This window comes from Trematomus bernacchii, unplaced genomic scaffold (genome assembly GCF_902827165.1).
Source record: "Trematomus bernacchii unplaced genomic scaffold, fTreBer1.1, whole genome shotgun sequence".
Classification (NCBI taxonomy): domain Eukaryota; kingdom Metazoa; phylum Chordata; class Actinopteri; order Perciformes; family Nototheniidae; genus Trematomus; species Trematomus bernacchii.
In genome coordinates, this window is record NW_022987513.1 from 2,965,434 (window position 1) to 3,109,612 (window position 144,179).

General features: G+C 39.5%; 2 protein-coding genes across 3 annotated transcripts in view; both read left to right on the top strand.

The window, feature by feature from the left end:
* The first annotated feature begins 547 nt into the window (after nt 1-547).
* Nucleotides 548-79,153, top strand: LOC117470053 (unconventional myosin-XVIIIa-like). Its single transcript, XM_034114581.1, has 44 exons — nt 548-1,308; nt 3,495-3,584; nt 4,130-4,201; nt 6,321-6,380; nt 7,601-7,688; nt 8,137-8,243; nt 8,330-8,506; nt 8,577-8,787; nt 9,230-9,372; nt 10,163-10,263; nt 10,428-10,491; nt 11,100-11,244; nt 14,153-14,323; nt 16,124-16,214; nt 17,327-17,519; nt 21,763-21,849; nt 25,979-26,117; nt 27,260-27,419; nt 27,499-27,685; nt 28,814-29,039; nt 30,325-30,434; nt 31,500-31,565; nt 34,395-34,523; nt 44,902-45,045; nt 45,235-45,324; nt 45,488-45,607; nt 46,860-46,974; nt 49,310-49,437; nt 49,617-49,771; nt 50,940-51,063; nt 51,187-51,387; nt 53,573-53,683; nt 56,526-56,630; nt 56,775-56,921; nt 57,087-57,200; nt 58,431-58,547; nt 60,017-60,100; nt 62,832-62,969; nt 63,742-63,927; nt 64,012-64,151; nt 64,743-64,787; nt 69,810-69,932; nt 72,004-73,429; nt 77,289-79,153. Exons 1-43 carry the CDS (start codon nt 643-645, stop codon nt 73,412-73,414), a joined length of 7,281 nt encoding a protein of 2,426 aa, XP_033970472.1. The 5' UTR covers nt 548-642; the 3' UTR covers nt 73,415-73,429; nt 77,289-79,153.
* Nucleotides 79,154-115,969: 36,816 nt separating this feature from the next.
* LOC117499866 (seizure protein 6-like) overlaps nt 115,970-144,179 on the top strand; it is a 119,566-nt gene continuing 91,356 nt past the window's right edge. For both annotated transcript variants that reach the window (XM_034152531.1, XM_034152522.1), the window contains exon 1: nt 115,970-116,259. In XM_034152531.1, the coding sequence (XP_034008422.1) occupies nt 116,172-116,259 (88 nt within the window). In that variant the 5' untranslated portion in view covers nt 115,970-116,171. The remainder of the gene's footprint in view (nt 116,260-144,179) is intronic.

Consider the following 144,179-nt stretch of genomic DNA (forward strand, 5'->3'; position numbering starts at 1 on the left):
ACATAGTCTGTCCTCCTCTGGAGTGGCGTTTCTAATGGCTAATGCAATATTTGCTTTTGTTGAAATTATACAAACAATTATCACAAACAGATTTACACTTAAGTTGTTCCTAATGGAAATTATATTGTTTTATCTACCAACCGTTTTTCTCTATAAATGAGTAACATTCTGCACAGCCCCAGAATATTAAAAGGTGATCAGTTCATGCACAAAATAATGAAAATATATGACCATGTAAAATGTCATGCGTCTTTCATCTCAAAGGCTGAACAATTATGTATGTCTTTTGTCTGGAGGTTCCCATCTTATATCATCACCAATGCCCAGAACTTAATTCAATACAAGAACCCCTAAAAAGGAATGCAAAAGCGTAAACACTTGTACTTTCACAGAAACCCTTAACACTACAAGCAAAGTCAGACACAGGACACACATGAATTTACAATAACACTGTTGAAATCTTTGACAGTTCATCTCCGCCAGGCATGGGATTAATCTGCATTATATCTGGCCTGCTCTGTTTGTATCCAGCCTAATGTAGATAGTAGTCAGCCTGAGGCCATCGCTAAACCCGGGCTAGTCACAGAAAGTGGTCCACCGTCAACGGCCTCATCAGCCGAAGAGACAAATTCCACCGTTGCCATGGACACTCCGGGGGAGGAGCAGGGCAGTCAAAAAGTTGTGAAGGTTGTGAGAAGAATTGTTAGACGTGTGGTTCCTGCTCAGGCAGAAGGGCCGACCCAGCTGTTTGTTCCAGAGCCTGCAAGGGCTGCCTTTGCCGCAGACTCGTTGCCCAAAACCACCACTAGGCCGGATGATATCTCTATGGGCCTGACCAGCCTAATGGGCAGAAGTAGAACCAAGGAACACCGGCCTCGCACCCGCACCCAGGACCGCAAAGAGGACATGAAAGAAGAGGCAAAGCAGGAGGAAGAGGAGAAAGTAACTGTGGAAGAAAAGGAAGAAAAACCTGCTGTGGAAAAAACAGAGGAGGCCACTGCGACCAACCCTACAGCACCAACACCTGCATCCCCTAAAGTGAACCCCCTCACCCCTCCAGCTGGGTTCATCCCCGCTCCCAAACCCAACCCTTTGGCCCCACCGGTTGGCTTCATCCCGCTCCCCAAACAGAATCTGTTGACTCCTCCGCCTGGTTTCATCCCTGCCAGAAAACCCAGTCCAGTGCCCCCAAGACAGAATCCCCTAGCAAGACCTCCAGGATTCGTCCCTGTCCTCAAGACAGACCCTCTGGCTCCTCCTGCGGGGTTCATCCCAAAGCCCCGACCAGTTGCCGTAAAGAAACCGGAGGTACAGAGTGAAACAAAAGCATGTTTGCTACTTAACCTCAGGGTGGAGCATGCTGTTCAATAACAACACAGACATTAGCACTTCGGGATCTGAACTCAGATATGAAGTGCGTTATAAATTAAACCCATTATTATTATTATTATTACTGTTCATATTCAACCTCATCCCAATGTCTAGCCTAAAACACATTTTCAATTTGAGCAGATTGGCTTTTGATTATGGATAATCATTTCTTATATTAAGCATGATAAGGCCTGATCACAGAGTGTTTTGCAGGTTAAAAAAGGGATGCACATATTACTGTTTTGATTTTTGTTGAAGAGCGCCTGATTTGTCCCAAGTTTTTGCAGTATACCACCTAAAATAAATAAATATTGTTCTAAAAGTACTAAAGTTAGCTTAACACAAACCCTAAACCTTAAGATACCCTAATAGTTAATCGTACAATTTAATTAGTAAAACCTCTCTCCCGATATCTTTACTTCCACATTCATTTATGTCCCAATATATATAGTATAGTTCCGGGTTTTGCACAACAGACAAAACAGAAGGCATTATGTCATCCATTTAGACAATAGGAACAACGTTTTGGACAAAGGAAATACTTGATTTATTCCCAGGCAGTTGGACGTTTTTTAAACTTGAGGAGTTCAGGGCGCTCCTTCAAAAAGAGGTGGAGCTCTGCAACCCAAAAGCAGTAAGCAAAAAACGTCCCTATAGTTGAAAACAATGACATACAGTAAAAGCTTCAGCACACTCTGTCAGACCGGGGCCTACATGTCATTTTCATGATGAACTAAATCGCTCTTTCTTAATTTTGTTGCTCCAACTTGGGCAGAAATGGGCCATAATACAAATACACCACACTAAACAAGATAAGGGAAACAGGGTGCATGTACCATCTCATGATCATATTTCATCAGTGGATTTAAGCGTGTGCTCATCGCCTGAACTCTGTTAATCCGGTCTGTTGGAGATGTCAGTGAGCACCGAGCCGTGACTCATTACTGTTACTTTCTGCAAGCAGAGCAGTGAAGTTGTGAGGCTTTAAGGATCTTTTGGGATGGAATCACAATAGGAAGTCAAATAATGTTGAGTAAACAGATCTGTAGTTCTTGCCAATTAAACAGCCCAAAACAGTTGTTTAGAAAACACAAGAGTCCAGTGGGTCGTGCAGATTGGAGCTGGATGATTACATTTAGCTTCATCTAAACCTTTCAACGTCTAGATTTCTATTTTGTAGCTGCCCTTTCAGTTTCATACTTGTTTATACTTTCTTAGTCATTTGTTCCTCAGACAGTTCTATTTTTCCCTTTTTATGTAGTGTCTGTCTTGGGCATTTTGTCTGCCAGCAGGCCATCTGAAAAATGTGATCAACAGATGTCCATGAAATCTGGCAAACAGTTGGGTGTTTGGCCGTGGAGCGAAGGATTCAATTTGGGAGATATGCACCTGGTGTTTTTGCTGAGGATTATTGTGTTGTTGACTGCTCTGGGGAGAGATTTAGTTTTCCAATAGTAGGGAAAGAAAGATGTGAACTTATAAATGCAATTTGTCAAGTATTCTTGGAGGTTGGTGCTATCTATTGCTTTTTTATTTCCAGCTCTCACTGGAGTTCAATGAAAACTAGCAAGAAAAAATGCTTTACTGAGCGTTGCTGTCACCTAAACATACAAATAAATCAGAAGTAATGATTTCATCACGATTCAAAAGTTTGTCTTCAATTCACTCAACTGCCAACAGCAGCAGATATGGGACACAACTATAAATATTGATCCACAGCGGCATACAATAATTAAAATGCAGGTGTTATTCCCAGTTGATAATTCAGCTGAGACGACGCTAAATGATATTACTACTTGAAAGAAACTGCAACGGCTTGTTGTTTAAGTAACCATTGACAAACAAGAGCCTCCAACCATTATTCGTCTGCTGCAACGCTTAATGATCCAATTTTCTTTCATAGTCATTTTCCTTTACTCATTTCCTGTTTGACATAACCGGAACATTTCATTAGCAGAAACAAACCTGCCTTGAAGTTGATTGTTGTTGCGGTTGTGTTGAATACTGTTGAAAATACTCTTATCTTCATCTTCATCTTCCCATGTCATTTCCATGTGTGTGTGTGTGTGAACATTTGTCTGTCAAAATGTGTGTTTGTGGATATATGGATATAATGTGTAAAGGTAAAGGAGACATCTTCTCCCTCTGTGGCCCCCGATGGTAAGCCGTCCCCTGTTGCGCTTCCCCAGGCTCAGTCTGCAACCGATGAACAGGTGTGTGTTCGTCTTGCTGCAAAGGTACACAAAGGAGTGTGTGTTTACCAGACATACATACACACTGTTTCCACAACCCATGTTAATATATCTAATATGTAATATATGACTCTATATGTATATATGTCCATTTTCATTTTCATTCATTTCTTACCTATAGTTTATATGACCAAATATGTATATATGCTCATTTTAATTTAAATGTTATTAATTTCTTATTTCATAGTTTCTCATTATTATTATTATTATTTTTATCGCTGATCTTATTTTTGATTTTATTAATCTGTGTGAATCTGTGCTGTCCTGTTTTTCACTCTTACCCTGTTGCTGTTTGAACAACTGAATTTCCCCACGGGGATTAATAAAGGTCCATCTTATCTTATCTTATCTTATCTTCTCACATAAAAAAGCACTAGACTTATTTTTTACATGGAATGCTTCTACGTGCCCACTCAGTCTGAAGTGGAACAATCATAGCAATTTTCTCTGCATCATTGATTGTGCTTTCTGCAATTTCAATCACTGGTCCTGTAATCCTACTGTAGGTCCCACAGCTGACTCCCTCTGAGGAGGATCACAAGCGTGTGAGGAGGATCTTCGCCGCCGATGCCAATTATGTAACTTTTCTCTTTGAAACTTTGTTTGGTTTGCACCTGCCATGCTTTTACCAACCTATACCAGCCTGGGTCTACTGCTTGCTTCCCTGGATAGAGGGGAATGTGTCCAAAAACCACTCATGTGTCTACGGCTGTCCCAAGCTGTCTGCCAATGGGGTTTCAATTACAAGGGTCCCCCTGTGTTGTTGGCCCCTTGGAGTGACATCTGAGACTTTGTGACCAAAGGGACTTTTTCTCTGTCTGCGGGAGTAATGGAGATTACTTCAGAGTTAGTTAGCTCAATAGAAAGTTAAGGATTTCCGGGTAATCGGTATCACAGTTTGAGTACAGCCCTTAAAATAGGTTGGATTGGATTACATTAGATTAGATGTACTTTTTTGTTACAGTTAACAAGGCACCGCACATGAGTTTAAAACAAAAATAAACAGTAAATATTAACAGTAGAAAAGTAAAGATCTATAGAGTATCTATAGATTACACAATATCAAAGAACAAGTTAGAATACACTATAATTGACATACTAAATACATTATGTACGTGTGCAAGGTAGTTGCAGTTTTTTAAATAACAAATGAAGTGCAATGAGCTAGAGTGCGAGTACAATATGTGCATTTGTTCAGGATGACTGGTATCCCCTCTTATTCTTTCTGTAGTATTAACTTCTTTGTTATCAGGTCCAGAGGAGCACCCGTGTACTTTATGACTTTGTTCATTGCCCATTCTGGTTATTTTGGCAGTACTTGATTACACCTCGGTGTCTGGTTATTTCTTCTTTCACAGTCTAAAGCACTGGAAGGCACATCTTTCTCCTGTTATATCATATTGTGTCTCATGTCTGTGGGTCATCGGATCCTGACCTGCTGCTGGCTAGCGTGCCAGAGGCCGTAAATGCTCTCGGGTACGGCCTGCCGTACGGAGGGCGCGCCGCAGAGAGTGCTGGTGTCTGAGCTTGTTGTCCTACACTGACCCCTCCCTGCTCTGTCTGTGCCCCCCCGCTCCTCTCTGTCCCCGCGCTGCTCTCTTTGGTTCATTCAAGGTTCATGCTAGAGCTCGGTTCTGTGATGTAACACAAACAAGTGGTTACCAATGTTTGGTCAGGGATTCTTGAATTAAGTGCAGCTGTGTATTGGCCTTGCAGTTTTTGCTATTTTCACACAGATATTGATACCAAGGTTAAGATTTATTAGTGTAGGAAATAAAACAAAATGTACTTGGGGAACATAATTGTGGGAAAATATACACAGTTTTTCCACCTTTTGTCAATATGAGTAAGAAGCGTATATTTCAAAGAGCAGTGTCTTTATAATAACATATGTGAGAAATAAATCATTCAAACTATTCAGACTTTTATTTCACTCAGAATAGTTTATGTATTAATTTAGATATTCCTAACAATAACTGCAGTTTAACATATTCAGCATGTCTTATTTCAACCCTAAATTAAGCCAGACATACTGACACACTTACTGACATTTTGAACATGGATGAAATTAAAATGTACACTCCACTATTCAGGTCTACTTCATCATATCTTATGATTATTAAAAATATGCATAACATAACCTTACTGTAGGTGCTCCTGTCTGTAACTAGATAAGCACATGTACAAGGTATTATATCTGTTAACTCTAAAACTTGGGTATTCCGTACAATTACTTGACTTTATATCCCTGAATTGCTTGCAATGACACATATTATATCAAGATATTACTACGTCATTGTGTTTATGCACCGTACTATCTCTGCTCCAAGCACATTAGCATTGACTATTACATTGTTTTACAACTGGCTCTATAATGCCTCATACTGTGCACAACTGATCTAGTTAACTGTGACTGTTAATATGACAGAACATTCATTTTCTTTATAATAGTCCCCACAGGCCTGTAGACTGCACTTTAATGCACATTGTAATCCCTGCTCATTAATACATTAACATTGTAGTTTTTAATGGTGAATTAATATAATGACTTTTTCTGCTACCGTTGCTTGACTTGATAGTGCACTGCTGCTGCGCCGTGTCTTGCTACAGTGTTTTATTTGATGTGCTTTTTACGAATTTGCTTGATTGAATGCAATGTTTAGCTGTTGAATTCAATCTTCTTCTTCCCTTCTCCAGTCGAAGCTTGTTGAGGACCCTGTGGCCATCCTTCAGGCAGCGCACTCGGCTGCAGCTCAGGTCTGACCATGGCTACTACTGATTGTAGTTCTGGTTGCATCCCCCCAGAGTGATGTGTTGTTGTGGGGTTTGAGTGTGTGATGAACTAGTAGAGGCTAGTGGGAGGATCGCTCTGTAGTTAGTGAGGCAATCCCAGCTTCTATCTTCCCTGTAGCACTAGCTGTTGAGGTATCACCTGGCACTCTTTCTCAGGCAGAAAATACAACAATAATCTTGGTGCAGCTATCCGATGTTTATGACCCTAGCTTGATTGCATGTCTGAGTCTGTTTTCATGCATGACTCTCCAAACAACTGATTTGATTTGGTTGTGTCTGTTTGTTGTATTTCAATTTATTCAGATGTTTTTTATCTGTGCAATCCTTCTAAAACACATGTATTTGTGTCTGTGTGATTCACTTGGTTGTGATGAAACAACCCAGCATCCCCCCTGTCTGTGATGTCTGTTCAGTGAACACATCAGTTTGCAGTCGTTGGGTTCAATGCACACTCTGTGAGCTCTGAAGGGTGCTGTAAAGGTCTAATATGTAACAATTTCAACATTAATGTCTGAACACAAATAGATGTACATTATAGAGTTACGTTATTTTATTTAAGTATTTAAGAAATCTGTGCTTTTAAGTGAAGGTGACCATTTTATCTAGTAAAACCTGTAAAAGCTACACACCCCCTTTGTGCATATGTAAGCGTTTGTCAAAAGGCGTCTTTTCATCCACTTTTGGGCCACATTTTTGACACTTTTTTGATCTCGGTTAATTTCCCATATTTAGTTTAACTGGATAAAGGATTTTAGTAAAAGGTCGTCCTTGATTTTAAGTTATCAGAGGAAACAAGCTAGGCTAACATTAGCTTTTGGCTCAGAACCCTTCTGCCCTTTCTCCACTGGTACAAAATAAATGTTTACATAAAAAAAACTGCTTAATTTAGTGTTTTTACTTTTACTGACAATTTAGCTCACGTTGCAAATATGTCCTAAAAGTCTGGGTCCTACGTTATCAGAGAAACAAGCTAAGCAAACATGTGCGGTTAGCAAATTCTCACAGATTCATACAGGTGTTTACAACCAAAAGAAACTCTTATCAACTCATACTATTAGCTTATTGAAGGGCCATTTGTAGGATCCTTTTGCAGGTCCAAAATTCATTTATCTAATTTAATCATTAATCATTCAACTATTCTTTTTGCACACTAAAAATATCCTGTTTTGAACCCGTTTCTACAGGCGAAGACAGAAGAGCAGCTTACGGCAGAGACAGCCTGGTACAACAAAGAGAAAGTATGGCTGGTCCACAAGGATGGCTTTTCTATTGGTCAGTAAAAACTTCGCCATTTAAGTATCAGTATCATTTATATATATTAGAATTTTTAAATAATTCTCCCACTTTGCTGTTAGTTCGGTTTTCTGGCTGATAAGATAAACATATTATTAAAAAAACTGGTTCAGACTTGATTTGACTTTTTAGCAATAAGGATCAATAAAAGAGCATTTCATTTTGGAATTGGAATGTGAAACACAAATGTGTAATGTCTGCGCAATGTCTGTCCTTTAGTGGAGTGCAGACCCTCATAATTTTTGACTAAATGTAATCAGACTGTATGTAATTAGATTTAGTTTGGTTCTTGTTCAGTTTTAATTAGGCTTTTAAATTATTAAAAGAGATCACACATCATCAGACATGTAAGAAAAGACAAAGCCATTTCACCCAGGTTGAGATCATATGTCATGATGAATTAACTCCACTCTCTTTGGCTGTGCAGCGACTCTCCTGAAGGCGAAGGCAGGCAGTCTGCCAGAGGGGAAGGTGAAAATCCGCCTGGAGAGTGATGGATCTTTATTGGATGTGGATGAAGACGACGTAGAGAAGGTATTTAATCATCAAATCAACTCTAAACCACATAAATTACAGATGACACAGGGCGAGAACTTAACCGCTTTGACTTTGAACTCCAGGCTAACCCTCCGATGTTTGACCGAGTGGAGGACCTGGCCTCTCTGCAGTATTTGAACGAATCGAGTGTGATGCACTCGCTGAGGCAGCGGTACGGCGGTAACCTGGTGCACACCCACTCTGGGCCCAACATGGTGGTCGTCAACCCCATCTGCGCCCCCTCCATGTACTCTGAGAAGGTAGGCTGCATCTGTTCATATATTCTATTTTGTCCTCCTCTCCTTCACTGTTTCTTCATCTTCTCTCCAGGTGATGCAGATGTTCAAGGGCTGCAGAAGGGAGGACACGGCCCCTCACATTTACAGCATGGCCCAGGCTGCCTATAGGAACCTCCTCACCACTCGCCAGGATCAGTCCATTGTCCTGCTGGGCAAGAGTGGTAGTGGAAAGACCACCAACTGTCAACACATCATCCAATACCTGATCAGCGTCGCGGGCAGCACCAACAAAACATTCTCCTGTAGGTTGGAAAGGACTACATTTGGAAATAATTAGACTTTTATGGTTGTGGTTAGGCTTGTCACGATAAATACTTTTGTTAGAGGATACATTAGAGGATAATGATAATACAATAGCATATTAATGCAAGTTTACTTTTCCAAAGAGCAACACATTTTGGAATTGTAATGGGAAAAGATATAAAAAAAACACTTTATAATGTTAATACATCTTACTCCATTACACGGAAATGTCTGTGCAATGTCCAATTCTTAGAATGAAAGTGATAACCTTTCAGTTTTTTCTATCATGATCTTGGCTATAATTTTAAGATAATTAGGCAAATATTATCGAAGTCATGTGTATGTACATAGTATAACAAGTCTGTAGCGTTATAATCGTGACAGGCCTTCATGCTGTTGCTGATGTATTAAATGACTGTATTTTCTCCGTGTTGTCTGTAGCAGAGAAATGGCAGGCCGTCTACACAGTTTTGGAGGCATTTGGGAACGCCTCCACCTGTATGAATGGGAATGCTAGTCGCTTCTCCCATATTGTTTCCTTGGACTTTGACCAGGCAGGCCTGGTAACATCAGCCTCTATCCAGGTACAAATAGCCTCTGAAGGTCCGAATAATTATGCATATCTGCCATGATTCAGCAGTGGTGGAAGACGTTTTTAAAGTCTTTACTGATTTAAAAGTACAAACACCCCACTTTGTAAATACTTCACTACAAATACTCTTGCATTCCAAATATCTCTTAAGCAAAATATGTAGGATAATCAGCAAAATACACTTAATATAGTTAAATAGTTAAAAGTAAATGCATTCTTTGTGCACTGATATCTTCCCTGTCAGTATTTTACTATTAGATATGATATTTTTGGATAAGCAATACTGCTGCAATATTGTCTATGTTGCATTTCACTGCTGTATATGTTAAAATACTTCTCATGTGGGTAGTTTAATGTTCTGCAAGTCATCACTAGACAGGAAGGAGATGAGAAACTGGACTGAAAAAACTGAAACATTGACTTTAATTAAGTGTATTATGTTAACATATTTCACATAACTATTAGGTTAGTTGAAAGCAATGATATTAAGTTAAGTTATTAAAGTCAACGTTCCAGTTTTTTCAGTGTTTGATCTGAAGAGTTTTACAAGCTGTTTGGCAAATGTAGTGAACGTACAATATTTGCTTCAGATATAATAAAAAGTAGCAGAAAATGAGAAAAGTAGCATTTATTGGTACTGAAGTGTAGTAATTGTACTTAAGGATGTGTCATGAACAAATATAGATGTTCTCCAAACACTTGCTTATTATGCTTACTTGTGCTGCCTTTATAAACTGTTGTTTTCTATCATGCTAATATCCTGTCCTGCTGTTGCTTTGCAGACCATGCTCCTGGAGAAGATGAGAGTGACCAGACGACCAGAAGGAGAGTCCACTTTTAACGTCTTTTACTACCTGATGGCTGGAGTGGACAGCTCTCTTAGGTCAGAATAATTACTTTAATCAATGCACAGTGAAATTAATTTCTGCACTGGATTTTTACATTTCAATTATATATACTGTATGTATGCTTCCCTTATTCTTTTACTATAGGCTATAGTTGACATTATAGATTTTGATTTCTTGTGTTTTCTTTCATCTTCATCAGAACTGAGCTGCACATGAATCACTTTGCTGAAAACAATATGTTCGGAATCATGCCTCAGACCAAGGTAAATGCTGCTGGTTAATGGAATGTTGGCCTGTTTACCACCAGAAATGGAAAAAAATGATTACTTCAGCTGAATGTTTACGTACTGCAGATATAACTGGCTGTACCAACAATTTATATAAGAGCTCGGTCCCTGCTCCTGCTGGTAATAATGCCACTCACCTACTGCGTGTTATTATAATGCATCACAGGAATGAACAAAATACCAAATAATTGGTCTCTTGTCATCACTGAAAAGAACATTACTAGGAGAGCGCGGACCTGCATTCACACGCTTTTACAACGTACCCTTTCCCCCGAGTTGTTATAAAATAAAAACATTTGCATTTACTCAACCACATACCTATAAATAGTAAAACCAGAGAAACTGATAATGCTGCAGTGGTCTCTTCATTCTTTCCAGAGCTGTATGTTAAACATTACGTAATATTATTGCTTCCAACTGACCTAATCCCTGATATCCCCTACATTTGTCCCTGAACCTTTAATTGCAATATGACAAGTCTGTGAACCTCTTATTTTTACTTCGAGACATCTTAAAGAGGAGTTTTTTCTCACTTATTGTTCTAAAAGGAATTTTATCTGAATATAAATGTTGTTTTCCACCAGACTGAAGATAAGCAGCGGGCCTCGCAGCAGTTCTCCAAGCTGCAGGCAGCCATGAAGGTTCTGGGGATCAGCGGGGACGAGCAGAGGGCCTTCTGGCTCGTCCTGGGGGCCATCTACCACCTCGGGTCTGCAGGAGCTACTAAGGGTAAGATTTCTCACTTCATTTTCCATTCTATAGCTGCATCACTTGTTGTATTAATAATGTTTCTTGAGAATAAACCTTGTATAGTTCATGTTAAAAAAACAAAAATGGCCAGAAATGAGCCTTACTATCCAAAGAATGCCCAGCCCTTATTATCTCCCTGTACTATAGATAACACCTTGAGAGTGATGCAAGACAGCTGTAATCCACACAACTGAATTATGCATTTGCACTTGTTGCAGATGTGGCACAGTGAACAGGTGTTATGCTCTCCTGCATTGATCTACACCTCAAAAATGAAAAGAAAGTTGTATTTGTTATGAAATATTAAAAATGTCCTGCTCATTAAAGACATCTATGGCGAGGAGGGGGCTATTCATGGTTTTTGCTGCTGTTATTGCTCACAGACAGCAGGTGAAGTGATGCATTTCAGTTGTTCCACTCCATCCTCCAAAACAAGCTTTACTAAACGATCAAATAAAATCATCAAAGCATTGCTTGTGCATCAGAAGCTGAAGCCATTAATTGTCTATCCATCTGATGTTGGCCTTAAATCTTGACAAACATTTGATCTTGTTAAAAGAATGCATCACTGGACTGATGGGAACAGAATTAACTCTTAAACATGAGGATTTGCTCCTGTCTTTGAAGCCTTTTTGTATGATGAAACCTAATGTAAGAAAGCTTTTTTTTGTTGCCCTAAAGTAATACATCTGCCTCCCACAGCATTAGTTTTTATATAAGAGATGCCTTTTGAAAATACTGTGATAATGCTGTCAAAAAGATTTATATTTTTGGTAAACATAGCTTTTTTCTCAAGCCCCTTGCTTAAGAATGTTAAGAACTAATAGTCACATTTTTAAGCAATGTAAGTAAGTAAGAAAGTAAGTAAAATGTGTTTAGTGCTTTTCACAGACAAAGTCACAAAGTGCTTGACAAAACATCATAGGAATCATAAAATAACAAATGACCACACAAGCCACGTAATGTAATTGCAACTTGACTTAAAGGCTTTCTGTGTTAGCAGTACACTATACAATGAATCAAAATCACAAACAACCTAGATATCACAATTTAAATGTATAGCAGCAGTGACTCTATATGTTGGGCTTTTAAAATGTTTAGATGCACTGTAATTGCCAGTCTCTTATACAGAATTGCTTGCCAATATTGTCAGTGCTCCCCTCCAGCCGGCTGCCAATCTTTTTCATGGCGATATAACGCCATCCGGGAACAGTTTTAAAATGTTCTGCAATTATTATTGTCCCATGATACAGAACTCATCTCTGATTAGCAAATGACCGCCTGATTTATGGACTTCAAACTGCTTTCCCCCATTAAAAACACTGTTTAGAAGCAATGCATGATAGTATGATGGGATAGAAGTTATGACCAACACATTCATGGCATTTATAATTTGTCTTTCTGCCAAAGGGAGCATTGGATTTACAAACAAAAAACAATTCTCTAATCATATTCTGGACTATTAAAAAGGGGTTTTTCGGTGCCAGGAATGAGTTGATTATCACACACAATATTAAATGTTCATTGGTAGTGCTTCTTTATTATGTGACACAAGAGGGCAGCACTGGTCTCTAATCCACCAAAACTAATTATAGGGACCGCCTGAATTGAACTTGCATTTCCCTGTATAACATACTGGCAACACTTCTATTAAGTGTATAAAAAAGGCTCATTACACTGTGAGTCTGGATGCTTTTAAGGGCAAATATTATACATAAATATAAAAAAAACACAAATCTTTTAAGACTTACAAACTCCTTGAGACAGTGATATCCAGATATATTGGCAAACCCAATGTCCTCTATTTGATGTATTGCTATTGTGGTGGCAAATGTCTATCAAAGCAAATATTGAAATGTCTGTAATTGTCTTTTTTAACCATCCTGCTTATCATGGTGAAAAATATGTGGGGCTTCTGCAGCGCTGATGAAACAGATAGAGCCCACTGCTCTGTGTGAAATCCCCCAGTTTCCCTCTCAAGTCTTAGAAGATACCACTTCATGGTGGATTAAAACCGAAGTTTGCGTTTGTATCGGCATGTTTCCATCACTCAGGCGCCAGATTAAAGAGAAGCTTGTGTTTCCCAACAGAAGTGTTTATGTACATAGAGGAATTGTTTCCCTTGTGATAAGTTTAGCTTTTATTCTCAAGACAATTAAAGGGCTGATTATCAGTTATCACTTCAACTTCATAGACTCCAACATGAAACAGAAGTTGTGAAAGCTAGTGGATATATATTTTCAATTCATAAGCTAAATGTATTCAAGCCAGTTACATTTTAAGCATGCTTTTCTGTGATTGTTGCTCAGGAGGTTGAGTGGTTATCCCCCTATGTAAAGCTTGGTGGTTCGATCCCTAACAGTCATCTTATTGAGGCACCCAAATTGCTCCTGATGGTATTGTATTGCACGGTTGCTTCCTAATTTAATGGGTTTCGCTACATCCTTTTTGACCAAGTTTGCTAAAGAAAATCTGATTTTGTATATACATATTATACAGTATGTCTACTGTATATATATGTATATACAAATATATATAAAACAAAAAAATGTAATAATAAATAAATAATACAAAATAAAATTAGTATATAATGACAATGACTTAACTAGAGGGGGTGGGAGCAAACCCCCACTGACCGTCTGATTGGTAGATATTTATAAATGTAAAAGCTTTGAGGGGTTGCAAAGACTGGAAAATAACTATATAAATGCAGTCCATTTAGCCTTTTAGTGTATGTTCTCACCAGCTGTGTCAGTGTCAGCTTGACCACAGACAAATAATGCTACCCTGTCAGAGAAAGGCCTGTAACGGAGCTACCAGGCTAGCAATGTGCCTTGGGTGGTTGGCAGAAGAACTAATGGAGATTTTTTCTATGCACGTGTCTCAGCTGGCAGGAAACAATTTGCACGTCACGAGTGGGCCCAGAAGGCAGCCTACCTGCTGGGCTGCACCCTGGAGGAGCTCTCCTCCTCCATCTTCAAGCACCAGGCCAAGGGCACGCTGCCCAGAGCCAGCTCCATCCGCCAGGCCTGCGACGAAAATGGCACCGCAGACTCAGGTACTCCACAGACCAGGTTTTAACCAACACACGCTTTTCCTCTTCATTCCTCACAGCCAACTCCCCCCCCCCCCTCTTCTTCTTTCCTTCTCTTTGTCACTCTCACACACACACACACACACACACACACACACACACACACACACACACACACACACACACACACACACACACACACACACACACACACACACACACACACACACACACACACACACACAGACAAACGCCTCTGCTCATCACTGCAGGGAAATTGCATGCTCTGGAGAAAGTAAAGCTTATCTTAGTAATGAATACCGCAGCTTTACAATGGCTATTGACAGATAAGTACACACACTGTGTCGGGACAAGCAATTTTGGATTTGCTCTTCGTTCCTCGTCCTTGAAATCATAATTGCCTCACATTGATTTTTCACATGTGCAGGTCCTTTGACTTCCATCAAGACTGCAACACACACTTTGAAGGGCAGGAGGTTGCAGTTAAAAGTCTGTCAGAGAAGGGATGGGCAAACTTGACCTCCGTTTCACTTTTCAAGTGGTTACCTCCCTCACACATGAACATACAGACCAAATTCAAAACAAACCTCTACACACTAACCCTTCCCGCTTACAGTGTTTGCGCGTTTCTGTTGAGGTGTTGAAGACTGGATGTGGGAGTTATTAAACCGTCCAACAGGAAGTCATAATCGGCCCTTACTTAACCAACTGCCCTGCCTGACCAGGTGCAATGCTGTTTGTGCCCTTTTTATGGAACATTGAGTAGAAATAGTTCCATGCAAACATTTAGCCTGCTAGTAAACTGTGCACACATATTGCACATGTTGTAGTTTTATTTGTTTTACTTAGGATCATAAACATCTGTTTGACCACTATAAAAAAGGAACCTTGTACCTATTTGAACTTAATATTATTGTTTTCAACTAACCTCATACAGTTATGGGACATTTGTTGACATATTACATTTAATGAAAGTCAACGTTTCAGTTTTTTCAGTGCAGTCTAGAAATGCTACACATTTTCAACTGATGGGAAGGTTTTGAATATTTACATGCAATGCAAAAAACAACAAAAACCAAGCGTTTCAGAAACATTCGATTTTAGACCTGAAGTGGTTTAAAAAAAAAAGATAAAGAATTTTTGGGGTTTTATTATAATTTATATTTATTGTTTTTCATCCAAGAGATGCTGATTCCAAACCATTGTTACAAAATGTTACGACAATTCCTTTCTACCAAAGAGAGAGAAGTTAAATCCCGAATCTTGTTGCAGTATTCACATCCAACACCTTAAAGAAGGGGGCTTCATTCGGCTGTGAGTGTGACTACAGACTGAGTTCGCTCTTCACAAAGTGGGAGTGTGTAGGGATCGGTTTGGAAGTGAGCCACAGTCATCGATGTGTGTGTGCATGAAAATGTCCCTGTGGCACCATCAACACACTATTTGGTGTGAAATTGAATGAATTAGGAGAGCTTAACAGGTGGCCATTGCCGCTGGACACAGACATAAGTATGCACGGCTCTGACCAATTCAGAAACACCTGAATCCCAAATGATCCCGCTTTAGACTATTGGCAGACAGTTTGTGTTCCTCATACCCGCCGTCGGAAACAATAAGCACAAATATAATGCTGTTTAATCTACTTTTAGAAACAAATGGTGTTACCATAGTTCCAGGGAAGCTTTTGCTGCTCAGAAAACGTCTTCTTTGTATTAAACTGGCTCTTATGTTCTTTTGTTAATAGAGGTTTGTGAACTGGTTATTTTTCTAATCTTTTCTGTGTCTGGCTGCCTCTCATTGCAGGATCCAAGGCTTCGGGCATGGACTGTTTAGAGGCCATGGCATCAGGGCTTTATTCTGAGCTCTTCACTATTCTCATTTCTTTAATAAACAGGTAAGTATTTCTGATCAAGCACATGTTTGAAGCTGTGTCAATTGTAGATGGCATTATTTGTAGCTGCACTTTTTATAATGGAAACCTACTTGGGTGCTTTGTGCATCTTATAAAGAGGATACATTATGAAAAACTCTTGTATATATTACATTTACATATCTGGATTTCTTTCCAACCCATAAAATGTGAAAAAAGACGAGCAATCATTTTTTTGTGGGCTGTCACAAACAGAAAACACAGGATTCTACAAGCAATTCCTATTTGGCTCCATTTCATATGTCTGATATCTAGGATCTCCCCCCATAGCGTGAACAATTACTTAAAGAATCCACATTTTTCTAGCAAGCCAATCTGAAAAGACTGGTCATTCTGGATAGTGTCTTAAAGAGACAGGCTTTAAAACAGAGTGTTTTAGACATAAGGTATATGCAGATAGGACAGTATGGAAAAATAATCGTTTATTTTAATATTCAAGCGTGGGATTATATTGTAGTAAAAAAAACTAAATACAAGCATAAACCTAAAGATGTTTATGAAATGTCCCCTTTAAACAAAACAATTGTAATTCTGCTTGACATATTAGATATTTTTCTAAATTGTAAATACATCATTTTTAAGCGATGTCTGTCCAGAAAACGATGGTTTGTAATGTCTTTCTGATAAGTTTACAAGTATAAGTATTTATTCATATTACATACAACGTGTCTGTACTGATCTATAGTGTAATCAATTTGAATACTACAGCTCCAGTGCTTAAACATAATAATACTGTTAATTCTATATATACTTTTAACATCTGTCATATTTATATACCTTTACGATACATATATATTACTCTATACATAACTGCATTTTGTTGTCCCTCTACTTGAGCTATCTGCAGTGATAATACAGTTGAATCTAATCTAATCTCATGAAATGCTATTCTAGCTCAATGGCTCGGGTTTAGGCGCTAACCCAAACCTAAGATTATGTTTAGTGAGGGTTAAAGTTGGAGATGACGTTGGGAGAGCTAAGGTTAAAACTAGGGGTTACATGCAGTGAATGCAATCAATAAAACATACTCTCAAGTATTTCAATGTTTCTGTGTGTGTTTACCCTGCGTGCTTCAGGGCCTTGAAATCCAGCCAGCACTCCTTGTGCTCTCTGCTCATCGTGGACACGCCGGGCTTTCAGAACCCCCGGCTGGCTAAGCGTGAATGCGGCGCAACCTTCGAGGACCTTTGCCACAACTACACTCAAGAACGCCTGCATTCCCTCTTTTATCAGCGCACTTTCGTTCAGGAGTTGGACAGATACAAAGAGGTGAGGACATGTGAAGTGTTAGGCACCTCCAGGAGGGTTATTTAAAAATGTATTCCATTACAATAACAAATTACCTGTAAAATATGTGATTTAATCAAAGTATAAAATTGATGTACCCTAGTTACTTTCTTTTACTTTGAAATATTTCAATATGAAATACAGGCAAACAAATACAAGAAAAAAGACTTAAGAGACGCTACTTAAATGTATTATTTAAGGCAACAGCACAATGTATACTTAGAGAAGCAAATCTTTTATATTAAAAGTGTGTCCCCTGTCGGCAACGGTTAAAATAGAATCGCCCCGTCAAAATTGAAATCCCCTATTAATGTATTGATTATAGGTCCGGGTCCGTATAGGTCGGCGTCTGGGTCCGGATCCGGACCGCGGTCCGCCTGTTGCCGACCCCTGGCCTATCATGTTCAATGTGTTGGAGCGCTAGCCAATAGATCGGAGAGTGTAACATAGTGATGTCACTATGTTACGGAAGTAAACAAATGGTTGCAATGGATGCGTTTCAGGCAGGGGGGAGTGTGTGGGAGAGAAACTCCCTCTGGAGGGAACTTTGGGATTTTAGTCTTTGCAGACCATTTACATGCACAAAAACCTGTAACACACTACAGGAAAGGGAAACCCCCAAAAACACAATAGGGCCCCTTTAGGCATATTCATTCACTGAGAGCCACAATGTAAATACACAATGCATGACCATACATAATTGACCTTATACTGAAAATCTAATTCAGGAAGTACGCCTACCTATTCTACTACAAAATAGTATCTTTGACAAAGTCTTTATTTGTAAAAGCTTTGTCAAATTAGATGTAGACTCCTTGGATAATGACAGTTTATTAATAGCTGGATGGCACTGCTTGCACTGAACAGTAATGTTGTTCAGTCTTTTTCCTTCAAACGCAAAATAAGTTATGATTAGCTATGGTTTCAACAGAGAATCGCTTCACTTGGTGTATTGAGACTCGGGAAGTGTTGTAATGTGTGCTTCGTAATATATCGTTCTTTATTTTAATATGTATTGTAACATTATAATCTAAAAAAAATGTTATGTACGATAATGTGTCTTTTTTAATATAACTGAAAGGGAATACCTTGTTTTTGTAAGATAATTACGCTATCCCGTTACTTGTATTCCGTTACACCCCAAGCCTGTGCACCGTGCACACAAACATAACTTCCCTTTCTTCTTCCTACCCCTCTCCCTTTGTCTCTCAGATATATCAACTCCAATAGCGCATGTGCTCATACATCAGATACACCATCCCTCCCACCTGTCTCTAGCTGTGACAAGGCAAAGTAGATTGTGTGTTAGACCTCCTCATTAGGGATGCCAGTCTTCACCTCTTCTCAAAGATCAAAGTAAAGTCACCCACGACTGCCTTCGGGAGAAACGCCCAGCTGCACAGCGGCGGTGCAGCTCCCCAAAGAAGGAGCTATTCTTCTTCTGTCCTCCTTTGAGTTTGTCTATCAGTGCAAGCCACTACAACTGGGCCCAGGCATAATACAAGTTGATATATAGTGATGGATATGAGATAAGTTCTTTCATCACTTGCATACATATATCCACCCATTACTGCTTTCCAAACTTTAATCTTAAGGAAGGGAGGATATTCAAAGTTCAAATAAACAAAAATAAAATGCCAATAAGTAGTTGAAGAAAAATGTGCAATGAAAAGATAAAATAAAGTATAATACAAAAATAACAAGTTGAAATAAACATGTGCAGTAAAAGATACAAATAAAATAGAATGAACATTTTTATTTAAAAATAAAAACCAAATAAAGTAAAAAGATTAAAATAAAAAATAAAAAATATAATTTCTATAAACATGAGAAGTACATTTAAGAATGTGCAATAAAAACATACAAATAAAATAGTATAACAATATGTATACAAAAATGAAGTTGAATTTAAATGTGCAGTAGAATAATATTTTTTTAAATGTAATAGAACAGATATTTATACAACCATAAGAATGTGCACATTGTAAGGGTTCTTTTATAACTCAGCCAGAGCACACTAAAGCTACGCAGAAATACTGCTTTTAATTCTTTGAACAAGGATCCAGGATTTTCTCACCCACATTCACTCCTACATGTGCCCGGGAGAAAGGGAATTGGAGCGAAATGAAGTATAAATGCATAAATATGTGGAGTGTAATTCTCTCTTGTCAGTGCAACTTGAAAATACAAGAAGCTGTGAAACTGGTATTAAAAAAGGGGTCAAACTCGTTTGACTCAGCGCACAGTATCAATAATGGCAGGTTAAACTGTGATACACATAAAAGCAACATGCTTTTTAAGTCCAAATTCAATTGAGAGCTTTAACTGTGTGGAGAGTTTTTGTATATAGCAGAGAACAAAAGTCATTTCGGCTACTTCACACACACTGTCAACTGGAACACTGGCATCTGTCACGGCCACACTATTAGCAGCGCCAGCATTTCCCCACATTCCCAATGCAGCTAGCACTTTGTCACTGCGAGCCGCATTACGCCTGATCTGCTCGGGCGAAGGGCATTTACTCTATTTGTTTCCACTTTAATCCCACAGATGTTGTTATGTGCAACAGTAATGAAATATTTAGAGAGTGACTTTCCATTTACCTATAGGAAAAACAGTCTTGGTAAATGTCAAATGTTGTTGTTGTTATTATAGATTCGTTGTGGCTTTTAGTTTTCTTACATTTAGTATGCCATTGTTTTTTTCTTCTATTCTGGAGAATGTCCAGTGCCTGGGGCTTTTTTCAGATAACAATTCCTTTTTATTATTCATTTATCTAATAATACATTTTTTGTTGAATCCTTTTGTCTATAAAATGTCTGAACATAGTTTAAAATATCTTATTTGACAGGCAGGAAACTGTTTTCATTTTGCCTAAAAAATTGCTGAAAGTTAATATTATGAAATGGATTAATCGCTGTAGATGAACCGAGGATGTTATTATATGACATTCACATTTATATGAGCCTGGGTGACAAAATACACACAATAGCTACAGTTTTGTAAACCTCAGTGAACATTAATTGAAAAAGATAGATATCATTATTTCCCTAAAGGTTTTTATTTCACAAAATATTCTGCTTCAATCCCTATTTATTGGTGTCAAGCCTTTCCAAAACCAATATTTCACTGACAAGTTATATAACTACTTAAAAAAGGGATTTTATTTTAAGGGAGATGATGTCATAAAATATTACATTTGAAGCTTAATTTGAACACCTGACTAGATGCTTCTTATGTAAACATTTTTGATCAGAATCAGAATATCAGAATACCTTTATTAGTCCCACAGAGGGGACATTTACCTAGCCCTTATTCCTAGTTCATTTAAAACTACTTTCACAACACCATTGAATTTTTTAGCGGCAGCAAGTATGACCAAACTAAAAGTGGCATTCAAACTGTTGTTCCAATGTTTCCTGGCTTTCTGGAAAAGTTCCTCTCCCTGAAAGGGGACAGCAGGCTCCTCACATAGAGAGACTTCCCTTACAACTGCACCCACAGAGGAACATATTCATTCTTCATATCTCCATTACTATTTCAAGAATATCAGCCCCCTCTTGATTAAACATATTCGTCTATGTCCATGAAATGACATAAACCCAGCGCTCCCTTCTTCTCAGCATGTTAAAATATATGCCAATAACTGAATGACTTTTTATTCCACACTATTCAAATGTCTTGTTTCTGTTATTTAGTATCATTACTAACAAGTACAATTGTTATCAAATTGAAAAACAGACTAGTGCAATATCCAAATTGCTTTTAAGTGCAATATTTGTAACAGGCAAAACATGTAAAAGCATCGTTCTGAATGTATTACTGTGCTGAGAAGATGTTCCAGCCTACAAATAGTATTCTACAAACTTCATAAAAATCCTTCTTTGGTTCAGATTCTCCCAAAAATCACACCATGATAATTTTGTTATCTCTTTCAATAATAATGCGAATAATGTTCCATATTGCAATATTAGTCAAATAATATCAATTCGTTATTTTTTGCCAACTCCTGCAGACATCCAGTATGTTCCAAAACATTATATATTTTCTTTTATATACAGTACATGCTCCAAAAAAACAGGATTCACACGTTTTACATTCCTTTTTTCACATGGTCTCATATTGTTTTTATTTCATTTCATCAAGCATTTCCTTAAACTATTATAAATGTAACATTTGTGTAACATAATAGAGCATTAAAGAGTGTCTCAATCTGCGTCTCCAGGAGAACATCGAGCTGGCTTTAGATGACACCGAGCCCAGCACCTCCCTGTCTATAGCAGTGGTAGACCAAGCCTCAAGTCAAGCACTGGTAAGTTCAATGTTTTCATGTCTGTTATTTCTCGTGAAAATATATGGATATTTTCATGCATGGATCCGGTGTTTCCTCAGAATGCTTATCAGAACCCCCAATAGTTTAATTATTTGAATTGTGTTCACACAGTTTGAAAATACAAGGACAATCATAGGACATGATCATGATAAACTTTATGATGCTTGAAAACAGGGGCCCAGACACGAAACAGAAAGTAATTACAGAATATATTACTATCACATCTAGAAGTGTAGAGTTTTAATATTTTATACAGAATCACTACAAGCTAAAAAACACCTAACAATGACCAAATACCCTAAAATGTAACCCAAACAACTACTGTACATGGTCTGAAAACATCAATTTCATCAGTCTAAACATTGATCTTAAATAGGTAAGATATAACAAACACATATTTGACAAAGGGAAGATAATAGTACACATTAAATGCATTTTAGAGCAAAGTAAACTGTGTAGTCAAGCTTTGAAATATTTGCTTAACATATTACATGTCACTTGTTAGACGCTTTTATCCAAAGCGACTTACATACTTGTTACGCCACTCTCTAGGGATAGAGGGAAACAACATACACCAGTGTGGAATTGGTAATAATTATATGTATTTATTTATAAATAATAGTGGTCACAAAATGATAATGGCGTGCAGACTGGCACAAACAAAGTGCCATATACCGGTCGCAACAACCAACAAAAGGAGAACTCCAAAAGAGAGTCTTACAGGTTATACACATTGAACACTACACAAAAGAAACACAAACCCCTCACGTTTTAAAGTGGTACAAATAACTGCAAAGGCTGCGGGAAACACAGCGGCTACTACTCGACAGGCGCTACCAGCTAAGCTACCCTGGATACACAATTATCTCTCTGAACACAGAAGCACTGGTTTAACACGCTGTTATACAGTATCGCTCTAACACATAAGGCACTAATCGTCAAGCAATCACATAAACACAACAAGAGGCTAGAGGCGTCTGTCCCACATCACAGAGCCTCCCGAGTGATAGCTGTTCCCAGGCTTTGTAGTCATCTCCGGAAGGTGTGCGCTGGGATGGCACGGGGATTGGAGGGCGTCGGGCCCGGCGTGCTCCAATCAGTGTCCTCGGAAGTGGACCAAGAGATGACAGCCAATGACGTTGGGGCAACCACACAGCTCATTTACATAATCACACACACACACACACAGCTGCAAACAATCCCAGACAGGTTAACGAGCAGGCAGAAACAGCAGCCGTAACACCCCCTCCCTTAAAACACAAACCTATGGTTTTGTTAACCATGCCTACTAACTCTGAAGGACTCTGAGGACTCTGAGGACTCTGAAGGACTCTGAGGACTCTGAAGGACTCGAAGGACTCGAAGGACTCTGAAGGACTACCGAACATTTTTCTCTACCTTGAAAGCATGAGGATGAGAAGGGAGTGGGAAGCTTCCTCCGGCATTACCGAAAGCGCGCAGCTCGGAGTCTAGCTCCAGCTGACGCATCCGGACTACCGTGTCGATTTCAAGCTTTCTTAGTTCTAACTGAAACTGCCTGTCTTGCTCCTTGTCTTTTGCCTCTAACTGAAGCCGTGCTCCAATCAGTGTCCTCGGAAGTGGACCAAGAGATGACAGCCAATGACGTTGGGGCAACCACACAGCTCATTTACATAATCACACACACAATCCCAGACAGGTTAACGAGCAGGCAGAAACAGCAGCCGTAACAATACTCAATACTGTGCACAATCCCCACAGGAGCAATTTGGGGTGAAGTGTCTTTCCCAGGGACACAACGACGTGCTGACTGCAGTCGGGTTTGAACCTGTGCTCCCCTGATCCGAACACCAACGCACAACCCACTGTGCCACACGCCTCTTACTAACATATGCGGAATTGAGCGCTTTTTAAAGACAGACAGTATCAACAGTTTCTGTTTCAATCTCATTCCGACATCTGCAAACCACACTAAAGCTGGTAAACACAAGTTCAAGTTGTTTTGCCCTTTATAAGATAATGTCTCCTCATATGTATGCAAGAGAAAATAAGTTGGGATAATATCACACAGTCTGTCGGTATTGACTACATTATACATTAAACAGGCATTCCATTTTCACATAGAAAACTCTGGATACCCTTTTGTTTTTAAATTCAACAATAAATATTATCATTTAGCTTCAGAAGTTTTCTTTTGTGTGAGTTTTAAATATTAAAAGGTGTCTGAGGCTTAAAAGAGAGGGCAGGAGAAGGAAAAAGAAAGGTTAGAGAATTGACTTGGAGTGAGAAAAATCAATGATTGGCCTCTGCAGCCTGTGATCTGCACCATGGAAACAGAAATGGCAGAGTTTCTAGAGTCATAGATCACTTTGTTATAATTCCAATGTGTTCAGTTTGAGTGCTTTACTTTTAAGGGGGTCCATACACTGATGGGAGAAGCACTGAACTGTAGTACATCACTCTTAAACCAAAGGGGTACAAAAAACGCTGATTCTTCAAAGTCATTTCTAAAGTAAACTAAACAAATCTGCTGGTTAGAATGAAAAGATCCATTATTTTCACTCACAGATATGTTTTTTCTCCCGTTGTAGCTCAGATGTCCTTTATCGCTCGAATGCTCAATTCATTGTGAGCCTCACACTTATCATATGTCTCCTCCAAACTGATACTGTGTGTTGTATTTGAAGTCAGCGTAGTGTGCACTGCTGATAAGGGTGTCTCCAGTGTAACTTCCTGATAGCTGCTTAAAACTGTTTTTGGTTTTTTCATTCTTATTCCCAAGCTATCAGTGTGGATATTGTTCCCACTGGAGCTCATTGTCATCTGAAAAACAATAGTGGCTTAGTTTATGTCTTTGGGCAAATAAAAAAAGGGCCTTATTATACTCATGTTCAAGTTTCATATTTGTAGTTTGTGTCTCTACTGGGACATGTCTCCATGATTTAATGTTCAAAAAGCTCTTTATCTTTCTCATCCTGCCTGTGCTGCAGCACCTCTTTTCACCCTCTGTCTGAAACCAGAGCCCAGTCTGCTCTGATTGGTTAGCTGGCCGGCTCTGTTGGGATTGTTCAACCGCTTAGAGATGTACCGCCCCTTAGCCTGTCACGTTCAATGTGTTAGAGCGCAAGTGTTACATAGTGATGTCACTAGAGAAACTCCCTCTGGAGGGAACACAGGGATTTCAGCCTTTGCAGACCATTTACATGCACAAAAACCTATATTACACACTACAGGAAAGGGACAACCCCAAAAAGCACAATAGGGCCTCTTTAATGTAGTACTCTTGCAGAGTTTCAAACCAAATAGAAAAACAAAGCACGTTTCTTACTGTTTTGAAGTATGCAAAAGTAAAGCTTCATGCCAAATAAAGTTTGGCACAGAAAATAAAAACCTTTCCCTTGCACTTACTGTATCCCATAATCATTAATAAGAGTGGGTTTTCTTTTCTTCTGTGTTCACGCTAATTGTAATACTAATTGTATTACTTTTTAATCCCTTTTTCCTCCTGCCATTTTCCGTATTCATGAGCTCTTTTTTGTTTCCATTTCAATTATAAGCAAAAGCTAAGTTGATGATGCCATTATCACAGCGACTTGCTGCAGGGTGCAGGGAGCGCAAATGCCTTTGAAACTTTCATTTCTGATGCTAGAATTACAAGGTTTTTCTTTCCCTTTTCTGCATTACAATATATTTTCCTTTTCAAGACCAAACAGTTCTATCTGTTTTCTTGTAAACATGATTTATGTCTGTTTTCATTTTTGCTGTCTTTGTAAGGCACTTGGAAGTGCTCTATAAAAAAAAAAATATATATATTTTTCAGAGGCCAGCCCCCAGCATTTGAAGGATAATCTTCAGAATCATTCGTAATTATAAAGATTGTTTGCAGGCAGAAATGTCCTCAGATTCATGAATGTGTTCCCATTTAATAGCTAAAGCAAGCTAAATGTCCTTGTTGCCATGTGGTTTGTTACACAGTCTTTAGCCATTTGATTAGCAAATATTTTACGCTCATGTTCTGTTGTACACAAAGGATTCAAGGCAAAATACAACATGTTGTGTCCACACTAGATTTTCACAAAGGAGCTACGACCTCTGTGCGTTTATGAGAGCGTACATGTTTGTTTGACAGGTGCGGACGGTGAGGACAGATGAGGCGCGGGGCCTGCTGTGGCTGATGGAGGAGGAGGCGCTGCAGCATGGGGGTTCAGAGGAAACCCTGTTGGGACGTCTCTTTAGCTACTATGGGCCTGCCGAGGGCGAGAGCAAAGGCAAGGAGAGGACAAACACACACACACACACTTTTCATGGGTTCAGGTTTATATGTCTTTCTACTATTTATTCACCCTGAATGCCATTGTCCCACACACATGTGCGCACATAAACTCAAAGCTAATACAACACATGGCAAGCATTCTACTTGAGTGTTTTTAAAGGAAAGGACTAAAACTTTGAAAAATATCAATTTACTTGTGTAAAAACTGCCAGACCTATGATGTATATTTTGGTGAGTTTAGCACTTAAATTATCCTAGATGTTTTCAAATCCACTTAATTAAATGAAGGTAAGAGTCTTTTCCATTGGGTCGCCTTGATTTAACGTTAATGGTAGCCAAATCGTGAAACCATTTTATTCAGTGTTTTTACCCTTTATTTTGGGGAGCAGGAGACCTAATTTGGCTTCTGTTCAAAACCTTGTAAACGATGAACAATTAAGGTTATTCTAACTGGTTAGAAATTGACCCCAGTAAAATTGGCAATACATGAATGATGTTGCTAAATCATTAACAGGGTGTAAAGAATCGTACTTGGTATGAACTTTCATCACGGTCAATCATTTGAAAGAGCAGAATAATTGTTTCCTTTCTTTCACAGTATTTATCGATTCTTGCCACAGGTTTTATTCAGAAAGAGACATTCATTATGTATTACAAACAATGTTTGAGACGTCAGTAAAGACTTTTCTTTTGTGTCAAAGAACATTGATTGTACTGTATGAAGAGACCGATAGGCTATTTATCTTGATAGAATAAATTGTTCTCAAAGCACTATTCGTATCCTACTGTGGATGAGTCATAGAAATTCTCTATGTATGTAACCTAACAACTGTTTCTTCCCAAGATTACATAATTGTATATAAGTGGTCCCTATGGAACTCAATAGAAATACATCAGAAATATATAAGCCAGGTTGGAGCTCTAGTTTATCATCCATATGTCTATCACATGAACAACTAGGTTGAGGACAGATTGTCTTTTATTATCGCAGTATCAGTAAAGTTTATATAGGTTTGTGGCAGTGCATACAAGAGGAACCAAGACAAGTTGCAGCTCTGATTAACCCTTCACACTTTACTAAAGTCATGAAGGAGACTGTTCCAGGAATCTGACACTTTCTTTTTCCATTTTCATCAGGTCACACTTTCCTCTTGAAGAGTGAAAAGGATCATCATTTCCTACTCGGCCACAGTCACGGAACCGACTGGGTGGAGTACGACGCCTGCGGGTGGCTGAACTACGCCAAGCTGAATCCTGCATCTACCAATGCTACAAACCTGCTCCAGGACTCCCAGAAGTACGAATGAGTAATCCAACAGTATTACTTTAGTAGATTTTTCAAAAGAACTTTAGGCTGAAGTTGTGTTCTCTTACAGGAAGATCATCAGCTCGTTGTTCATGAGCCGAACTGCCGGAGCCACCGTTCTGTCCGGTTCGGTCGCTGGCCTTGAAGGCGTTTCCCAGCTTTCATTGCGCCGGGCCACTAGCATGAGGAAGAGCTTCACCACAGGGGTTGCTGCTATCAAGAAGAAGTCCTTATGTATCCAGATAAAGCTTCAAGTGGTGAGAGGAGAAGATGACAACAACACAGAGGGGCAAATGTATTGAATTGCATATCATTTACACCAGTTATCTGCCAAGTCTCAAGGTCTAATTCATAAAATAAATAACAGAGAGGAAAGGAAGAAATATAAGCGCAAGATTAGTGAAGAAATGATTTCATTATCTGCTTATATAATAAACAAGCAGCAACCTCTGGTGATGAAAAATGAAGCCAACGCAGAAATGCCAAAACTGCAGTATGTGATAGGCCAGGGGTCGGGACATATCTAATCGGTTGACCAATCACAATTATCAATACAATTATGAAACCTGAAAATGAGCATAATAGGGCCCCTTTAATATTCAGGATGGAAGTAGCAACAGAGATAATGTATACCCTTTTCTTTTTAAGCAATACAAGAAAATCATGTACATGTTAATCATTACTTTTCATTAACGTTTGGATGAGTTAAGACACAACTGAACATGATAATGTATGAACTCCTCAACAAATTGAGGAGAAACATAAAGATAACACACATGCTTGAAGTTAGGCTTTACAACAGTGGTATCCAAACTTTTTTTCATAAATGCACCTACAATAACCCACTCTCATCACGTTCTTTGATGGTCTTGCAATATCATTTTAGAGAAGAAGCATTAGAAGGTACACTGCTGAATGCATCTTCTACATTTTTACTGTGCAACAGCACTCATGGCTTTCAACAAATGTTTACTAAAATCGCCTCACTGCACAAAAACGGCAAGCTTACCACCTCCCTGGTAATAAACTTAACCGGAACATTTTCTCATCAAGAATTATACTTCCTGTCCCGGCGAGTTTGGGTGCCTTACAAATTGAGATGATACAAATGGAATGTTTTATTATCTCTCTTCCGGCACTGTTATAGAGTAACTAAAGTGCTTGACAAGAGCATCGTTCAGAATCGTTATGCTAGATATAACCTGCATGTGGCTATTAAAACAAACTCCCTAAAGTAGTATTTTAAGGAGTGCACGTCAGAACCAGTATGCTTTACATTTGGTTGCTTTGAGTAATAACAACATATTACATAGATAGATAGATACATCTTGGGGAGACATTGCGTCGGCCTTCCACAGTCCCTAACCCTGCTCTGTATTTTCCAGGATGCTCTCCTTGACATGGTGCGCAGGTCCAGGATTCACTTTGTTCACTGCATATTGCCCAAGGCAGATGCCCTGAAGGCTCTGAGCGGATCCCTGTTCAAAGCGGGCGAATGTGAGGCGCAAGGGGAGGCTGGAGATCCCGGCTTAATGCAGCTCGATGTAGCCTTGCTCCGTGCTCAGCTGCGTGGCTCCAAGCTGCTGGACGCTCTCCGGATCTACAGGCAAGGTGAGGCGGCGGCCAAACTCACATACTATGCACAGGCAAAGAAATGCACAGAGCTGTAAGACGTTCTCAGATCTTCTGCTTAAGTCAAAGTAGCAATGTTGTATAAGTAAAAGTACATAAGTATAAGCATCAACATATACTAAAAGTTACCAAAAGTAAAAGTACAGAATAATGGATAGTATTTATTATATGATATGGCTATTGGCACATTATTGAGTTTTTATCACAGCTGTTTAAGGTGGAGATTATTTTAATGACTTTATGTACTGCTGCTGTGTATCTTAACCAATATTTATATGTCATTATGTTTTAGTTGATTTATGATTTGTATTAGCTAATCATCAGAATAGGTAAAGTAAATGCAATATTCAATATTCCAAAATGCACAGTGTTTTAAGAACTACTCAGATCTTTTGCTTAAAGGTAGGTAAGTTTGAGAAACCGGCTCGAGATACACTTTTTGTTATATTCCATGGAATGCTCTTAACATCCCGATAGCAATGAATATATTAAGTGCTTTGACAAAAAATCCATAAAAAAATGTCATGTGTGGAAGCTGTAGTACTGTAAAAAGCACGACCAATCATTTTAGCCGGCCCGGCTAAAATAACTGGATGGCCTACCTGCCTGTCAGCCTTCCATCTGTGCACAAACGTATCTCGTGCCCTCATTGGTCATGTGCGCGTTCGTGTGTGTTGGAGGAGGGGCTCTATAAGGAAGTGGCAGATTTTCTCCGGCTGTGTATTTTCAAATTCTAGCGATCTCGAGCCGGTTTCTCCAAAATTACCTACCCTACCTTTAAGTCAAAGTTACTATGCTACACAAACATACTCTATTACAAGCAAAGGAACGGCATTCAAAATCTTAAAACATAAAAGTATTTACGCTTTTTTAGTACTTGTTACTTGTAATGGCCCATTTCAGAATCATATGTAATAAATTACTGGAATTATTGGTGCATTATTGTGTTCGTCACAGCTGGTAAAATATAGAGTAGAATAGGGCTAGGGTTAGGGTAAGGGTTAATATCACGTAAAGTATGGGGTTGGCTAAAGCTGTCACATAGATAAAGTACAATGTTGGCTTCCAAAATGTAGTGGAGTTGAAGTATCGAGTAGCATGAAATTAGGGTGAGGGTTTAATGTAATGTAAAGCACAAGTTCCTCTAAATTGTGCTTATGTACAGAACTTGAGTAGATGTACTTTATTACATTCCACTTCTTGAAATACAGACCTTCTAACATTTCAAGAGTCTAACGTTGTTATTCTGCACCGACCTTCACAGGTTACCCCGATCACATGGTGTTCTCGGAGTTTCGCCGACGCTTTGATGTGCTGGCACCGCACCTCACAAAGAAGCTCGGGAGGAATTACATCGTTAAGGACGAGAGGAGAGTGAGTCAATCAACGGGAGTACAGCTCCGCCAGTGGCCAAGCGCAGGGAAGATTAATGTTGTGAAGAGGCAGCTTCATTACATCTGCCCCTGATTTGTCAGCAGCCAACTGACAGAGAAATACACCCTCATTCATCAGAGCCATTGTAGTGATCTAATCAACTTAACCTTATCGGGATCGTGCCTGTTAAGGAGGCAGATCGGTAGTGTGGCTCAGAAAGTGCTTACTGCGTTCAAAGCTACAACATACCGTTCAAGTAGATGTACTTATCATCTTTTGTAATCTGGGCATTGGACACCAGCTGGCAAGGTTTTACCCAATTGTTCCAACATTACTGGTGCTTTACCTCTGTATAAACCTTTAAAAGAAGATCGCTTTGAATGTATTTGTAGAAGAACCATCATTTAGAGCGTTCTCTGCATTGGTCCTCTTCAAGAGAAGCAGAGTTAAAGTGCAAAATAAAAATACAAAAGTTTGTTTCTAGGGGGAAATAAGAAAGGGAGAGTGAAAGAATGGGGTCGGGGGGGTAGAAAAGCTATTTTCCCCCTGTGCCCATGTTTTGTGGCTCAGTTTCTGTGGAAACGCTGGCAAACAAAAGCCCCTCAGTACTAGTGGCAAGCCTCTCCTGGTGTAATCTAGATCGGCTGGAGGATCAAGTGGAGAGGGGAGGCTGAGACAACAATACACCTACAGTAAACAGGCCGGTACTCGGGCAGGGAGAGGCTCCAGGCTGGCTGAGAGTGTACCTCTGTATCGACATTATGTGTGTCTTGAGGAATATTCCAGGGAATGGGGGATTATTGTGGGACAAGTTGCAATTAGTAGTTGGGAGATTCTAAGAAGCCAAACTTTTCCCGTGCTTACTTTCAAAACAAAATCCAGCCGGGAATGGATGTGAGAGAAGAAAAGGGGGAGTGGGGGGGCTGCACTGTACCATTAGTTCAGCATGGCAACTGAGGGGAACTGTGGACTGCTGAAGTGTTGCAGCGTCAGTAGAGGTTCCCACTGGATCCAGCAGTTGAAAGACTAAAGAGTGTGTGTGTGTACATGTGTGCCTTTACCCAGGCTGTGGAGGAGCTACTGGAGTCCTTGGATTTGGAGAAGAGCAGCTACCACATGGGTCTCAGTAGGGTAAGTAATGCCGACACATCTCAAATAAATAAGCAGCTTTAAGATGATTGAGGAAACCTTTTGCTGTAAATCACTGCCAGTTTCCCTCCTCTTAAAGCTTCCAGCACAGAGCTGCAGTACAAGGCCTCTTTTTATCCTTGTTTTTTTTTACTGAAAAAGCCACTTTCGGTCTGGGGGGAGCGTGTCTTGCTTTACACCTATCTCTCTTTGAGGTTGTTTGTCATCCTTTTTTTGGAGGGTTTCCAATCCTTACCCCTTTTTGCATTCTTCCGAGAGGCACTACTCTACCCTGTGCTACTGCCGTTATTCTTTTTCATCTCAGGTCATTAGAGCAAATTCTCCCACCTGATGGCCCTCTTTGTTTTTCCCCATACCCGTTGTAAAGTAATCACAGTTAACACTGCCTGACACACTGAGATATAATCCTATCAGCCGGAAAGTGGCCATCAGCCCTGGAAAAAGGAAATCAAAGGAAACAATAATGTAGAAAAGAGTGGAACTAGTGCTCAGAGATACGTGCGTCTGTACAGCTCACTTTTAGAAAAAAACACACGGTTTGGAGGCAGCTTCACATGGTGCCATACTCTGGAGTGTGAAATGGGCTCAGGAGTGGACAAGCGCAGCTGGCCTTTCACAAAGCATTCCAGCAGCATCCTAGCAACCTGTCTCACTTGCATGCCAATTACAGCAGATCCATATTATCTACAGTATAACAGCGGTGGATTCAGGGCTTTTGACAGGACCTGCCATTAGAAATAGTCGAAATAAAATACCATTTTACATTTTTAGAAAGTGTTGAATTCATCACTTCTTCTCCCTGCTCCCTTAACAATAATGTGGACAGTCCTGGCAAAAACCTTTTTTTTGTATTCAGACTTTTTACATTTCACTATGTTCTTATTTCAGCATCATTTCATCTGTTTCATGCACTTATATCACAGTATCATGCCTTTATTCTGGCCTCATACTGCTGAAGTGAACTACTTAGATGCACAAAGTAGCACGAATGAACACAACATTTTACTGGATCGTACTTTACTTTGTTGAATGGCTAAAGTGTTTACCTCAAACACAGGGTATATTCCCTTGCAAAAGCTGCTCAATCACTTTCTGCTTCTGCTTTGTCAACTAATCTCCCTTTTATGATGCACATTTCTTTAATGCAGTACAAACAACTCACTTTTTACAAACTGTTTTCTAATTCCTGTTGTTTTAATCATTTGTTTATGATGTATTATGAGCATCATAGAAAGGGCTATGAGACGGATTCACTGGTGTCATTGAATGCATCACTCCTCCCTGCTGGTTTGCCGCTCCATCATTTCCCGCTTCTGCTTTGTTAACAACTCACATTCGGATTTGGTTATTTATATCGCACTGGGACTTGTGTGGAGAGACCTTGGCTGGAGACAGTCCTTCATCCATCCATGTTAATAGCTGGCTGCCATCATATCTGGGATGCATTCACAGTGCCTAATCCCTGTGAGGTACAGACAGGCCGTGACGTGATCAATCAATCAATCAATCAATCAATCAATCAATGTTTATTTATATAGCCCAATATCACAAATGTTACATTTGTCTCAGTGGACTTCACAGTTTGTACAGAATATCAGTATGACAATACGACACCCTCTATCCTTAGACCCTCAGATCGTACAAGGAAAAGCTTCCAGAGAAACCCCACAGTTTAAAGGGGAAAATGGGAGAAACCTCAGGGAGAGCAACAGAGGAGGGATCCCTCTCCCAGGACGGACAGACGTGCAATAGATGCCGTGTGTAAATTGAAAAGATAATACATTTACAACATAGGTAGACCAAATGTTTGGAAATGCGTGTGTCTATAATAAGAAGATGAATCCACGAGGATATCCATCCAGGACTCATGATCCAGGACCACAGCAACAGGCACAGCCACGACTCAAGATCCAGGGTTTGCGATCCAGGACTCAGGACCACAGCAACAGGATCAGCCATGACTCAGGATCCCGGCGTATATAGACACCAAAAAGACATTTGGGGAAGCTGGGTTATTCGGAACATGAGAGTACACAGGTACAGACAGAGAGAAGGAAGAAGTAAGGTGTCCCCCGACAAACTAAGCCTATAGCAGCAAAACTAGGGGCTGAATCTAATCAGCCCTAACTATAAGCTTTATCAAAAAGGAAGGTCTTAAGCATACTCTTAAAAACGGATAGGGTGTCTGCCGCCCGAACACAAACTGGAAGCTGATTCCACAAAAGTGGAGCTTGATAAAAAAAGGCTCTGGCTCCCATTGTACTTTTAGAGACTCTAGGAACAACCAACAACCGTGCATTCTTGGAACGCAATGCCCTAGTAGGACAGTAGGGTGTAATGAGTTCTTTAAGGTAAGATGGCGCCTGCCCATTAAGGGCTTTGTAGGCGAGAAGAAGAATTTTAAATTCTATCCTGTGTTCTATAGGGAGCCAGTGTAAGGCAGCCAGAACAGGAGTAATGTGGTCCCTTTTCCGAACTCTGATCTGCTTTATATCGGCTGTTTACCTTTGTTTTACCTTTGGCCCAGATTAGAAACAGACATGGCTGATTGTCCCAGATAATAACTTAATCACAGCCCTCTCACTTAGATAACACTCACTTGTCCACGGATTATACTGCGTCTTATTGAGTTACTGCTTCTCTGCACATATTTACTTTTCTTACTGTTTATGTTTTGCTCCTGTGCCTCACACTAAAGCCTCTAAATCCAATTTCCCCATGGCTTAAAAAAGCATTACGGCACATGATCTCTCAATAATTGTATCCTTGGCTAATAAGTTAATTCGATTGTATTGTTTTTTTCCGTTCTAGCTGTTCTTCAGAGCCGGCACCTTGGCTAAACTGGAGGAACAGAGAGACGAGCAGACCAAGCGTAATCTGACACTGTTCCAAGCTTCCTGCAGGGGATACCTGGCACGACAAGCATTCAAGAAGAGGAAGGTAGGTGTGATGGGAATTCTTTTTGGAGCATTGACTGAACGAGGGAGCTGGAGACCAATCTGAAACCTGACAAACTGAAGGTTTATTCAAAGTAATCAGCCGGAGAAATGACAATGACAATGCATCCTCTCAGACTCTCTGGGTATGCATATTTTACTGATTTTTAAGATGGCAAATATGTTTCTATAGTCAAAACATGTCTTCCCACTACAACAGAACATTATGATGGATATCACATCTGTTACTGTCTGGTGGGACCTACAGTAGCAGTGTCCTCAGACATACTTCAATTATTCCAAGTAAACAACATTCTTATATCATATGTATATAATATATAATATAACATATCTATAAAATTCACTCTTCGATGTTATTACTTTATTTATATATTAAGAGATAGAAATGAGCTCAAAATCTAATAAACAATAGGAGAAGAAGTGCTTAGTCTTACATTCAAGTAGCAGAAAACACCAAAAATATATAACCTGTATAAAAAGCAGGCCCAACTTTTTAACTGAATTTGATTTAGTTTTACTCAACTTTGGTTCTGTTGGCATTGATTACATAATGATGTGTTGCTCTGTCTGGAGATAGGACAGGGATATTGGTATTTTTAGTTTTCTTTTTACATTTGATTAATTGATTGATATTAGAGGTAGAGTCTGAGGATTGTTGATATCCTGTAGGACCTTCAGAACGTTAGCATGTGCCATATTTAACTTACTGTCCCTCTGCCATCTCCAAAACAAACATTATATAGAGGTTAAAAATCGATTTGCTGCAAGCAAAGGGAGTCACCCACCTGTATTTACAGACATTTGATGCTTCAATCTAAAATAGAAACTTCAAATGTGAAAAGAAAAACACTCTATACGTTTCCTATTTACAGAGCTTGGGCATAGTATTTACACGAGATGTGTTCTTAGTTCAAACACAGAAGGGGAAGGTAGCTTAAAATCACAGACGCCACCTCTAATTCAAATTAAACTTGGGTATACCGCATTCATTTATTCCACCGCTCATCTATATCAACATCTAAAGAAAGGAGAGAAAAACAAATGTATTCGCTTCAATATGTGGCACGACACAAGTTAGACAAAAATTCATGTGATTCTTGCAAAAGCGAGCAAACCCGTCAAGGTCCATTTGGCCGCTTAGTTGTCTTTTATTAATAGAGTATGAAGACTGTGATGCCCAGAGGCTTTGTTGCCTAAGAGTCCAGCAGGAGTTGAGAGTTCAAAACTCATTTCAGCGCCTGTTTGCTCTGCTCTTTGGGTAGATCTAACCCGCTGTACTGTAAATCCTCAACTAATTATAAATGTGTTCTCTAAATCTATTGCCCTTACCCCCCCTGCCTCTTGTTTTGTAATCCATCCAATCAGCACTCCCCGGGGGTGATATTTGATAGTGACACGTCCATTTCTGTTGCATTTGTATCAAACTGCCTCCTTTAAATGCAGCCTTATCAAACATACTGCTGACTCACACGGCCATCTGCTCCACCCATCTTCCATTTTTCTCCCAGCATTTGATGGGTCCATCTCTCTGGACCTCATACATGTCCTCTTGTGATGTATGGAGCCCCGCGGTCCTTCTCCCTCTCTGTGATTACTATTTAAGTGAATGTGCCGCTTCAGCTGGCTAGTGATGAAGCAGCAGAAACAGAATCAACATTGCCGCTCTCCATCCAGCATGACACATTGTTAGTGAGTAGTTATCTTGTATATGATACCAGGAAACTATTAAATTGTCATCTTTGCAAAAGGTAAATCAATATGACCTTTTTATTACTGTTCTTCCATTTCTCTTTTCTTTTTAGAATAAGAGTCTTGTTCAATCAAAAGAGGGCGGTGTTTTTTCTTGTCTGGGTTCAAAAGTCATCGTTCTCACAATAAAGCACAGTAAAGAGCTCGGTGCTTCATAATCCGCGAAAACTTCAAGTAAATCAACAGAGAGGAACCTTTCAAAATTGCTAGGCAACTGTGCAATTACAGAAATCATTAGCAAAGAGGCAATTTTTTCCCTCTGCCTCCATGTGACCCCTGCCTCTTGCAAATGCATCTATTTTAGAAAGATTTTACGCTATTATCCATTTTATCTTGTAATTGTATTGCACTTAATTTCAACAAAGGGCAAGGACAGATGTAACATACAATTATGAATGTGATTGGAACCGACCACAGATACATGCAAGTCATGATAAAGGTGGATCCAGAAAGGCTTATTTAAACTGTGCATATGATTATGCTTCAAACTTTGAATTTCATTTGCAGTTTTTATAAAAAATAAACTGCATTCAATCCAATGGAAAATAAATACTTGTCCCTGGAAGGGCACGGAAACGTTTATGCAAGAGAACTCACACAGACACACATATCTACAGATTTTAAATGATAAGGCCCCAGATGTAATAATTTAAAACAAAGGTAGGAATAGTTTTGCTGTGTTTTAATTGCAATGAACGGATCAAAAGGATGACAAAATAACTACATCCTGATGCCAATTTGTAACAAGTCGGATAAGGGCTAACATTTTAGCTGCTCCATTAACACTCATCACAGGAATATTGAAATTGGGAAATGAATATTAGAATAGATAGAATAGGGAGGGATGAAACCCTCTTTAATGGTCACACATGCAGAGCACACAGCACACACAGTGAAATTTGGCCTCTGCTTTTAACCCATCCTAGTACAAGGAGTCTAGTACTAGGAGCAGTGGGCAGCTATTGTACAGCGCCCGGGGAGCAATGGGAGTGGGGGGGGAAGGGGGGTGTCCGGTGCCTTGCTCAAGGGCACCACGGCAGGGCAGGAGGTGAACTGGGACCTCTCCAAGTAGAAGTCCACACTCCATATTTAGGTCTGGTCGGGGACTTGAACCAGCGACCCTACGGCTCACAGTCCAAGCCCCTACTGACTGAGCCACTGCCGGACTGGCACTGAAGTTGGCACTGAAGTTATTTTTTATACTCATAGATATCTTCATTATGTGGCGCTAAAACACACATTTTCCCACCTCAAATTTGCGTCTATACTGTTTATTTGCATTGACATGCAAAATATAATCTGTTATTTCAGATTCAGAATACTTACACCTTTATATATACCTTTGAATTTACATATCATGGAAATGTGTCTTTGGCACTGGCAAATAGCATAAAATAACACTCACCATACACAGCATACACATACACACAACAAAAGGAAAGTGTGTACAGTTTTAATAAAAGTGCAGAGTGGTTTGTTCTTTCACTGGCTTTTGTACTTTAAAATATCAGTTCTATTAAAAATAAATAATTATCAATACATGGTGAGTTAACTGTAAAACTACTGATGGGCACATGTTCTTACTTTTGAAAGTATTTGAACGTCTTATCACTAACAACATATGTTTCTCCCCCCCGAACAAAATGTTTTCTTTTAATTAATTCTCAAATGCATTTTTCAAACTTTTTGCAGACTTTCAAATCATTACCACAAAGTATAGTTAAAATGACTCATCATAATATCTGAAGGTGACAGATCACGAGTTTAAAAATGTGGATAATGCAAATATGTCGTATCCTTTAAAACATACAGTTCTGAGTGGTGCAGGTAAACTGCAGTTAAATCATCCAGTCTTTAGAATGATGGGATCATTTGACATATCATATGAAGTAACTTAGTGATGACTTACTTACTTAGAGGTTATTACGTCTGCATGGTCTAAATTGGTCAGATTGACATGTGTGCTCTAAAGGAAGAGATGCAATGCCAAGTCTAGTTGGCTTTCCCTTTTTTCCTACTGCTCCAACAACAACAGTTTGCTAGATGTATTACTATTCAACTGTTACATGTGAGGTGTATTATCTCTACTTGCAATGAAAGGCAATTCTCTCCCTCTGAATCTCATTGTGTTTATATTATTCTTGATTCAATTAGTGCACACACCAGAGTAATAAAACAGAAACAGGGCTGTGGAGTGATTCTCTTCTCCCCTTCTCACCGTGATTTACAGCGTGCTGCTGTTTAATCGTAGCGTAATCATCGTATAATAACATCCACTTGCGCTTTTGCTGTTACCCTATTATCCCTTTGTGAATATTGATAGGGCTCCATTGCCTCTTGCACTGTTTAAAGTATCCAGTCGTTGCAGGTACAGTAGATTATACTTTGCCTCAGGAACAGTGCCTGTGAGTTCTGGTGGAGCCTCTTAGACACATGCTGCTTGATGTATACAGATGTGACAGAAAGTCACAAGTTCCCTTGATTGATATTCTCTGGCATGTTAACCTTGTGAAGCTGTGCCAAGCCCATGTGACATTAAATGACAAAACCATAAAAAAAATTCCCCCGTCTTTCAACTGTCTCCTCAAGGGGACAGCCTGACATTTGAAAAGTCTGTATTTTGCCTCAGCAGGAAGCCACCACATTGGGAGTTTTGTCCTTCAGGTACCCTACATATATATTTGCATTGACATCAGTGTAAAGGAGCAAGTGTAAGCTAGCTTTAGCCTAGTAATACTACATCTGTGTATTTTCCCTTCATTGCAGCCCCGCTCACGGAATTTGAGATATACCTTCATCAGATGAGGGGGATTCTGCAGGATTTCTCATTTATTTGTAACATGCAAACCTGTAGTTCAATATGGAGGATACATCAAAGCAGGCATGGATAGGCTTTGCATACTGTAGGCTTTGCATTGGTATAAGGAACATATTTTATAAAAAGTGTGTATCTCACATTTTTAAGAAAGTAAAAGACAAGAAGGCCATTTCAACAAAGAAGAAACCATGGCCTCAAAAGAAGAATTTAATGACATGACAGGAGAGAAATCTTTTTTTTATTCGTTTTTTCAAGTGACAATCATAACAACTTGATTGGATTTTAAATATTTAGTTTATTAGGGATGGATCACATATTTCGGGGGGGGATATTGAGAAATCTTGTTATCATGTATTATTCTGATAATGAAAGTAAAGCTGATTATAGTCGGATAGTCAAATTGCTTGCATTTAATACCAGTTTAGACCAAATCTAGTAAAGTATGTTGGTATGCACCTTTACATTTGGAGAAGAATAAAAACAAGTTCAGCACACACTATTGAGCCAAACATGTCCTTGTAGGAGTGGAGTGGATCTGTTTTACAGTGTTAGAGCAAGACAACATAATTGCAATTAGCAGAAAATGTAAAAAGTCAGGGATGATTTGAAAAGAAATCAATGATTTATAATACATATTGTGCCTCCCAACAGTTTTTTATCTGATCCAAATCCAATAGTGCTAACCCTAGACTCACATTCTATTTTCTATTGCGAGGTTTAAAGGACAGCCTTGCTAAAGTAACACACCTGTAAATTCCATCTTGTTTGTGGCATTACAGTTCATTTGTCACTGATTCAGGGCACCTGTTCCTATTTCAATCTGCACACATTTAGATGGCAAGCTTCCACTTTATTTCATCAATGACTAGTGACTTCTTTTATTTAGTTATAGAGCTGTTGCTCAGAGGTGTCTCGTTATGCCCTTTCAATTGTCAGCCTGGTTGAACCATTGTACAGCGTTTTGTCCTCTATGTACAAAACAAACCCTTGATGAAAAATAACACCTATTTGTAAAAGGACCTTCTAAAATCTGAAGCCATGAAAGACCATTCAAAAAATAAAATAGTTCTCATTGCAATCTAACTATAACCAATCAAACCTTTTGGCAATAGAGCTCTTTGAAATGTATTTAAATATTTAAATATCATTTGATAGTATCACCAAAACGATATCAGGCAGGACTGAAAAACTAAGGCCATGCACATTATTCCGCTGCTTTTAAAGAGGACATATTGTGCTCATTTTCATACTGTGCTCTGTGCCTCCACTGTGACATGTTTCCATGCTTTAAAGTTCAAAAAGCTCTTTATTTTTCTCATACTGCCTGTGCTGCAGCACCTCTTTTCACCCTCTGTCTGAAACCAGAGCCCAGTCTGCTCTGATTGGTTATCTGGCCAGCTCTGTTGTTATTGGTCAACCGCTTAGAGATGTGTCGGAAATGTCGCTCCTCTAAGCACATCACGTATAATGTGTTAGCGCTTGCCAATAGAAGCTTGTGTTATGTAGTGATGTCATTATGATACAGTAAAGTAAACAAAGGAATCCAATGGAGGCGTTTGAGGCAGGGGGAGAGTGTGTGGGAAAGAATCTCCCTCTAGAGGGAACTTTGGGATTCTAGCCTTTGCAGACCATTTAGATGCACACAAACCTATATAACACACTACAGGAAAGAGGAACATCCATAAAGAACAATATGGCCTCTTTAATCAATCCCATTGAAGAAATCCCCATAAACTGAGCATGTAAGTATTAGTCGCTTCAGATCAAAGTGACATCAGGCGGTGCTGCAGTCTTATATCCCAGCATTTAGATGTCTTACATATACACAAACAGGCCTGCATTCACATACATGCAAACACAATGACACACATTTAGAATGAAGCATACTTTTGTCTTAATCTTGGCTCATAAACCTAATTTACATCTCACTGTCTTACAGCTGTCACTGCCTCTTAATGTGATCTGAATGCAAAACAAATTATCCACGGTGTTCATGTGGTATAATCTTTTGTTTGTTTTCTATTCATTTCAGACTAAATATGACAACTGAGACCTGTTTAAATCTTCTGTCAGAGATTTGCTGCATTTTTGCTCCATGTAAAGGCTTTCACTGTGTGACAAATCCTAATTGGTCATAGGGAGTACCTTCAGGGCGAAATGTACCTGAGAAATGCGTTGCTCTAATTGGGTTTGCCCGTAATCTGCTGCTGCTGGAGAGCCTCCTGCATAAGCAGCATGGAAATCGTGTAATACTTGGAATTAGCTGCCAACGTGTTTGATTTAATTAATCAAAAATGAGCTTCCAGCCTTGGAACGCATTCTGCAGAAACTCTCCAGAGGAGGCTGGCAAGTCCTTGGTTAGCTGTGAGAGCCCATACTCAGGCAATCTAACTTTGTATGGGGAGTGAAATGTTGTTCAAATATGGTTCATCCATGGTGGGAATGATACGGCAAGAAGTAGATGAGCTCTGTAAATCATTTATTCCAATAAGTATGAGAGACCAGAGGCAATAATAACATTTTATACATCAATAAGCCACTATCATCTTTTGATACAAACATTTATATGAGCACCAATTTATAATACAATATAAATGTTATCATTAATAAGGAATCAACTAGAGTATATCATGTAATGCAAGAAGTCAGAGTGTTATATTTGGCCCCATGTTGGGGGCAATTGTAACAATGTTTAGGGGAAGTAAAACACTTTAAATCTACTATACAGACAAACTCACAATGAAAGAAACCTTCATTATGGCTGACTTATTATAATAATCTGTTGATAATAATACACTTTCTCACAATATCTTATATTGTTTTTAACATTTATAAAGCACATTTTACACAAAAAAATATTGTTTACATATGAGCTGCTATACAAGAACAAACCCAAATAGTGTGAAAATGTCCTATTAACATAACCTTTTTTATTTAATTTGTGTGAAATATGTTATTGAACTTAAGACAGTTGAAGAAAATACTGTTATATGTATACAGTACCTATGATTACATTTTCTAATGCTCCTGCTCCTTTTACAAAGTCGGAGAAAAAGTCCTGAGCATGTGCAGAGTAAGCGTCATCATTCTACCTTGTTTCTGATTGGAGTATTTGCCCTGGTCTCCCCTAATTAAGTCTTTCCTTTCATTCTGGCATCGTCTCATAGACCAATGGTCCCTGTTGTCCTATAATACCCATACATTATCTCTTATCATATACTGTATTTTACACCGGGTACTTGACATTTTGCAGCAGTGAAGCTATCATTATCTCTGTTGTCCTTTTATGAAGCACTTTACTTATTGAAAGATCTATTTACAGGACATTTCTAGGATTACACTACCATTGTCTATGTATCAAGGATTCCATGGGTCATTAAAATTCTTGAAAGTTTTTGAATTTGAAGAAAATAAATTCAATTCCATTTATTTGTCTTTAGCAAGAGTAGAAATGAAGTTCCTTCCATTTTTTTTTACTTCTTTCCGCACCATGTTAGAGAAAGCAAGATAAGCACATAGTCTGTCATCACTGAACACAGAACACAACTAAGCCTTTATTTTTTGTATTGTTTTCAATGACCTTCTGTAAAGCCTTCTAGTTCTAATCATAAGAAAACCCCACTTTCTTAAAGGTAATCATTTCTGTTCCATGTCTCACTTAAAGGAGAGGTGTCATGCTTTTCCGGTTATTACCCGTCCCCTTGTGTGTTATGAAGGTTTTTATGCATGTAAACGGTGTGCAGAGTCAAAACCCTCAAAGTACACCCTATAGCGAGTAAAACTCTAACACAGAAAATACCACCCCAAAACGCCTCGTTGGAGATACGTCATTGTCCATTTGATTCTTCCGGGACGGCATGATGTCAAGCCGTACCCGGAACGAAATGGGCCAATCCGTGGAGCCATTACGTTACGTCCGCGGAGCCGTTACGTTAAGCCCCCGCTGATTGGTCCAAATTGACCAATCCACGGACTTCCTCACACACACATCTGTGTGCAGGGAGCAGGCAGCTCAGCTGATTTCTCCTCCCTGGCTGCAGGCTGATAACAGACAGTTGGGATCGCGGCGTAATTCTCTCTGCAGACCCATTCTCACAGCGTTTATCAACCTTTTTCTTACTCAATATCAAGCCACACTTATTGTTTTTACTTTGGCTGTGACTTTGTGTGTGCTCAGGATGAGTTTGGCTGTGTTTCGCTATGTATCCTAAACAAGGAAACAACACCTCCACGGAGCTCAGCGCGATTCACAACGTCCCGACCAATCAGAGCACACTGTGCTCATAGGGTCCTACCTGACAGACCGTAGCTTCTCAGTGCAGCTAGGTGCCTTCTCCTCTGCCAAAGCCCCTCTTACCTGTGGGGTTCCCCAAGGCTCGATTCTGGGCCCCATCCTTTTTCTACTGTACATACTGCCCCTAGGTTCAATTCTCACAAAACATAATATTCCCTTCCACTGCTACGCTGACGATGTACAGATATATCTGCCTCTCAAAGCAAATGTCAAACACTCACTACAGCAGTTGATGGACTGCTTAACAGAGATAAAATCCTGGCTGAGCAAAAACTTCCTCAACCTCAACGAGAGCAAGACTGAGGTCATCTTTTTTGGACCCCAACCTCCAGCCTCTCCGGTTGATATTCTGGGCTCTCTCAAAAAAAACATCCTCCCCTCGGTCATGAACCTTGGAGTGACATTCACCAGCACTTTTAAATTCGACAAGCAGGTCAGCACTGTAGTCAAATCCTGCTTTTTTAAAATAAGACTATTGGCCAAAACCAAGTCGTATTTATCTTTTAATGACTTAGAAAGGGTTATTAACGCCTTTGTTACCTTAAGACTGGACTATTGCAACGCTCTGTATGTGGGTATGGACCAGGCCTCAATTAAACGCCTGCAGCTAGTCCAAAACGCAGCTGCACGTTTGCTGACTGGCCACAAAAAGCGTGACCACATCACCCCAATTCTGGCCTCACTACACTGGCTTCCAGTTCGGTTCAGAATTGATTTTAAAATCCTTTTATTTGTTTTTAAAGCACTAAATGGGCTGGCTCCGGCCTATATAGCTGAACTGCTCCAGCGCTACACCCCAGCCAGAGCTTTAAGGTCTACTGACCAGCTGCTGCTGGTAGTGCCCAAGACCAGGCTTAAAACCCGAGGGCACCGAGCCTTCGCAGCAGCTGGCCCTAGGCTCTGGAACACTCTGCCCCTCCATGTGAGGTCGGCCCAGACCCTAGGGGTTTTTAAATCTACACTAAAAACACACTTCTTCTCTCTGGCCTTCTAGTTAGAGCGGAGCACAACTCCTGACTTTTCCTTGTGTTTTATTTTTATTTTTTATATATATCTGTTGTAATTTATTGTCTTTTATTGTGATTGTAGTAATGTGTTTTTATTACATGTACAGCCCTTTGGCTCGACCAAAAATCGCTTTTAAATGTGCTTTATAAATAAAACTTGATTTGATTTGATTTGATTTGATAGGGAGGGTGGGGGCTGGAGCTATTGGAGCTACAACGAGCCGTTAAAGGCAGAGAGTGAAATTCAGTGAATACAAGTAGTTTACAGAGATGCTGTATGAGAAACCAATGTGAGTTTGGAAAAATGCACAGTATAAATCTATTTTAGTATACCTCAACAATGGAATTATGATCAGTGGAAATGGCCATGACACCTCTCCTTTAAATGTCAGGGAATTTTGCCTGGATAGTCCTTGAATCTGAAGGTGAAAAACACTGGAATCCCCATATGTGTTCCTGTTGGGTGACCGCTTCTTCCTATGTGTGTTTTTAGATCCAGGATCTAGCTATGCGCTGCATCCAGAAAAACATCATGAAGAATCGCGGCGTGAAGGACTGGCCATGGTGGAAGCTCTTCACCACCGTGCAGCCCCTCATTAGAGTCCAGCTCACAGAGGAGCAGATGCGGAACAAAGATGTGAGGAGGCTTTTGTGATAAATCCTATCTGATAGTTTCCCCACAGTTACACTTTAAAAATGCACCCCATGCCACAGCAGCATGGAACTTTCTGTTATTCATTTTTGATGTTACTTGTATTTCTTAATATTTCACACTTCTACCCATATCTTTACACTTATCTTATATTGCTGCATTCTGTGCTCACAGGAGGAGATACAGCAGCAGAAATCGAAGTTCGAGAGGGTGGAGAAGGAGCGGAATGAACTGAGACTGAACACGGATCGATTGGAGAGCAGGGTGGGTCCCTTTCGCCTGTGGCAATGCATGCTGGGAGGATGGTGTATAAGATTTGTGGTGGAGTTAAACTCTTTCATTTCAGCTAAAGATCTGATCACAAGAAGTTTGTTGCGCTATATAACACCCTGTCTGTGTATGTGTGTGTTTGTGTGTGTGTGTCCAGGTCTCAGAATTGTCATCAGAACTGGCTGATGAGAGAAGCACTAGTGAGTCAGCTTCCCAGTTGCTGGAGACTGAGATTTCAGAGAGACTACGCCTGGAGAAGGAAATGAAGGATCTACAGGCACGTAAACACCCGATATAAACTCACACTCTAGTGTCATTATATTTCAAAAGTTCTCCATTTGCATCCATTACTGGGGAGAGTTATTTGGAAGGTGTAGTACCATGTCCAAAACATCAGGTGGCAGATCCCTAAAGTGTTGTCTATAAATATATTTGATAATCATCTTTGAGGAGTAAAGAGGAAATGAATGAATCAAGTGTATACAAAACATTAAAATACCTTGATTCATATTGTTACAATATTTTCCTGTGACTGTGAAAAACAGGATGTTTTTTCTTATATAATATGTTTATGTGTATTAATATCATTAGCTCTAAGTATATTTTCTAAAATAATTTTTTTATATCGGGAGGCGTGTGGTGCAGTGGATAGAGCCTTGGTATGGGTATCAGGAGGTCACAGGTTCAAACCCCACTGCAGTCAGCATGTCGTTGTGTCCCTGGGCAAGACACTTCACCCCAAATTGCTCCTGTGGGGATTGCCCACAGTATTGAGTATGTAAGTCGCTTTGGATAAAATCATCTAACAAGTAACATGTAATGTAATATCTATGTTTAGGTCATCTGTTTTATTGCAGATAATGCGTTGTGTCCATTAAACAGATACCTAATGCCTTCATTATAAAAAAATATTGGAAAAAAGTGATTGGCATGACATTTTCCTTGTTTAAAGATGAAAAAAAGACAGTATATGGACTGCTTTATCCAGTCTTTACCACCCCTCAAAGCACTTTACATTCTACAAGTCATCATTACCACCGCATTCATACAGAGAAATGTGCCATGTTTGCTCAAGTAGGTTAACATTCACACACATTCACACAACGTTTGCCATGCCTTCGGGAGCAACTCCTGGTTTAGTATCATGCCCAAGGATACATGGTGATTGCAAAAGCTGGGATCAAACCCAAAACCTCCCTATCGAAAGTCGACCTCACTCCATTGCAGCCACAGTCACCCAGAAAACAAGATCTCTCCTCTGTTGCTCTCCCCAAGGTTTCTTCCATCATTTCCACATTAATTGTGTGATTTCTATGGGAGTTTGTCCTTGTACAATGCAAGAGGTCTAAGGAAAGAGAGTGTTATATTCTGTAAACAAACACTGTAATGCCCCCTGAAAAAAATTGTAATTTAATTTAGATATTTGCCTATATTAATACAATTTGATTGATTAAATCAAAAATGGTACTTTGCAATTTAATAATTAATGCATGAAAAACGTAATTTCTGTGTGAATCTGTGCATTCCAGGCCAAGTTTGATGCCATGAAGAAACAATTAGATTCGCAGGAGATGGAGGTGATGGAAGCTCGGCTGATGAAAGCCTCAGATCTCAACGGGGAGATGGACGATGACGATGATGCAGGTTGGTTGTCATTTGCAGATGACATAATAGACGCCAAGACAAGCGTCAAGCGATGGGTTTAATTATATGTCCACAACTGGTAAGATAGCAGGGTTTCCCACACATAGACTTTACTTGGGTGGGCGGTATATTAACGGCCGCCAAAGTATAATTCGCGAGCCATTTAGGTTTAATATTTTTAATCCGTCTGGGAGCACGACGGCATCTGCGATCCCTCGCTCTACCCCTCGCTATTGCGTGAAGGGTCTGCTTTATGCGCTCCGCACAGTAACCCTGCTGCGAGGCTCCAGCGAACAGTTCATAAAGTCAAGTACCCCTCAAAAGGTCCGGTTTATTTCATTTTAAGGATGCGCACCAAGCAACATCTCCAGGTGCTCCTTTGAGAACCAGGGCAAAAAAGTGATGTTTGATAACAATCAAAACACTTGATCAGAATCAGAATTCCCTTATAAGTCCTGCAGTGGGGAAATGTACAATGTTACAGCAAAGGTGGCATAGCAGGTAAAAAAAAGGCAAGCAATAATAAAGAGTAAGCTAAGATTAAAGAAAACCCACATTAGTAATATAGTTAAAAAAATAAGTACACAGCCATGGCTAAAAATAAGTAGCAGCAATTAAAAAAACAAAGTGAAGTTAGTAACATATTACGGTGTTGTGTATGTTTTTCACATAAAAGGGATAATTGCACGTTACAATTGCAAAAAACAGTGTATGTATTGCACATTGCAGGTTTATTGCACAAGATTGCAACAGTCTGCATTGTGTGGGGGTTTACCTTGGATAGTTATACAACATAAATTATGAAGCATTTAATATAGAAGGTCAAGTATCATAATGTTCCATAAGTCCTGGTCATTCACTGACATTTAGTTACATTATGTATTATAATTCCTGTAATTGGAATACATTATACTGTTTCTCTTGAGTGCAGCAATGACATTCCTAAGGTACAGGCGGATAAAATACATTACCAGCTGCTTACATTTCAACATAAGTCATGGTTTGCTCATTAAAAGTATGCAAAAACAACACACACATAAACAAATATATACATCTGTTTAACCGATCATTACAGAAATTGTAGAACTCCAATTTGACACAACTTAAAGCTCATGAACGATTCATTGTGGACTTTTACATGTTACTTTCCCCCCCAAAACTCACTCTTAAGACTCAAATTAATGAAAAGCTGAAACATATTTATCTTACCTGTATAAATACAGTGCTATAAGCAGATTATAGTTACGTTTATAATGCATTACATACCTAAAAAGTGTTACCTTCTCTTTGGAACCACATTTATTTTAATTCCCCTAATTAATTGGTCCTTGTGACATTCCCAGCAGCTTGCCAAGACCTGCCTAATGGGCATGTCAGCTCAGGTCACAAGCATCATTTTCTGAACCGAGCATACCAGCATTATGTGCACATAATACTAATGGCTGTAGCTGTGGGACTTAGCAGCTTTGTCTGACATGGCAGCGAGACTTGGTCACATCTTGCGTAATGCTATTAAGTGTAATTTCCAAGTTTGAGATTTACCGCTCAAGGAATAAGATGTTCGCTCCCAGGCATACAACTAATGCCTTTTACCGATTGGTCTCCACCTGCTGGGGAAGAGAGCCCCCGCTGAGAGCAGATTGTCCACGAGCCTTTTTTTTTCTGTGTTCCCCACCCCCTCTTCAACCCACCTCAGCAGACAAGCCATTACAGAGTATTTCAGAATTCTTAGATGAATGAGAAAATAATCGTTGGGATCAGAGCCGGTGGCCCTGCAAGTTGTCATTATGCTATATATATGCTAATGAGCAGCGCTGATGGAGGAGCCGCTGTTGGTATGTGAAGGAGAAATGGACAGCCTCTGAAATGATAAGGCTTGGAAATGAACCTGAACCTGAATGTCTGCCTGGCCGCTGTTATGGTTCTGATAGCCTCTGACAGCTCCAGAATTAGGGTCGGCTAAGAACTGTGGAAAGTGCCACTTAGACGTGTCCTTCTCTAACTACTATTGTGCTGTGCCCTGAATTCTTACCTCAGGTTTATACAAGATTAGAGCCGGAAAGCAAAGGCTGCTTCATAGTTTCCTGTCCAAAGTTTTTGACCTCATAAGGTCGGGGATTGGACGAGAGACGTTCTTTCCTGAAAGATTATATGAATGTAATAACCATCACCGACAGTAAAGTACAGTACACTCCATAATCCACAGCATACATCATTTCTGAGCTTTTGAGCCTTTTTCTCCTTTATATATCCTCCTGGGACTGCAATAAAGGCAGTAGACACTCAACATGTTCGACAGACATTTCCTAAATCATACATCTTTTCTTTCTTCCAGGAGGCGAGTGGCGGATAAAATACAACCGGGCCATTCGTGAAATGGACTTCACCAAAAAGAAACTTCAACAGGAGTTTGATGAGAAGCTGGACACAGAGCAGCAAGGCAAAAGACATGTTGAGAGAAGGGCAAGAACCTTTTTTTATATCCAAGTCCTGAAAAAAAAATATTTCAATCTTCGGTTACCACACAATGTGGCCAGCTAGTTATATAAAAGTTGTAGTTATATGCACGATATGCTGCCATGAAAGAATAATACAAAGGTTGTGTGTTTACTTGTTTATTTGTGTGTGTGTGCATGCTGCAGCTGGCTGATTTGCAGACAGATAATGAGGATGTGCAGCGCTCTGTGCAGCAGCTGAAGAAGAAGTGCCAGAAAATGACGGCGGAGCTGCAGGACACCAAACTTCACCTGGAGGGCCTGCAGAGCCGCAACCACGATCTGGAGAAGAAGCAGAGGAAGTCAGTTTCTTTGTCTGGCTTGCTTTCTTTTCTAAACACACATTACAGAGAACATATTGCTGTTTTCTACTTGAAAGCCCAGGCGCAGCCACTCTGACCTGCCCTGGCAGAAGAACACTAACATTTTCTTTAATTTGACTGAGACGTTCTGTAATCTGTGGAATTGCATTAGCCGAGAAAATGAGTCAGGCTTTAAGCACTTGAGAAGCTATCGCCGTGGCAGAATGTGATCTCTCCCCTGTGGCTAATTGAAGATGCTCTGTGGGTGAAATTATTTTCTGCCGCGCTTCAGAGAGAAAAACAGGGAATTACAACGAGCTGACAGCATGAAACACTTAGCTGTTAAGTTCACTAACCATAAGTGTTTCTGCCCCAGACAATTGAAGAAAACATTTTGCAGGTTATTACAATCCAATTGTAAATTGATGTCTAATAGAGGGGGAGGCTGAAATAAAGGTAGCGCAGAACGGAGCTCTTTGTCCACAATAACCTCCAAGGCTCAAAATCTCCTAAGCAACAGGAGTTATATTTATGTATTGAGTTAGTGTGGTTTATATTTAACAACAATTGTACAACTTCTTCTATCACTTCACACAACTATGAACATTTATGATGAGGTATAACTAGATGTATTACTTATATTCAGAGTTGGAAGAAGTACAGTAGAAATACATAAGTAAAACCAGCATCAAAATGTACTTTTATACTTTATTATTTCATTAAAATATGTGATGGGTTAAAGTGTTAATCACTGTAATGTATTTCTGGTAAAGGAGGACCTATTTATTCCATTTTGTTTACTATATATAATACTGCTGTGTAGCTTGTGAATGTCACAAAGGGATCGATCAAGTTTTATCTTAACCTATAATAATATATGATTTATTATGTGTTGATATTGTTGTTGGGGTAGAAGTAGAAATTAGCAGGAAAGGAAAATACTGAAGTAGAGTACCTTAATATTGCACTACTTAAGGAAATGTACTCAGTTAATGTCTTCCGATTTTATCCATTACATATCCTTTAACCAAATGTGCACATTTTGGCACTTTGTGTAATAACATCTACTCTGTTTACTATGATGCTTAGCATTTAAGTCCTATGGAACCCTGGTCAACATATTTGCTGAGCTGTGTGTTCATGTGTGTGTGTGTGTGTGTGTTTTCAGATTTGACCTGGAGCAGAACCAGGCTCAGGCGGAGGTACAAAGAGAGAGGAGCCAGAGGGAGAAGCTGGCCCGAGAGAAAGACTTAATGACTGGTGAGATGTTTAACCTCCGCCAGCAGCTGCAGGTAAGCCCCTTCACACTTCAGATGCACTCTGATGTCCTCTCTCAGGGACTACACGTCTGCTCTCTATTTGACGTAACTGGGCTGGTCCAGGTGTGCCTTTTACTGTATCTTGTCCGCCTGCAGGAAAAGGACGATGAATTGTGCACGGTGAACATAAAGGTGCAGCAGCTGGAGGCAGAGCTGCAGGATCTGACCTCCCAGGAGTCCAAGGACGAGGCCTCGCTGGCCAAGGTCAAGAAGCAGCTCCGCGACCTTGAGGCCAAAGTTAAAGACCAGGAGGAGGAGCTGGACGAACAGGCGGGAAGCATCCAGATGCTGGAGCAGGTACAGGGCGCCTGAGGGGGTATTTTAAATCTGTATGATGAAATATTCTAAATGTTTTACTGCTCAAAGCAGCTTATATCACACGTTTGAGTTTTTAAACTCAAACATGTTATTCTCAAAGTCCTATACCTCATCAAAGACTGCTTTTTACCCTAATATTTTTCCAAAGAGTCACTATTTATATAAATGTGTTAAGATATCTCTAGTATATGGGGCATTCTACCGAATTAGTACAAAGTGCGGTCCCACAACAAGAAAAACAATTTAACAAAGCAATTAAGTATTCAGACATAGATATTTACTAAGAATATGTTATGGTCTATTTAAACACAAGGCATTAAATTAGATAGTGATAAGCTTAATATATACAAAAACATCATTTATAGGGTACTTTCTATTGGGAAGTAGCTGTCCCCAACCCTGACATCTACATTTCAATTTCTGTAAATAACACTTAAAACATTTATTTTAATTTTGTTCAATGGTGTATTTAGAAGATCTTATGATTACATTCAAACAGAAGTTGGAATATTTAGATTTATTGTGGGTTTAATTTCTTTATAAAAAAACTATACTCAAAAAATCATGTCCCCAGTTTTCATGTCACTACCGAAACACAAGGGGTTTTAGTCCAATGGCTGAGTCTGGTTTTCAGCCACACCCCTGCATTTTTGACTAGGCAGTGACACTGCATCCCTGTCCCTCATGGCTGAATGGCAAGTAGCTATATCCCATACTTTTGATATAAATCTGTTCCAAAATCAGAAAATCGGCGTGTAACCTTAAGAATTGTCACTACCGAACACATATTATCTTCAATTAAGTAAACCTTTTCGGGGTTTTATGCAAAGTATTAGGTTTACTAAACATATGGTTCAGTTTCGGTAATTGACATGATCGTTTCGGTAGTGACAAAATGGAATGGTAAGCAGGTAAATCCCATCATTTTGAAATAAATGTGTTTTAAAGTCTGAAAATCAGTGTTTTACTTTAAAGGTCTCTTATTATACTATTTTTAGTCATATATTATAGGTCTCAGATATAGAGATATATCAAACATAACATGTCTATGAAGTGTTTTGCTCAAAATACCAAACAGATCATGCATTCTAGCCTCATCCCCCTCTATTTCAGCCTGTTACTAAAGTGCTGATTCTGGGTCAGTAGCTTCAAACATTCACACTTCAACATAAGGCATGTTATGAGTTAAGATTAAGCAATAAGGTTGAGGGAATATGATACAACCTTGAGAACAAAATACTGTGATCACTACGGAAACACTGGATGTTTTGTAAAAAATAAAGTATATTGAGTTATCAACTAAAATGATATGATACTGATTGGTTTAATGTATGTTCAATTTCAACAATCATCAACTCTGGAATCAATATGATCAGTATTGTGCATTTTACAAAGAAAGTTTGCATTATGATTTTTATGAATTGTATAAATTGAACTTTGAAATTTGATTAAAAATTAAATGTTATTGATTTAATTGTGAAAACCCTCAAGAAATATTTGTTAACATACTATTTAGAGAAGGGAAGGTAAAACAATCTTAACAGGTGAATATAATACTTTTTTACTACAGTGTATGTACTATGTTTCGGTAGTGACCATTTTTGGTAGAGGAAGAACATTCTAATACAGTCTGAAAACACGATATAAAAATGTACGGTTCTTTTACTAGATATGTGTAATTTAGATATGGTAAAATATACATGTATATGGACAAAGTTTTGGGAAAAAAACATACAACATTTCCAAACATTTCCAACCTAACTTTGAACCAATTCGGTAGAATGGCCCATATAATAGCTAGTAGTCACTAGTCACTGTCACTAGTTCTAATTGAAGTGACAGTGTTGAAAGACACATTTGGTGTGTAATTGGACTCGTGGATGAACAGATTTGGCAAAAGGTCAAAGACCATATTCCCTTTGACCTCATATCTGCCACATTCTGACGAGCGCAATATCTCCACGTCAAATCAAATTAGAGGGACAAAGATCATGATCACTGTGACCTCAAAAAGCATGTTTTGGGCCATAACTAAAAAACGATGTCCTAATCTTGATTACTCGTTGTATACATTCAACTGCAACGCGGCAATTTAGGGTGAATTCCGTGATTGTGCTTTTATTTAGCGTGCCGTTACATGTGTGGCTCCTTGGGTTGCTCTCAGGCTAAGCTGCGGCTCGAGATGGAGATGGAGAGGCAGAGGCAGACCCACTCCAAAGATATCGAGAGTAAGGATGAAGAGGTAGACGAGATAAGGCATTCTTGCAGTAAGAAGGTAGGTGCTGCTCTTTCCTGCTCTCAAATATGTGCTCATTTGTTCTATACATAGCTCCTCCACCTTGAAAACTCAATTGATAGGGCCGGGTCAAGCCAGCACTGAGAAACACACTCACAAATGTGTGTTGAAATTCATTTTACTGAGAGATCCATGCAACTTGAGTTTGAGTTGAGTTTTCTTTGGCAATAGTATCTGTCCATGCGGTAAACATATACTGTATGCTTTATTTATCAGAAGAACGTTTAAATTATATTTATATAGTTTATAATACATTAGATCAGTGGTCTCCAACTTTTCTTCATCTGAGAGCTACTTTGAAAACATGAAAGTGGCCAAGAGCTACTTGCATCACATCGCTTACATTTATTCACATAGCCCTCATCAGTTGAATTAAGCTATACTTTTGTACACGTGTGAAATTGCAATACCTAAAGCTTATCACAAATCTTAACTTCACATCAAGGTCCGAAAACGAAAATGTCTCACATATTATTATGGCCCACATAGTAAGTACATCACTGAAAATTCACATAAATGTCCTTAATCACTACCTGACAAGCATCTTATGGCACATGTGTAAAATAAGTGCATTCACTCTTTTTCACAGTTAGTGAGATGATTGGCACTGCATGGAGTCCACCATAGAGGTGTATCCTGGAGTGTACCCACTTAGGTTCACTCTAATAGAGTCATTTAAATGTTCATCAGTCAGTCTTGTTCTGTATTTAGATTTCATGACATTCAAGTCAGAAAAAGCTGCTTCACAAAGGTATGTAGAACAGAACCAAATAAAGCAGACATTTTCAGTGCTGCTTGGTGAATGTTCTTATAGTTTTCTGGGTCTACAAGGCTCCAGAAATGTTGTGAGTTTTGCTGAGACTTAAGCTGAACATGATTTTGGAGATTTATAACCTCCATCTCCGTCTCCACAGGATTGACACTGAACAGTTCAGCCATCTTTTTCTTCTTCTTCTTCGTCTTGACATGAAATTATAAATCATAATAAATCAATTGTATAGGTCTAGCCTCCCTATATCTGTGTGTGCAATTGTTCCATCCTCAAAAACAAAAAACTAATACTTCTGCAGTATAGCTGCAGCTTCTAGCAACGGTCTTCTGTTAAAAAAAAGACTGTCTTGAATGTGGCATCACACACATGACTTGAGTCTGAACACAGCAGACAACAGGAGTATTTACAACAGCATTATAAAAACAAAAATAGTGCATGTGAGTGCACACTTACATTCTCTGTCTTACTGTTACATAAATCCCATGAATGTATGAGATTAAGTTAGCTTCATCATATCTCAATCAGTGATTAAGTGAATAATACAGTTTCTATCGGGTCACTATCAGCCTGTCACTCATTATTTTCAGGGAGGGGGCGGGGTTTGGAGGAACGGAGAGGAGACGGTGATCGCGGAAGCTTTCCTCCTGCCTTCACAAACTTTACACAAGTATTTATCAACTGAAAATAGCAAGAGGACATTCATACTCTGCAATCCAAGACTTGATTAAATCCACCAAAAACCTGACATGACGATAACGAGTGTTTTTCAAAAAACACAAATCCCTCCCTGTGTGTCTCTGAGCCGCAGCGACAGGGCCTGATTCAGAGCGGGTCATTCTGCTGTTGGTTCTGGACTGGTGTTGGTGGAGAAAGCAGACTGCTCCGTGTGTGGTGTCGCTGTGCCGCTGTCACGTCTGTTCCTTGATCTCTGCGTCACCGACCAATTTGATACTCGTGTGACAGAAACAATTCTAATAATAAAAAACGTTATTGTCCAGCCGCGGCCGAAAAATCAAGAAGCAACCTTACTACGCTATAATCGATAATCGAGCGGCGTGTTGGAGAGCCCTGAATTAGATCATGTCATAGGAACATACGGTACAACAGTACCTAATGCGTACATCTTCCTAACAGTGCACGCAGGGTTGTGACGTTAAGCATGTATTCTGTTACAGCTACTAATTGCCTTCGAAGAAATGTAATCAGTAACCTAATCTGAGTACCACAATATAAATGTAGTGTCACGTTTCTGTTACCTTTTGATTACCTCAATATCAAATACTAGAAAGTATATTATGTGAGCAACCAAACAATGTATACTTAGATTAAAAGAAACCAAGATGTTTGTTTAATAAATGTGTTATCTGTTAAGTGTTTTTTAAACCTTGCTGCCATTATGCATCTTCAGGCTTTAGTCTGTAGAACAACAATTAAAGTACACAACACATGACCACATTATACAGGTAAAAAGAAGCAATAATGAAATAGGAGCAATACATAATGCTCTGTTTTTGTTTGTTGAGTAGATGGCAACATTTCTACCCAGTGAAAGCATTCTTTAAACCAAAGGCCACGATGATGAACTGGCACATTTGCTATTGTTGTATGTGCTTTTTATTTTATTGTTCTTAATTTGAAAATGTATTGTTTCATTGTAATCCTGCTAGTAATCCTTTAAATATAAAAGTAATCTGATTATGTCTTTTGTTCCTATAAATGTAAGGGAATACAGGTACCTTTTTTTTAAATCCCCATTACATCGACCCATCTCATGTATTGCATTACTCCCAAAGCCTGAGTACATGCATATCCAAAAAATGAAATACAATTTGGAATACAATAAGTGTTCTCATTTGTATCTAATACAAAATTATACATTTTATTTCCATAGAATGTATCTTCAGGCTAGCATATTAGCTCAGGGGCATTTGTCTTCTACATGCGAGAGCAGCCGTGTCTAACAGGATGGAAGATGGTGTGTTATGTCTGACTTTTTTATCACTTATCATCTGTTCGTGCATGCCGACACTCTGTTCATGTGTCCTGCAGCTGAAACAGATGGAGGTGCAGCTGGAGGAGGAGTATGAAGACAAGCAGAAAGTGTTGCGTGAGAGGAGAGAGCTGGAGTCCAAACTGCTCAATGCCCAGGACCAGGTACAAGTGTGCAATTTAGTGCGCGCCACTTCTTTTCAATTGGAGAGAAGCCACTTTTCAGTCTGGATGGCTGATGTGGGTTTGTGAAGGAGGATGGGAAAATGGAGAGTGTGTAACAATACTTTTTCAAATAATGTGATTCAGGTGAGCCAGAGGGATGTTGAGACGGAGAAGAAGCTAAGGAAAGACCTGAAGAGAACCAAAGTCCTTCTGGCTGATGCACAGATTATGCTTGACCACCTGAAGAGCAACGCCCCCAGCAAGAGGGAGATTGCTCAGCTTAAAAATCAAGTATGCCCCACAATCAAACACCTTCCTGTGTATTCTGTGGAAAAAAACACATTTTGAACTGCGATAGATCCTGAGCGTTTCCAGGATAGATCCTTGATCTGTGCCCATTAATGGTTCTCCCTCCTCTCCCCTCCGGCATCTTTCCCTCCCTCCTGTTTCTCACAGCTAGAGGAGTCAGAGTTCACTTCCGCAGCAGCAGTGAAGGCTCGAAAGAGCATGGAGATCGAAATAGAGGACTTGCATATCCAAATGGAGGACGTGGTCAAAACTAAGATGTCGGTGAGTTTTGACACAAGAATATAAGACTGCAACAACGTCACTTCATATTAGCTTTGACGGTTAACATGCAATATTGTTGATGAAAAATAAAGAAGACTAATATAACATTTGAGAAATTAAAACGTATTTCAAATAGGATACTTACTATTATCAACAATGAGAACAGTCAGAAGGACTCAGAGATATTCAGATACACTGTATAGACTGAAAAGGTAAATATACCATGTTTCAATTTTGATTGACATAAACTAAAATAGTTATGATTTTCTTTGACTTAGGTATGACAAAAATGCCCTGACATGACTAAATAAAAACTGCTGGCTGCAAATGCACTCATTGTATTTCCATTATTCTCTTAGTTAGTCTACAATGCCAATCAGTTCTTCATATGTTTCTAAAACAATACATTTTTTGACAGCAGTGTGTATATTATCACACATTTATATTTCATATATTTATAGAAACAACAAAAAAACCTACCCCGATCTTTCATCTCACAATACAGACAGTACTTTTTGATAAAAAAACAAATTGTTTCTGTAAATGCCTCTATATTCATCTTTTTAAGAGCAAATAAAACCCCAAAACAGCAAACACAGTTTATTATTGATGCAGGTTTTTTGCCTTCACTCTTAGGAATACAGCGGAGTTCTAACAATGATATGTGTGCATCATCAAACCATGGTGGGGTGTTAAAATAATAATAAATGCCCTTTGGCAGCATATATCTGAATTCAACATTTTTCTCTAATGGATAAATAAGCTTTGTTGACTGTTGTTTTTTTCTCTCCATCTGCTCATTAATGGCTGTCTCCTGAGAGCGCTGCCTCGTAGACTGAGGGTGTTTGTGTCTCTGGGGACGACACGCAGAGTGCTGTGTGCCTGTGCTTTGCTTGTTAATTGCTGCATTTATGGCAAGGGAAGGTCTTGTAAAATGTCCCAGATTAGAGAATGCATATGAGGGTCTGAGTCCCCCTAAACACAGAGGAGGAACTCTAAATAGGACATCACCAGTATGCTGCACTTTCTTCAGCCCAAATAAACCAATTGATTATCTCCAATTGCTCTCATCCTCCAGCCAGAACCCCAACTCCAGATTGTGTTTCTCTGCCATCAGATGAGATTCCAGCACTAACGACCATTTATCATATTCAACAGCTCATGAATAAATCCTGTCATTCTACTGTACACAAAACAATGTGTGTGTTTCCTCCTGCTTTCGTCCTTCAGCTGGAGGAGCAGGTTAGCCGTCTGCAGAGGGAGAAGAACGACCTGCAGTCTCGTAATGAGGAGGATCAGGAAGACATGAATGAGCTGATGAAGAAACACAAAGCCGCAGTTGCCCAGGTAACCAAGCATGCCTTGGTGAGAAGTTGAAGAAGCCTATATAAGAGAAATTAAAAGTAATTACAGTTGCATGAATTTTTCGGTTATCAATGCTCACACCAAGATCAATATCCAACAAAAATAGTGAGTGGTTGATTGTAGCTAAGTACATTTACTTAAGTAATGTACTTTAAGGGAACCTATTATGCTTTTTTGGGTTTTCCCTTTCCTGTGGTGAGTTATATAGGTTTTTGTGCATGTAAATGGTCTGCAAAGGCTAAAATTCCACACTCCACCCCTGCCTGAATTGATTTTACCTCTTTGTTTACTTCCGTTACATAATGACATCACAAAAATAAAGACATTAAAGCATGTCACATGTCAGAGTAGAGTAGAGGCAGAAAATACAAATATGAACCTGGAAATTATAATTATAGGGCCCCTTTTAGTGTATTTTTTAGGTCCTTGTACTTGAGTATTTCCCTCTGAGATGTAGTGGAGTAGAAGTATAATTTTCCATTATTTTACTCTTTAAGCTTCGTTTTACATAATACATGTCATTTACATAGCGCTCTTAAAAATACTCTAAGACACTTTACAAAAGTCACACTTCACAACAATTCAATTGGTCAATAGAATTCAGTTTGGCAGAGTTTTGACGTGGGGGGTGGGATTTCCATGGGAAAAGCCAGTCTGAAGAGGTGGGTTTTGAGGGCTGGTTTGAAGGAAGATAGGGTAGTTTACTGTCATGATGCATTCATAGGATATACTCTAAGTATAAATATAAAGTACACACTACTACTACAAATCTCCTTGGTAGTACCAAAGTACCCATCCAGTTTGACAATCTTCAACATTAAAAATAACTCTATATGTATTTTTTCTTGATGAAGACAGAATAATATGTATTTATATTACTATAAGATACTTTAACAAGAGCCATTCTGCTCAATGATAGATTTGTCTCCCTTCTGATACTTTTAAGTACATTTTGGGGGCATTTTTTAATTGTTATTACATTTTACAATTTGTAGGGTGGCGTCTTTAAAATGAACACTGTTCTTTTCTGCGTGCTTAAGTAGAGGGGCTTTGAGGTTTAGAGGACATATTCCCCTCTAAACGCAGTGTGCTCTGCAATCAGGGAGAAGCAATCTGTTCTGCAGCAGATCACATGACAAATGATTTGGCACAGACATGTTCATTTGCCATTTATATTAAGGGATGTTTTTCATTTAACAGACAATTGAAGCACACATCGGCACGCCCTTCCTCTCTCACACACATGTACCCACATTTTCTGACTGTTGACTTTGTGTGTTGGTGTGTGTGTGTGTGTGTGTGTGTGTGTGTGTGTGTGTGTGTGTGTGTGTGTGTGTGTGTGTGTGTGTGTGTGTGTGTGTGTGTGTGTGTGTGTGTTGTGTGTGTGTGTGTGTGTGTGTGTGTGTGTGTGTGTGTGTGTGTGTGTGTGTGTGTGTGTGTGTGTGCTCTAGTCTGCCAGGGACTTGGGCCAGATCAGTGACCTGCAGGCCCAGCTGGAAGAAGCCACAAAGGAGAAGCAGGAGATCCAAGAAAAGGTACAAGGAAGTATTGAAAAGCACTACAGCCGCCTGGCAGGAACCCGCCTGCTGCCCTAACACTTCTCTCTGATTAGACCTCAGCTTTTCTCTGAGTTCCTCTGATTATTGTGAATGAAAAATGCCCCGTTCCTGTGGCAGCTTTCTTCTCAAAATTGCAATGCAATTTGCATTTAAATAGCAGGAATCAGCGAAGATTTGGAGTCAAGGAGAGAAATTGTTCTTTTGCATCTGAGTACTCATGTTTAAAGGTAGGGTCATGTATATAAACTCAGGAGCTTGTTGCCATGGTTTAACCAATTAGGTACACTGAAAGGGCTCATCCTGCTCCTTTCAACACATTTATTTTTCAACTCTGTGAAGCAGCTTCTGTCTCATGGATTTCTCTAACATGCAAGTGCATCATATTGTTTTGAAATATCAAAAAAAATCTGTAAATGAAAAGGTGGAATTTGGAAATATCATCGGACATAATGGCAACACTTTGTGACTGAAAATCATGAATATGCAATTTCATTCTCCAATTTTTTAAAACCTCTGACAATCTGCCCACAGTCATTTTTTAAATGTCAAACTCCTGCTCTTTGCTCTAAAGAACTAATTTCAAGCATATGGGACCAGGGTTGGGACGATTATCCTGGGCATTTGTTGTATGTCATTCACAATATTATCCCGATAATCAACACAAATAAAGTAAAAATTCTAGCTTAAAATAGAACCTTACATTTAGTTAAAGGTGGGGTCGGAAATTTTGGAGAAACCAGCTCGAGTGCGCTAGAATTTGAAAATACACAGCCGGAACAAATCTGCCACTTCCTTACAGAGCCCCTCCTCCAACACACACGAACGCGCACATGACCAATGAGATAAGTTTGTGCACAGATGGAAGGCTGACAGGCAGGTAGGCCATCCAGTTATTTTAGCCGGGCCGGCTAAAATGATTGGTCGTGCTTTTTACAGTACTACAGCTTCCACAGATGACATTTTTTTATGTATTTATTGTCAAAGCACTTAAGATATTTATTGCTATCGGGATGTTAAGAGCATTCCATGGAATATAACAAAAAGTGTATCTCGAGCCGGTTTCTCAAACTTACCTACCCCACCTTTAAGTATCATATCTTTTATTTCAGCTCTTTTTTGCACTTCCCAACCATGAGAGTGAGCTAGACAGCATTTTAAAATCACTCTTGAGTATTTTCATGACATAATATACATACATACATAATGAACATTTAAAGTGTTTTCGTTGCGATGAACAATAACATTGTTTAATGCCTTTAACATTGTCATGTTCCCCTGGGGATGACAGTATCAAGATATTCCCTTACTTTTCCTTTAACACCATCAGTTCAATATTCTTATTCCTCCAACATTTATGACCTAATAGTAAAGCTAGAACATCAGTCTAACTTGCAGCATGCTAACAAACAAGATGGATAAATAGGAAAACATTATACCAGCTAGAACGTTACAGTAGCATGTTATTCAACTGGCTTACATCTCCCTCACTAACATCTTTGAGTTTCAATTAAATAACTGTCATAAACCTGGAGCTACACCGTCCCCGTCTGAATCAGTTATTTCTGTGCTGATTGGTTTAGCTGCTGCTGTGTGTTTGTGAGATCGAAATGATTGAGGCTCGGCGTTAATGTGGATTCACGTGGTATAAAGGTTAATGCACCACATTCATGTTGGTAACGGTGCTTTTATAATAATAGTGTTTTATTTTTGATGGAACACTATTTGTGTAACCTCTAACATGTCATGTATTAATGCATGTTGATGTTCTTTGTTGATGCATTTGTCAGCTAAATAAATTGCCTTTGGGCTATTAAAGCCGAATGTACCCAGTATATGGCAAATCTAATGTTTAGTGTGGGTGTACATTACACCCACACAGGGTAGGACTTTCAAAAGGGTGTCTTCCTTTAAGTGTAGAATAAACAAATAAAACCATCTGCCTTGAACAGAATGTGTTAAAAATATAATTTCTCTAAAGGACTAAATTAAGCCTTCCTCTAAAAGCACACCCTGCTTCTATTAGATTAAACTAAACTCATGCCAAAGCACTGTTATTTGCTGAGCCCACCCATCAGAATATTTTTGGCTACACTAGAGACACGCAGCCGGCTGTAAGACATTGTTAAAGGCTGCCAGGAAAGGCAGTGATAGCCATCTAAAGCATGTGACCTTGAAGTGGTTATCTTATACCCGGTACGAGGGAAATCTAGCTTCTTTAGTAATATCAAAGGCGAGCTCCAAATCCTCCATGTCTCAGATCCAAAGTCCCCCATTAGGTTCCATGGTGCCTTTTGGGCCGCTTTTGTTGCAACGTATCTTCCTTCCTTTTATCAGTCATGAGAAAACGATTCAGATGGAACAAACGTGCTTTGCATGAAGCTGCGCTCCTCTCCCAAAGCCTGTGAAATGACTGTGACTCGCTGCTACTCAGCCTGAACCACGAGCTCTTCTGACCATTTGTGGTAGATTGGGGGCTTATCTGGAGCTCATTATTCAGGCTGGATGCGCAATATTTACATGTACCAAGATGGATTAAATGTACACAAAAAGGTTCAAAGTTAACAATAATTTGGTTTTAATGCATACAAACAACATCAACACAAAGCTGTTCGTAGTTGAGAAAAAGTGGAAAAGCAGAGGTCAGTGCTGATCCTCAGGAAGCGATTTGGTTGTTAATTATGTTTGTATATCTGTGTCCTGCTTTCAGCTTCATTCGCTGCAGAGCCAGCTAGAGTTCCAAGAACAATCTATGGTGGAGAAGTCTCTTGTGTGCCGTCAGGAGGCCAAGATCCGTGAGCTGGAGACAAAGCTGGAGTACGAGAGGACGCAGATCAAACGCTTGGAGGTCAGATAATCCTATGCATATAAAAGACTTGCTCCTTCAACGCAAATGTAGTATTTAATTATCTATTTATCAAGATGTAGAGATGATATGAAGGCCTGCATAGCTCCGTATTTTTGAGGTGCTGGTTAAGAAAAGCATCCACCTGGGATTATTATTCTTTAATAAGCCAACTATGGTTTTATTGAAATGTATAATGTGTAACATTCACGCATCAAAATGTCTTAAAACGAGTACTTAGATTATCCCAAACATTTCCATTGGTCGCCTGTAAAGATGATGTTATCCTCTTTGGGCATTCGTCGCTATTGTGGTTGTCTGACAGAAACTGTAATTTTTAATATTCACTTTTAAGATCATGGTCCTTTCTAACTATATATTTTAACCTGGATGAAGGATTTTATTCATTCGATGCATGGATTTTTTTTTATCAGAGATACAAGCTGAGCAAACAGTGGTTTGAAAACCCTATCATTATATGCACCCAGGACCGCATTTGTGAAACACTGGTTTTTTATTGTGAAACTGCCCTATTTAGTGTTTTTACCTGCTTTAAACTCCTGAATTTTGAACCCTGAAGAATACTAACAAACCGACTATGAAGAAAGCCATGGTCACTGCCAAACACTGTTGTTTGGTTTTGTTTGAAAGATCAGCGGCACAAAATAAGAAATTGTACACATAAGGGTAAATACACATCAAAAGAAAAATTGTAGGAGTTGGTGTTACTTTTGTCAGAACAAATTCACTCAATTTCACCTCCAATCCTCCCCAGAGCCTGGTGGGTCGTCTGAAGGAGAACCTCGAAAAGTTGACTGAGGAGAAAAACCAACGCACCGCAGCGGAAAACAGGGAAAAGGAACAGAATAAGCGAATGCAGAGGCAGATAAGGGACATGAAAGAAGAAATGGGAGAGCTGTCCAAGAAGGAGTCCGAGGCCAGTCGGAAGAAGCACGAACTGGTAAGTCTTTGGGTGCTGGAAGACTTGATACGATTCCCTGAGTTCACGCTAGACTAGATAACCGTGCTGTGATCTATTGAACAGGAAATGGACATCGAGAGCTTAGAGGCAGCAAATCAGAGCTTACAAGTGGACCTCAAGCTGGCCTTCAAGAGGATAGGTGACCTGCAGGCTGCCATAGAGGACGAGATGGAGAGCGATGACAATGACGACTTAGTCAACAGGTACAGCACGCTTTAACTTTGTGTAAAAGAAGATACAATTGCCTTCGCTTCAGTAGATCAATGAAGTGGGTTTGGTACATTAGGGGATACTGCCAGAGCTGAAGAACCTTACACAATGAGATTTGCTAGTTTTTCTAGTAGCCTGTCAATCACAACTTGTATCTCTTTTCCGTCTTAGTCTCCCACGTCTTCCTACATCAATTCCCGTCTTAACTCTTTAGCACTCTGTGAGAAAAACGTCCCTTTGTCTGTCTTACAAAACAAGGTTTACATTCTTCTCCCTACTTCTCATCTTTTGTCTTTGCGCCATTCTCTTCCTGTTGGTTACTCCTGCTCTCTTTGCAGAGCGGTTCAGGGTTGTACTAGCTCTGAGCCCACAAAGGTAAAACAAAGGTAAACATAGACTGCAGTAATACAAACCTCTAAAAAGGAAGATATGACAAACACCAGTTTGAGAAGGAGGTTGGGTTATTTGGTTATGTTATGTGAACGTGTTAGTGTAACATCATGTACTTGCTGTTATCTTTTCTTCTTTGTCTCACCTTCTCTTTTCCCCTGTGCTCCCTTCTTTGTTTTCAACACTCCTGGCAGTTTGCAAGACATGGTGACAAAATATCAGAAAAGAAAGAACAAAACGTGAGAAGAGAAAATGCATCCTTTGTTTGTGTCATCATGGCTGTTTGCACGTTTTCTTTTCTTCACACCCATTCCAACAAAAACAGAGAATAATGCAGTATTCCTTTTCCCTTAGTTTGTGTTATTCACAATAACAAGGCAAAACAACACCATTTAAAATAACATGGAGAGCTGCAGTGGTATACATCTGATAAAAGCTATGTTTAAAGATGGCCCCCAGGGTTGTATTTAGTCATTTTATTTTGTGCCAAGGGTCCAGAGGTATGTGAATGTTAGAAGACTCTAAATGACACCAGCCAAGCCAGTCTCACTGCTGTAGGACCCACATGAAAAACAGCAAAGTGTTACAGAGCTGTGGTAATACTGCATCATTTTCTTCATGAATATTTTGAATCACATGGCATCTGCTCTCATTATGCGCCCTCATACTGCATTTGTTTGTACCTTGATTCGAAACTGTTTTCCACTGATTTGTATCCATCTTTTTGGATCTCTTTAGGGTTTTCCAAAGCACATGCAACATGTCTACACCTTAATCAGTTTGTACGTAGTGTTGTTACAATACAGATACCATTATCAGTAATTCCTCCAAAACTATACCTCCTATTAGGTGTTGGCGAGTATGCAATTATATGCTGATATAATCGTTTAGGAATCGGTGTCTGAAAGGGAAAACATGTTTTGGAACATTGGTACTTTTACGGGAAACCACTGTGGATTATTTTCTATTTATGAGTCAATGTCAAATATGATGTTAAGGATGAAATCTCTTCACTTAAGAGGATTTGATTTCGTTCACTGATTGTCTTCGTCTTATCACCTCACTAAATTGTGGTCATGTGATCTACTTCAGTACAATTATTTTTCTTCTGATTGGTTATCAGACAATACAAATGATAGAAATATAGATGGTGTCACGCAATATAGAGTTGGGTGCACCCAAATCCAAGGAACAGGAACTTGAACAAAAAGGCCTCATCCGGACAAGGCAAGGCAAAACAGAACCAAACAGATCTTCACAATACAAACGTTAAATGTTTTGACTAAACAGAAGACTTTAGTACAATCTAAACCAAAGAGTGGATATAATGCAGGTGTACAGGTCAGGTGGTTGAAGGACTGATGGGTGACAAACAATAAAAACAGGCGGGAAAACGTAAAAAAAGGAAGTAAAAACAGACATGACACAGGGGGAGAATACTTTTCAAAATAGAACAGGAAACAGAAAAACCAAAAACTAGCGTCATTATAGTAATATAATTCAACATCATACAACACTACAGGCTGATAACAAGTACACATTATGCTCTTGGAAATATTTGGACATACTGTACTGATTTCATACATTTTACATTTTAAAACTGCATTGTGCCTTTAACAAAAATGTAGCATGGTGGAAGTAATGTACATGTGCTCTGGAAGACTTTAAGGTGAAATAATGTATGCAACTGAGATGTTTTCCCCAAAAGCTCAGCTGTTGATTTCAATGCATGAAAAATAATCCACATTTTCAATCTCATTTTATATTGCTGTGAAACACTTAAATATAAATACACTTGTCCACCTTGTCTTGCATGTAAAATGTGTATTCATCGATTTGTGAGTGTAAATTATATTTTTCTGACTGACTGAAACCCATTTTCTTTCAGTTTTCTATTCAATGAAAGGAATCTGTATGGCATGTTTAATCATTTAAACCTTCATCAGAGTGCAGTAAGGAAATGTAGTCTTCAGCTTGAAGCACATATGCCCGTCCATAATTTCCTCACATTAACCTCTGATTGCTTCTTCAGAGAGACGTGGCATCGCGCTCTTTATATGCATTTTGTTCATCATCAGACAACACATGTGTATGAGCGATGTGCTTTTGTTTTTGTGCAACTCGGGGAAAAGAGCAATGCTTTTCCATGTTTGCTTAATTACATTTTTCCCTCCTTCGACATCATTACATTAGCAGCATGGGTGAACAATAATAGAGGAAGTGATTTTTTTTCCTTCTAATTATGAAGTGGATATTCCAGATGATATACATTAGTATACAATAGTTTTTGTTCTCAATTCTTTAAAACCAGAGGATACTGTAGCTGGAGTATTAATATTGTAGAGGGAGGCTTCCCCATAATAGATTATATAAAAAAACAAAACAAGGGTTACATACATTTATAATGCAAGCTATGCAAATGCTTTCATCAGTGCAATTGAGTGGAAATGGTTGCGTTTTTTCACCTTAAGTGCTATGTTTGTGTGTTTTTATTAGCATAATCTAATAACATGTGCTTTTACTTTCTGAATTTATAATTAGCTCATGGTGAACCGATATCTTAAAATATGGTGTTGGTACCACACAAGTGCTAAACTGATAAAACCAAGCCATACGAGATTTGATGCTGAGTCTAAGTATTTGTGACAAAGATTTACAACCAGTGCAGGCCAATTGTCAGAAGCTATTAATGTTCACTTCTAAATTCTCGGGGCTTGTTTGTATCTACGAGCCTCAGGACTGGTTAGCTAGTAGTGTCGGGCCAAGGACAAATCGTTTGTGACACCATTTGCACAGCACTCAATTGCAAGCCACCTTTTATTTTGTGCGTGTCTGTGTGTTAGGGAGAGAGTGAAAGAGGGAGATGTTGCTGTGGGCTGGGTTCAGCTTTTTGTTGTGTGATATATCATGTTAAAAACGTCTCAGTGCCACAGAGATAACAAATGGGCAGCAAGTGTAATCAACTTTGTAGTATTAATGAACCCATTATCTGGTTTCGGTGGGCGTTTATCACTGTTGTTTAGAATGCAGAAGGGAGGGAATTTGGTGGAATATAAAGGGAAGATATAATAGCTGAACTTCAACTTACAATTTGAGCCTGCCGCCTCTTTAAGCACCTCTCAAATGAAATGAACAGGTTTGCCTGTAGAAAATAATATAATCACACCATTTAGTCTCTCTGGGATCATCATTACCTTCCCCCGCAGAAAGCCTGGCCCGTAAGGTCGAAGATGAGACAGTTAAATGTGTTAATGCTCTTAGAAATCTTGAATTACCATTCAGTCCGAGGATCAGAAGCTTATTTCTGTCTGTGCTCACCCCCTAACAATGCTCACATCACCACCACCTCTTTAGTGTTAAAAAAGAGGTATCCGAAAACACTTTTTAAGAGAGCAGAGAGGACACTTTGTTTTCTGAGGAAACATGTGTGACACAAAGCTTGGTGACAAAAGGAAATGGTGTGCTGTTCACGGGGAGGCCTGCAGAGAGGGATATGTGGACAAATGATGGAACTCAGCAGTCTGGCTGTCATATCACACCTCCCTGCATATTGTTTGCTCCTGCTTATAAGCATTTTTCAAACATTTTTTATTCAACATGTTCATTCACATTCAACATGTTCCAAGACTCAGATAGAGAAGCTTGTCCGAAAATGACCATCTGGAATTGAACATTGCAGCTCCTCCACAACCCTGTCATTGCCCCTATTTGTTCCTGATGCAGTGTGTTATAATATACATTACAGTACATACAAACTTATATAATGTAAAGTGTAATTTGGTTACACTTTCTATGAAGCTCATCTTAATTTCATTAACTTATAATAACACATAATGCGTTACAATCCACTTATAGTTTTGTAAGGTGTTAGCACTCAAAAATAATCATAACTCTTCATATAACCCATCATAAAGGATTCTTTTATATTGCCTTCAATTATCATAATACTTCATAAAAGGTAGTCTCTGAGTTTGCAAGTCAATGTCTACAATGCATGCTGAAGATACTTATAATTAGTTGTATGATTTTACTAAATAAATATTCAGATCTGTTTTGAACATTTGATTCTAATTGATCCATTATGGTATTCTTCAGTCTGATATATCTTCATAGCAGACTGCTGCTATAAATAACATACCGTTCCTATGTTCGAAGTTTGAGCTTCTGAGCTAGCTAAGAGCTGCCAGCTTCAGTGTAAAATATCATTCGAAAACAAATATTTTGCGTGAAAGTTTTTATATATAAAGTAAGTAGCTGTGAAATAAGCAGGATATTGTACAGCGAGTCGGTCATAATTGCAATCGTTATTGCAAAATACTACAAAGTAAAGTCCTTCTGATGTATGCATATTTGTGTAATTTTACGACTGTCTCTGTGATTGTTACAATTACAGTTACATTTTTACACAGTGTGTCCTTTAACAATCGGAGGTCTATTTCATGTAATTCATCTCCCAAATACATTTCGACCATGTTGGCAGTTTTGACTTAGACGTTGTGCCACTCTACACGTTGTCACATTAACCTTATCAAACAATGGGATGCATAATTCACTGTGGATTTGCAATGAATGAGGATTGACCTTATCCAGGTGGGATCTACCAAGCTTTTTCATGGGGATCCACAGGTCCCTGTATATTGATTGTTATGTCAGGCGTCGGGGCCACGGCGCTGTCTCGCAGCTCCTCTCCAATAACAATCACTAGGAGCAGGTGACATGCCACACAGATGCTAGCAGCCCAGAACCAGCCAAACAAGTTCATTATTTCTCGATCAGCTTCATCTACAGTCTGCCTCGATCACTCATCCCACCCACGTCTGCTGAACATTCTGTCAACAAATCATCTTCATTACGTTAATATTGTGTCACACTATCATGCTTAACCAAATAATGCTTACCTGTCTGGATTGCCTTGCATCATACTGCCCTCTTAAACTGACAAATTACTAACAAAAAGCTTGTGATCTTTGTAAAAACTGATAATTATTTTTGCCTGTGTAATTTGTGTGATGGTACACTGCATAGAATATTCACATATCGAGTCATTCAGTCTAATTTATTTTTCTGCCTAAATGGATTCCGAACCATTGCATTAGGCACATTTATTTTAATAGTATCAGTTGTGGGTATTTAGGAAAATTACTGATTTGTATAAAGGGGAATTACCTTACTTGCTTTATGCACTTGAAAATGTAACATGGCTTGTTAAGGTGAATATATTTGCTCTGTCGTGTTGGAGCTAAATTCTTGTATCGTTGCAGTGGGGATGAAACAGAAACTGACTCCGAGGTGGAGGACCGTGTGGATGGAGTTAAGACTTGGCTCTCGAAGAACAAAGGCTCCACCAAGACACTGTCAGAAGAGGGAAGTCTAAAGAGTACCAGGTTAGTGCCCACATCCTTTTGCATCATGACAGATAACCCATGTATATCCCGGTGATAAAAGAGCCCACATTCGCAGCCTTAAAAAGGCCCAGGATTACCCAGGGCATTTTGCAACAGAACGACGAGTATCTCATGTGATTAGGTGTCATCTCTCTCTTACAGTATAGTAATCTGTCTAATGACAGGAGGCGGAACAGGGAAGCGGCTGCTGTCAAATGTATTGAAGTGGCCCGTGGCCAGTTGGCACGGCTGCTTAATGACGCTCTGCCACAGTTAGATAGATCTCCTCGCCGGTTGATTGCCTTCTTTCTACAGTGTATGTTGTACATAACAGCAATAGACTCAGGACAGGTCCCAAGGACAAAATGAAAATGACAAATCTAATATTCTGTCAAGGTAGCAAAAGTCTCAGTTGCCACATAAAGCATGATGCATATGGAAGATCAAAACAATTTAGAATGTGTCCTTTAAGTATGCCAAATCTGGCCATTTGCACAAAACACCTTACGTTTTCTCTTTCTACTCTTTCTACTTAACTTAGGGACATCTTAAGGGTGTTGTACATGAACCCTAATAAGGTTTCATGAGTGAAGGAATACCATTAAGGAATTACCATTTCAATTTTTCTGTTTCCATGGAGACAGTTTGCTTGCACTTGAGATTGTTATACCTGTTATTTTCTTACAAAGATGAGAAAAAGAAAAAAAAGATTGTTCAGAGGAAGGAATTATTATATACCTAGAGAAGTGCAATAAAGAAGGCACATAGTATGGAGCTATATCAGGGTCATAAGTTTTGATCATTAAAAAAAAATACAATTTATTTGAAAGTTCAAGTTTGTATCCTTCAGGTTGAATATTATTTTGATTCAGTTCAGCAATTTTTTTCGAATAAAATATTTATTTTCATATTTCACTTTTATACATATTTTGATATTTGAATCCTTATTTTTTTCAGTTGCAGATTTTACGTTTTCAGATTCAAAACCATTATATTTTCAGTTTCAAATCTGAATCGAAGCATCAGACTAAAAAAGCTTTTGAAAATAACCGAATATTTCGATTAAGGTCAAAATATAATATTTGTAAATCTGACTCTGAAAGAGTCAAAAAAGATTGAAAGCGGAAAAAAAAATCTGAAAGTGAAAAAAGATCTGAAGGCGAAAAAAAATTGAAACCTGAAAAAACAAGATTTGAAACTGAAAAAAATATTGTTTTGAATCTGAAAACGTAAAATCTGCAACTAAAAAAAATAAGGATTCAAATGTCATAATATGTATAAAAGATGAAATATGAAAATAAATATTTTATTCCAAAAAATTGCTGAACTGAATCAAAATAATATTCAAGCTGAACAATTATTCCAAATACTTATTTTGAATACATCATTGTATTTTTCAAAGTTCAGGATAAAACTTGAACTTTCAAATACATTTTTTTTGAATGATCAAAATGACCCTGATATAGCTCCATAACATAGGCCCTACTTAAAAGTTAATGCATAAATAATAGCAATGATGAAATTGCAATGAAAAATGTATTCAAGAAGTGCAAAAGAAATTCTACAACTTACAACAGTCTGTTCTGTTGTAAGTTGTTCTGGCCAAAAAAGAGATGACTTATTACAGGAAGGAATCCAACCAAACTGACAAGAATGACTTGGATGTTTAACGTACAGGTTACTTACAGCTTACTTGAAGTAACAGTGAAAGAAATGTCTGAATGGAAGGTTATTAAGTTTAAAATCAATTGGTCCTCGTGAAGTATATCATCAGGTTCTGTTTTTCTTGGAATGCCTTACATTTCTTAATTTATGGCCATACACTCTGCCAATTTGAGTTTAAGTTTGTGTCCTTACTTTGGCTGCTAATATTATTTGTGCAACACTTTAAACTATATTACCTTGAGGGGATTAATGAACTATAAGACTGAGATAGGGAGGTTACCTTCAATCATTGAGTGAACATTTCAAGGAAACCTTAAAATGACTCAAGGTCTTCCATGCAACTGGCCACTGATTTGTTTTCTTCTGTTGGGTTTCTTGCTGTCAATGTTATGACACAACCTTCCAGATATGCAGCAAATGCAGATACCAAGGAGATGAAAGAAGGTAAGGAAAAGACGATTGACGGAAATAAAGACGCAAAAGAGGTAGAGCCGAACAGATCAGTGTCTGTCATGAGTTCCTTGAGCTACAGGAAGCGTTCCAACCTGAAAGACTCCATAGGGGGTACAGGCGATGAAAGCTTCTTGTTCAGCACTCTCAAAGAACAGCCTGACGCACCAGACCAGGCCTCCATTCGCAAAGCCAAGGGGAAGTCTGGAGTGCCCCAGGAGGATTGGAAGAAGAGCCAGGCCAAGGAAGACTTTGACGACAAAAGCTCCGTCATCTCCATGGCTTATTCTGAAGCGACCAGCCGAGCCAGGAAGGGTCTGGAGTCACGTTGGGCCTCCCGCAGTAGCCCGGAATTTGATAAGGAATCCATAGTGTCCTCTGTGGCTCCCAGCAAGATGTCCACCAGGAGGGGCATTGTAGACATGGATGATGACAACAAGTCAACTATCAGCAGCGTGAGCCGATCCAGCCCTAGGGGGTTACATCGCAGCAGCTCTTGGAAGGACGATAGACGCAGTAGCTCACGCCTGTCCGTTGCCCGCAGCTGTGGTCTCAGCGAATTTGGCTTGCATACAGCGCACAGTGACGACGACGATGATGATGGCCGTAGTGTTGCTTATACTGAAGGAGGAACATCATCCTTCAGTCCCCGCTCCCTCAGTCGCAGTATTTCTAACCCTGGCCAATCACGTTCCTCAGACGCAAATCTTCCAGATTCATCTGAAATAAAGTCTGTCACCCACCGAAACTACTTGGACCCTGACTTGGAAGCTGCAATCAATGAGGTGCTGAGCTTCAAACCCATTAAGTTCAAGCGCAGCAAGCTTGAGGAGTCGAGCGAGGAGGAAGAAGACGAGAACAAGGGGCCGGCAGGCGAGGAAGGTAGGAAGAAGGGAGAAGACGAGGGGCGAAGCTCCAGCCTGCTTCGCTCAGCGTCGGGCTCCGCTCTGGACTACAGCAATCGGTCATCCAGCACCATGAGCGCCAGCAGCTCCCGCAGTCGGAAAGATAAAAAAAGCAAAGTCTCTCTGTCCGACGACTCTTCCTCTTCCTCCTCTGATGATCGCCACAGCAAAAAGAGCTCGAAGGGGAAGAAGGGCAAGAAGTCCAAGAAGAAATCTAAGAAGAAGCAAAGCGAATCGGAGGATTCCTCTTCCTCCTCAAAGACATCCGAGTCCTCTTCCTCCGACTCCACCGTCTCCTATCGCAGCTCAAGCAGTGTTAAAAGGGCCCCGAAACAACCATCTGACGATGATGAGCAAGAGCCTGCAGGCCGTGGGACATCCAGCAAGAAGGAAACCAAGAAAAAGCAGAAGAAGATGGATAACTTGATGATGAAGTACCGCTACAAGCCTGACAGTGACTGATACCAACACCAAAAGGTGATGCACGGTGTGACAATAACCCCTGGAGCCTAGCGTTCCTGAAAAAGATCTTTCGCAGAATAAACTAACTGGGTTTGCCGTGTGAAAATGTTTTGTATGTAATACTCTGATACACTAATGCTGACTACTAAATGAGCCTTGGCTGCGTCTTTCAAAAGTCACATGGCCAATTAGTGCATGCCACTGATTTTTGTTGTGCTTATGCTCCTGCCAACATCCATTCACATCTAAACAAATAGCCAATTGACTGCAGTATACTGTAGTTACCCCTTTAGTTTGCACCACTGCAAACTCCAGTCACTTCTGTTTTATTATCTCTGTCAGGGAGGTTATGTTTTTAGCTTGGTTTGTTTGTTAGTCTGTCAGCTTGATTATTCAAACACTACAAGCCCAATTAAATGAATCTTGGTGAAAGGGTGTAGAATGGACAAAAGAAGAACCCATTACATGTTTGAGCATTTTTGAATCACAGCGCGGATACATGCAGTGTCTGGATAATCAAAGAAATGAGCTCCCAACTGGGAAAATGTATATGAACTTAGGCCCCAGCTCCATGGGAACGCATACGGCAAAACGCATCGGAGTAACGCAAACGCAACCGCAAAAGACCTTCCGCCCACACGCAATATACACCGGATTGTGTCAAGCTCCACGAGACAGCTCCGTTTACATCCAACCGCTGGAAAAGCTGCAGTACATATGCCGAGCCTGTACGTGGCGCTGTAACTTCCTCCACAAAAGCAGCAACTTCCTCCACAAAAGCAGCGAAGAAGAATGGTTGTCATGGCTGCACTTCTGTTTATTCTCCGCGGTGGGGGCCGAGGGATCCGGGCAGAGTTTTTCGCCGGTCAACGTGTGTTAAAGTTTAAATCTTCCGGACAAAATTATAAAAGTGCCGGTCAAAGGTCTTCATTGTTATTTATTGAGCTTTAAAACAAATGAATAACGACGATATAATGATATATGATAATAAAATACACGGAGCCTATCTCTTTTTCCTCTCTTCTGACAGCGTCAGTGTCTGTCTCATGCAGCAGCTGATCCAGTAATGATGACTCGACAGTAAAAATAAACATATTTATAACTAGTTTAGGTAGTTTGAGAGGTAATTAAAATAGCTATTGTTGTTGTTAACGAAACACATCAGCAATGATGCGGGGTACGCGGAGAGGTGGGAAGAGGTGGGGAGAGGTGGGGAGAGGCGGGGAGAGGCGGGGCTATGAAACGGATGACCGTATAGGCGACCCCACGGCCCCGTTGGACCCCCCAGAGCGCTCCGTTGCCAGATCTATCCACTTTTGGACCCGTTGTCGTTTGCGGGGTCTGTTTCTACGTTTCCGTTACGGCGTCGTCGAGCTTAAAGGGCTATACGCATGAGAAATATGCGGATTCAACCCGTTTTCATCCCCGTGGAGCCTAGGCCTTACACTGAATCTGGAACATTTCAGAATTCGCAATTACATGTTGTTTTAGTGCTCTAAGCAATAAAATACAACACATCTTTTCTTTGCAGCGTACATTTGACGCGAGGTGTCTTGCCCATCGTCACTGCAATGCATGACTTTTCTCTTTGTTGCCTCAACACTTATTTATGCTTAAGAAGCGGTGCAGTGAAATACGTTTCATCGGCCGTACTAGTGTTGTTACTTTGCTCTCTCCTCTTTGCAAAGATGGATTGCCGTGTTTTCCCTGACGTTGTGTTAAAAGCAAATAGGATTGAGAGAGAGTTGTTTTGCTGCGTCTTTAAGCACAAACAGATGTTGGCAATTAGAAAAAAACGAAATGGTACCAATCTTTGCTTTAACATTGAGTTTAAAGAGTTGTGACATGACTGCTGATATGGCTTGATGTGAATACTTTGCATCGTAATTAAGACGCTAAGTTTAGCTCCAAGCTTCAAAAGCCTGTCTGCTGTGAACGTAATTCACTGACACTTGCAAAATGCATGACAGGAGGCTTGATTTGTTTAAAATGGTCCTTGAACTTGTTTGCCTCTTAAGTGAAACACTGGCTCTCTAGCGCTTTAATCACTGCAGGGTGAATAAAGACAGTTTGAGTGGACTGAAGATGATACAGGCGATAACAATTGATTCATTATCAAGTAAATGCACGGCTAACATTAAAACCGCATCAATATGGTCAGTTCATCCAAATTACTTATGCTTGAACATCCACAAACAATATAGAATTCAATTGAGCACATAGAACAAGTACATACAAAACAGTAACACTTGAATATTAGAGGGGCCCTCTTATTCTTTTTCGGGTTTCCCTTTTTCTGTAAATGGTCTGTAAGGCTAAATTCCCAAAGTTCCTTCCAGAGGTAATTTCTCTCCCACACACTCCCCCACTGCCTGAAACACCTCGTTGGACTCCATGCATGTAAACTAAGCACAACATACAAATATGTATCTGCTATAAAGAAACAGTATGGATTGAAACATCCTTCCTTTTACGCTTGAAAACAAAGTGTATACACTGTATACAGGTATGTAGGAAGAGCCATCATGATACAACCATGATTATCTATTAATTATTTTACAGAAAATGTTTTGATCTCATATCCTTGATTCAGACCTTTTGGGTTTTAGGATCTGGGGAATGAAAATATTATAACTTACTCTTAGAGGCTGCTTAAATAACCTCATGCTCTCTGATATCTAACATGCTCAATGCCAATGTATCTCAGAGAGGCCACAGGTTGAAATGAAATGCACTGCAAACCGGGTATCGCTGACCCTGTCTCAGACCCAGCCCCTGTGCCTCCTGACTGGCAAATATGTGGCCCTAGTTTCAAGGCAACATCAGGTCATTCCCAAATACTGATTAAAACATCTCCTATAAACAAAGTGTCACTTTCATTGTACAAAAACAGACCTGTTAGTAAATCCATTGCCTTTGTTCTAATGTCTGACTATGGGTTACGTCATGCTTATCTTAAGAAAGTCCACTTCTTTGCCCGAACTTAAGCCTTTTTCCGAATATCCAATACTTCAAGCTACATACTGCAGGTGTTTTTCAATAGTAGAAAGGTATTACCGGTTGCTCTTTGTGGGTGTCATAGTGCTGAGAAGGACATGTTGTTATTTTCCTCTGTGAGTAAATGGCAGGGGTCATGGCATTGTGGATAAATGCAATCTCCAATGTTGGTATTCAAGTAATACATTGAATGCTTGTCATACCGTGTGTTGTCATGACAACATAATCTAAGGATGTAAAGCCCTGGTTCCAAATGACCTTTAATGAGTACGCAACGTTGCACACAGACTCCAGGATTAATCTCAGTTGTTGAGTTTATTGATGCTGAAGCAGCAGAAGAGCTTTCATTTAGCTGCTGCTTTCATTTCAATCATAACTGTATTTTATAACTGTTCTATTTTAGTTTGTTTTAATTTGAATTATTTTGATTTGGGGGGGGGTGTGTTTAGGATTGTAGCCTTTGCAGACAAAAACCTATATTACACACTACAGGAAAGGGAAAACCCCAAAGTGCATAATAGGGCCCCTTTAATGTTTTTTGTAAAGCACTTTGAATTCCCTTGTGTTGAAATGTCCCATATAAATAAACTTGCCTTGATTCCTGACATTTCCCATTTTAACTGCACATACTTATTACCCATTATGTCAAATATGCATGCTTTCTGTGTTGTTTTTGTGAAGACATTTCTTGTGATGATTTATGTGTGTTAATCCGAATAATAGTGTCTCATCTAGGACTTTGGACCACAATTATATCAGATGCGTTTTTCCGATATATAAAAAAACTTGCAAGAATGTGCACGCCTCAGGGGGTGTGTTGTTTACCGCCTGGGGGGAGAGTTTAATCCTGTGTTTCTGTGTGTGTTGACCCCTATAGTCCTCCTGTGTGCCGCAGACACCTGAGCCTCGGCAGATCTGATCAAGAGGGTGAGGCGGACAGCAAGCAGTCGCTGAGGCAGAGCGACGGCGGAGGCACATTGGCAGAGAGCACATCGTAACCCAGACTCAGGTCACCTCGTGACATCAGACGCAGGAGGGATTATTTCCCCCCAATTTATTCACCACTTCTCAGCCAGAAAGAGAGGCTTCCAGAGGCATGGACAGATAAGAGGCGTCCATGTTTAATATGTGCTTTCTCTGTTTTATTTTAACACAACATATTAAAGAAGTTAAGGAAGATGGTATCACATGATGCTGCTTGATTTATAATAGCTGCTTTTCAGGCAAATTTGAGCACTCCTCTGACTCTCCACATCGCCCCGCCAAGAGGATTTAGATAAGCTGCATTTCTCCAAGAAGCTCTGACCGGCTATTAAGACGAAGTTCTTATCTCTTCCCTGTTAATGTGGACTAGCGCGTTGGGAGGTATTAACCCATTTTCATTCATTATCTCGCTGTAAGTTAACATGTGGCTCTTGTTCCAAGTTCAGATATGCATCATTTAAACAAAGTGATGCTAGGTCATGATTACTGACATGAACGTGGAAAACACATTTGTATTTGAACTAAGCTGTTAGATATGATATATATGTTTGAAATGCTGAGTTGAGGCATGGATTTAAAGAAAAGTGATCTAAAAATCATTTTATAGCGATATATACATTACTATATGAGGAATTGAAGCCTTTATGTGAATGTAATATTCAAGTGTATTAAGATATTTTGTATTTCCTTAGGATAAGGATATATCCCTGGTTTACTCTTATCTTCTCGTGGAGTTCAATCTCTAATACTTTTGTCGACTTGTGTATTATTATAGGATTAAAGGGAATATGTTTGTTTGCTATTACAAAGTAGCTTTCTGTAGAGCATTTTTTAAAGATGCATAAACACTGGATTTCCGCTTTATATCATCATTTTAATTAAATCTTGTTTTAATGTTGAATCCCGCAGAATAATATACCAGTATAAAGTCCATATCAATGTTTTTATTGCATATTTATGTTCGCAGGCTGTCTAGAATCAAGGGATCTTTTGGCCATATTAATTTATTAAACCGTAAAATAATGACATCCTATTCAGCACAATAGAGTCCTCCAAATTGAAGGTGCCAAAGACTGTGTTCATTAAACCGGTGATATTCTGTAAGAAAAAAATTGGGATTGATCCATGACTACCAATGAGCACATTGAGCAGCAGTCGTATGATGATATTGTGATATTCCCAGGCTGTGTTCCGGGAGGGCTTACATGTCAAACTATAAAATAATTATGCCAAGAAGCCCCTTCAATTAAAGCCAGTCTGCTTTAAGAACACCCTTATATGTTTCTGATTGTAACTCATGAAACTCGCTGGTTATTTCTATATTTGGCCTTACAGGATTTTAATGATATCCGCAGATAATTTTGTTTAAATTACGTGTAGGTGGATATGAATAAAACAGCATGTACAGTATTATGTGCATGTGGACTGTCTGCTCGAGTGCAAAGAAAATGTTCAAGTGTCTGGCTTGATATTTGCATATCTTCTCAGAAAAAGGCTAATCTGCATTTCACGTCTTATTTTTTCCCTTTTTTCACCCATGAATATTAATGTTCAGGAACTTTGATGTCAGTGGTTCAGAATAGACTTGTTAAATGATTTTTATTTTTAAGTTTTATTGCCTCTCGGTTGGAGTTTTTGGCATTAGACATAATGTTTCAAAAGTTTGTAAATTATATCTCTTGAAAAGGCTTGTCTGATTTCATTATTGAATAGATCATTTGTGGAATGAGTGCTTTTTGGAGATTTTTCCATAAATAAATTCAGCTGTTTGTTTACAGAATCAATGTTGGCTTGCTATAATTGCATAGAGGTATAATTTGGATGCAATTTTTGTTTCAAATGCAGCACAGCCAGAAAACAGTTGGAGAAAAGGAGGTTAGAACAAGCCATTGATGTGTTTGATTAATTTGAGCTCATCCACCTCAGAGTAACTTCTCATCATACCCATCCACTTCTCCCAGGAGACTATAGAGTCAACAAACAATTCATTGAAATGATTAATTCTGAGCTGTTGTAGAATAATTGCTTGCACTACCTTGCAACATGGGTTGTCAAAAAATGAGCACAGCTACACAGTTCAAAACTGAGCTTGAGGCGAATTCAGGAAGATCAAAAAAACCAGGAGCAATCGCATCCTTCCTCCCCACAACAATCTGTATTCTACATAGCTGGAGTTTACCTAGCCTCAAATAATTGATGGTTTTAGATTACCACCTTGGTTGACTTTCACACTCGGTGTGTTTTGCTTCAAAGGATCCCTTATTTATCCAACCAATCTGTAATCCTCAGTCCTATACACAACACGACCTGTGCTGGCGCCTCACTCAGTGCCTGGGAGCTTCGCTGTAATTTCCCCTCACTTGTGTGCAGCCTCTGGGTGGCTGCATGTTTCTGCTTAAAGGCTTTCCATTGAGTGACAGATTAAATTCTGCCCCCGATTTTTACTTATTTTGGCTCTAACACTGTTTCACAAGCCACTGGAGCAGGAAGTCATTAGCTCGACAAAGCCAAGCAAGTCTGTGTTTACCGTGCCACCCCCCCTGTTATTTAGACGCTTTGGCCGCAGACGTTTGCTGCACTGGAGGTCTAATGCTGCGCCGACATGGACATGCCGGCCCTATGCAGTCAAATGGATCACCAGTGTGTATTATTTAGGGGAAACTATAAGCAGAAATAATGTTTAATATTTAACTATCATTTTATTTGTGTTTTACATTAAAATCAATTTAATTTAGCTGGTTTTTATCCAAAGTGACATACAGAACAGCGAGAAACCTGCAGGTAGGCTAAATTAGCTTCAAATAATCTAATCCATTGTACTGTAAGTGCCGGTGCATTAATTTCAAATGAGCTAAATCTTATAAGTACAACAACATTCTATTATATAGTTGAAACAGGTGGGCTTTCAGTCTGCGAGGGAAGGTGTGTGGTCTTTCAGGGGTGGATAATCACCTGGAACAATTGCACTATCACCAGCTGCTGACTGAGTTGTGTTGCTCTTAAATAGTGTAGCTGTAAAGATGGTGTCTGAGAGAGTCAAAGGTCCTGAAAGATACCAAGATGTTAGCACAGTTCTGCAAAATTGAGACGAAAAGTATTCAGTTGGCTGCAAATTGCAATCGCAGCTTTCGATGACGCCAAGTCATACAAACAGTTTCTTTAAAGAGCACACATCATGGTCATTTTCAGGTTCATGCTTTGATTTTGGGCTGCTACTAGATCATGCTTACAGGCTTTAATGTTAAAAAAGCACATTATTTTTCTTACACTGTCAATCTGAATATACTTGTATTCATCCTACTTTTTTTAGATACTGTATGGCTGAAATGCTTATTTTTAGCACCTGTCTCTTTAAGCCACGCCCCTAAAAAAGTGTAGTCTGCTGATTGGTCAGTGTTTCCTGTTTTCTGTTACACAATAGAGTGCCACAGTGACGCGTCCTAAAACCCGGAAGTAAGCTGCGCATGGGTTCCTTCGACAAAAAAACAATGCAATTTCTCCATAGGATTTTGGAAAATAGCTCGAAATAAGGTCTGTGGTTGAGACACATTTAAGAGACGGATCACGTTTTGTTCAGTCGGATAATCTCCACATGTCTACCCTACTTTTATAATTTTCGAATCATAAAACTAATCGATAGATTTATGATTAGAAAATTATGAATCCTTTTTGTCGAAGGAACCCATGCGCAGCTTACTTCCGGGTTTTAGGACGCATCACTGTGGCACTCTATTCACAGTGTCAATATAGTAAGGGACTCACTGTGTAATTTCTCCACGGATTAAGCGTTTTGAAAGTTTGACCAGTTTTTATGCAGCACTTAGACCTGCTTTATAATCAAAAAAGACTTAACCTTAACATTACTCTACAGTTTGCTTATCGAGTGGAACACCTAGGTATGATATTTCCTCCTATCTTTCACATCTAATCTTAAATGTGTCTGGAATTGTGTACTTTTCCTGATATAGTCATGGAAACTACTTGTCTCCTCCAACAAGATTATTCTGCCAGTACGGACAAAGATGCACCTTTTAAAATGACAGAGCAGATGGAGAGCAGCCAAACTGAGTCAGAACTGACTCCTAAATCAAAATGTGTTCAAAATGTTTTCCCGCTGATCTATTCCCCAAGCATCTCCATATCTTGACCTTGGTTGGAGGCCACACTGGCAGGCTGTAAAAAGTATGTGTGGGGGTTGTGGTTATCAAGCATCGTCTTCTGCTATTAGCGCTGCCAGAATCCTGCTGGATGGATGCCTGCTGTCAATAAAGGCGTGATTGGAGGCCCCGGGACCCCGCCTGCAGGGACCAGGTGAGGAGGCGGCGTTCATTTGCAATTCTAAGAAGTAGAAACGCTGCAGTGCGCTGCCGGGGAGCCTTTCTTTGTTTGCACATATCATTTCCACTCTAATGAACACGGCATGGTAGTTGGCCATTGTAACGAGGCTCAAAAGGCAGGCTCAAACATTGTTTACATTTTGCATAGGTCTTTCCCGAGCCCGGGGAAACAACAAAAGCATATTTTTCTCTTCATGTATATAGTGAATCAGCTTTAGCACATGCAGCAAAGGGGGCATCTTTGATTTATTCTGTTTCATGCCACTCTTCATACCTAAATGCAGTTTGAACCTTAAACAATTCTCTGTAATACTTGGAGTGGAAAAAGGAAATGTTGAAATGCCTATCACCAATTTCAGTGTAGGATTTGTCTCTGTATCTCCTCCTCGGTGTGCAGGTGGCCGACGCCTCCTGCTGCGCTCAGAGCTGTTCAGTGCTCAGTGTCCCTGCCAAAGGGGAGTTGTGCCTGTCGCTGGTATGTGTGCCTGTGTGTGTGTGTGTGTGTGTGTGTGTGTGTGTGTGTGTGTGTGTGTGTGTGTGTGTGTGTGTGTGTGTGTGTGTGTGTGTGTGTGTGTGTGTGTGTGTGTGTGTGTGCGTCTGAGGGGCAAGTGAAGACTTACTCTACAGTGGTCCTCTACATCTGAGGGATTTGAAAGGGGCGTAAATGGTCCTTCCTCCAGGCCTCTCTCAGTGGGAAAGTGTCTGAAAGATCATTTACCTGCTTCACAAATGCCTCCAAGCACTTGCCCCCTCACTGCGATTTGATTTCGGATTTCGGGTGTCTTTCAGAATGCTTTTAAGATGTAGACACAAGATGCAGAGTAACACTTTTTATGAGCTCCTATCTTCCCTGACCTATCTATTTAAATAATTTCCCAGTTTGGGATCAATAAAGCACCTATCTATCCATCTATCTTATTTTCATGTTCTTTCTCTCCATCTTTGCTATCTTGCTACTGTCGAGGTGAATTGGTTCAATGCAATAGAGTCTGATTATAGCACTGGAAAAAGAAACCACAAATACTATATAACATATTATTGAGCTTTCTATAATACTTAATACTAAGTCATGTATTATTGAAAGAATAAGGTATTTTCTAATAATGCATGATCCTGTTACCCTCCTGAGGTATAGGCAAATATGATACATTAAATGCTGGTTTAAGACACATTAACTGGTCTTTTTTTGCTTAAAGTATAGTGGAAACATTTATATATATATATTAAAGCCATTATAACATATAACAGTGCGCTAAAAATGGGCGTCATAGTGTAAAGTGTTACCAAAAAAAGAAAAACTAGACCTCTAGACCCTAAAGAAATAACCTTTTTCGATTTAAACTTTTTTTCACTGCATAAAAAGGTCTAATATACAATGTAAGCACTTGCATACACTCAAATTTGTGATTGTTAGTGATTGCTTCACTGAGATTTGCAGCTTTAAACCAAATCACTCTCAGATGTGGATTTACACCTACCCACCTGTTTGAATTTCATAATCCTCCTACTGTTTCCCCTAACTCTCTTTCAGCTTCTGAGTGATGGAGAGCGGTGCTGAGAGAGAGAGTGATTCACATTCATGTCCCTGAAAACTAAAATGCTTCATTTTATCCAGCCCAAATGGCCCCATGTCAAAGCGTTTTTTGTCAAAGCAGTTTTATTGCAACATTAATTTGCATCTCTTGGATCTCTCTTCTCATCTACATTGCGAAATTGCAACTTTATTGTCCATATCAATTTGCAGCCAAACAGATTGACAGGGGGGGGGGGGGGGGGGGGGGGGGCGGGGGTGTCGGCAGAGCCTCGTGTGGGAGGAGGCTGCTGAAGCTGCACTGAACAATGGAGTGATAGATTGCTAAATAGCCCTTTAGTCCTCTGGAAGAAAAGGTAGTCAATGGAAATTATTATGCCAGGAAACAAATTCCTATTGCAGCAGATGTTTTGAATGAGTTGCTAAATGATTGTACTGTTCCATATTTTCTATGAAGCTGCATTCATGTCTATTTCGAATGATCCTTGAATCTCCAGATCCCACTTCTAACCAGGAGGTCATGTTGCTTTTCTGATCCGCTGCCAAGTTGTCCAGTTCCACTTCCTGGACATCACATTCTACCCAGGAGCTTGTCCACATCCCAGAGATATACGTGAAGAGGTTGTTAGTAATTATTTCGGCAATTTCAAAGCACTGCAAGATTTTTCAATCCATCCTTTACGAAAGCTTAGGCCTTTAATCCTGAAGAAAATGAACAAGTTTTAAATAAGTGCAGAAACATACAGTCTGGTGACTCTAGCAGTCGACACTTAATAAATTCTTCTTCTTCGCCGTCACTGCACGAGTCATTGCGCTTGGAGATAAAATGTTCTCCACTTGGTGCCAGCGCTTGACAGCTTGCTGGTCTTTGCCACCAAACTCACAAGCTATAACTGGATAGATAGCAGGAATTAACTACGCATCTAATTGCAGACTTTACAAGCATAACTCACTGAGCAGATGGAAGTCATTGGTGTGTTAGAGTCACTTAATTTAAACCTCAGGATATTGCGCAGTGGAAGCTAAGTCCAGAGGAACATATTCCTCTCCAAAGGGGGATTTATTTGAACTAACAAAAAAGCCTAGTGGACATTTGTGTCATCAAGTCTTGGCATGTGCAGAGTGATAATGGCACAGTTTACTGGAATACAACATTGCAGATGGCTCTTATAGACCGTATGCATATCAGTGTCCTGCATGATTGAAATTTGACATATTAAACTCCCTTTGGTGGTTAAAATGTTTGGATTCTGGAGAAAATCTCTCACATCCTGCACAGCAAAATGTGTCAGATCATTTTAAATCCATTGCATAGTGACTTCACCAGATATTCAAATAAAGGTGATGATATCAAAGTCGTGATTCATACTGATGAATATTAACAGAAAGGAAATGAATCCCCGGAGGAGATAAAAAAAACGTTTTTATTTTTTGTTCTCAAAACTAACCCCTAAATCTCAGGATGTATTTTCAAAGGTTTATATTTTGATTTCTGCAGTGATTGGATGAAAGATCTCAGCCCTGATTCTGATACATTTCATTTTCCGTTTCTACTTAACCCCACTGAAATCGGGGAAAAGCAATTTGAACCACAACCAATCGGAAGACCATAAAATGTTATTCAGTGGGGGGGAACCAATCAGCAGCATCCAGCAGTGAGGTATTGAATAGGGGGATAATCAGGCGCTGAATAGAATTTTGGAAATGCATAATGTGGTAAAGTAGTGTGCCGAACATATCCAGAGATTGACAGTTGGACACTGAGTTCTTCATAACAGGAAGCTAATGTCTGTCCTTCCATTGCCCCCTCCTCCCCCCTTTTTGGCGTGCTCCATGTCGCTGCCCATGTGGGACTGAGTCTGAGTGACAGGCCACTGACATTTACAATCCCTCGGCCTCAAAGTGTGGGCATGCAGGGCCTGTATCAGAATACCCTGGCACTGAGTCGTCATTAGCGAATTATGGACATACATTATTATATTATTACTGCTTCTTCATTATTATCTGTTGATAGTGTGTGCACTCTATTTAGCCTGGTGTCCCATCTGCTAGCAGTAGAGCAGAATGTTCCTCCATCTAGCTGAAGGTCATCGTTCCTGTCACATATGTGAAGTTATTTTGAGTGTTGGACCCTGCAAGCAAACCTTAAAGGGACAGGTCACATAAAAAAAATGCATATTTTTCCTCTTACATGTAGTAAGTCAAAACCTGTACATCAAAAATGACGCTTAAATCAGAACCTTTTTCTTTACTTTATATTTTTTATTTCATTTTAAATGACAGCATTAGTATAAAAGGTCATTTATTATGCAAAATGCACTTTTTGATGTCTTCTATACATAAATATGTGTCCCCGGTGTGTGATGAGACTGTGTCAGAAAATACAACCCTCTCTCTTTTCCTCCTTACCCACATCTCAAAAAAGGGGGGTACAACGGAGCTGATCCAAATTTGCTGAGGTCTTGACGTGATTAATAAAATGTGGGCAGGCTTTACATTGACCTTCTGGCAACGTCCCGCCCACGGCCCAACCTATCGTCCCCCACAGTCGGCTAGCTGAATCCCCTCCTGCAGCTGTGTGTCTGTGTATTCAGCAGCATGTCTACGGGAGGGACTTAGAGTAAAGTTGTTATATAATACATATAATGACACTGTTCTAGCGGTAAACACTGCCTAAAGAACATGTCAAGCTATGTGCTGTATCAGAAACAATGCGCAACGTGTTTTGGAAGTAATGTGGTCTGTGTTTACATTAGCAAGCATCGCTAACACTCAGAGCTAACGCTGTACTGGAGAGAATATGTGTAAAGAAGCCGGATATAAAAGGTACTGTCCTTGTGGTAAACCTGCGAGAGAGAAAGTGTTTGAGCTCCATACTGTTTCAGAAATAATGCTTGATGTTGTTTGGAACATAAAATGGCGTTTAATCACGGCAGCTTTTAGCTGAGTTTCTGACGGTAGACAGCCTTCTCTTCACAGAGCTCAGTGCTTGCATGCAGACGCTCCAAAGGGGCGTGGCCAGCAGCAGCTCCAAAGGGGCGTGGCCAGCAGCAGCTCCAAAGGGGCGTGACCAGCACCGGTTCATTTCCATTTGAAGTTATGGACCCAGAATCAGCACTTTAGTAACAGGGCTGAAATAGAGGGGTATGCGGCATGCTACAATGGGTGATCTGTTTGGTATTTTGAGCAAAACACTTCATAGACATGTTTTGTATAGATATGGCCCTATAACATTTGGTTCAAATATATTATAATATGGTGCCTTTAATGCTTGAATTAAATAAAAATAAAAACACAATATATTTAAAAAGTACACATTTTACATTGTTTTTTAATCAATATTTATTTGAAAAAGAAATAAAAGAGAAACATATAAATAAAATAAGTCTCCTTTAAAATTATTTAAAAAATATACACAGTAGAAAGGAAAATTATGATCTTCTCAAGAACGCTGCTCAAGCTACGTACAGTACTCTATGTGTTTGGAGCCTTGCCATGCCAGTAGCACAATTAATCTACAACGCCTGCCCACCTGCAGCACACCTCATACAGTACAAGGGCACATGCACTTATTGCACTCCTTCCTACTGAGCTAAATATACACAGACATATCATTTAGAGCGGTTGTCTCTGGCTGTCTGCTGTTTTTCAGGCCTAACAATACAGAATTAGAATGGGGGGGAAGCTTTTACCTGTACAGAAGATGATGAAACTGCCCACAACAAGTTCTGTGGCTTATCTGAGAAACCCTTATAACGACAACGGGAAAGAGACATTGCTGTTGACTAAAAAAGTAATAATGTTTTGTCGCATTGACTCGGCAGACATCTCTATGGTGAATCTTTTCAACACTCATGCCTCAAAAGCCGAGAGGAAAAAAATATATTTCATAATTTGGGGATGTACTGTCCCTTTAAATCAAGACACTGTTCTAAAGAAACAGTGTAAATACGAAATCCACGTCATTGTAGTTATTCATAGAAAATCCGTCCATTGTAAACGGAAACACATAATGTGCGTGTCTTCCCTCTGTGTGTAATACACAGCCCTACCTGCTGTCTGAAGTGCTTCTGTGACAAAACACCTTCCTGACGTCCTGTAATGTTGCCAGGAGACTTTATGTCCAGGCAAATGGAAGACTAATAGGCACTAAATTATTCAGTGTCAGTACTTAAGGTGATGCTGTTAAGAAAGGTTATATCAGCATGAAAGGACTTTTTTTGCCTGAGACCTTTGCCAGCGTAAAACAGGGCTGCATCACGGGAAGTACAGATGGATAAACATAGATGGCAAAACATAATCTACAACGCCTGTCCACCCGCAGCACACTTAGTACAAGGGCACATGCATTTATTTCACACCTTACTACTGAGCCAAATATACACAGACATTTAATTTAGAGCAGTTGTCTCTAGCTGTCTGCCGTTTTTCATGGCCAAACATCACAGAATAGGAATGAGAGGTAAGCTTTTACCATGCGTATGGAAGAAAAAAGGCTGATTTCCAAACAACTTGTGTCACGTGACTCTATTATCTCCAGCGTCAGACACAAATAATTGCAAACCTTTTATTGATGTCTGCGGCAGGTGCGATGCTTTAGTCTGCTAGTCTTAGACTTGAATGAAGCACACTTTCTACGATTTCTATAACTAAAAGGAAATGTCTTGTAACATTTTCCAAGAAAATAACAGATGCATACATGTTGAGAAATACAACTGAAGGGCTTCTTTGATTTTCAGTCTGTAAGTGCACTTATAAATACGTTTGGAAAGGTGTTTCTGTTTCTATATGGTAGCCCTGCATCACTAAAACATAATCATATTTTCATGCATTTCAAATTTCCACAGCTTCCTTTATTTACACAGAAGTTATATGACACAAAAATACATTCATACATAATCTCTCTTTAGGTAATCTAAAATGCATAAATTAGACCTTATATAAAAACATAGGATATTTTGGAAGGGGCAAAGGGCATTGAGGGACAGGGTCTCCATTGAATTCTTTCCCAAGAATTTTTTTTTGCTTCTGAAATATTTTGAGAACGCTTACAAAAGTTAAAAATATATATATATATATCGAAATATGTAAATATGTAAATATGTTTTAGAATTTTGTATTGTGATGCTGCAGAGAAGATCCTGTGTTCCACGTTTCTAATTTATATGGACTTACTTACTATAGAAGTAACACAAATAAGCCGGGGGAAGAACGAGAGAAAAGGGAATTGTTTAAAGAATATTGTTTGTTGCCTCTAAATACACAGGCTCAGCAGCCAATTCAAGAATAAACTAAAGACAACTTTCAAAAGAGAAAAAGGGGCACCGGTAATCAATATATGAAGTTATACTGTAATGTGGCACATCCCAGCCCTTTCAAACATCTAACAAAGACACATACCAGCACAAAAAGAGAACGGCTCAAATGTTCCAAGCCTTTTATCCAGGCTCTGATGAGGGATTAGGAACACCTGAGAGAGGCAGCACCTGAAGGGAAACAATCAGTAAAGGGGAGGGAGGAACACACACTTAAACACACACACTAAGGCGCATGCCATGTCATTTATCATCAATACCATTTCAAATAATTAAGAGAATATGGTGACCATATCCTTTCTGGACAACATTTGTAGCAGGACGGGGGGAAATAAAAACCAAACTAAAGAAATATTCCTTCCCTGATTAAAGGGGAGTGGCTAACCAAGCCACACCTGAGAGCTGGAGGAAAGTCATCAAGACATAAGGCCCAATTCCAAACCGCGCATTTGTGTTTAAAAATGTAACGTTTATACACTGTTTGGTTTTTGTCCCTGTAAATATACAACACGTTATAATACAATGCACACATTTACCGTTTTTTCTTGACTAAACACGGATATATGATCCTAAGTTAAAAAAATACGAGGGTAACCATATAGTTGTTATCTTGTTGTGCAGTTTATCAGTAAATGTTTGCACACAACTGTTTTTAAAAAGCATGTCTTTAGCAGGTAATGCAGCAGGTGAATTCAGGTGCGATGCAGACTCACTGTTGGAGGGCTTCATGACACACTCCCCCTCAACACTCGTTGGTTTGGAACAGCACTTAATGTGGCGGACCCTCCACCAGAACCTGAAAACGGAGGAGTAGTGTGTAGGGGGCGGTTTGGAATTGGGCCTTAATCACACCTGTGTGCTATGAAGGAGGAAGGATATCTCACTCAACTGCAGCCAGAGAACAGGAATGGAAGTCTGATCCAGCTACTGAACCCAGTTGGGACTTTTTCTGAACAACCAGGCCGTCTTTTGACGATCACTGAACCCAGGAGCTGGTGGGGTAAACCAATTCACCCTCAACACGGCAACCTGCATTCTCTGTAAGTTTTTATCTGCCTCCTTGCACAATTCATATCCCCCCCTCAAAAACTACACTCAAACCTGCCCCACAGACTACACTCTGAACTGGTCGGACTGAACTCCACATTCATACACCCCCATATCCAACTGAACTGCACTCATTGGACAGTTTCAGAGTGTAAAAGGACACTACAAACTTCTCACACCCTCACACACTCATTCATAGTCACTCCTGATGGTTTGGATTCCTGTGATTCAAGTAATTTATTGATGTTTTGTTATTTATATTGACATATTTGGTTCTGCATCTTTTGGGGATTTTTTTAAAGATAAATATATAAAATATTCTTCTGTCTGGCGCCCGAATGTAATTTTATACTTAAGGGATAAAACCTACGCTACACATTAACCCTGTATTTGGAAGGTGATAGGTGCTTATTTCATTTCCTGCTATGGGTCCAAATAGATATATATATTTTATTTAATTTAGATGGAGTTTCCTTCATTTCCAATAATAGTTACAAAAGGTCAACTTTAAATTTAAAATCTGCAAATGCCAGCTAACTTATACAACTTATAATGTGTCCAATGATGTTGGCCTACTTAGTCTATATTTATCCTTAATTGTGTGCTGAGAGAGCTGGATATCACATTGTGTTTGAGGTTGTTCATAATGGCCTCTTATAGAAGAAGACACATTTTAGGCAAATTAGATTTGACGAATGACATTATGCCGGGGACAATTTTTTGACATTGTTTGGCATCTATTGGATTTACAGGAAATCTGCACCCTTGTTTTACAACACAAGACAATAAAATGGCTGCTGTTAAACATGCGCAAGCATAACATATTCACAGTGTCTGGTTTTGGCCAAATCCCTAATGTGCTGGAAGGAGAAAGACTGACAATATGACATGCAACAAAATATAAGCTACAAATCAGTACTAAAGTAGCAACTGAACAATGATTTAATTATGTTTAAAATACACTAGCAGAGTTTACTTTAGCTTAAACCTTTCCAGGAACCTCTAAAAGCTCCACACATGGATTATGGACCCAATATTCCGAAATACCCCAGTTACTGTAGAACAATACACCTCAGTAACCAATGCCAGATCCTTCCCAAATGCACCTTAAACAGATGATTTGCTATGCTGGCCATCTGCACCAATGGCTTATTGCTGCAGACTCTATTTAGAAATGGATTTCTCTCACCTAAAATAACAACACCTTTATATCTGCTAGTAAGCATTAAGTTACTTTTTTGTGAGTGTAAGTTCAATGACAAAATGGGAACCAAAATCAAGTTTACCTCCTGACACTTGCGACCTGTGTACATAGTGTCCAGCTTGAGAGAGGTATAGAGTGGCTCTGTCACCAACTTGTCCCTTTAGGGCCGGTGGCTGCGGCAAATCTGAAAGTGGCTGCCTCAAATCGAGCGGCCCGGGTGACGGATTGCCTCGGGCATGATGTATGGCTGCTGCTTTATTCCCAAAGGCCCACATGGGTTGTGTTTTGTCAAGTGACCTCCGCTTCCTGTGCATCCCATGGAGCCCCCGCAGCCCCGATCTGCTGTCAGGGTGTAAATATGATCTATGGTGGTACGTGGTGACACTGAGTGATGGGCCTCATTGTTTGTGGGACAGAAATCAGATTATCCTTTGTTCCAGCAGCCTTTGCACGTAGGTACACCCCTCGGTAGAGTTGGGATTTACTCTGTTTATATTTGTTTAGTAACAAAGAAGTCAGTGTTTTCATCTGTAGATAAATCCTATATTATCCTTGTTTGCATTATGTAAACATAGAATTTCAGAACACTTGGAAAACTATATTTGTTCTCAATGTAAGTAATCAACTGGGGAAGTTTCATGGTGATAACCATGAAACCACGTATATGGTATATTTCTGCAGCTCTAAAACATCCACAGTTTTTATGGAGAACGGGGAAAAAAAGAATCCCTGTCTTCGAGGAATCTGCGTCCATTCAAATACTTTACCCTCTCCAACTTAAGCATGTTGCAAACATTTTACAATACATATCTTTAAAGGCTGTTTTGTCAAACCCAATTATTTCAGTTTCATCCCTAACTGTATTCTGAAGCTTTGTAAAGAGGGGTGTATGGCTATCAACAGTATTTTCTGATTCCTTTAGTAATGCAAAGAAATATGCCAAATTCCCTTTGTAAAAATGTTTGACCCTTACAGCATATGTCAACAAAATACAACTAACATTTTAAAGCTGGCCTCATAATAAAATGAATTCTAAATGTCACTTATCAACTGTGGGATTTTCATGTTGATATGTCTTAGTTTATGCTATGATTTTCTCTATCATCTCTCTTTTCAATTTTATATTGATACATTTTCAAGATCCATGTCTTACATTCAGCTTGCAAGTATAAAAGTGTTTTATACTAATGCTGGTAATCAAAGTAAGTGAAGAATAGCATGGAACTGTCAAATAGAATGCAATGTGTTAGTTTGTGATGCACTGTCCATTGTTGTGCACAATGGGTGTTCCACAGGGATCAGTTTTAGGTCCCCTATTATTTATCACATTTCTGAATGCAAATGTATGCAGCTGACTTTGTAGTCTACACATTATGCGAAACAGCACATTAAGCATCGGTGCTGAAAGGGATCATGCACTGATTCGATTAATCATATGAGTCTGAATGTTAACAAAACAAAAGGTTTGTTTTTGTTTTCTAAATCCATGGTATTATTGAACAGTATTTGTCAGGGTTTTAGGAGAATATATTTTCTCTGCACTCTGAGTAATACGAATGTTCATGTCTGTGTGAAAACAGATGGAGACATTTGCTTTGACCTTTTATTGTGTCCAGACCTCTAATCAGCAAGCCTGAGTTATACTGGACTCAAATGTGCATTTCCTCACTACACCATCAAGTCATTTCTTACGTTGCAATGCGCTGCAGTGCCCACCACACCACTGAATAATGGGTCACTGAACTTCCATAACAGAGAGAAGTGCCAGGCGCTGACACAATACATTTTCTTCTCTGGTAAATACACACACTGAGAAATTAGATTTGGCAGGTCATTCAACTCTCCCCCCTAGGGATCTGCAACTTTGCGACTGCAATGTTTTATTTTTTTTATGATTTTCCAGCTCAAAATAAACAGTTCACCTCAAATGCTCCAAGCGTTTTTTGTTTTCAAATTTGACCATTTCCTTCAACCTTTCTAGATCTTATAAGGCAGTGACAAAAACTGTGAAAATAAACATCTCACCAACTTATCAAAAAGCTTGTACGGGTGCAATTGCAATTTTATCTTTGACTTTTGATCTTTTGACCCTTTTGAAACTCTACTCTTTCACTCCGAGTAAACAGAGATGAATGAAATAGCTCGCCAAAAGCAAAAGAAAAATTCCTGAAAGACAGATTTGGAATCATAATGATAATTTCATCTGAATTGTATAACAACAAAACCACAGCGCACAAATGAAAAAACCCACAATAGAAGATTTTAAAGCTGAAGTTTTCTTCCTCTGATTTAATGATGGAGAAGTTGCTTCTTCTTTTGCTCCCCTGCTCCAGTGCATTTCAGTGGCATTAGCCTCACCTCTTACTTTGCCCAGAGCTGTTGGCACGGCTGGAGGATAAAGTCCTGCTCACAGATCATCCAGGGTATTTGTGTATGTCCACTGCATCTCCCTTGGCAACAGTGAAGGAAAGGACCCAGTTTGTCAACACTTGCTGCTCTGAATGCTGAGGTGGTGCTCACGGAATAAAACCAACGATGACATAGAGGAAGACATTATCCCTTTGTAAAAATCTAAAGATGTTACTGTTGGTCTATTCACCATTAACCAATACTCTGAATCATTACTGCTAGTGTGAGCCTCAGACTACTGTTGTCAAGACAAAGCTCAATAGGAAGCTTTGCTATCTGACATTTGCTGTTTCCACAATTCCACCTCCATGGTTTCTTTATGCTGTGTAGCAGCCGGCATCAACGCTGCTGACATGACAGCGGCAACTGTGTTGTCTGCCTGATTAAATATGTTTTCTTTTTCATTCTATTATTACTGTAAATAATGGATTAAATCCCTTTATTATAGGATGACTTATTCCTATTTCTAGTTGACGTAAGTTTCATGCAAGGTTTGACATTTTCATTTCCTTTAGGGCAACTAAAGCCTCAGAGACAAACAAATCACTGAACCTAAAAATGTAAGCATGCATATAAACATTGACATCATTACTTACAGGTTCGTAGTTGCCACGATTCCTGGCAGCGACAGACATGCTGGAATTGTCTTGTGTATCTGTGAGTGTCATCCTTACAATATGTGTTCCCCATGTGGTTCAAATACAGGAGGGGTCCGAGCAATTACAGGGAGTAAGAAGTGGGTGACGCCACCAGCCTAATTTGGCTGGTGTGATCTACAGACTGTATATAAGAAGTGAACGTAGTCAATGTGACATCACACAGTCACTTTTGGAATACTGTTTTGGAGCCTCTAGTTTAGCATGTTGGCCGCCACCATCTTGTTTTCTGGCCATTGCCATCTTTTCGGCTCCTTCCCTGATGACTGGAAAGGAGCCATTTGTGAAATGCTCTATCAAAATCATTCACATCGACCCAGTATCGCTGTTGGGAAGAGGAGATTTGTAGCTTGCCAATGATATCCTTAATGTTTTTCTTCAGGAAAGTAAGTCACATAAAAGAAATGACTGTTATCAAGGGTTAGAAAAAGGCATTTAAAGTTTGTAGACAATTTTTGAACCAACGACATATAAAGAGGGGGCTCAAGGCTTAATATAATGGGGGAATAGAACCTGTTGCCCCACCTTAGGACCAGCTATGATTCCGAAATCATTGTTGGCCTATAAAAAACCTTCTTAGCAGGCTGTTTGTCTCATAATGTTCAGTAGTCAGCAGTTCAGTGTTCATCAAGATCAATCTATCGCAATGATTTGGCTCAATCATTTTAAGCTAGTAGCATCAGAAAGAAGATTCTATTTTTTTTACTCAGATATGGGTTGGGTGGTTAGGATGAGGGTTAGGACCCTGCTGTGTTACTATCAGCCAGTCATTAATTATTTCAAGGAGGAAGGAAGGAGAAGAACGGAAGGGGGAGCGGCACCAACCAGAGTGATAGTCTTTACAAGCTTCAAGTATGTGTTTGTTGTCTGAATATGGCAGTTTAAGATTTGTTTAAAATCAACCAAAACCCCAAAATGACTAAAACACAGAATCTTCCGTAGCGACATCCGACTGATTTCAATAGAGCAGGTCACATTTGGTCTGTAATCCCTGGAAAAAGTGCAGACATTCATTGTTCCCAGAGGATACATCCTATAGGTTTTTTTGTAACCTAGGTGAACCCTGACTTCTTTATCCAGCAGGTTGGCATTTTTTTATGTTATTGAAACATTTCAACAACTACAATATCTGGATATTCCCATGACTCTTTGCACAGACGTTCAAGGTGCCAAGAGGATAAACTCCCCATTGAACTTGATCCCCTGATATTTTTCTGTATGCAACCAGGAGGTCACCATTTTCACTTATCCTGTGAAATATTTCAACATCTGTTTGATATTCTGCATCAGAATGGTTTGGACATTATGATGCATCTTCAAAACTTGACCCTGAAAGTACTGTCCACCAACAGTTAAACAAAATGAATATTTGCTATCAGTGGGGATTCTGTCTGTCTTCACTTCCCAGTGTTCAAAGGTCTCCATTTATACAAATAAATTGACTGAGAGACGACCTCCTACTTCTTATCTGGGTGTAATAAAAGAAGGCAGATGTAAATGAGGGAAACTAGTTGGTAATCTTTCTGTTTTAACTCTGCCAAGTGAAAACCTAAGTCCAAGTTCAGTGTCAGTGTCATCCACATCTTAATAAAAAGAAGTTTAGAATGGAGAGAGTTTTTTCTAGTTTTCTAAATAGTGACTTTGCTCCGGGGCCTCTTTTTGCTCATTTAATCTTTCCAAAGATCAAATATAGACCTTCAAATAAATAAATGGCATTATCTAAGTCAAATTAGAATAACATGATATTCTATCAAACTTTTTTTGGATGAGACATTATTGTTTTGAATGTAAAAACTGTGCGGCTTCAAGCTAAACTGGCATAGGATGTTAGCTTTGTTGATAGGAGAAAAGGGAATGAAAGGACGGACACACACACACACACACACACACACACACACACACACACACACACACACACACACACACACACACACACACACACACAACACAAACACAAAGCCAGTGTGATTTGTGTTTAAAGTGGAAGGCATCATGCTGCTCCACCAAAATTACATTCTGGCAGGTGTAAAACTGTGCTCTGCGAGAGCACTCCACACTGGTTGATTGTACACCTGCTTGGCTATTTTACAGGTGCTATTCATGCTAGCAGGCAGCTTCCTCTGAGGATCTCTCCCCAGTCTCAAACCACGAGTTCCGCGTCTGCCAGCATTATTTACTCACTGAATAAACCGGGGAATTGTATTCCCACCAAAAAGGTGAGCTTCATTAACCTTTCTCCCACTTCTGTTGCACTGGCAGGAACCTCACTATCATGTTGCTCCTCCTGAAATGCAGTGAATAATTAAACTGGCTGGGTATAATATTGAGTTTTGACTTTCCAGGGCCATAAATATTTCTGTAACATCTTCTAGTACACAAATAGCTGTAGCAGTATCGGTTTGGAATGATCTGCCGATTTAACATCTGCACTCGTATTGCTTCTCGTCCGAGTGAGACACAGCTGACTGCATAAATGCACCACATGATGAAATGTGGACTGACTGAGCACAGTCTACTTTAATCCCAAAACAAATAACATCCAAAGCCATCAAACAGCAAATAATCCGACTCTGCTCCAATAGAGGGTCATGGTTCTACAAATCAGGCTGTAAAGTGTGAATTATTTAAAGTTGTGTTTTTAATTATCATAAACACATATTTACTATGTTTGATACACATTTAGATACACATTCATTTTTTTTTCCAAAATGTTTTTACCCCACATGTTTAGCATTCTTTATCAGCACTTACCAAGCTATTTATATGATATACAGTATGATAATACCCGCTGCTGCAGATACGTCCCCTCCTAACCCAGAAAGCGACGCAGCTTCTGGTCCAGGCTCTCGTCATCTCACGCCTAGACTACTGCAACTCCCTCCTGGCTGGTCTACCTGCATGTGCCATCCGACCTCTGCAGCTCATCCAGAATGCAGCGGCTCGTCTGGTCTTCAAGCTTCCAAAATGTTCCCACACCACGCCGCTCCTCCGCTCACTTCACTGGCTTCCAGTAACTGCTAGAATCCACTTCAAGACACTGGTACTAGCGTACCATGCTGCGAATGGATCTGGCCCTTCCTACATCCAGGACATGGTTAAACTGTACACCCCAGCACGTGCACTCTGCTCTGCATCAGCCAAACGGCTCGCTGCACCAGCACTGCGAGGGGGACCCAAGTTCCCATCAGCAAAAACACGTCGGTTTGATATCCTGGCTCCAAAATGGTGGAATGAGCTCCCCATTGACATCAGGACAGCAGAAAGCTTACACATCTTCCGGCGCAGACTGAAAACTCATCTCTTTCGACTCCACTTCGAGCGATAGAATTTCTAACAAAGCACTTATATACTAACAAAGGACTGGCTTATCTAAAGCTAGTTGAGTAGCACTTGAAATGTTTTGGCTCTATGAAACCTGATGTACTTATATGATTCTGTTTTCTTCTAGTTTGTATCTTCTTGGTCGAATGCACTTATTGTAAGTCGCTTTGGATAAAAGCATCAGCTAAATGAAATGTAATGTAATAATAAACATTATTATTTTTACACTTTAACAATGTGTAAAGCTGCCTGAAATACAACATACATGCTTAATAAATGTACTAATCTTTAGTCATAATCACTCAAAAACATTATGACAGATCATTATGAGTGCTAAAAAATATTTTGTTGACTATTTATACAAGGAAAAATATAAAAAAATATAGGCTATATTTAAAAATGTTTACCAAAATGTTTTGGTACTGATATGATTGAGATACTTTTAACTGATTTTCTCAGATTGTCTCATAATAATATATAATATAATATATTGGGAGGGATGAAACCCCTCTGTAATGGTCACACATGTAGAGCACACAGAGTGAAATGTGTTATCTGCTTTTAACCCATCCTAGTACCAGGAGTCTAGTACTAGGAGCAATGGGCAGCTATTGCACAGCGCCCGGGGAGCAATGGGAGTGAGGGGGGAAGGGGGGTGTCCGGTGCCTTGCTCAAGGGCACCACGGCAGGGCAGGAGGTGAACTGGGACCTCTCCAAGTAGCAGTCCACACTTCATTTTTAGGTCTGGTCGGGGACTTGAACCGGTGACCCTACTGCTCACAGTCCAATCCCCTACTGACTGAGCCATTTCCGGACATAATTTATAATATATATATAATATATATAATATATATATAATATATATAATATATATAATAATATAATATAATATAATAATATAATATAATATAATAATATAATATAATATAATATAATATAATAATATAATATAATATATATAATAATATAATATATATATATATATATATATATATAATAATATAATATAATATATATACAGTATATAATCATATTTACCTATTTAAAGGTAAATATATACATTGTCCACACCAACTACATACAATCAATATAACAATAAAATCCCTGTATACACTCATCACAATGGAAGGTGATAGGTGACAGGTAACGGTGACACATGCAAATGCAGTGCATTTATAGCAGGCTGAATGTCCTCCTTTAGTGATCATATCTGTGGCTGCAGGAAAACTCGTCTTAATTACCGCATGTTCAAGTCACACCGTTTATTTTTGGATCTGTTCAAATGGATATCTGCTGAATATTAATGGTGCTCTCTGGGTTGCGCACAGGTTAATGCACGTCCTTCATGATGAATAACCAAGGGATGATGTATAATGCATAAGACTGGCTGTTCTCTGCTTTGTCCACGTTGCAAGGTGTTGGAAGTCCCCATCAGGAGGAATTGTTTATGCATTTTTTATCCTAGAATGCTGGAAACCACCAACACATGATCAACCGATCATATGGATAACAATTATTGGGAAAGAATCATTCCTATACATACGTGTTCAAATAAGTTAGTAGTCTCCTTGCAGCGTTCATTTTCTTATCTACAACACATGTTACTCTATAATTGGCATTGATAGCTTACAGTTTATTTTCAGGCCTTTTAAATATTTACACATGCGATGACACCACACCCAAGCTGTGGCTTCATGGTCTATTTGCGATACAGACAATATTGTAAAGAGCACCATATTGTTGAAAAATATATCCAAATTTGAAGTACAGTGAACTGTATTTTATATTGCCATGTACTGTAATGTGTTATTGTGAATCACTATTATACAAAGTACAGTCATGTCATTTTTTACAGTGATTTGGAAAGCATGAATCACACACTTTATAGTTGTTTAGCCTCTTTTAGTGGATTTGTGTCTCTTTGAAGTCATTTTGTGACTCTTTGTGTTCATATTTGTGTCTCATTCTAATTATTATATTCTTTTGTTATCATTGTTCGCTCCTTTTATTGTAGTTGTTTTCTGTGGGTCTCTGTTTTGCTTTGTTGGTCTCTTTGGAGTCTTATTGTGTTTCTTTATAGTCTTTACAAGTGACTTTGTGGTCATTTTGTGTCCCTTCCTGGTTCACAAGTGTCTCTTTGAGTGTCATTTTGTGGGTAAGGGCAAAGGAGGCACGTGAAACCTTGTGCCTTTGGGCCTGTGCCCAGTAGACCAATAATCCTGTATTTTGAAAAAGTTTTAAAGGTTCAGCTAATTGTGAAGCTATCTGTTTAACTGCTCTATATTCATATAATGTATGCCAATTAGATAGTAATATGCATGAGAAATAAAAAAAGAAAAGCAGCCGCTGATCAATTTGACCTGGACAGAAATGTAACTTTGAGGTTACTGCATGTTGAATAATTCATCATTATCATGTTTTCATTTTAATTATATATTTCTTTGTTTCATGCTTTAAATTAAAGCTAAATAACTTATTCTAAGGTTATACTCATGACACCGACTTCAGATAAGAAAACCTTGGCCAGAATTGAATGCTTTCCATAAGCTCCATCCACATCTGTATGCTGTTTGGTATTTACGCTGTGGGCATTTGATATGAGGCCTACACATACAGTATACAATAATACTCCCACTATCCTAGACACATTCAAAGTACATTTCTCAGCTGTTTTCAGGGTACTCAGAACAAGCATATGCCTCCTCACCATAGCTCCCTACGACAGTCTCATCACTGTTTTGCAGAAGGGATGGTGGCCTGAGAGGAGCTGCTGAAATAATGGAGGGAGTATATGAGAATGGCCAGAGGCTCTGAGTTGTTAGCTGGCTGAGTAAAGCTGCTTTGCTGTACTAGTTTGCAGACCCCTTGGGCACTCTGTCCATGTAAACAGAATATTTATTTAATCGTCTTCTTGGCATGTGGGACTGTACCAACGCAAGTAAAATGCTGCACATGGATTTATTCTACTCCTCGGATAACGTGTAAACCTCTCCTTGCTTATTGATTCGCTGATGATCGATTCCAGGGAGCATGTCAGTGGAAGATGCTGTTGTTAGTTTGTTGATGAAAACATTTTGCTATTCTCGTATTCAGCGTGAATGAGCAATTTGAAAGGTGTTTTTTGTGAATGCTGCTGGAAAAAACGCTTTGTTTGTGTGTGTGCGCTTAGTACTATCTGGGGATGGCACATGTCCTGCCCCATGTTGTGAGTGCTCCCTCTGAGCTGTAATAACACACCTCACTGCCGCCTGAAATATTCATGGCCAGGTAAGCCCATCACTCTGAGTCAGTCACATGGATTCCTTATTATCACCCCCCCCCCCCCCCCCCCCCCCCCCCCCCCCCCCCCCCCCCCACCTTCTCCTCTAACCCCCCAGGTCACTTTATTCCCCCTCATCCCGCTCACCTCTCAGCTTCTGTCTGCACCATGCACAGCCACCCGGTGTTGAGCATCAGACTCAAAATGCCACTCTTTCACCCTTCAATGATTTCTTTGCGTTGGTTTTCATAAAGCAGGATTCAGAACACATGTTTCTGTCAGCATTTTTATTTCTCTTCACAGTTTTAACCTTAAGTGGAAACCTGTCGGAATCTCATTGTATTTGATGCATCTTTAATGCAGCACACTTTCAGTCTCTCAAAAACTCACATTTGATTGATTTGGATTATTATTGTGTTATACATAAATGATATAGCCGCCCCTAACATATGTTGGCCGATGGCCAACAACATTTCCATTAAGAGTAATGCACTGCAGCTTCAGAAACCATGCACATATACAAACACACATGTGACAAAACACATGCAAACGTCTTCAACAAATTGACAACACATGCCCAGCATTTAGAAAACATTCAGCAACCTAACAAAAATACATTTACCAAAAAACACTGTAAAAGGCTCAAAACACACTTTACCACCGTACCAAAAGACTCACCACACAACATTATTTTAGAGATAAATCTGAGAGCAACAGACATTTCAATAACACTACTTTCTGTATCCAAGCTTTACAAACAAAAGAAGCCAATTCATAAGAAAGAAAATGACATAAACATTAAATTATGCAGTGCATCAAAAACATTTCTGTACTTTAAACAGACTTTTCATTTAATGTAGAAATTCTTAACTCCTCATAATAAAGTAAAAATGTATTCCCTCTGAACCTCTCCTCATTCGCATACCTAACACAACATTGTTGTTTTTAAATCTGTCATCTTCACTGGCCATATTAAATCATGGAAATGAAAGGTTTGCATCCAGGACTCTCTACTGTTGGATTGCCATATTAGCACTTTTTCCACACAATATATGTTTGTCTGCAGTACCCACGCATTGTATAGACTTATATATAATACATTAAAAAAAACAATAATTACATATTGTCATTGACATTGTTAGTGGCAGAGTTCGCTGTTCGCGCACAGGATTTAAAAGTCCTTAGCACGCATACCTATTTTGTTAAGTTGCATGGTAAACAGATAAACAAGTTCCTCTTATACAGTGTTTCTGTAGTTGTTAATAAGGAACATATTCAGCAGCCTCAGGCTAGTGTGCACTTATTATAGATATATGCTGACCAACCATTTCTTTTGTACTAGCAAATATGTTTATGTGCATACACATGTGTGGGAATTTCATTATTCCGAGGTTGCCACATGACTACGTTTCTGTGATTTGTTTGTTAGGCTGATGGTGGAATAGTGTTGCGAAGAGCTTTGTAGAGATGTAATCAATAACAGCCTTAGCAGCAACATATAACATGACAAAGCAATTGACAAAGAATAAGAAATAATCCAGCAAGCATAACCCACGCTGCACTAAAACAGTATAGTTGGATACATTATTGCTCTTTACTTAAAGGCATACATACTGTTGCTACAAATTATTTTCTTGTATTCCTTGTTTGAGAGCAGGTTACATCAAATCTTCATAAATTATTCATGATAAATCTTGCTAAAGTCCACTAAGGTCAGGTCTACATAAGCTTCTGGCCTTCCAGCAGAAGTGAGGCTAAGCCGGAGCAGAGCAGGTGTTCGTTTTTGGCCAAACTGCACTGATCATCCCTCCACAGCTGAGGCCATTCAGAGAGGGCAAAGTCAACCTTCAGGGGTCACGACCTCAGCAGGCACCATCAGCTGCAGTAGATACAGGCACACAACTCACACTAGAGGAGCAGCGTTTTTTTCCTCTGAAAGCGTTATATTTTTAGAGGAAGATTTATAGAACCATGCTGTCTTTTAGCGACACTGAGATTCATTAATAATCCCATCTGGGAGTTTCATATACAAAGCATGTTTTTTTTACTGCATTTCTGGAGGGACTGATTATGAAGGTTTGCTCAAGGGCACACAAAATAGAGAACAGAAGTCCCTCTATGAAAAGAAAAATGTAACAGTGAGGAAATATATCATTGTTGATCCGGTTTGTATTGTGCCTTGAATTATAAATATATGATGTTTGATAGTTTAGCTTCAATTCTTTAGTGATGTGTGTACAAGGCAAAGAAGGGACCACAACCAGTAGTGAACAACATTAAGAAATGTTAAGAACGTCAGCCCAAATTATAAGTGCAATAACCAAATCAAAAAATAACCTGCATGCCTGTCCCAACATAAATAAAATTAAAATAATAATAATATATACATATATGGAAAATAAAATATGAAATATAAAATGTATATTAAAAAGGAAAAAACGAAGCAAATCTGATCATCAAGACACACATTGAGGGTGTATTTCCTTATGTCTTACTGGTAGTGCAGCACATTGTTGCACACGTTGTAAATAAGACATGTAAAGTTGTGGCGGAGTGGGAGATTCCCAGGATAAAAATATCTTTCTCTGGAGCAAAAGGAAAGGGATCATATTGGACATAGCAGCGCTACAGGGGATCGGGACTCCAGACTCACTGGACATTGCTAGCGCATGGCAGTGATGAACGCACATTTGTTATAAGATAAGTCTCAAAAGGTCATAAAACTGTTTAAGTGTGGGACTATGAAAACATAAAAGAAAGTCGCATAAGCAACGTGAATTTTGGTTTCCCGCTGAAGGTAACGTGCTTGGAACAAAGCTAAGCTAACTAGCTAGCTAGTCGATGTTCAAAGATGCAATGGCTTTATTGTCTTATGTACGGTAGCTACAGTGTAGAACTAAAGTGTTATTGACGGCACAGTTGAAACAGGATTAAAAAATGATTTATCGCTCGTTGTTAATTACCTTACATAAGGAAACAACATCGAAAGAGTGGTTTCACACTTAGACCAATGTGCCTCCTAGGAAAACAGACACTAATCATTCACAAAGTGTCATAAATCTAGCAAGGAGCAACATTTGTGCAAGAGATACATCAAATCAAATGTGACATTTTCATCCTTGTGTGTTGCATAAGACATCTACATTCAGGTGTTGACATGTGACACAAAAAGGCTCAATACAGAGTATCTGGATATTGCATCATGCCAAACTTTGTTGCATTACTTTTCTTATCTCAGGTTTTAATCTGGTTGCTGCAATTGTAAGAAAGGCTTTATTTTATGAATGTCTACTCAGTGGTGTTGTGAATGTTACTGTCATGAGGAAAGGAAGGAGCCCAATGGAAGCCAACCCGAAGCCACAACCACAAATAAAAGCAGTCCAGTTGACTGCTCCAAAGAGCCTAACATAAGGAGACCATTAAGAATCCAAGTCCCCACGCAGTGGAAGAACATTAAAGGAAATAGTGAAGCATAAAGAAAATAAATGCAGCCGGCAATGGCAGGTTCACAACCCGACCATGCAGAATGAGATATGTTCTACTGAGGTGTCACAAAGGCTACTTATCAGAGAGTTCATATTGTGAAGTTTACAGTGTCAACAGTGATAAAACATGAAAAATATACTGGTGTAAAAAAAGCTGAAAATATAAAGAAAACACTGTCACCAACCTTGAGACATAGCTGTGGAGCTCTTGAGAGGTTTTGTACTCACATGCAGCAGTACTGACAAAGGTGAGAGTTAAGCATCTACAGAGAGATACGATCTGGAATACTGAACAACCTTATGAGAAACAAGGCTATGACAGAGCAGGACTGGGGAGCAGAGAGTGTGTGGATAAAGGAGGGGGGGGGGGTGATGTGGAAAAATAGGAAATACTGAATATACAGTTCCAATCATAGGTTTATGGTTATTTATATTTAATATTTGGCATTTATGGGGGAATTTAATATCATTCCTTATTTCAAAGGCGCTCACGTATTTATGGGACTAATCCAGATGTATGGAAGTCAAAGTATGAAATGTGACAACGCTACAGAAATAAAACCCTTTTTGAGGGCTAAAATTAGAAGACTTGCTCAATATAGTTGTCATACAAAAGAATGCAGTGGATTCCCTCCAAATGTTTCTTAGTTCACCTGAATATTAGATGCATTGTTTTCTCAAATAAGGATCCCAGAACCTTCAGGGGTCATTTGGAGTACTGCCGGAGGTTTGTGTGATTATTTTAAACTGTTAATAAAAAAAATACCAGCTATTCAGAGTCCTAGAAATATGATACCATAATAATTTCAATACAAAAATAATTGTACATTTTGTATTTAATATTCAATGCAATAGTTCAATGCTATAAATTGCAACAATAGCGTTCAATTCATGCATTCAGAAGTTCAAGCGTTCAGACTCAAATAAACTAAAAGGATTAGTTGTGTATACGTAGCTGCTATAGAGCGGTGCAGTAATGTGTCCTGAACCCCATACATATAAGCATTTGCTTAAAACATGTCATCCCTGCACCACTCTATACAGGTCATAACACAACAAAAGATGTGTAACGATAGTCAGTGGGCACAAACATTTTTCAAAGGGTTTTAAAAGATTTGAGAAACAGTCCATTGATGACAGCTGCAAGATGTTTTAACATCTGCAGTCATGCTTTAAAGACAAATAATTGTGCCCATTTTCAGGTTCATATTTAGTGTCTCTCCTGTGACATGTCTCCATGCTTTAATGTTCAAAAATCTCTTTATTTTTCTCATACTGCCTGTGCTGCACCACCTCTTTTCACCCTCTGTCTGAAACCAGAGCCCAGTCTGCTCTGATTGGTTAGCTGGCCGGCTCTGTTGGGATTGATCAACCGCTTAGAGATGTCCCGCCTCTAAGGCTATAACATCCAAAGTGTTGGAGCACTGGCCAATAAAAGCACTTGTGTTACGTAGTGATGTCACTATGTCCTGAAGGTAAACAAAGGAGTCCAATGGAGGTGTTTCAGGCAGGGGGGGGATTGTGTGGGAGAGAAACTTTATTGTCTTATGTACGGTAGCTACAGTGTAGATATGGCAATGAAAAACGTAAGTGTTATTGGCGGCACAGTTGAAACAGGATTAAAAAATGATTTATCGCTCGTTGTTAATTACCTTACATAAGGAAACAACATTGAAAGAGTGGTTTCACACTTAGACCAATGTGCCTCCTAGGAAAACAGACACTAATCATTCACAAAGTGTCATAAATCTAGCAAGGAGACACAAACCTCTGAGGAAATCAACAACACAGAACTTAAAATAAACCAATCACTGCAAAGGTCATGGCTGGTGTCAAAATGGTGGGCTAATTGACTGTTTTTCATTAATGAGACAGTGTTTTATTCAGGAGGAAAACAGAAAATCACAATCATTATTTCCTGTCTTTTAGGGTGAAGAGCAAGCAACATTTGTGCAAGACATACATCAAATCAAATGTGACATTTTCATCCTTGTGTGTTGCATAAGACATCTACATTCAGGTGTTGACATGTGACACAAAAAGGCTCAATACAGAGTATCTGGATATTGCATCATGCCAAACTTTGTTGCATTACTTTTCTTATCTCAGGTTTTAATCTGGTTGCTGCAATTGTAAGAAAGGCTTTATTTGATGAATGTTTACTCAGTGGTGTTGTGAATGTTACTGTCATGAGGAAAGGAAGGAGCCCAATGGAAGCCAACCCGGTGGTACTTTATGTTTGGAAAAAGCAGAGAAGAAAGAAGCCACAACCACAACAATGTCCATCCTCCCTCTGGATGGACATTTGGGATTTTAGCCTTTGCAGACCATTTACATGCACACAAAAACGATATAACACACTACGGGAAAGGGAAAACCCCCAAAAGCATAATAGGCCCATAATTAAAAAGAAACCTGAATGATGTTTGATACACAGCCGTCACTCACACTGCAAAACATTTTCAAATGGTTTGTTGACCTAGCAGCTCGAGGAGAGGATGGAAAATGTAACAGAATGACCATCTGTCCTCCTCCTTGACATTTGGTTTTTCAGAAACACTTCAAAGAGGTCCTCTATTATGTCGGTGCAGCCATCATCCCCCCCCCCCCCCCCCCCCTTCAGCAGTGTGCCCTCCTCTGCTTCTACAGCAAGACATGCAGAGGACTCCTGAAACTCCTCGCACTCCCCTTTCACAGCACTTACTGCAGATGGCTGTTATTATAGCATTCAGGATTGTTCTTCTGGGGTCCGTATGTGTTCGTTCTTGGTAGAAATGCCTTTGTTTACTTGATTACAATTTAAAATAGAAACTGGGGCTGCAACCTAAGAATATCTTTATTTTTCCTTACTTTGCTGATTATTTTTACCCGATTAATTGATTAATCATTTAGTCTAAATGTCAGAAAATAATGAAAAAAGGTTTCCCAATATCTAAAATGACGCCTTTAAATGTATTGTTTGTCGTCCAAAACATTCAGGTTAATATGAGATAAAAAAAGAAAATAAATACTATCATTTTAGAGGTTGAAAAACATTTTATGAATGCATTCTTTTTCTAAACAATTAATTGATTATCAAAATAATTTATGATAAATTGTTGCAGCTCAAATTGAAAAAGAACATCAATATTAATTTGGCACAAGAAGGGATTTCTTGCATACTTGTCATAAGTAATATGACAAGAGCGAGAGGCAACACATGTCAGTGTATAGTACAACAATGTTGATTAACTAAATATATACTATTATTTCCTCTTCGCATTGATAAGGTGAAGTCAAACTGTCAGTTAAATGTGCGTGTGTGTGTATGTTGGTGTGTGTGTGTGTGTTAGAGAAAGGCAGAGCTAGAAGCACATTTTAGCCTAAGGAACAAAAATTGCCTTTTGAGCCTTTCCATTAAAAGACTCTGTGAACAATGTACTTCTCTGTTCTAATTGAACATGTGTTTTCATAGAAAAAAGACGTCTGAAAGTAATTTAATGGTGACTAGAAAAGAATAGAAGAAAGGAAAAAAGAAACCATCAAAAAGCATTGTCAAAGTGTCCCACTGCCTCCCATTAGAGCAATCGCTAATAGGTTTTGAAGAGAATAACATAACTTCCCCGTGAGAGCTGAGCCAAGCTTTCCCAAGGCTGACAGCACCTTTATGGCTGAGAGTGGAACACAGCCATTGAATTGAGCAGAGATTGAGCCTTTCAATTCCAGTGACTTTACAGGCCTGCGTGGTATAACAGCAGATATGGAGGAAGTACTCAGACTTTGTACTTGAGTAAAAGTAAGAAGAGTGTAGAAATACTCAGTCACAACAAAAAAAATCCTGTAATCCAAATGTTACTCAAGTAAATGTAGAAAAAGTATTGGCATCAAAATATACTAAGAGCACCAAAAGTAAAAGTACTCGTTATGTAGATCCATTTCAGAATAATATATATGATATGTTTTATAATGATTGATCATGAAAGTGTTCTCAAAGCTGGTAAAGGTGCAGCTAGTTTGAATGACTTTGTATACTGCAGGGTAGCTTGTGAATTTACTCCAGGTGGAACTAAAGTCTGATTTAACACTTGATTATATTTCACATCATTAAACAAAATATGTAAAGTAACTAAAGGTATTATATAAATGTAGTGGAGTAAAAGCACACAATTTACATCTGAATTGTAGTGGAGTAGAAGTACAAAGTACCATTGAGACACTCACTTAAAGTACTTCAAAATTGTACTTAAGTACAGTACTTTATAAATCTACTTAGTAACTTTCCACCACTGTTTAATAGGATGTCTCTGAGCTGCAGCTCAGAGAACGTCAGTGTGCTGTGTGACGAAGAGAAAGTGTGTGTGTAGGCGTGGGAGGGGGGCAGATCTGTTGTCTTGTGCAGTCACCCGCCTTCATCCGCACTTAACATCTCATTAGGGGCTCGTGTGACATAAGGCAACAACCTGTGACCAACTAGGCAGGGTATACGGCGGGAGGGGGGGGGGGGGGGGGGGGGGGGGGGGGGGGGGGGGAGGGGGGAGACAGCGCGTGGAGGAGGATCTGTTTGTGTGACTTGTTGTCACTTGTCAGGTACCGCGGCCACTAGCCTTGAGATACTTGGCTGTTGTCTGAGAGTGCTTTATCATCTTGATAAATGCAGCCTTGGAGCAGTGCACTATCAGCATGCTCAGGGGCATGAGACACACTCTGACTAATGAAAAGAGAAGGTCAAGGAGAGGGAGGGGTGCACACAGAGCGGAAGAGGAGGAATCGTAAACAGAGATGTGGAACGTCGCGGCACACACTGCATGAAAGGAAAGTGTGAGAAAATGCTAATTTGTGTGTGTTCCTGTCATGACATCTTGTATGGTGGCAGTGTGTGTTGCTGTGTAAAAAGATGCTTGGTAGTATACAAACCCTTCTCCAAGAGCACTCTATTACACTCACGGACAGAAAACTCCATCTTATCCTACGCCTCTGCAAAGGCACCCTGGGTAAAACAGAGTTTCTCACTGCAGCAATAATTGCATCCTCTTAAAACATTCATGGCGCCTTATTGGGGCCACTATAGTTTTAATTACATTTGACAAGAGGGGTTACGTTCATTTCCCTGTACCTGTTCTACAGCAGACTTCTTTCTTGAATGTTATTACAGCAGGTGTCTAGAATTTCGAGAGCAGTGTTAATTTCGCAGTCATCAAAGCGACAGCGCTGAGTTTAGGGAATCCTTTTCCGGGCTCATTACCATAGTCTGCTGAATGTATTGGCAGGGCCCCGCATGACTGGGCAGACGCCGCCGTCGGATAGAAGAAGAAGCGATGATCAGGGGGTTAGCAGCTGCTGCTCAGTCTAAGGGGGTCCCATCTACTTTATTCCCACTGTTGGGACTGAGCATTACAACCAACCAGAAGTGCTCAGTTTGTCACAGAGGGAAGACATTGGGCGGCAACGAGTAATGTTTTCCTGTCTCGTGCACACAGCAGTTACAAATCCGCCAAGCAGTTGGAGAAATTCCTAATTGTAGGCCGAAGGTCAGGTGGTGCTTGTAATCCCCCCCCTCCCTTTTTCTTTTTCTCCTGCAGGAAATGGACGTGAACAGAGAGCTTTGAAAATTGTCTACTGCGCTGAAGGCTGCCTCAGAGGGAGCTCTATTCCAATACATGATAATGAGGAGTGTGCAATTAACTGGGCTCCACCAGGAGGAAGTGCACAACAAAGGGATGGGGGGGGGGGGGGGGGGGGGGGGTTGGGGGAGACAGTACGATGCAACAAACTGCACGGATCTATTTATGCCACACAGGCATGGGCAAGTTTAGAAACAAATATTTATAGGGAAATTGGGTCATTGTTCCAGGACATTGAGTCGATAGCACGCACAAGAATAAACAATACATTACAGGAAACACAAATGCAATATATCTGTAGCTCTGCACAGTGGCTGTTAGACACACAACTGGAAACATGACATTTCATGACATCTGCTGCTGATATTCTCCTCTTATAGATTTTTGCCAATTGAGGAGCATTTCAAGTGTTGCAGACTAAGTCAAAGTGTCAGGAAGCAAACAGGAGTACATACATTACATGTCACTTGTATAAACTGGTCACAGAATTAAGCGAACAATTGTATTGTTTTACTCGTGTGTGTGTGCTGGCATTTGGAAAAGGAATTATTGGCTGTTTGTGTTCTGAAATCTTTATATTTTAAAGAACACATTTCATTTATGAATAACTATTCATTGATTGTCTTAATTATGACGTCCATGTCTGTAATGCATTATAAACATTTTTATAATCCATTAAAGGGGAACCAAAACATCTTCTTTGGCTTCTGAGCATAAGTAATTTGGTTACTGGCCTCATCGGGCAATATCGTGACTTTGCCGATGTTGCCTATTAAATATGTAAAAGGCGTGAAGAAAAGTGTTTTAACCTTGAAATGTCAGTTCCAGTAGAGGTGAGAAGCGTAAGAGTGAACAGAATCAGCCAACATTGTTATGGTGTGTTGTGTTAGCCTGCCTTTCAAGTTTTACAGATTGGGAAAAAAGAGTGTCAGATTACAGATAACACTTGTGAAAAACGAAATGAGGCAATTGATAACATTATATACACAATATGCATATTTCTTTCAGCTTGTTCTTATCTATTCCATGGGCAATACAGTTTGGCACCACTCTGTGAAAAAAGCCTTGTGCTTATGGTTAAATGAAAATAACTAGATAAGAGACATTGACACAACTTCAAAACATTTGTTAAAATCATATCAACACTTGATATAAAAACTTGATATAAAAACACTTAAAACTATCAAAAATACATTATGGTCCTATGTGTATATGAAAATATATTAAAAAAAACGATTATTTTACTTTTGAGATTAATTTCTTCATTATGTCTTTGAATGGTGTTTGTTGTGTTGCAGCAGTCACAAAGAAACTCAATTGAGGAGGAAATCAATAGAGATATTTCTCGACAGTGTTGACAGACAAAATGAACAATAACTCTTGCTGTTCTGTTTTTCTATGATCATACTTTTCTGAATGACGACTGTAGTTCAATCATCAGGACTGCTGGTTGCACTTTAGTGAAACATCATTCTTAAAAAAGAAGAAATACACAAAAACTTTAGGAGGGAAAAGTCAGCCAAGGACAAGGCACAGAAAGAAGAAGTTTTGCTGTTGAAAACGGGGGAGCACCTGCTGCCTTTCCCCCCAGTTCAGACAGAGTTAGCTGTTTCTTGAAAACGAATTGTTGCTAGGCAACAACCAAATGAGTGCTAATGCTAGTTCATGGTTTGTCACAGTTATTACTAAAGTTTAAAGTAATGAAAAGAATTTCCAAAAATCTCCAATTTCTGTTCAGATCATGCTCGCTACAGTATTGTTGGTCAAATCATACAGATACAGTATCCCGCCTCTCAAATCATCTTATTGAGCAATGGAAGAAAATTGGTCATGAAGTCGGGTATTTTTTCACTCTGAGCTGATTTATTTCATGCAACTGCAGAAACCCAGACACATTGGGAGGGAACAAAAGCTGATATTCCCCCAAAGGAAGTAGGCAAACAGCCTCCCCTTCATTACAAACAATAACATAAAGCAACCCAAGGGTACTAAAAACATGCTCTGTCTGACACTTTCTGTCTGATGGAATCCGAAAGCTGCAGCATCAGGCAAGAACATGAGCTATTTTACTGATTCATGTTTTTGTTATTGTCCCCAACATACTCTTGTATCATCCCTAGTTTCAAACCCTAAATATCTAACATCTCCTCCCCTGTAGCAGCTGCAGCCTGATCGACATGGCCTAACGCAAGACAAATAGCAGTAAATAACAGTGAACAGATTTTGGGCTACTACTCTAATTGCGATTGTTTGCTGAAAGGGGTCACAGTTCCGCACTGTGAATGTGAGTCCTGTGACTGTGATAGTGTTGCCGTCACTGAGTGTAATGTGTGCTGTAATTTGTAGGTTGTAATGCTACGTGGGCAGAGACTCATTGATAGCATTTGGCACACAATCCTTGCTTTGATGAAGCACTTAGCCAAGCCAGTCAATCTGAATATCACAGACAGCTCTGAGTCAGTGGGAGTGTGTTTGTTAGCCGAACAGGCCGCGGAATAATCAGTCAGTCCTTAGCCATCTAATGAACAGTCATCGTAAGATGTTTTTTTTTACATAATCCTGCCATCTCAGATGACTTTAATGCGTGTAAAGGCTTGCAGTCGATGTGTGCCTCATTACCTTTGTACATTGGTCATTTCATTAACTGCTCTGCCCCCTTCCCATTAGCAGAATGAGAGCTCTGCTGAAACCATCTGGCTGCCAGCTAGACCTCAGGGCTGCTTTATAGCTCCGCCGAGCTTCACTAAAGGGAAAGTTACACTATTAGAGCCCTTTTCTGAGTCAGACCAGAAGGGAGAGATGCACAGAGTGTCCCACGCTTGGGGATGTAGGAGGGGAACAAAGAGATACATTTAGAAGGAAAGGGGAGATGTTGGTGCAGTGATAGAGGCGGACAAAGTGAGACAAAGTCAAATAGAACCCGGAAGAAAAGTCAACATGAAAGATAAAAAAGCAGAAGTGTTAAGGAGAGTGGGAAAGGACTCCTTGTGCAACAACGACAACAATGAATGAAATATCAAAGAAGCAGTTGAGTCTTAAGTGCCAGAGGTGTGACAGAGAGGTGGGAGGGTTCATCCTTCCTGACAATAACACATCACACTTATGGCTTACAGTGCGATGATGCATGTGCAGACCTCAGAGAACAGGTGTACATACAATCACCTTTTATTTTTAGCCCGAGTGGTCTTGTTTTGAAATAGCATCTGCTTACACACACTGTTTTAGTGTCGACTGACTGTGGGTCTCTTATAGCGCTTTTATTCCCCGCACCCAGCCCGCATCTCTATTCTCGCCTTCTAATTGCTTTTATTTTGATTCTGTTTTGCTCTTTCCTCGCACAACAGCCTGCCTGTGAATGCACGTCAACCTGATGTTTCTTCTTTTGTGCGGGTGACACAAAACCATCCTGAAAAATCACATGTTTTGTTGCTTGTTACTTCCTGTGAACCATTTCTGAAACTCACCCATTAGTGTTCCTGCGTCACTTACAGTATGTAGAAGTGTACAGAATGTACAGTAGCAATTATTTTACTGGCTGTATTGAACATGTTTTCATATAACAGGCTAATTTGACCTAGATAACTAAATATGACGTAATGATATGCATGGTAGATCCTATCTATAAATACTTTGGGCAGAGCATATTTCAACATACTTATCATACCATTTAATAATAAGAATTGCTTTTGACATATTAAGACTGAATACTGCTTTATATATGTATACATATTGGAGACATTTTATTTCATGTTGGGTCAGGAATATAGTGATCCTTTCACTTTATCCATTAAGTACACTTTTCCCCCCTACATTTGGACTTTATTGTCAATATTTTGACTTTATTCTAATTTTGTTTTTAACTCTATTGTCAATATGTATTCAAAATTCCTACAGTGGCCGACACGGAAAAAAGGCAAACACACAAGATCATGGTTCGTAACAACTATTTTGCTGTCTAAGAGAATTTATAATGACTTACCTTAGTCTGATTAACGAGAAGAACAATGATGTAATACTGTATTGATCTTTCACTTGCTCGGACTCTAAAGGGAGGTCAAAGGTCATCCACTCAGCATGCAGCTGGGATGAGTCAGGTGTCTTCCTCATGCTTCAGTTCAGTGGCTCTCTGCCAACACATGATACTAACTAGGTCTTTTCTCTTGGATTTCTTTCATTATATGTTATGTCCTTGTCACAGCTTTAGCTCTGGCTGCTACAGAGACCAAATACTGTATTTTCTCGATATTCTTTACCCGCAGAATCCAATTTAGGCTGCCCACTTTATTCATTAAAGTACCATTCTCCTGCAAGCTCTGGGCAGACACATCACTGGCAAATAGATACAGCCCTGAGACATAAACTGAACCCAGGAAAGGGTAAAAAAAGAAAGTGACCCAAGAGACTCAGAGCGTGGCATGATTATTTCCAGCACCTGAGGACCGTCTCATCTCAGGGTTCGTCATGCACAGCAGGGTCTGAGCCTAACTGGGAATGGGTCCAACAGCTACAAAAATTCTACTCAGCTGCTGTCCTGTACGGTGGCCCTGAAGTTCAAGTCAAAACAGCATTTCAGGAAACGCCACAGCATTTCACAAAACGCTACAGCATTTCACAAAACACTACAGCATTTCAGGAAACGCCACAGCATTTCACAAAACACTTCAGCATTTCAACTTATACGGAAAGGGTATTCCTTTAGAGAACACTTCTTGTTTGTGATTGGACAGAGCCAGCCAGAGAAGCACTGCTGTGATTGGTTGTTTTTGCTGCCTGTCAAGAAATGACGCTTCGTGATTGGTCAGCACCCGACAGCGCAACATGTCCCGAAACATCAGCTGTTAGCTGTTAGCACACAGAGCTCACAGCTCCTCATATCTGTTCAGAAACTGGACAAAAGTTAAACATGAACAAACCACAGACTGTCTGTGTCATGGCGAATACAGTCGCTGCTTTATTTCTGTCTGTATGACGCTGTTGTGAGTTTGGACGGAGCACCTACAGGTTAGTTTAGCCTGATCGATCAGATCTCCATTCAGAAAACACGCATTTTAAAAGGTTTTTTGCCTGCCGTCTTGTCTGCACACTTGTCAAAGCATTAATTAATGGTTTTTACTAACCGGTATCAGTATGTAGTTACTTCGGCATCATTTTGAAACGTGTATTACAATTAAATCACGGTAAAATATGTTCATTTTGTTGTAGTTGGTATCTACCAAAGTATTTGCATGGATATAAGCCCCGCCCCCTCTCCAGCGCGTCTTGTTTGAATGACAGGAGTAAACACAGCTGACAGCCGCGGTGAAAACTGAAACAATCACGAAGCGTCATTTCTTGACTGGCAGCAAAAACAACCAATCACAGCAGTGCTTCTCTGGCTGGCTCTGTCCAATCACAAACAAGAAGTGTTCTCCCTAAAGGAATACCCTTTCCGTATAAGTTGAAATGCTGTGGTGGTTTCTGAAATGCTGTTGTGTTTTCTAAAATGCTGTAGTGTTTTCTGAAATGCTGTAGTGTTTTCTGAAATGCTGTAGTGTTTTCTGAAATGCTGTAGCGTTTTCTAAAATGCTGTGGTGTTTCCTGAAATGCTGTTTTGACTTGCACTTCAGGGCCACCGTAGTCCTGACTCATGAGGGCTAAACACATCAGAATGGTGAATGCTAAATGTATAAGAAATGAAAAGCAATGCAAGTTAATGAGGGAGGAGGTAGAGGACATTTTAACTGTGTTTATACAATTTTTTCAAACAGAATCTTCAATTAAAGTCTTATTTCTTTTAAGGATTTTAAATAATTATTCTCGAACACTGAGTGTGCCATCTTCATGTGTTCAACCAGAATTATTTTACAATAAACTATATCAAAAAGTAGTTATAACGATAAGTTAAAGACAACTATGCTATACAATGATCAAATCTAAATAAAATAGAATAAGCTTATGCATATAGAACACAAGAAGGTAAAGTAAAATATGCAATACAATATATAATGATAAATAACAGATAACACAATAATATAAAAAAAAACTGAATAATACATTTGATTACAAAAATAAATATTATTCAAAAATATTATGAAAGAAGAATTGCACAGTTAAAGAGGGTTTTCTGTGGAAGTCTATTGAGGTTCTTGGGGAGGAGTTAAGAGTCAGTTGTTGTGACAACTATGTTGATGGAAAAATTGAATACATATGCTTGGTATAAAAATATTAAATGTGTTAAAAATATTTAAAAGATGACTGTTTTTAGAAAACAACCCAAACAATGTGGAGGGAATCAAAGGTAATCCACAGAGCTCAGGATTAGGACTGGAGGCTGTTCCCTGAGCGGACGCTAGGAGCTGTCCGCGGTGCTGAAGCCTCTCCTCTCCATGTGCCTGCTCACACTCTCTGGAATCCGCTCACTGAGCGTCCAAATTAAAAAGGACCTCCGCATTTCACTTGATTATTCTCCGCTGTCTCCACTCCGGTTAGTGTAGAAGAAGTGCAACCCGCGCGGCTCTCTTTGTGTTTGGCGCATTTCTCGCTTGTTTTTTTTTAGAGCCCTGGAAGTATTCTTTCCCAACACAAGGACGTGTTCTGTAGCGAAGAGAAAGAGCGACCCCGACTTTAGTAGACATGTGCGCGAGACAAGGCTGTCAATTGAAGACCCTCTTCTGGGTTTTGGTTCTCGCTTCTGCTGCCGTGGTGAAAATACATGGACAAGGTAAGAACTTGTGTGTAGCCGTACTTTGTGGGGATTGTTCCTCCTGTCAAACTATACGAGGCGAAGCTGAGTGCACGGCAACGGTACCGGGTTCACTTCGCTATGTCAGATCTACAAGTGTGCATGGTACAGCACAGAATGAACTACTTGATCTTCGAGCTAAAATCGTAATCAAGCTAACAAAAATACTAGCAACATTGCTGGGTAAAAAGTTGCAGATACTCCCATTAATTATCTGCCCACATTCCAAACTGCTACTTTTTAATTCTAAGCGGCAATCCTCCAATCAGTCATGGCTATTTTACAATTTCCATTGGAGTTTTGCAGTCTTGTTGTTGATACATGAGCTTCAAGTTTTCAGAATTGTTTGCCTGATTACCTCTTTGTGTGTGTATACAATAGATACAATATACCATTTCTTAAACCCTGGAATATTGCCACAGACACAAGTTGGATATACTATAAATATTTAATCATTTTATTGTGTTACTGATCCTTCAATTATGTAAACATGTTGGATCCTTTGGTAATGTTTGGGTCAAATTGTCCCGGGGCATTATTGGTGTTTCAATAGTAGTACAGAAATAAAATGTATATGCTCAAATCCCTAACATTAATCATCTTTATCTTAATTCCGAACATAATACAACATATTTAAATAATGTTCTGCTACATCACATTAAACAGACTGCCACTTTCACTACAACATATCTTAAATATGTATTTAAAAGACCTTCAAGTAGCTTTAATATGAGTTGGTTACATAAGGGTTTACTGTCAATCACCACTAACACAACCCCTTGGAGATTGCTTTAACTGCACACAAACTTGGATCCAGATATAGCATTACATTAAATAGCCAAAATAAAACTTTATGAGACAAATGAAACACTCTGAACCTATATGACACACCAACGCTGGAGTAAGCAGTCAGGAAGACTTGTCTTGTTTTGGGCACGGAGGTCTGTGTGACAGCCGGTGCTCAGTAATAAGACTCTAATCCTCAGGAATTGCTGAAGATTATTGACCAAGCTGTTTGACACAGTTGAGTGGTTGTGGGAAGCGGGCTACGGATTCATGCTCAGCAGCCTTGTCCTAATTATTCCTCTATTGTGCACCCGCTTCTCTTCATCATTCGAACTATGCATTGTGTTGGTCAACCTGTGTTTCCGCTTGTCTGCACAGTTTTACTATAACCCCCCCTCCCTTTCAGTGAGGATCTATATATTGCTTTGTAAGGCAGTTGGACATAGACTGCCTCTAAACATGCAGATACATTCTGTGCAGTGTGCAGAAAGGAAATATAACGGATGAAAACTATTGAAATAAAGATACACAATATGGATTTAATACAGCTGATAAATACCTGCTTCTCATGGAAGATAACATAACAGTATATTTTACATTTCTGTTATATTAAAAGAACCTGTCGTTTTTGCTTACTGGATGGGAGGAAAGGTTAAGGTCTAGTAAGTAAAGATGGATGATTTCAATTATTCCATAACGCTGAACTTGACATCACTTTTGTTAACATAACAAAGCTCTGTCTCTTCCAATGTTCATACATTTTTCATCAAAAACACTTCACCATACTTTGGCTTTCATAGAGCATTTTGCTTTATTATTTTAATGAAATGCTTTAAAACTATCTGTCAAAACAGACATCTCTAGTTCAATGTATGACATACTGTCATTATAAATGCTTTTATAGAACCGAAAGCCTATTAACACAAAGATATGAAAAGGGTCAGGAGGACAGCGTTGGTACTTAAAGTGTATGTCTGTGGGGTAGGTTCTTATATTCTCTACCTCTCATAGAATTAAAAGCCAATCAGAAGTTTTGCATTATAATTTGAAATACATAAAATGCAGTCAATTCAGACATGTCAGTATATTAGACATAGGCCATATAATTAGACATATTATGACCTCCTCAATATTTATTTAGTATAAACAAAGGTTTTAAGTGTTTTGACATTAGCTAATAACTAAATATTTTCTTTTTGGGATTATTGTATATTTCTGCATGTTCCTTGTATAATAACACTTTATTAACATTTAAAAAATAGGAATTATATACATTTTCAAATACCACCCATTATCTCAATATTATGCGATGTGCAGCCAGTGTAGCGTCTAAAGACTGAAATAATATTGATCTGCACTTTATTATCTGATCAGTATTACATTTTGAACAAGTAGTAAGAATAATAATTTATATTATCTGAAGCTTTTTCTATGAAGGACAGGGAATACACTTAACATCGTCAGTTAGTCCATGCATCACGTATTATTTGCAAACAGATACTATTTTTATTAAATAAAGTCAACTGAATTATTTCCTACATTGTCTTTTGATAAAACCTTTCATTCAAAGCTAGATATTTACTGTTAAGATTAACACATTTATAGAAGGACAAGTGCATACTAAAAGATGCAATGATTGTGAGAATGCATTCAAATAGCTTGGGCAGTTGTTTCAGTCATCGCATCTCAGTCAGTCCAAAACCAATTCTGGACCAGTGCCTGAAATAATCTTTTACACTGTCAACAAAACATCTGCTGATGCATATCTAGTGGACTGAAGTCGGTGCATCCCTTATAATATAGATTCTCAACTTATCAAGAGCAAATTGCAAATCCAGTTATTTGTCTTAGAGCCCCCCCCGAAGACGTTATATATTGCTAAACTGTTTGATTAAGTGCTCTAAGTGAACACAGACTGTGCAGCAGAGCTTATATGGTGTGTTCATTTTTGAGTGTTTTCAGAGTCACAATTGCACACATCCCAAGAACACACCTGCACCTCTCAAAACCCCAGGGAGAAGAAAAAAGCACAGCGCACTATTTTTAGAGCAAAAACACAATTTAACTGCTTTCATTAGTGAATTCTGTGCCGTTGCTTGGCCAGCAAATGTTCCCGTCTTAGCAAATTCTCCAAGGCTGGCCATTTCAATTTTTGATTCTCGTGGTTTTGATGTTTTGCCATTGTCAGAAGTTTTCATTCTGTTGACTAGACACGCACAGAAACCCTTTGGGGTTTTCTTTAGAGGAGGTCTTAATCCCTCATTTGTGGCACAGCCTGTTGTTGTGGACTCACTTCCCAGTCTGTTACCGAGCAGGGAATACAAACACCCATCCGTTTCATTGTCATGAGCACAGGAACTAGGGACATTTTGCAAAACTCTTGGAACTGTGATATTATTTTTCCATCTGTAGTCTGCAAAATAAAAGTCATTTCTAAAGACAGTGCCATTTTCAGTAAAAAATCAGCATCATATTTGTTGTTAGGGTCATTGAAATAACACAAGTCATATTTTTCAGATTCTATCCAAGGTGCATTGCTTCTTATACTCTGTATTTGCACGTCCAGTACATCAATGCATGTACTTTAATTTCTATTCTTTTGATTATATATAGTATGTGAAATGTACCTTTAATGAACTATTCAGGCATTGTTATGGTATTTTAAAAACAATATCCTGTGCAGTATCTTCACTGTATATCATGTAAACATCCAGACCGAAAACGTGACATGTGTTAATTGGCTTATTGTTGTATTTTAAGTACGTATAGGCGATATCATTGGTTACTAACTTTTCATTCCTTGTCAATGTCAGGAAAATATGCAAAACAAATAGTTTAAATACTTTTTACAGATCTTTATTAGCAAAGCCTGCCTGATTTCACAATCAGCTATTTCTTTCATATGATGAGCATCAAAGAGACAGCAAAACATTCAAATGACAAGAGCGTGCAAGAAGTAATTACCCCCTGATTAGAAAATGGAATCACAGGACTGTATCATAAAGTTCATGATGGATGATGTTGCTTTTCAAATCAATTGGTCAAGCCCTCTATGCCTTTAATTTGTTTTCCCATTAATGAGAAGGAGAATAATTATAATTCTGATCTTAACCTCTCAGTTATCCGTGTGCACCTTTAAAGAGGCCCTATCATGCTGATTTTCAGGTTTAGATTTGTATTCTGAGCTTCTACTGTGACATGCAGGGCCGGCTCTAGACAATTTGCAGCCCTAGGCGAGATTTTAGCTGGCGCCCCCAGTCAGAGAATCGTACAGTAGAAAAGATAAAGATCAATAGAGTATCCAAGGAATACACAATAAAGTAAAATGCTTCAATCTGGTGCACTTTGAGCAGAATTACTAGAGACCTGATCTAGGGGGTATAACTCTAAAACACCCATATGAAAAAGATCGGTTTACATTTTAATAATCAAATAAGTATACGAACATAACCAATAACCCATAGCCAATAACAAATAAATGTAACGTATTTTATTTTTGTTGTTCATTTATATCTTATTTTACCTAGTTAACATTTATTTATTTATGCATATTTTTTAATATCTCCAGTTTTAAAACGATATTTTTGGTTTACTGTCCTATAGTATACATTGGAATGATTTCAAACCTGTTTATCCCAATAATTATAAAGGAGTGCCTTTTTTTTGAAAATAAAGTATCTTACAAATACTTTACCTCTGTCTCCTGGGTCGTGCAATTGGGTCCTATACCTTGAGTTTCTGAGTTCGTAACATTACCTCACTGAGCTGTAGTTATCAGCCTCTCAGTCTGACTGGAGAGGACTCTCCCTCCACATTATTGTAGAAACATCTTCTTCTTATATCCGCAGCTAGCACCAGATTATAATAACAACAGTGCCGGTACCGGTGCGCCCTTCTCTCTCTCCCTCGCTCGCTCCCACGCTCACTCGCACTTTGGCTGTCCATCGTACAGGGCAAATGAAAAGTGTAACCGGGGTGAAAAGGGTGTTACATTTACTTAATTATGAATATTGTTACATCAAGGCCAAAAATTAGGATGAGCACCAACGGTCAAAAAAATGTGTTTCCCTCCCAGAGCTACCAGCGCAGCGCCTCCCCAGATCTGGCGCCCTAGGCGAACATCTATAACGCCAGTGCTACGGGCTGGCCCTGGTGACATGTCTCCATGCTTTAATGTTCAGAAAGCTCTTTATTTTTCTCATCCTGCCTGTGTTGCAGTACCTTTTTTCACCCTCCATCTGAAACCAGAGCCCAGTCTGCTCTGATTGGTTAGCTGGCCAGCTCTGTTGTGATTAGTCAACCGCTTAGAGATGTCCCACTCCTTAGCCTATCACGTCCAATGTGTTGGAGTGTTAGCCAATTAAAGGATGTGTTATATGAGTGTTACATAGTGATGTCACTATGTCGTGGAAGTAAACATACGACTTCAAAAGAGGCATTTCAGGCGGGGGGATTTTAGCCTTTGCAGACCATTGGCATCCACACAAAACTCAACCCACTCCAGCTCCTAAACCTGTGCCTTGTTTTTAACGAGGCATCTTTTCTTTGCCTATGTGCTCCAGCCTTTACGCATGTTATGTCAAAATGGAAAAGTGACTCAGTAGCTGTGCAGAGTTTGAATGATTTCCTAACATTTAAAAAAAAATGTTTTGGCATTCCAATTACATCAATATGTAAAAAGTCAAACAAATACATGCATTCTTTAATAGTAAATCTAATTAAATTAAAAAGAGCGCTCTCTCCATGAGAATTGAAATGAAGTCATCCTGATTTGTTTGGTGTGAATTGTTATGAACGGAGTTGCCAATGCACAGCAACCAGCAAGTGTTTAAGGTATATGATTACCAAATTGCAACAAGTCACACTTAGCGCGATAATGCTACAGGCCTTTAATTAACTCAATGTGATTCTCTGAGCGACATAGTGACAGAACTCGTTAGGAACATTTACTTGGACAGACAACCTGAAGGCAACAGCTTGAACTTGTCAGAAAATGTATCAATCAAATGTACACTCAAATAATGTTATCATACTGTAACTGCTTTTACTTTAGAGCACTGGGTCAAATGAAACTGGTAAAGCAACATACATCTTTCCAGTTCCTACACAAAAGCATTGTCTTAAGATAATGTGTTGTTGCGCTTGTTTCCAATTCATTCTCGAAGTAACTCAATAATAATTGAATTTTGCATTCAAATGAATACGTATGATAAAATCCTGACAGATAATTAAAAGCTAATCACGCATCCGTTCAGTGTGGAGAGTTTTTGTTGGCCTCGGTGCGGCTCTGGGAAGTTTTGCACAATTGAATGACATTCAGCGGAGCTTATTATCTTTACGCTAACACATTATCTCCGCCTGTTAGCAATGATCTGCAGTGATAGGGGAGCAGGAGAAAGGAATGCTTTATGTATCCTAAAGCTCATTAAAAAGAGTTGTGATCTCCTCGTGGTGACAGGGCGCTCCTTGACACGCCACTGTTGGCTTCGGGAAGTTGTATTGTGAATCCTGTAACACTTAGATTTACAACATCTGACAAATGTTTTTCATTATTATGACATATTGCCAGTTGGATTGTTAAAAAACAACTATTTTACAATTCTTTTCTGAAACTCTATGATGCTGCTGTGGTATTGATATGAGGTTATTATTAGAAGAGGTGCATATTCAATCTAATAGTAAAGCTGTGTGTTATTTCACCTGCTGCCACAGTGATAATGTTCATGTTTTCGAAAAAGCATTTTGTGTGTGCTCATTTAACTAAATAGTACTTACTCTTAACACTTTCTTTTGGTGACTATAATGCAGTCTAATAATACTTGAGTGTGTATAGTGAGTTATCATCATATGTATCACATTTCTTCATTATTTCTGGTCACATGCTGACATTAATAATTTAATTTGCATGATCATAAGGCATAAACTGCTTATATTTGACTGAAAGCAAACCATTTATAATGACTTATAACCAGTTTGTAATGTATTACATATGCTTATACAACATACATTTCAGGTTGTTCTTAAAAACACCTAATGACCAATGCATTAAAACAGTGATTATAATGCATTATAAATAGATTATAATATGTTACAACTTTGGGAATTATAACATACAATGATCCTTGCTAAAAAAAAAGCGAGTTATATAATACTTGGCCTTATAAGTCATTATAAAATGCTTTATAATGTGTTATAAGTGTTGTTGTGAAGCATTATGGCCATACGAGCGCTAAGCAACACATATGTATGTTTATAATGAATTATAGACAGAAGTGTCATATAAAAAAGAGTTACCAATCTTCCTGTTTGTCTTGCTTAAAACACTAGTACGCTTTCTGTTTCCCAGCATTGGAAATATTGCACATGGAATTGTGCCAGGACCATGGAACCAAGACATCATAATCTGGGCTAGATTGTTGCGTTGTGTGAAGCGCTAGACACATCTGAACATCCTATAGTTCCAGGGGTGGTTACAGAAATCATTCAACACCTGTTTGTTGGATTGCCAGTGATTAACTTCATCAAGGGCTATTGAGCATCTGTGTGCTGTCATAATTAGTTTAACTTTCCCAAGGCCTGTCAATGGTAAATGAGAGTCATTATGCCAAAATGCCCCTCTTCAAGGCTTGGCGCCTGCCTGCCTCAGCCCTCTCTGTGCCTGCCTCGCTCTCTTTCACTGCCTCCTAGGTGGAGCTCACAGCTTGGCTGAATGCAACTCATTTTCAACTCTTCATGTGCAAATGCCTCTCTCGTTCTGTGGGGAAATGTTCTATGCATCCTAATTTGAGTCATGCCTCATATATTTTCTTTTTTCAACAGTGCAGAGCTTTATTTGTCAAAGGAAAATGAGTTATTTTTGCAAGGATCTTTTTGGATTTTGTCGCTGTTTTTCTTGGAGCGGTTCTCCATCAGCTGGTTTTACCCTATACACATAGAGCCTGGTGTTCTTACTATTCAGGCTGTGCTTCAGCTTGATCTACAGCTCAGTATTCAAATTCAAATGTGCAGAACATAAAGTGGACACATGGTTTAATTTTCTCCTCACTGTGGTAAAAATGCAGCATCAGCTTTAACAATTAGGGCAACCAGCTACGTGGTATGAATAAAGAAATATATATATTTTTTTACCAGCTTCTTCCTCCTCGCTGTTTAATGAAACATTTTGCATTTCATCATAGGGAAGAATCAGACATGAGTCAGGTTGGCATTCATTTGCCCTCAAAGTAGTTGAATATATTACTGCCCTTGTTCTGGTGTAACTAACTAATTAGTGAAACTTATTTTTTCCTCCAGCATAGAGAAAATGTAAATAGGCTTTTTCATTTTTCACCTCCACAAAGCCCTTTTTAGCATTATGTATATTTATGCATATATGCATAAATATACATAATGCTAAAAAGGGCATTATTGATTTGCAAAAGCAGCAGGATTTAGAAGAAAAAAATCTTCATATTCAGAAATCTTCATATTCAGAGTTCAAAGACTCAATAACCAGTGGCGTTTTTATATGTACAAAAGTGGTGGGGCACAAAAAACGTAGATGTCTATATATAAGCTTCTGCAGTGACGTGCAGTGAGGTTCATGGCTGGTGAGGCACTGGCACTGACTCTTCAGGTTTACAAATATTATATTTTGACCTAAACCAAAATATAATATTATTTTCAAAAGCTTTATTTGTCTGATGCTTCGATTAATTTTAAACAGACACTTCAACAAAAGGATACCCAAAAAATGTAATTTTATCATTTAAATATTGAATTGTTCTCTCTTAGTAAGATCCCATTTTCAATCAAATTGCGGTCTTACCTTGACTTGAAGATGAAGTCCATTTGCCTATCCTTCTGGACAAAAATGTCTATAACTTTTTTGTAAAAGTCCTCCTTATGTTCTTGTAGTTTCAAAAGTCTATCATAAATCTAATCCATAGATTTATGATAAAAAAATTATAAAAGTAGGGTAGACATGTGGATGTTATCCGGCTGATCAAAACGTGCATTTATCTAACAGGTACGTTTCCCACAGATCTTATTTCCAGCTATTTTCTAAAATCCTCTGGAGAAATCTCATTGCTTTTTTGTCGAGGGAAGCCATGCGCAGCTTACTTCCTGGTTTTAGGACGCGTCACTGCAGCTCTCTCGTCTCCTCTTCACACACCACACTTTTCGCGGCACACGTACTTACAGCCAATCAGCTCTGAATGATTTGAGATGACGTATGGTGGGGATGGCAGCTCAGTGCCCCTATGGTCATTATTTTTTTGCCACACACATTTCATTACAAAATACTCTGAGCATGCGCAGTGTAGTTTTTACAGTCACCGTTGACTTCACAGCGAGAGGGAGGGGCATAATCAGGTTTTGTCCCACATGGCTCTAAACAGCTCAATAGGCACACACTGTGACTGTAGACACACTAATTAGAAGAACACAGACTAAAACAGCAATGTACAGACGAATCAGATGATTAAACATGATCTTAAAATATAATTTATATATTTTTTTATTTTTTTTTTTGCATTTTTGTAATCATTATTTGTAATACTTTCTGCTGACACTAGGTGGGGCTGTGCCCCACCTGCCCCTAATGACCAGTCGCCACTGTCAATAACAGAGTTTTGTACCATATCGTAGGGCTGCACAATGAATCAATTAACGATTTCGATGAAGATTTTTGGCGTTCCACAAATAAACGAGCATGATGGCTTTGATTATAATGTTTAAAATGCAGGTTGCACTCACAGAAGAAGGAAGTCCTGAAGGATTTGGTCCCAGTCTAGAGTAGAACAGTAATACACAAGAGAGAGCAAAACAAAAATTGAATTTAGTTTATTCACTTTGACAGTTTTGGATGGACATGAAATCGGTTATTGTGTTTGGATAATTATGTGAGTGCTGTTCTCCAACAGCCTGTGATTTTTCACACAATCATCTCTTTTGAGATTTAAAGAAATACGTTTAATATAAAATGTCAACATGTAGAGAAAATGGGGGTGGGGGGCAGGTTTTGACCTTTTAATGTATTCCAAGCACCCCTCTAGCAAAATCCTCACTGAAGCCAGGGCCGGTCTTTGGCATAGGCGACATAGGCGGTCGCCTAGGGTGCCAGATCTGGGGGTTGGGGGGCGCTGCGCTGGTAGTTCTGGGAGGGAAAAAAACATTGTTGACTGTTTGGCTCATCCTAATTTTCAGCCTTGATGTAACAACATTCATAATTAAGTAAATGTAACACCCTTTTCACCCCGGTTACACTTTGCATTTGCCCTGTACGATGGGCGCAGTAAGTGATGAAAGTGGGGGATGTTGACTTATCAGGCCCGCAGCTCACAGCCAAAGTGCGAGCGAGCCTCCGAGCGAGCAAGAGAGAGAGAGAGAGAGGGCGCGCATCGGTACCGCGGATTGTTGTTGGATTGAGGCTGATAACTACAGCTCAGTGAGGTAAAGGACTCTGAGTGTTTAGATAGTTCACTTTAGTCTAAGTTATCTCAGTGGGTCTCAAACGGTTTGGTCACAATTGATGTAAACACATATTTCCAAGGCACTCCTTTATAATTAAATAAAAATAAAAACAGGTTTGAAATCATTCCAATGTATACTATAGGACAGTAAACCAAAAATATCGTTTAAAACTGGAGATATAAAAAATGCATAAATAAATAAATGTTAACAAGGTAAAATAAGATATAAATGAACAACAAAAATAAAATACATTACATTTATTTGTTATTGGCTATGGGTTATTGGTTATGTTCACATACTTATTTGGTTATTAAAATGTAAACCGATCTTTTTCATATGGGTGTTTTAGAGTTGTACCCCCTAGATCTAGTCTCTAGTAATTCTGTGCACCAGATTGAAGCATTTGGGGGCACCAAAATCATAATCTCGCCTAGGGCACCAAAATGTCTAGGACCGGCCCTGACTGAAGCGACGTCTCCCACTTTGTCAAGGCGGTGCGTTGCTGCCTTTCTTCTACCTGCTTTGCCTTTGGCCTGGCGCCTTATCGATCCCACAGTCTTCTTCTGGAAAAAGAGTCGGCACGGTTTCCCTCCCCCTAGGCCGAGTCTCCTTTCGGCACCTTTCACGCTCCGCCTGGCCGTGTACACACCTCTCTAATCAGGACTGGCGTGTTTTGCGGCTGCAGAGGGGATGGCTCTCTGGAACGATTAGGCCTAGGGACAGCTCCTGCTCTCTTCCCCTCTTCTCCACGCCACATCCCATCTAGAAAGCATTTCATCTGTGGCCGTGGGAAGGCTTATGTAGGGTCTGAGAGTGCCGGGTGAAAAGCAGCAGGTAATAGGCTGTGTAATGTGTTTGGGGGAGTAGTTTTAGTATTCACAGTTAGTGCTGACCTCTGGCAGGCTGAGCCACCCCCGCAGTAATTTCCTCTGAAAAGATGTAATTGAATTCATCAGGATGAGTAAACATATTATAAGTAGTGGGGAAAGATAACACTGTTGTGGATGGATGGAGGGAGGGGATAGTAGCTCCATGAGTAATTGGAAATAGTCAAAGACAAACATAAGCGAACAAAGTTTAAAGCACGCTAGGGAAAACACGTTGCTTTTATAGCTGCTGCTTCTCCGTTTTTCACTCAACATATGTTCTGGTTTTAAGCACAAATGGTTTCTATGGCAAGCTGATCACCAAATACTTTGAATTCTTGCAGTGGAGGTATCATCTCAAATCAAAGTTTCGCATCCATTTCCCATCACTTCTTACAGCTGAGGACTTCAGTCCAGACAGTAGAGACGCGATGTAACCCTGAGCCTCGTGCTCTGTAGAGAGATGTATTGAAAGGATGTCCCAGAGGACCTTGTGTATCATTTAGAGGTTCCAACATCGACCGCCATCTTCAAAATATCGAACATTGTCAGTCCAGGCGCCTGCCGGGTGGCCGGGCAATTGTCTGTCAGTTATGAGGCAGTCCCCTGCTTGGGCTGCTCTCCGGGTGATGGAGAGCCAGCTCATTGTGGCCCGTTCTCATCTGTCAAAGCCGTGAGCAGCCTTTAAAAAGAATATTCGCCCTTAAGAATGGATTACTTAGCAGGGAACAGCTGGAGCTCTGCTAGACCACGTCATTGATTGCTGGACTAAAGCTTTTAGTGTAAAGAGCTGGTCTATGAAATTCTGACATTTCTTCATAGTGGGTAAAAAAGATGGGGATGGGATGTTTAGTAGTTTCCTGAAAAGATTGTACCTTTGACAGGGACATAATGTAAGTCTTTTTTTCATTCCACCGCTCTTTAGGTTCCACTTTAGGAAATAAAAACAGCCATACATCTGAAATATTTCAACAGGTATCAGATAGGTCACACCCTCGGGAAAGAAAGTGAAGCCAATGTGGATCCGCCTTTTAACATTCTCTCCAAAGAATGGACAGTGACTCCAATGGTTTGACTGGTTTCAAAAAGAAGACCTGTTAGACATTGCATGTGTGTAGCCCTCCTGTCCACTAGGGGCACTGAGCAGAGAAGCATGGGGAAGTTCCACACAGGTTATAGAGGCCTGGATGAGAAAAGTACAAGGGTTGAGAAGTAGTTATTTAATAGAGAGGCGAAGTCCCGCCCATCTACTTCCGACCCATGGGACCTTATTTCGGAAAGAATATGTATTGAAGTCAATGGGGAGAGAAAGATTATCTTTCGATCCCGTTTGAATTGTGCCACGAATTACACATATGATGTTTGTCAATCTTAAAAAATAATTTCCATGTCAAAAAAGTCAGTTTGTCGTAAAACTGTTGAAATATAAGACTATGAAAAATACGCAACTAGAAAGATTACAAATTCCAGAGTTGCGTAAGTGATGTCATTAACGTTACACATTACACTCGTGTTACTCACCGAAACCTTGTAAAGCCGGTCCCGCATGCTGGCTCTTACGAACCGACTAACTCCCCTTGTGTGTATGTACAGCTCTCAACATGCCCAGACTTGGAGTGATTTTCACCTCTTTTAATATTTTTCGCCTTATTCTGAAAGAAAGAGGTGAAATGTGCCAACGTGACGGCCGTCTTGGTGTGTGGTGACATGTGCGAGACCAGAGATGTAGTTCATTGAGCGTTTCACACAAAACAAAGTGTTACTTCACAGTTTTACGACACATTTTTATTTTTTTGACTTGCAAAATTTATCTTTTAAATTGACAAACATCATATGTGTAATTCGTGGCACAATTCAAACGGGATCGAAAGATAATCTTTCTCTCTCCATTGACTTCAATACATACTTTTTCCGAAATAAGGTCCCATGGAGGTCCACCGGAAAGGGAGGGACTTCGCCTCTCTATTTAATCTGGCTTCGTATGATTAAAAGCAACACGATCATCGACCCGATGCTGTTGGGGAGAAAATCAGCTACGTAAACGGTGACGTCATAACTCAGCCGCGGGAGCACCAGTCGGGCTCTGGGCGGTGTGAACAAAACGGGGGCTGAAAAGAAAAACCGGTTCCGAACCAGAAAAGCTCTAGCACGGAGCTAGAACGGGAACCGCGTTGGTGTGAAAGGGGCAAGTGTGCCTGTGTGCTCAAAAGGGGGCGGGGTCAGTAGAGAATCAGCCATTCTCTAACAGAGCTGAAATAGAGGGATATGAGGGATGTCAAAAATGCATGATCTGTTTGGTATTTTGAGCAAAACACATCATACAGTAGATATATGTTTTTTATATATCTGATACCCATAATATATGCCGAAAAATAGCATGATAGGAGATCTTTAAATCAGGAAAAGGGAAATGACTACAAGTATCAAACAATGAAGGCCTGCCACTTGTTTAACAGCTAGCCTGGAGTTAATTAAATACAACAAAAATTATGTATTTTACCTGTGTTAATGGTTCCCATAAACAACATGCAGTTCAATAGTTGTGTGTCAGAAGTCAGACAACTGTTTCTGCATGGGCCTCAAGTTTACAAGTAACCCTAACCCCGACTGAGTGGCGTTCCATTCTCGTTTTTCCAATAGGAGGTCGTACATTTCAACCACCAAGTAGATTAAATGCTATAGAGATGCTCCGATCGGCCGCCGATCGATATCGGCCGATACTCACTCTCTACCGATCGATCGGTGCTCTCTAAAAATGCAGATCGCATGACGTAAAAGGATGTCGTAAAATACATGACACTTTTCTCTGTGTGCGGCAAAACAAGCTCGCCAAAATGGCTTCACCAGCCTGGCAGTATTTTAAGGTGTCCGAAAATGACAATAAAATAGCGGTATGCAACGTGTGTGAAGCAGAAATCCTGCAGCTCTACCCGCTGTGACGGACCGGTGAGCGGAGCAAAACACACACTACGAGTTAGACCTAACACACTTGGCTATTTTATCTACCTCTGGAACAAGCTAAACTAGTTATAAATATATTTATTCTCCACTGTCGGGTCACTCATTACTGGATCAGTGAGCTGCATGAGACGATACTGAAAGGCTGTCAGGAGAGAGAGAGAGGAGGAGAGAGGACAAGAGAGCGCTTCCGCTCATTTCTCCCGTGTTATTATCCAAAGTTAATGTAAACTTGAATAATGTACTTCATTTGAATGTAATAATTATGTTGGTTGTTGTTTGTGGAAGCACCAGTGAATGAGCCCCATTAACTGAGCCCCATTAACTGAGTTTTAAACATTACTTTAAATGGAAGATCCCCATAGGCCCCGCCCACTCGATCGGATCGGCGATCGGTATCGGCCAATACTGATTCCGGCGATCGGCCCCAAAATTGGCGATCGGAGCATCCCTAAACTGCTACATAGATTTTAAATGTCCACCAAAATGGTAAATGAATCCCTGAATTGTAACCGTGAACTGACTTTTTTATTCCTAATATAAGTACACATAAAGAGATATAATCAGAAGAAGAGGAAAATGAATACAAGCACAGATGTCCCCACGCTATCTGTTTAACCTTTGATGGAAATGTGTGCCACTAAACCATCAATTATTCTGTTCGCTGATAATAAATCTTGACATGCATCAATGTACTAAAGGTGATGGAGATCTAACGGGTGGATACATCACTGATTCACATATACGTGAGGTAAACTGATGATGATAAACACTTCATCTGAAACCATCATTTCCTATTATGACAACAATCAACTAACCTATGGATCAGCTGGAGTGGACAGGCCATCATTTTTGGGTCCAACACAGGTCAGTCTTTTTACTGCAGCAGGGCAAGAACATCATGGGCTGTAACAGGCTAATTCTACAACAATAAGATCATAATCTCCTTCTATCCCAGCATGCTCTAGGGCAGAATCTACAAAGGGGAACTCAGATCCAAGTCGCTGTGAGGCACTGCGCCATGCCATGCTGCCTTGAAATCCGCCTGTTTCAAAGAACTGATGATTCTCTCTCTGGCCTTATATTTAGAACAAGAGATTCCATGTGTCTGCCCTTAATAGAGTGTATATTTGTTTCATTACTGGTTTCAAGAGGAGGCCTGAATAGAACCAGAGAAAACGCTCAATACTTATCCTTTATAGGAGATGAGCTCTAAGCTGGCCTCCAGTGTTCTCTTCTTTCCCTTACAACACGTCTCCGGTTGCTTTTAGAGGAACGTGTACGGCACAAACGAAAAACCCAGATGTTTATCAGGAAGCAGCTTTTGGAAAAGCAGAGAATGTTTTGCTTGCAACATCACCTAAGGTCAATTTTCTTTACGCAAGTGGCCGTTCTGCTATAAACCACTCTCCCACTTATTCAGTTCTTCTCCATTTCTCTTAGTGCGCTGTGAATGAAATGTTCTGCTACATCCTGTTTTTTTTCACGAGGACACAATGAATGAATTTGCAGCGCGTGAGGACAGCTGTTGAAACAATGACTCGGTTAGAATCCTCAGAACACCCTGACTGTCTCTCATTATCTCAGCACGCCGTGTGATGCAGATTTTCTTGGCGTCAGGTGGTTTTTCAAAATGCGTTTCAGATTTCTTCCTCACTGAATTCATAGCACAACTGCGGGAGCTTGAATAGCATTAAAGTTGCAGATTTCACATCGAGGGGAGTTGAACATCTCCAATATGATCACAGCTGTGAGGGTATATCCTGTGTTTTCACGGCAAGGATTGTGCCTCGGCTCGACAAAGGGAGCAGGTTATAAACAATTTGACATGGCGGGTGCGAAAGTGAGAGCAGAGTTACAGAGATAGGGGGAGAAAATGAAAGCAAAGTAGCGGGGAATCTTCTCCCTTTCTATTTGTATTAGGGAAAACATTAGATACACCACTTGGTCGATGCTTTTATCTAGAGTGCCTTCACAAAACCACAAGAGCAAACGGGATCCAGCAGGGCTCAAAAGCCTGCCTCGGAGAATATTAATATTCATCAGTGTTCTTTTGGAGCATCTTAAAAGATCCTGAGCGGACAAATGTCATGTCATTTCATGGATAGGTTAAACAATAAGGATGTCTATGTCGGTGACCTTTTCCTGGTTGAAGGTGACTGACTTGTGTTTACTTATCATACGTCCTTTTCCAAGTAGTCTCATCTGGCGAGTAAACAAATTCTTCTAGCAAGGCTGTGGAAAAAAAATCTCATCACAGTAGTGCACCACTTGGCTCCAGTGCAATTACCTTCTGTAAATGAAGCTCAGTCTGTCCTGTGAGTCGCTCACACTGTGCAGGCGCTTTGCACATACACTGTGTCAACAAAGCAGCACGGGCCTCTGTTTGGAAGGCGAGAGGCTGTTTACCTTTGTTGCTGTGTGGATTGATGAGGTGGCGCAGGCACAGGCAGGGGCATGATATGAATAGTTGGAGTATTACTGTGAAAAGAGGTGTTTCCTCCTCGGAGGTGGCTAACTGAGTTTGACAAAGCTGTTTCTGCTGAGAGGCTGTAGGGACCCTCCCTGGCCCCGCTCCAGGAGCCCGGCTCTGCATGTGGATGCACAATTTGAGGTAGTGATGAAAGGTATAATGCCGAGACAGGAGGGAGGAGGCAGTAACATAGTTTAAGTAGTGAGAGTCAGCCTATGGTGTGTTTAATGTTTCAGCAACGTGGAGAAAATACAAAAAACCAGATGAAGCATGGTTTGACTGCCACGGAGCGTTATCGGATTTGAAGGTCTGTGTCTGAGATATTTTATTATAACAGAGATATCTGTTCTGTCTCAGATAGGATAATAGTTTTAGACAAGATATTGGGATTGGTTTGATTCTAAAATACTTTGCAAACCAAAATGGTGGGATTCAAAACTGCAAGAGATTACTTTACTATTGCTAAGGTATGTTTTTGAAGATCATAAATTCTAAAAACATAGTGAAATATTGCAAATAAGTTTTTCCAGTACAGTGGAAACAGATAAAGCAAACAATGATGATATATCAAATTACTTCAATGTCCAAAGAGGCAGATATAATTGTAACATCATTACTTAACTTTCCTCACAACAATACAGAAAAAAACAACAACAATGTTGTATTACAACATACATAATATGTTGTCATATTGCAAAAATGCGGTTAACATTTGAGCTTGGCCTTCATTTAGATTGTAATCTGGCTAAAGTCAACCGTCTTTTTTAACTCTGGCAAGTTGATTTCTTCTTCTTTCCTCTGGCTGCAATATATTTTCTGTGAATCTGTTTTTCTCTTGTTAGATTCTTGCTCAATTCTGCCTTTGGTGTTTTGGGATAGCCCATTTAGATGGCATATAGCCATTCCTATGGCTTTTATAGGGGACACACCACTATGGGATTTCTGCACAGCTCCAAGCAAATTGGATTAAATGTCTGCTGTGGTTTCAGAGTCACTTTATTCTGCAGCCTTCCCTTTCATTGTCTGTATGTACACTCTCTTTCTCTCCATCCCTTCGCCATTAACAAGCATGCTCTGTCCTTCATTTTCAACTCTGGACAAACTTAACTACAGACTCTTCATATTTACTGCACTTAACTGTAAATGAAAGTAGAGATAAGGATTTGCCCTTTAATCCAATGGGATTTGCAAACTCACATATCATTTCACAGCACAATCCAGCCTGTCCAAACTGATTATGAAAATAAATAAGAGGAGGTATTCGAAGATCAAACTGATTCCTGCGTCGCTCGAGTGGCAGCCTTGTTACAGCAGCTCCACTCACCGCTGAGTAGTTTCCTCTATATTTCATTATTATGTGCATGCCCTTTCTAATAATGTTTTCTTTGTTTTCCTCTATCTTCCCTTTTGCTGTAACAATGTAAATGTCCCCTCTGTGAGACAAATAAAGGTATTCTGATTCTGAAGGCTTTTAGTCCCAGTAATTTGCCCCTAGGGGCTACCTGTATCTACAGAGATAAAATGGCCACAAGTCAAAATTATTAGAATATAAAAACTCTAACACTTACCATAGCAAATATTAAAATGATAAATACTTTATTATCTGCATCATAAGTCGAGTATTATTGTTGCATTTTTATTTGAAACTGAAGTATCATGACCTTATTACAGGAATAGATTTTGTTCTCATTGACTTCAACTCAATGAAACCCTTCCATAAAGAGATGCGTGCTGCAGTTAAACAACATTTGCAAATGAAACAAGAAAATGTGAAAGTAGTTGGTTATAATCCCCTGATGTCAACAAGCACTCCAGTCCCAGCGCATCACTTTATATTTGCAGCATTTCGTTTAAGCAGCGTTTTAAGTTAACGCTTCACATGTTTCTTTAAGTTGGTGAATGTTTTCTTAAAGGTCCCATGTCATGGCCATTTCTACTGATCATAATTCCATTGTTGAGGTCTACTAGAATAGATTTATATTGTGCAATTTTCCAAAATCACATTGGTTTCTCATACAGCATCTCTGTAAACTACGTGTATTCACTCTCTGTCCTACACGGCTTGTTGGAGCTCCTGCCACCCCTCCCTGTGAGCCCAGTGTGCTCTGATTGGTCGGGACGTTGCGAGGCTCATTGCTGCTGCGAGGAGCGGACAGGTTTCCGGGTCGGCGATACAGCGAGAACAAGCGAAACTCATCCTGAGCACACACAAACACTCACAGCCGAAGTAAAAACAATAAGTGTGGCTTGATATTGAGTAAGAAAAAGGTTTATAACGCTGTGAGAATGGCTCTACGGAGAGCATTTCTCAGCGATCCCAACTCGTCTATTACCAGCGTTCAGGGAGCTCTATGCAAGTCAATGGGGACTCCCTGTTAGTTAGCCAAGGGATCCTGGTGTGTGAGGTGCTCCGCGGATTGGGTCATTTGGGTATGGTTACGTCACCATACCCAGGAAGCAAACAATGGAAATTGAGAAATGTCCAACGAGGCGTTCTGGGGCAGCATACAGTAGACAGGTCTTTTCTGTGTTAGAGTTGTACTCGCTACAGGGTGTACTTTGAGGGTTTTTGACTCTGCAGACCGTTTACATGCAGAAAAACCTTCATAACACACAAGGGGATGGGTAATAACCAGAAAAGCATGACATGGGCCCTTTAATGCTGCACATGTGTTGTCAAGTTGGTGAAGATGTTTCTTAATTTGCATGTGTTTAGTCACATTTGTGTTTTTATATTTGCATCATTATTGAAAGTGCAGCGCGTTTCTCCTCATGTAAGAGTTTTGGGCTGATGGTCGTCCACTGTAATAAACAGCCTATTTCATTCTATTTTATGGCGAAGTACGTATATCAACAGACGACTTGTGTTTTTCTCTGTCTTATTCAAACACAATATGTAAGTGAGCTGTAAATCCTATATTGATTAACTTTCTCTAGAAGCTAAACATGCATGCAGTCGTCTAGCCTGTTATTGATAAAGGACCTTAGTATTTGATTAACATTTTCAGCTGTTAATTAAAACTAAAACTAAAGCAGACATGGAAGATTGACGATAACAGCTATCAAAAGACTTCTTTCTTTAAAAAGTGTTTTAGACCAAAAACAGTCCGAGACAATTATTGATCAAGACACACACTTACAGAAGAATCTCAGAGGTGTCATATTCACCCTTTTCATTGACTCGTGAATGGATCCTCAGAATAGAAGTGTTTAATAGATCTTCTGGGAACAAAATCTGGTTGTTTCTATGGTGATACGGTGAGGATTGTTCGCACGTAAGTAATCCCACAAATACATGTTACTTGAAATACAGCGAAAGCAGAGAATTAAAAAATGGGAACCTCAGTCCTTAAATTGAGACGGTTCATCAAGGCTGAAAAACAAAGTGGAATAATAATAATAATAACACAAATAATAATACACCTCAAAAAGAAAATGTTAATGATTGTTGGGAATGGAGTGGCACAACGGGGTACAGCAGAAAAGGGTCAATGCAGGAACACGACAGCTCTGCCATTACGCAAATGGATCTTGAAAGGCACTTCAGTGTGTTTGCTCTTTGTCTCGGGCCTTCTGAGGATTTTGTGAGCTCGAAGACAAACCCCCCCTTGATCTGAAAGCCCGGAATCACGTAGAAGATAGATCAAAGCCTGTGCCTTCTCCTCGAGATGCTTCCGTTAGTGTCGGGGGGAGATTGAGCGAAAGGAGGGAAGATAAAGGAGGGCAAAGTTTGTGCGTGTGTGCCTGTGTACTCAGTGTGTGTAATTAGGGTTGCTTTTTGGTAAATGTGTAGGAGGGGAGATGGATTGGCTGAGAAGAGACGCAGAAAAAAAATCTTTCTGCCTGGGCTTCGGACACAAAAGCACCACGGTCCAATGTTCGTGAGACAAAATAGGGCCAGCCAAATGATGTGTGGATTGGAAGCAAGGACTAGGAAAACATAGTGTTATCAAAAGTGTGTCTAGCAGGGGGGTTTGTTTTTAGCTAATGTTATTGTGGATTAAAACACAGACAGTTTAAGAGGTTGAACTTGAATGTATTTAGCTGTATCAGCGGAAGCACAAACACATTGCAGTGCATTTTTGTACAACATTTCCGCGATGACAAAAAACCCAGTTGGCACAGGTTGAGACTATATATTCCATAAAGCTTTCAGACCCTTGCAGGTTATTGGCTGTGTTCTGTGTTCAGTTAATGATTAAGCAGAAAAAGCTGTCCTTCTGGCCTTTATTTGAAACACTTCCTGTGAGAGAAGCTTCTTAAATTAATTATGTTTGCCTAATGAATAATTAAGTCAGGGGAAAGATAATTTGGTGTTACGCGGCGAGCAAGACCATTGTGCATGCAGAGGAACCGGTGCTCTGTGTGCCTGGATGATTTCACATTGGGAGTGTGAAATGAGAATTAGCGAACAATTTGCCTGTTACATTCTTCACCATGACTAAAACATCACTGCTCATTATGTCTTGACAAGTGTCAATACTGCACGCCTGTTTGTTAACCGTACCAGAGACCGGTCGCTTATGAGGTTCCATTGTTATGTTTTTTTTAAATGATGCAGTGTTATTGATTCGCGGTTTGAATGGAAGAAGATAACCAAAGCTATTGTGTTCGGGTGTATTTTCTCAGAAGTTCAAAAGAAATTGAAGTACGGCTTTAATGACAGGAGACAAAAACAGATGTTAATAACTTGTTTTCTTTTACGCTGTGAGGATAGAGAATGAGCCATAGGAGAAGACATTTCATTTTCTAAGTCACGCTAGTAGTTTTCTCTCAAAATTGAAGGCATTTAACAATCCATTCTATTTTTATTGTATAATTATATAAAACCATTTATGTAGAAAATTACATTTTGTTCCTCTCCTTAATCCACCTAAGCATACTCTCCACCTTTCACAGACTTTTTTTTCATTGGTGATATGTAACCCCAATTGTCATTATGTATAAATAATACATAATGTATTATTTATTAAAGGTAATTAATTCTTTATTTATGTAATTGATACCTCAGTAAAGTTAGTCTTTCTCCCATTTATATAATGCATTTTCAACAGACTTCCAATACGTTAAAATCTGCTTATTACACTGTATTTCTTCATAATTAATGGTCATTTATTTCTCTGAGGATCATTGTGTATCCTAATTCGTAATACATTCCTGAGGTATAAACAGATCAAATACAGTGCAAAGCTGGTTATAAGTCACTTTAAGTGGTAAGATATATATATAAGTTAATTTAAAATGTCAGTGAGTTAATGTACATTAAGAAGATTTAAGATATTTTAACTTATTAATTATAAAAATATATCCGATGTGTTATAGCTACTGTTTTAAGCATAACGAAAGCTGCGTGTGCTCGTAACCCCAGCACTAGATGAACATTATAACGCATTTTAAGTATGTATATAATGCGATGTATGCATTGTATATCGTTGTTACATTGCCTTATGGATCCAACTGTGTTTGTGTGTCTTCTCACAAATAAACACACCTAGCTTAAATACATTGAAACAGAACAAACACTACAGACAGTTTGAGTTTAGATGCCCCTAGTGATTTATAGGCTCTATGAGTCACACACACACACACACACACACACACACACACACACACACAGACACAGACACAGACACACACACACACACACACACACACACACACACACACACACACACACAAACAACCCCCCTTTCCATCTCCTTGTCTCTTCCTCTCCCCCTCTTTGTCCCTCCCTGGTTACAAACACTTGCCAGGAAATCATTGGCTCAACAGGGAAAGGGCAAATCCTCTTCAGCCAATTTAAATTCTCCTGAGCACATGGTGCCGACTATTCCAAACTAATTAATAGACATGTCATGAATAAAAAACACTTTGATTATGAAAAGAGGTTGCCCTCTGCCTCCTTGTAGGCTTGTCATTAGTATGAGGACACATGTGGAGAATAGCTGGAGTGCAGGTACCGGCAGCCCGAGACAGCCGCAGATGCCCCTTCTTGATTACATTTATTTTGCTGCATGTTTTATTCAGGCCTGGCTGCATAGACCCAATGCCACCGTCTCTGATTAGCTATACCTGTGTACTGACAGGAGGGCCAGGGCCAGTGGGAGCAGGAGGCCAAGGCCTATATTCAAAGGGCAGGACACAAAGACATGTGACCCTTGAGCCCTCACTCACACTCCTAGTGCACTCCATCATGCAGCACCCTGCTGCTCTCTTCATCAAAGTGACATACAGGACAGATATTCCTACAGCACTTGCTCAGTTGTATTTATGTAGCTGACCTGCACTGTGAGCATGCGGCACATTCAGTAGTTCTCCTGAAGTCGGACATACATTCATTCTAAGGAAGCAGTGCAAGATTGTTAGCCTATCATGACCAAATAATGTATGGTTTTGATTATTCTATGACATACAATATGAAAACGTATTATCAACAATAAGTTGTTTTACAATTATTGTTATTCCCAGTGTTACTTATATGCTTTGTTGGATACACTTATGACACCCATATAATGCATTGTGAATATACTATAATTTGTAGCACTGTTTAAATATATTAAAAAAGCACATATATATATATATATATATATATATATATATATATATAAACCTTTAAAACAATAATCAAAACACAATATAAAGCATTTCAAAGTTTTCACTGACTGACATTTTATAATTAATTATATATTAAATACTGCTTTATTTCACTTCACTTAAAGCAAACATTGACCACCGATAGAGACTTACATTATTACCTGCTTGTAATGTTTTATATCTGCCTGTGCCTTAATGGATAATGTATTACTTAACACATATATAATGTATTACCACTTTGGGAGTTATTGTTATATCACAACACACACATTATGGTATATACAGTGCTATAGGTACTGTATTATCAGTAGGATAATGCATTATGGACCTGGACGTCACAGAAAGTGACTGATTTCCATTTGAGTTAAAATGCTAACATGTCAAATAATAGATTATCTTTCATTTTATTTCATATTGCTGACATGCTTTATAATACTTTTACTTAAACCCACTTTATAGTTATGTATCAGTATGGCACAGTGGAGAAAGTTTGGTTGGGATGATAGTTTTCACAGGGGATCTCACATCACATGACTATGCTTAGTTGGGATTGGCTGACACATGTGTTGAGCTGTTAGTGTTACACTCCACTGCTTTATTGATTTTGTGGTACTACAGCAGCGTGTTAGAGATGTACATGGTCTCCAGGAAGTTATAGATGGCTCTGTGGTGCCTTATGTTACACTGCAAAGAGGTTCTGGCTGTCAACATGTGGTCCTATCAGCCCAGCTGATTTGTCCCAAAGGGGAGTCGGACCTCCTGCAGGAACCATCTGTATCCCCGACAAGGCTATCCATCATCCTCACTGCAGCGCTCAATTTAGGGTTCTTGCGCAGACAGCTTCAGGCAGCAGTGAACAGCTTTACATGTACGCGTCGGTAATGAGAGCCCTAGAAACCTGGCTAGTGGCTCTCAAAGCCAGCCTAAGGGCTGTAGAGAATCAATGAGTCAATCCCTGAGGCTAAACCCACACCCATCTTCCACGGTTGTTCCAAATGTTGGTTTCTCGACTGTATGTCTCATTGTGGAGGCTGCAACACTTAATTAAGTGAAGAAAAAGTGATTGGTGTGTCTGGTAACATACAGCTACATGTACCACTTCTAGGTCAGTGATTCTCAAACAGGGAGTGCTATAGGGTCTCTTAAAGGGATATATTCCACTGTTCCTCCATACAGTAGATTTTCACATGCATAATCTAACAAAAGAAATGGTATCTGCATAGCATATGAAACATATAACGAACGTGTAAGTGGAAAATCTGGCTTTAAGCAACCCTGAAAATGAATGTGTTTTTCGCTCCCTGGCCTTGAGTGCACCGAATTGAACAACAACACTGGTCTAAACATCCATTAGTGCTCTTGAGTATTTTGATCATAGTGTACTTCTCCTCCAGGCACCCCAGCATCATATTTATTACGCTAATGGTTGATGTTGCTGTAGATTCCAGAGGAAGTTTACATTTGATTTTACCAGGTGTGTTGACTTAAAGCTCACATTCATTTACACCTTTGGGGTAAAAGTTGTAAGGAAATGGGGGGGTTATATGCAATTCATGAAATGAGGTTCACTAATGCTTGAGGGCTTGCCTGCTGCAACCACAGGAAAGAGCTTTTAATTAATTTCCACAGCTCAGGCTTTCCAATCAACCTCCACTCATAAGCCTGCTTTCCTAACCCGACAGGCTTCCACCGCCCCATTGCTAGGAAACGCGTACATTTACTTCAAACAACCAACCCTGCCTTTAATGCCAAATAGAAACAAGAAACCTTCTCTGAGAACTCATGCCACGGTTGAGGGTTGTTATCTTGAACAGTCGCCCTAGTTGTGTTCGGTGTCGCACTGAGAATGTGTTTATCCTAATGGCTGTCTGAGCCACTGCATCCTTATATCCTAGTGAAAGCTTGTATGAGACACACGCCCGCATTGCCTGGTTCCAAAGCCTTTTGGTGATGCGTTCAGGATCTGTCCGGCAGGTTGAGTAAGTAGAATCCATTTTGTGTCAGTTAATTCAATCAGGCTCAGCTGACTGCCGCATGCTGACGGTGCTCTCAGGCCACGGGGGCTTTGGAGAGAGAAGATAGAAGAAGGATCCTCTTGGCGAGAGGGGGGTGAAAATGTCATGGCCCGTTACTCTGGCCAGATGAGGCCGTGTCACGCACCAACTCGGCGGCTCAAGACACGACAGTTGCGGCTTATCATATGCGAGCTCAGGAAAGGAGGCCAGTGGGCATTCACAAATGTCTTGTTGTCGTTTTGAGTCCACATCTCTACATTACAAATCTCATATTTCATGCTGGTGTGCTGAGCTCTCACGCAGTTCACAATAATCCCATTGGCCGGTTGGCGACATCTAAATCCCTCTCCTACAGGTTCCCAATTCCACATGAAACTTTTTTCTAAACCACATTCAAAAAGTGTTACCAGTGTACATGAAGCCTAGCAAACAAGGCAAATACCTAATCATCTCGCCTTCCCTGTTGCACATTACTGCAACCAACTCAAAAACCTTAAATTGTAAGTTGTGGGAGAGGGAGAATAAGCCAAACCTGGTATATTGAAGCCTTAAAGCACATAGGCAAATAGCATCAGCTTATTCTGCAAAAATTATTACCTCCCACTTCATAACTTCGAGGTTGTGTCAGGTGAAGTGAAAAAAATCTCTTGTGCCTACAGTTATTGCATGAACATGGACAAACTTGTACAACTTGGTTAGTACATCGGAAGAGTTATCTTCCCTGTGAAAACAAATCATATTAAGTCAGTGTTATTTTGATATCTAGACAATTCTGCAGTAGCTCGAGCTATGTATTAGTGCTTTTTTCTGCTTTTAATTAAACTGCAGTTTGAAGTACGTATGCGTTGTTCCAGACAACTCAGAACTATTACATATAGCAACCCCCTCATACAATAATTAAAATGGAACGCCACTATTTTTATGAAGAAGCTGTTGTCTTACATCACACAACTCTAGAAGTGCATATTGTAAATGAGAAACCTTAAACAACATCAAGACAGGTACAAATACTGGATATTTGCCCATATTTATCAAAACTCAATTTCAAATAAAAACCTGTTCAGCAAGCAAATTGATGATGCATTATGTCACCAATGTGATTAGTAGGCTGCAATGAAAGTCATCTTCTCTGTACAAAAGTTATAAGGGGAAACATTACAAATGAACACTAAGCCTATAATGGTGGAGGCTGCAGTGCTGAGTGTTCAAAAGTGTGTACACACCAGTTTGTCATTGTTTTTTTTGGTAAATGTGGCGTTAGGGTTAGTGTGCAATAAAACGCTCTGATGTCTGGGAGTGGACATTTAAGCTGGGAATATTGCAAACTCCTACATTCCTGGGAGGCAGAATGCAAAGTGGCACAATACAATAACCTCGAGTAACATGAAAGCAATTAAATAGATTTTAGAGAAAATAACCCAAGGGCTTGTTTGTGCAAAACATGACTTTGCCCTAATATATTCTGCTGGCAATGTTCAGGTTTCCTGCAGGTACCACAGGGGTAGATATAGGATGGTTGACTGTGGAGTGCTTTGAAACCAGTTCTAATGGTTTCCTATCACCGTGTTAATTTCACAAGATTTATTCTGTTGATGTTTTTGTTTCTATTCTTAGACAGACATGCCTCCATGGGGCCTCTGCTTTTATTTTGATCACACAAGATGGTATCCTGAGTTTTGCAGTAATGATCCCAATACTCCATATCTGCGAGATTGGCAGCAAGACTCCCTGCAGACAAACGACTTAAATGAAAGGAAACATCTCAACAATGCAGATATATGGAAAGTTGTACTCAAAGCATTAACTGTACCTAAGAGTTTTGCTTCAATGGATCAGTTCCTCTGAAAAGACAAATACTAGGAATGATGTGCTCTGCTTGATGAGTTCTGCAGTATGTTACACAATCCCACATATTTGCTCAAAGCAGTCACAGTATACTTTTGCTATGCAGAGAACCATTTTGAAACTGACTGTCAATCCAAAGTTATAAACGCCTAATTTAAAAATACACCAGCTGAATAAATCCATTCTGAATTTCTCACACTTAAATGTTGTGCGTTTATGTGTTCATTCTGGGTATGTCTGAGTCTTGGAATGGTGCGTGGTTGAGCATGTGGCCGAAGGACTGTCACTAATAACAGAAATTACATTTCTGTAGATTAACATATGGAGATGGCGGGCTGTGAAATTGTCTTGATGCTGTGAAATTAAAGTCTCTTCCCACTGAGGTGATAGCTCCGGTTGTGTGGGTGGTGAGGCATTCGGCACTGTATGTGTGTTTACTGCAATTCAATTAGTGCCCTTGATCATGTTCTTTAGCAAGTCTGATGTGGTGTGACTTTACCATCCAGGTGATGAGACAGTGGCTCAATCTTAGAGAGATATTTGATTTATTTGTTCATTAGGAACTCTCTCTGCAGATTTAGACCCCTCATCAATCCCTGTTCACCCTCAACAAGTACAATCAACTGACGTTCCATTTCATAGCCAAAGGGAAATAAGATAAACATCGCCATGCATCATAACCATTAATAAGGCTGTCCCCTTGCCAAAATGTTCAACTAACCCGTAGCGTGGTAATCCCATCTAAAGTGGATTAAATATTAAATAGTTTGGCGTGTGTGAGGAAGGAGAGCCGGCTAGTGAATGCCAGGAGGATTAAGTTGGGGGGGATATAGTGCGGCAAGAGTAGCATGCTACCCCAGAGTTGCTGTTTCTTAATAATAGAAATGTCAGGAAGGGGAAAGAGGG

Excerpts from the sequence above, each read along its gene's own strand:
- LOC117470053 (XM_034114581.1), top strand. The coding sequence starts at position 643 with ATGGACACTCCGGGGGAGGAGCAGGGCAGTCAAAAAGTTGTGAAGGTT. Across the intron at positions 21,850-25,978 it reads AAGCCTCAAGTCAAGCACTG|GTGCGGACGGTGAGGACAGA; the intron begins GTAAGTTCAATG and ends TTTGTTTGACAG. Across the intron at positions 58,548-60,016 it reads ACAAAGCCGCAGTTGCCCAG|TCTGCCAGGGACTTGGGCCA; the intron begins GTAACCAAGCAT and ends TGTGTGCTCTAG.